This window comes from Pteronotus mesoamericanus, unplaced genomic scaffold (assembly GCF_021234165.1).
Source record: "Pteronotus mesoamericanus isolate MK-2021 breed Mesoamerican mustached bat unplaced genomic scaffold, CSHL_Meso_final contig_20, whole genome shotgun sequence".
In the NCBI taxonomy this organism is placed as follows: Eukaryota; Metazoa; Chordata; class Mammalia; order Chiroptera; family Mormoopidae; genus Pteronotus; species Pteronotus mesoamericanus.
This window is the reverse complement of record NW_026555085.1, coordinates 86,278,282-86,422,460: the sequence shown is the minus strand read 5'-3', so window position 1 is coordinate 86,422,460 and position 144,179 is coordinate 86,278,282. Positions and strand designations below refer to the sequence as shown.

Here is a 144,179-nt window from a genome sequence, read left to right as displayed (position 1 = left end):
ATGTGGGGACCACCAGCAATGGACATTCCAGTCAATCCATATTATCGCCTTCCGGTTGTCATTAATTTTGGTATCTTGTTACCATAGTTTTTTTCCAAATGAGACATGTTTCCTGTAGGAAACATGAGACAAAGGAAGTGGAACACCACAAAGTGACTGTGCCCCTGTAGCTCAGGAGCTTCTGCCCCTGAGGTTATGTTATGATTATTCAAATGTCATCAGGGCTTTCCTGCTGGTCTGCAGCAGTAAGCAGACCCTCACTCAAAGGAACATCCTAGAACTCCGCTGGGTAAACCACTGATGATACAGTCTTTGCCAGGACCGAGGGGAGGAACATCTCCATGCTTCAGCCCTGTGGCCTTCAAGCCCGCCGGCTGGAATTCAGAGGCTGGGACAGTGAAGCCTGTCCCAAGAGAATGTCCTTGCTGCAGCCCTTGGCAGCCATTAAAACGCATCTGTATCCCTGACCTGTGTGGCTCAGTGGGTAGGGCATCATCCTGCAGGGCAAGGGGTCGCTGATTCGATTCCTGGTTGCACATCCCTGGGTTGGAGGTTCAGTCCCCAGCTGGGGCAGATAGATGTTTCTTCCACACATCGATGTTTCTCTCCCTCTCTTTCTCCCTCCCTTCCCCCGTCTCTAAGAATAAAAATAAAATAAAATCTTTTTTAAAAACATCTAAAGAAAGTGTTAAAAAAAAAACAACAACTCAGCTCTATCCTCAGTGGACACATCCTAAATAAACAAGGTAACACAGTCCCCTGGTCCTGGATCTCTGCTACATTCAACAATGAGGCAAGAAGGGGCTTTTCAAAGATGAGGAGTCCAATATAACTACAATATGATGGGTCTTATTCTGACCTTTCTTGAACAAAATATTGACATGAACTAAATCTCCCTTGTGGAATGTATGTGGCCAAATTTTGTTAATTCAGATGAAACAGAGAGTCAGGGTAAAGGAGCTTACCCTAAAATTTATCTACATTATTTATAAGAAATTCATGATTCTATTATTATCATACAAGAAGTATTTATGTGTAATTAAATAAGGCCACTTAAGGCTTGGAGCTCTTTTTAAGCACACGTGTAGCACTAAATATTTATGAAAATTTCAAATGATTTTATGCTGGAAGGCTAGTTCACATTGCCCTTTACTGAAGACAATCTTTGTTTGCCTAATTCTTGCTTAAAAGGAAGAAAATCAAATTCTTTTCATAGGATGTGAATCATACTTTTCACTTCTGGAGACCAACTGTACACAGCTGGTACAAATTAAAGAGATGCCAGTTAGGAATCAAACAGTATAACTTGCTGCCTGGTTTTGTATTTAGACTAATTGAAAATAATCTCTGCTTAGCCACAGGCCCACATTTTCCTCTATTCTAGAAACACAGAGGTGATTGCTGAGTAGGAACAGAGTGTACAAAAATTTCCTCCTCACCCCAAGCCAGATCTAACCCAGATCAAGTGTATGTATACCACAACTAGGAGATAATACAATAGATTCTCAGACATGAACTTGGTTCTAGACAGCAACAATTTCAAAACATTATCTGTGTAGAAAATATTAATTGTCACTTCACAGGCTTCACTTAAACACATCATTATTGGACTTTTAACATAGATTATGTATTTGTTATAGAGATCACATTTCCTGTCTTAGTCTCATAACAACCACAAGAAACAAATAGTCTCCATTCTGCAGTGTAGAAAATTGATTAAAATATAGCCTAAGTAAGAGACAGTTCTGGAATTCATATGGAAGCTGCCTGACTTTCAAGCATATAATCTTAAAGTTCATATGATTTCTGTTTCCCTTAAGCCCATAGTAGAGAAGTACAGAATTCATAAACACTTGCATTTGAGAGAGATCTTAAGTGAGGCATTTAATCTGACTCTTCCCCCCCCCCCCCGCCCATTTGCCATCTTCCCATGCAGAAATTTCTTCTCTAGTATTGCCAAAAGACAGAACAACCAGGCTCTATTGGATACTTTTGAAACTGGAGCTTCTTACTTGGGGGACAACTCCTTTCAATACTGAACTGCTGTAATGGTTAAACAGGTCTTCATGACTCCAAGACAGCATTGCAAAGATCTTTCTAACTTCTTTGTCCCCTAAAATGCACTAGCATCTTGTTTGGAACTCTCTGCATTTCCTGGACTTGCATGTCTATTTCCTTCACCAAATTAGGGAAGTTTTCTTTCATTATTTTTTCAAATAGATTTCCAATTTCTTACTCTTTCTCTTTTCCTTTTGGCACCCATATGATGCGGATGTTGGAATGTGTGAAGTTGTCCCAGAGGCTGCTTATACTCTCCTTATTGTTTTTGGATTCTTTTTTCTTCTTGTTGTTCTGATTGGTAGTCTTTTGTTTCCTTATGTTCCAAATCATTAATTCGATTCTTGGCTTCATCCCCTCTACTATTGTTTCCCTGTAAACTTCTTTATCTCAATTAGTGTATCCTTTGTTTCTGACTGGATCTTTTTTATGCTGTCGAGGTCCACACTAAGTTCCTTGACCACCCTTATAACCAGTGTTTTGAGCTCTGCACCCAATAGGTTGTTTATCTCCATTTTTTTAAGCTCTTTTTCTGGAGTTTTGATCTGTTCTTTCATTTTGGCCATGTTTCTATGTCTCCTCATATTGGTAGCCTCCCTGTGTTTGTCCCTATATTAGGGAGAGCTGTTTTGACTCCCTGTATTGGTAACGTGATCTTACGTAGTAGGTGTCCTGTAGGGTCCAGTGGCACTGCCTCGCCTACCACCCAAGCTGGGTACTCAAGGTGTGCCCTTCATGTGGGCTGAAAACACCCTCCTCTTGTAGTTGAGTCTTGAATGCTGTTGGCAGGTCAATGGGAGGGATTTACCCAGGCCAATCAGCTGCAAGGACTGGCTGTGACCACTGACCACTAACTCCGCACCCATGTGGAGGATCACCTGTGTGAGGGCAGGGTTGTGATGCTCTGACATGGTCTGTAACTGCTCACTGGGTGCACAAGCCCTGGAATTCCCAGGGTAGTGCAGGCCAAGGTCGGCCCCCACCTGTGTTTTGCCCAGGGCCACCATGCCTGAACTATGAAACAATCTGAGATGGCTACTTCTTATGCTGGGCTTGGAGCTTCCCAGGTGAAGCCAAGTGCCGAGCCTGGGGCCACTTAGCAGAAGTAAAGAGGTTGTGGGCTCACTGAGTCTGACTGTTATTTGTTTGAGAGGATTTAGGAAGTTGTGAAGCATGAACCAAGACCAGCCATTCATATGTAAAAGTGGCTGGAATGGGCCCAGAAGTTGGGTGGGAGTAAGCTGAGTGCTATGGAGATGGATGCAAAGAGACTCACTCCGAGACACATCATAATTAAAATGCCAAAGGTTAAATATAAAGAGAGAATCTCAAAAGCAGCAAGAGAAAGCAGTTAGTTACCTACGGGGGAGTTCCCAGAAGACTGTCAACTGATTTCTCAAAAGAAATCTTGCAGGCTAGAAGGGACTGGCAAGAAATATTCAAAGTCATGAAAAGCAGGGACCTACAGCCAAGATAACTCTGCTCAGCAAAGATAACATTTAGAATTGAAGAGCAGATAAAGAGCTTCCCAGAAAAGAAAAAACTAAAGGAGTTCATCACGAAGCCATTATTATATGAAATGTTAAAGGGACTTATTTAAGAGAAAGAAAAAGATCAAAACTATGAACAATAAAATGTCAATAAATACATATCTATCAAAAATTGAATCTAAAAAACAAATTAAGCAAACAAGAAGAACAGAGACAGAATCAGGGATATGCAGAGTGGTTTTATGGCTGCCAAATGGGAGGGGGAATTGGTGAAAAGCTGCGGGAATTAAGAAGTGCACATAGGTAGTTACAGAATAGCCATGGGGATGTAAAGTACAGTATAGGAAATGAAGTAGCCAAAGAACTTATACAAATGACCCATGGACATGAACAATGTTGTGGGGATTGCCTAAGGGAATGGGGGGTGCTGGGTGGATAGGGCAAAGGGGGGAAAATTGGGACAACTGTAATAGCATAATCAATAAAACAAAAGTAAAACAATTAAATGCACTAGCAAACAAGAAGAATGAGAAACAGAAATAAAAACTAACATCAGTGAAACCAGAAGAATTGAATTCATAAACCCCAAACCACAATGAGAGAGGACAAGAACACAAGATGTAATGGTAAATGATCCAATAGAAAAAGTATGCTTGACAGACAGGGGGTTGGGTAGCTGCAAGAAAAGGAATCAGGAAATTAAGAACGTAGCTGATTTGCCTGGTAGATTCTCCAAAGACTAAGAAATTTGAGATTAATACTCAGCAAGTGAAGATAATATCAAAAGTAGTTGTAATCATTTGACAGCTAGTTTTTTTGTTTTCTAATTAAGAGAATGAACAGTTAAACCCCAAAATCCTCAATCTCACTCAAAAAGTCAAGTAAATTCTCTCCATCCTTCAGTATATCTGAGGATTGTTCTCTGGAGAAGTTTAACCAGAAAGGCTCTGGACTCAGGGACATGAGGTCCAGTGGAGGGCAAGAGTGAGAAACAATGATAAAGGGAGAAGGGATTTAAAGACATAAATCTCCAGATTAAAAACCCATTAAGCATCCATCAAAATAGATGGGAAAAAAAAGACATCAAATTTTACCATTGTGAAACTTCATAATAACAGGGTTAAAAAGAAAACCCTAAAAGGTTCCAGAGAGGAAAAAAAGAAATAGGTCACACAAATAGATTAAATAGATCATACAAAATAGATCAGGAATACGAACAATATTGCACTTTTGAAGGAACAATGTCTTAACATTTCTGATGGAAATGTAAAAAAAGTTTTATCGAAAAAAATTGTTTTACATTTGTAAAAGTTTACATCCAGCCAAATTATCTATTGAGTAAATATACGGATAGCAGAAAGGCATTTGAGATATACAAAGTCTCCCATAAATGCTTTCTCAGGAAGCCAAAGGACAATATGTTTCACTAAATGAGGAAGTAAACCAAGAAAGAGGAAGACTGGGAATAAGGAAACAGGAGAGAGATGAAGGGAATTTCCAGGATGACAGCAGGGGAGGTGCTAGGACCACAGCTGCGCAGTAGACTGAGACAGTTACCAAACCAGCCTGGGGCAGGGAGTCAAGGCTCTGAGGGCATTTATATGTGGGATGGTAGTGCTGAGAAAATATTATAACATGTATCCTATCATCAAGTAGATGTGATCACAGGGAAGACTGAATAGAGAGGCATTTTACAGAGCTCTTGTGCAGTTAGGGAAGAAAGAGTATTCTTAAAATTAAGCTAATGAAGGGAAAAAAAATCATTAACTCCAAGGGAAAAAAAAACAGAAAATTTCAAAAGAATGGGACTATAGTCACGGTGTTCTACTTCATTTAGCTGTAAATTTTATTTCAATAATGAAAACATAGAATGTGAATTAAAAATAAGATGTAGTTTTATTGAGAAGTAAAGCGAGAAAAGGGGGTGTCAATAATTTGTCTTCATCTATCATTATAGGAAGTCAATAGGCAATGTCAAAAATTGATGAGTTGACAAAGACCAAGATAGGTGTATTTACAAATGAGAAAGTAAGTCACAGAATAAATATCTTCAATAGTTTAATATCATTTACTATTTGTGTGGAGCATGGCAAGGGGAAGAAAGAGATAATTGTTTCTCGTGATAAGATTTTTAGCACCATTTGGTTTTTAAACTATTTTTTGTAATGTTTGCATAAAATTGAAAATGCCATTTTCAAAAAAAAATGTACACAAAGGTTGATTTTATAATAAGCACTGAGCTCTGTTAATTTGTCTTCTTAATTTCTCTAATCCAGATCCTTGGGCCTCTAGCAGGCCACAGATGGATTCTTGGGAGCCATGGTTTGTGTGTTGGTATTAATTTCATTTATAATTAAAAACGTAGGTGGGAATGTAGCTTGGCATAGCCATTTTGGAAAACAGCCTGGCAGTTCCTCAAAAAATTATGAATAGAGTTACCATACGACCCAGCAATCCCCCTCATGGATATCTATCCTAAAATCTTGAAAATATTTATTCACAAAGATATATTCACCCCAATGTTCATTGCAGCATTATTCATGGTGGCCAAGACATGGAAACAACCAACACATCCTTCGACAGAGGGCTGGATAAAAAAGAAACGGTGTAAATATATACAATGGAATAGTACTCAGCCACAAGAAAAGATGAAATACTGCCATTTGTGACAACATGGATGGGCCTTGAGAATATTATGCTAAGTGAAATAAGTCAGTCAGAAAAAGCTAAGAACCATATGATTTCACTCGTATTGTGGGATATAAAACTGAGACTCGTGGACATAGCAATGTGGTGATTGCCAGAGGGATGGGTCGTAGGGAAGTGGAGGAGGCATAATATACAGTGACAGAAGGTGGTTTGACTTTAGGTGGTGGACACAGTGCAATATGCAGATCTAGTATCATGGAAATGCGCATTTGGAATCTACATGATCTTATTAACCACTGTCACCCTAATAAATTTAATAAAAATTAATTAAAAACATACAAACTCATTCTGGATCACCTGGGTAGCTGTCATTTTGGTGCCTTTACCATCATGTGTATATCTAATCAAGTTAGCAAGTGCCAAGTAGCACTATATTAATAATTGCAGGAAAATGAGAAAGAACAGTAAGTGATGTATTTGTATCAAAGAAAGTCAAATTGAAATGATGGTAGATAACATGAATGAAATTTATATAATAATTTGACTGAACTGAATGTTAAAAAAAATTAATCACTTTACAAAACACACTGTAGAAGAGGTTCTTGAACTCAACAGTCAATATCATATTCATATTAAGTTGCAGCTTGGTTCAGCAAAATATTATCTGTCACATAAAGACAATGTCCATTTAAACTGTATTTCTTGATTTTTTAGGGTTTTAAGTAATATGTTTTTGAAGTTTATAATATATAATAACAATAAGCATCAGAAGTTTATACCTATTTTTATATTAGTGTATATATATGAGTATAAATAATAATATAATAATTTAGTTAAACATGGCAATGTCTTTTTTTCCCTTTAAATGAACTTCAACAATAAGTTGTTCTGTTGAAAATGTGTGTGTGTGCATATATACACACACACATACACACACACACACACATATATATATAAAATATGTGCGTGTATAAAACTTAATTTGAGAATCACTCATTTACTCTGTGTTTACTGAAAGATCTGACTGGTTCAATTTGCTGCAGTTCAATGCAGTATCACCCACTTGTGGCCCTCACCAAGTACTCATTACTTAAAAGGAAGTCCTTTTTTTTCACCCTTTTTAATTCACCAGCTTTATTAACAAATGATACAGTAAACAGTTTAATTGTCTTTATCACTGAGATTTCTTTATCCTGACCTCTATTTGTTGGGTACACTAATCTGTATATAATCAGTGCCTCCCCTGACCTCGGAGAAACAGGTGGGGGAAAGTCATGGGGTAGGATATTTTAGTTTCTCCTTGCTATAATAACAATTTGCCACAAATCTAGGGGCTTAAACACAACCACAAATTCATCATTTTACAGTTTCGGAGGTTAGATATCCCAAATGAGTTTCATGGCTAATATCAGGAGTCAACAGGATTGCATTCCTTCTGGGGGATCTAGGGAAAAGTTCATTTTCTAGCCTTTCCAAGCTTCCAGAGACTCCCCACACTCCTTGGTTTGTGACCCCACACAATTCTGGCCTCTGTTTGAGTTGCCAAATCTACTTTTCTGACTCTGACCCTTCTACCTCCCTCCGTCTTTCTTTTATAAGGATGCTTGTGATTACATTGGGCCCAACCAGGTAATTCTGGGTCATCTCCCCACCTCAATATCCCTAACTCAATCACAGCTGCAAATTCCCTTTCACCATATAAAATAAGTAACATATTCACTGGTCCCTGGGATTAGGATCCAGACGTTATTTGGGCAACATTATTCCGCCTCCCACGGGGGGTGCCACCGTGGCCAGCCAGTCCCAAAAGCAGAAACTCTGATGGAGGAATCCACTTTGGAGAAGTGTGGGAACACATTCTCCCGAAACAGACAGAAAAGGGGGATGGATGTAGGGTTAAGAGAAGCATTTTATGGTGAATGAGGTTCGTTTTCAGAGGAATTAAGGAGCAGCTTGAGGGTTTAGAAATGGTGGGGAAGGCCTGGAAACACTGCTTAGGAAGGTGGGGAAGCCTCCAACTAAAGACGGAAAAGCAACTGCTACCCCAAGGGCCCGTCTGAGCTGTGAGCCCAGCTACCCGACTAAGACGCCGGATCTGAAGTCATGTCAATTACCACGCACATGAAGATGACACTAAACCCACTGCCAAGAGAGCCGTCTAAAGTTGTATTTCGTGTTTTTCAAACAAAGCAAACAATGACATCAGAATTAAAGTAGCTGCACCACCTCCTTTTTGTTATGCCGTTGTTTTCTATTTCCATGATTCCTACAAGAAACCTGACACTAATTCAGCTAGCATAAGGAGAGAAAAAAGGAGATGAATCATAGACCACACTGGAAATAAACCAAGAAATAAGGAAACTGATCTCTGGCCCAAAGAACAACAATGGTGAAAAACTGCACTGGCAAAGGGGCTATATACTGAGAGTTTAAATTTTTCAAGGATAAAACATGGAGTCTTATTTTTCCTTTCTTAGATTTTTGCCCAGGGGACAGCTCCTGAAGCTCTTGCTGTGTCATACGGTGTTCCTTTCCCTTCCCCCACCCCACTCCTGCTGCCTGGTGTGTGTGAATGTGTGTGTATTTGGTTTCTCTCTCCCTTGTAAGAGCACAGCTGCCTTGCCTGCCTGTCGCCTGCTGTTGCTGCTGTTCTGACTAGCTTTTTGCTGCCTCTTTGCCTCTCCTTTACTCTTTCTGCTTAGCTTCTTGCCTTCTGGTAAGTGTGACAAATGCCCCCCCCCCAAACAGTGTGAGAAGATGTGGGGTGCGGTTTGTAGTGTTCGAAACTTGCAGCATTGCGATTGCCAGTGAACTGTTGAAGAACTTTCCATTGCTTTATTTATAATTAAAATGTGTTGCTCAGGAAGGGATGTGTGTGTGTGTGATAATCTGCTGGGACTGCTAGTTCAAGGGAAAAATTCTCTCCCAGCGGAGGAAAAAGCAGGCAATAAAGTTTGCAGAGGATAAAATTTAGAAATAATTTTTTGGCTGTAAAATTCATTAATTTAGAAAGAGGGGATTTAAAAGTCACAGTTCTTTGGCTGTTTTTTCTCCCTTTTGTTGATTTATCTTGATTACTTTTAAGAATTGAGTTGTCCTGTGGTTTACAATGACTCAGTTATTGCATTTTAAATTAAATATGGTGCATGAAGTTTAAGGGCTACCTGTGGGATTAATATAAAAACATCAACGATTATGGTCTCTGATGAAGGAAGAATAAAGCTAATACAAACAAAATGCTTGCATTTAGACTAGCCACACTAATACTCCTATGGAGAGTCAGTTTTAAATTCATTGCTTGAAAGTTTGGTTTACTCTAGATTTCATTACATTCCAAGACAACTTCCTCACACTTTAAAACCCACATATGAATTTAAGCCAGTAAATGTTTACTGTTTTCAATTTCCATTAAAAAGTACTCTCTTCCCTTGATTTTCAAGGATAAAGTGCTAAATGCCACGGCTCCTTTTAGAAGAGCTTAAAATAGCCTCTGGCTGGACAGCAGGTGCCATGTGTCTTTCTCCAAGTTCAGGGTAGGCATAGTTATATATAGATGAGTGCACCCAACAAGCTGTGGCTGGGATTAAGAAATTTCAGTGATGAAGATAAGGCAATTGTTTACCGTATCATTAGTTAATAAAGTTGGTGGATAAAATGAATCAGTGTGGGTTGTGGTGCTGGGTGGAAAAGGTGAAGGGAATTAAGCAAAACAAAAAAACCCATAGACACAGACAATGGCATGGTATTTACCTAAAGGAAGGAGCGGCGGGGGCGGGGGGAGGGGGAGGCAGAAGAAGGTATAAGGGGATAAATGGTGATGGAAGGCGTCTTGACTTGGGGTGGTAAACATACAATATACAGATGATGTATCATAGAATTATATACCTGAAACCTATATAATCTTATTAGCCAACATCATCCCAATAAATTCAATAGAAAAAAAAATGTGTGAGAGACAAAAGTACTTCCTTCTAAGTTAATGAGTACTTGGTGAGGGCCACAAGTGGGTGGCGATGTCTATACGTTGAATTTTCTGTTCTTGTTGGCAGTGAAGCATTTGACATCTCCTGCCCTGAGAATAGGAGGGGGAAGCTAGGCATAGAGCAGTATGTTTCTGTTCTTACTTTCATGTTTCCACGACAGCAAAACCTGTGCATTATGAGGACCCTGTCACATTTTTATCCTGATAGTCAGCAGCTGCACCATTAAATATCACTTACAAATAAAATGCAGCATAACTTAAAGGCCTAAGCCAAACCTATTGCAAGCCTAGGCGTGGTGATAGCCTTGGAATCTGTGACTCAGCTCATTCTTTGCTCCCTATTTCCAAAGAGCCTGTGTTATATCTGGATTATTTCTCTAGCTCATTCCCTTCCTGTTCATTAAACACTGATATTTCTTAAAAATTATTAAGTTATCCTAGAGCTTCTTGAGTGGAAAGAGGAAGTTGTAATCTGTTCTTGTTTTCTAAAAGATAGTTTTTTATATTAGAACAAAAATATATTATAGAAATTTAAAGGATTTGTTACTTTATACTTGCTCTCATTGTCTTATTCCAAAAATGATCCTAGTTTGAACCTCAGAAAAAGTGTTTTCATCATTGATAATTATATAAATGTAGCTCATCTGGGAAAAGGCAAATACCAGAAAAAGCAAGAAAATATGTCCTGTGTGCAGTATAAGAATTCATTTATATCAATATACTCCTATTAATCAAATCTTCATTTATAGATTAAAATAGTTAAGAAACATTATTCTTATGAAGGATTTTAGAAAGTTCAGTGGCTCTTGTATTAAATATTTTAAGTTTAAAAAAATAACACCATTTAATGTAAATATTTTAAACATACACATCCATGTACTTCCAATAATTGTCAATCTGTATAGAATTATTTAAGAGAATGGTTACACAAATTGGCTATTCTAAACAAAATGATAAATACAGCCATGAAAAACAACATCTTGAATTACTCTGTTAATATCAATAATAGGAGATACTACTGGAATTTAAAGAGCGAAACCAAAAATATGCTAATTGTACGACCTGATTTAGAAAAATGGCTTCCCACTGGTCCTACCTACCCAAGTGCAATATTGATGGTTTGTGAAAGTACTTTCATTCTGTATTAGAAACTGTAATTAGCAGGTGCTCATTTGGGGATATCCTTATCATTTACACGTGACTGGGTTAACTACAGAAAACCCGACTGTGCTTGCCACTAGGTACTGCTCGCAGTATGGAGACTAATCACTCTGTACAGCTGCCAGGAGAGCCACAGTCAGCACCTCCGGGGGACAGTTCACCATCACCCAGTCAAAATGGCCTGGAGAAGCAAGGTGATCAAGACCCCTCATCCGCACTCCAAGCACCGTTGAAGGAGGCAGAGGTGAAACCTGAATCAGGGGCTCATGACATCTCTGAAGAGTTGAATAGACAACTGGAAGACATCATTAATACATACGGGTCTGCTGCCCGCTCCGCAGGCAAAGAGAGCTCCGCCAAGGCCAAGGAGCAGCCTGAGAACACAGAACCAGTGGACCACGAAGACGGGGACTGTGAGGAAGCCACTGAAGAGGCTGAGAGAGAACCCATGGCTTCTGGAGAACCACCCACAGCCAAAGAGCCTGTCAGCAATAAAGAGCAAAAATTGGAAAAGAAAATCCTAAAAGGATTAGGCAAGTAGTTGTATTCTATATTATGATTTTTCTTTGAATCATCCCCCCAAAAGGGCTCTTCCTCTAACCTTTACTAAAAGACACAGCTCATATTTGGATTACTACAACAGCTTCCTTCAGGGTTTCCCTACATACTCTCTTGCTGCACTTGTCCCCAGCCGCTTTCTCCCAATAGAGCTAAAGCGAACTTTCATCATGTTACCCACTTCCTCTCTGCTCTCAATGGCTTCCCACTGTTCTTCAAACAAAGGCCAGAGTTCTTAACATCGTCTTTCCGGCCCTAATGGTCTAACCCAAACCATTCTTTCTGGCTTTATCTCACACCATTCTACCCTACAGCATCCCCTTCCTGAACACTCTGCCCCTATCACTGTCACTGCCACTGCTGCCTAATAACTAGTCATTCTAATCATCTCTTTGGGTTCTTTAAACCTGTCACAGGGTCTGCTTATATCCTATGTTCTCTACCTAGATATGCCTACCCATTCTCCCAGTTCAGCCATTGGACGCTTACCTCATCATTTAACTCACAACTCAAATGGCATTTTCTTAGCCCAACTATAGATGAAGTCTTACTGATTTCTGTTTCTGTTGGTACTATGTATCTCTCCTTCCTAGCATAGTCAGAATTTAAGAGTGTATGTTTATTTTGTGATTATTTGGTTATTAGGTATCTTCCCCACTAGGTCTTTTTTCAAGGGCAGGAACTGTATATATTGGGACATCATCAGAAGCCTAGTATCTTGGACAATGGATGGCACATGGTAGGTGCTCAATAAATATTTGTTGTCAAGATGAATGGCTGAATAAAAGGAAAACTGTTTAAAGCAAAGTTAGTGGAATTTGGATTTAAACAAAATGTAGATGTTGGGATTGTTTTGTACATATGAAATGATTGTCAGATCACTTAGTATTATGTCCCATTACTATATAAAACATTTTATTATTTAACAAAACTCTTCAGAAATGTGCCAATTTCAGAATGTCTGTAATTGCAGAAGATATTCTTACTCTTGTTATTTCATTAGTTCAGCAAAAACTTATTAATGTCTCATCTTTATGAGGCCCTGTGCTAAGTGCACAAAGATAAGTAAGTGGTCATGGTTTTTCAGTCAAGGAGCTCTGGGTATAGGGAGAAAAACCGCAAGTAAACTAATGATGACATGAGCTAAGTGCTAGAACAGGTACAGGAAAATTGTTAGGAGAGCCATGAGGGACACCGAAAATGGCTGTGAAAGGTGAGAGAATTAATGTTTTAGCTAGGAATCAAAGTGTGTTATTTTGCATATGGATGTCCCTCTGCCTGTGTTCCTTGGTGAATTTCACTCAAACACTCACTATTAATACCACCTTCTATGTGATTCATTCCCTGACATGCCCAGGTAGAGTCTGTGTCACCTTCCTTAGTTTTTTATTAACTTTTCTGCAGCAAACATTTGTATACCTATCTACCTCCCAAGCTGAATGGAGGATCTATCAAGTACGGTAAGTCACATCTTACTCATTTCTGAAGACAACATGGCAGAGTGAAAGATTGTGGGTATTAGAATCAGAACTGGGTTCAGACTCCAGTAACAAGTTACCTGTAAACCCAAAAGTATGTCCATGCTGGCACAGGACATTGTTATGATGCCTAAAACCCATTGCTGGCAATGCTTTCAAAAAGGGCAAAAAGACACTCAAATAGCATATTTGAGCCACCCAGCAAAAAAATTAAACCAGGTAATATCTAGTTCCAGCATGCAAGATTGGAATTACTCTAGTGTTTTAGAACTTTGGGAAGGAGAATAAAGTTGCTCTGTGTTACAGGGCTATTTTTCCGTCTCATTCCAAGGCATCTCAAAAGAGTCCCTTTGCACCTGCCATTGTTAAACTTTCCAAAATACAATACAAAATCACATCAGAGATGAATGATTTCAAGTGTTCCTAACCAGGAAAGTTCTTTTGCTTTATCCCTCTAAAACCACGTCTACATACGAATTTGAATGAGTTGTACTGAGAGAATGGTTATAAAGAAAGTAGGAGTAAAGGTAAAGGTGGCCAATTTTGGTTTCTATTCTGTTTCTGAATTATTTCAAAACCTGCATGAACCTCTTAATTACCAAACAATTTTAAAAATCAGAGAAAAAATTCCACAACTCTAATTCTGCTGCTATCCGCAAGTTATCAAATTTCAATGGAATGTGTTTGGTCAGAACCAATGTTTGAGAATCAGGGTGAACAGGTAGGCCCACTCCAATTACACGCGTCCACGCTGCTGGCCCTTGCATGCCATTCCTCCGAATACCATCCCCATATTTTCCTAGTCACTGTGCTATTGCAGCTACCAGATGAGTTAAAACAACATTTTTAGGCTAATCTAAATATCAAACCACCATTTTAAATATCATTTCAGTTGTCTACAAGTGATTTAAATAGGCTCCTTGGCCATTTTTCAGTTAAATGGCACAGCACTATTATCTAGATCATTGGTTTTCCAACTTAACTGTGCATTAGAATCAAATACAGAATTTGTCAGAAATGCTGCTTCTTAGCACAGAGATTCGGAATTAGTAGATCTGGATTAGGGCCAAAACACCCTGGGTAACTTTGAAACAGATTGTAGAAGCAATGGTTCTAATGCTTCTAAAAGTGTTTCCTTTACCCTTTGGAGAAAATAGGAAGTGCCCACTGTGTTCTTCTTTTAAAATCTATCTGGACCTTCTATAGCATTTTATTAAGTCATTCTATCCATACCCAAAGATATATCCTTGAACTTACCTTGTGTATTTGATCAAAGATGAGTTTTTAGTTATTGCATGTTTAGCAGAAAATTTTTGCTTTATTGGTGTTTTTAAGATGCTGTAATGTTCTGACTCTCTAACCCAAAACTTTGCAACTTTGGGATATTTGAGATTTCAGACCAAGTCAAAATTATCCTACTCACAGAATTCTCTGATCTTTAATATATACAACAATGAAAATCTCCAATAGCGATGGGCATAGTTTACAACATTTCCTCAACTTGTTGGACCAAAATACCCTTCTTTCACAGAACACGTCTGAATATTTAGAAAATATCTCTACAGCCCAAGCACTCAGAACTTATTTTTCCTTTAGAGCCTACATAGCCTCCCACAATCAACACACTATCTCTTTAGCTTGCAGTCACTTTCTCCTTGGCCTCTGAAGTGAAAGGGAATAAAAACAGATCCCCTATTCAGCGGCACATGACATGTCCTGTTAGCATCTAAAGTATCCCCTTGCTTCTCCCACACCACCCGCTGGGCTCACAAGTGTCTTATTAATAATTTCTCTGCTAACATTATGCGCGCTGTACAAAAGCCACATTGTAATAAGCATAAAACTGGTAACATGTAATATACTTCCTGATATTTAGGTTGATAACTGATTGAGTAGGAAATCAGTCTGAAGCATAAGCCCAAAAGAAAAGCAGAGCTGATCCGCAGGTCCATTCTGAGCTCAGGGTCCAACCAATGATGTTATAAACAGGGAAATGAAAACCTAGAGAGGTTTTTTTAATTTTCTTTTATTGATTCTAGACAGGGGAAGGGAGGAAGAAGGGGAGAGAAACACTGATGTGAGAGAGAAACATCAATCAGTTGCCTCTTGCATGCATCCCGACTGGGCATGTGCCTTGACTGGGAATCAAACCCATGACCTTCTGGTTTACAGGAAAAAGTTCCAAATGACTGAGCCACGCCAGTCAGGAAAAGGCCTAGAAAGTTTTGAGTTTTAAAGACTGAAAAAAAAATGTTATTGAGATAGATGATGTGATTTTAAGATCAGTCATAATGAAAGCAAGGGGAAAACCTGAAGTCATTAATATTGCAGAATCCAATGTATATAAAAATAAAAAATTATCAGTATATTAATTGAGGAGTATTTACTTAGCTCACTTAATGTGTTCATTTTTCTAATTCAAGCAAGTTTCCGTTCTGCCTTCTTAAGGGCACCTCAGCTAGGACATTGGGATTCTGAAATGTCTTCAGTCATTTACTTATTTTGCCTTAGAATGGTCACATTCCCAGGTGGTCCATTTCATCCATTTTAGCTGGGTTTCTAGCTTAATTGTGGGAGGGAAATAAACTGCTGCCTTGAAACAAATGCTAAATTTTCTGGAAGAGATGGTTGGAGACCAGATAAATTCCTGGAGAAAAAGAATCAGCAGAGACTAACAGGTTCATGAGTAGATTCATAGGGAAGGTAAAACCTGGGTCAGATTCTGAAAGGAGAAGAGGGTTTAGAGAAGTAGGTGGAAGGAGTGAGAAAAATGTCTCAAACAAAATAATTAGTATTCCCTTCTGAGCTGAATTAGGAAAGGATATATCCAGTTCTTACTGCTCTTTCTAGTGTGTTTCTTTTTTATTATAAGATTGGCTTTATTTTATTTTTCCTGGAATAATCTCCCCAATATGACTCTTAAAGTTTTTTTCTTATAAAGAAATTTTTCTTTATAGTTATAGCCAAGAAATTACTAGTAGTTTAAACACATCATCAACCAACCTAATAAGAAGTCCAGGTCCACTCTCCAAATGAGTGAGAAGCCAAAGTTCCAATTACATGAAATAAGGCCACTAAAATACAAGGGAAATAAAATGTCAGCTTAATGGAAAACAATGTGACTAGAAAATACAGGGGAGGCATATTTTCAAAACTGATACAGTTAATAAAACCAATTAAACAAAAACCATGACTATGAGAAGTGATAGTGAGGGGTAAGAGAATATTTATAAAATTTTAAAAATGGACCAAAATATTTGAGGTAAACAAATACACCAACCAAATACTGTGTTTTGTTGTTGTTGTTATTTACATCAAGAAAAAAATAGGTAAAGCTATTTCAGTCATGGAATCATAAAATCTTAGAGGCTGAAATCAGAATCCAGTTAGCAAACTCACTAATTTTATAGACAGGAAAAATGAGATCCAAAGAGTTTAAGAGTCTGTAAAAGAAGTTCCTCAACTAGTTGATTAACTACACAGAGTCAGTTCTAGGACCCAGGTCTCCCACCTGAGTCCAGTGTGAATTTTTCTCTATTATCCTTCCTGTCTATGTACATACATGCGTATTTCCCTTAAAAGATATCTACAGGATCTCAGGAATTATTTGTATTACACTCATTATCTTTAAATGTTAGAGGGAGAACAAAGTTAATATTTAAATATGAGTCTGGGTCTTACATTTGAAAAGAACATTCAAAGTCTTTTCCTGCTTTAAGCTTCTTCCAACACTTTTAGAAATCAGGAAAGGAGGAGACAGGTGCACATGTGTATCCAAGACCACATTTTAGCCCCAAAGTTCTAAAAGATCATTTTGGAAGAGAAAAAACATAGTTTTGAACACTCATTAAATCTACATAATTTGTCAGCAAATTTTGCATAGTCATCGCTACACCAAAGTTTAAGAAAAATCCCAGTCAACACGTATATAGCTGATTTCATTGTCTTAATTTAAGGTTTTCAGTTTCTTTGATGCAGAAATAATTCTTCTGCATTACGATACTCCCTCGGTTTATAATGGTGCTAATAGCCACAGCCACATGTAACATGGTTGTTCTTGCTGTGTGGGTGGTTCTACTTTCATGCAGACTTTCAACCAAACTGAGCATTTTGCACAGCCGTGGCCATATGCCACCATATAGCTTGCCCAGCTTTAGCGAGGACTTCAAGTCTGCCCCTTGCTTTCTTTATGACTAATCTCACAATCACATTGCTTTCGAATGACACATTGGGGAGAAGGCAGATCATCCCTCCTCAATAAGTGTCCCTGAATAAAGGAATTTTTCCTTTTGTGTCCCACACTGTCACTAAATGACCCCATTTCCATGGAACTATAATTACAGCCTTTCTTAGATGAGCAAATCTTTGTCCATTCCTCTGCTCTATGATAATCTCACACACCATCCCAGTCCATAAAAATCAATGCAAGTTTAAAAACTAAGTTCTTTGGTGTCACAAATTTATGAATTCTGCACGTGCCTGATTCCAGTTTCTTGGATTTTTTTGTTGATGGGAGAAGTCACTTTTGAAAGGTAGATTGATGCTTCTGAATGTTAATCTTCTAGACAAATGAACAGCATATGAGAAGAGATCTCAGTAAGTGTGATGATCAAAAAACAGAAATGACAACCCTCTTCTCATAGTTAAAGAAACAAAAAGTAGGAAAGATACTTAATGTGAGAGGAAAGAGAGCCGTTGGACTCACTCAAGTGTTTCTATCTCCTGCAAATGTTACAGGTAATGGCTTTACATGTCAGTATTCATACTGTGAGGTATCCTAGCATAAACTGAATGTCACAAGTGACAATAAGACCTAGCTTTCCTCTAGCTAATTACGCAGTTGTCTTCAAGACTATCCATTTGATTGACATGATGCTAATGTGTACTGGTTGGCTTTGTTTTGTTCCATTATTACCACCATTTACTGAGCACTTACCATGGACCAAACACTGTGGAGGATCCTGGACCTAATCTGATCAGCAGTACAGTGTCTTACCTTTAACAGGTGACACCAACTCAGGACAGCAGTCTTCACATGGGCACCTTCCACAGGCTGAAGATGGGAGTGAAGGGATGGCCTGACCTGCACCATGCAAACGCATCCCTGTGCTAGAGAAATAGCTTGAGCCCAGGCCCGGTGGGGGTGGAGCAGCACCGGTTATCAGTTTAAAGGCAGCGTGTTATGCCAGGCTCTAACTGGAGAGCTGGTGGGGCACCTCGCACCTACCTTCTCCCGTCTTAGGCCATGTTTCTAATCTGAACTGACATGCTGGGCAAAGATAGACAAAACCAGCTGTTAGAGATGAGGTCATTTTTTTTCAAAAAACAGTTTCCTTTTATTTCTCTCAGTTTCCTTGGCATCAGAATTCCACATGGGAGTGACGTGATTTAGAGCAAGTAGACAAACTTTGGATTCCAGCCTCGGCTCTGCCAGTACTAATCATGTAACTTTGGACTCTCTGGGCCTGAGGGTCTTATCTGTAAAGTTAACCCGTTGTCTATGCATCCTTGAAGTTCTTTCTAGACCTAAAGTTTTTTGATGACAGTTGGAGTGACCAGATTTAGCAAATAAAAACAAAGGATGCTCAGGAAACTTTTAATTTAAGATAAACAGTACATAAATTTTTTAGACTAACTATATCCCATGCCCTGTATTTTATCTAGCAATCCTAATTCCATGATTTATCTGCCTATCCAGGATGAAAGCGAAAATTCCAGCCAACAGGAAATGCCTGTCCTTGAAGGGAAGGTTGTCTAAGTTGTTCATATTCTTAAGAAAATTTATATCAGGAAACATGGGTTCTACTGTGCAGCTTGACCTCCCTAGTCTGATTAGACAGAGTAGTTGTCAGTCTGTTCCACCCTGATTAGACTTTTGAAAAGCTATGCTCAGTGGTGCAGGTAGGCCTCAGGGTCCCTCTCCGCCCTCCCAGCGCTCAGCCCAGCGGCTACTTGAAGACAAGATTCCCACGCACCACAGAAAGGCAAACTGGCAGTTTGAGCTGAAGAAGACAAAAGGAAGAACAATGAGATGGGGGGAGAAAGAATCCGAGACTTACCATCACGTAATCATGAACAGATGAGTTTTTTAAATGTAGCATAAACTCCAACTGGGAACAGAAATGAAACTGCCAACAGAGATTAAGGCCTAAGGGGGAGAAGGGAAGGCACAAGGAGGCTAAACCTGTAACCAGAGAGACACAGAAAAGCCTGGACAAGAACCTGCATGTCATGGGTCCATTTTCTCTATCTATTGATTTTATTCTTTGCTTGGTAGGAAATATGATCAGAGTTATTCCCATCTAAAACTCATGGAAGGGGCTCATGCACAGAAACAAGAGAATTGGTTTCCCTGAAAAAGAGAGGAATGAGGTCCTAAAAGAACACCAAAGCCAAAAAAAATTTCATTAAAATAAGAAAGACAGACAAAACTAAGTTTCTCTGCTTTGTGCTGGAATTACAGCAACTACATGTATCAGATGATGGGTGTTTCATAGTAGTTAGAAATTCTGCTGGATTGTTTTGCTTCTTTAAAAAATTAATTAATGTGGGGAAATGGTTGGTTTATTCTTTCATAAAGCCAGTGTTTTTAATTCTTTGGAATATTTTCTAAATATTTAAAATTCTTTTAAACATTTAGACTATGGGGGGAAAGTAGTAAGAGTAGATTCTTGGGGACTACTGTTATATTGAAAATCTAGCATGAGCCTGACACTGTACCACATACTTTCACAAATTGCTCAACCAATCCCCACTTACTTTGTAAAGTAGCTGTCATCCCTTTTTATAGGAAAAGAAAATTATATCTGAGGCTGAGAGAAGTTAAGTGGCTTGGTCAGGGGTGGGGAGTAACTAGCCAATGGGCAATATGAGATTCCAGCCTGTATCATCTGACTTCAAGTTCAATGCTTTCTTTTAAAAATGTCTTTTGGGTTTCTGTTTTCTTTTAAGGCAAAGAAGCCAACTTGCTAATGCAAAATCTGAACAAGTTGCAAACACCTGAAGAAAAGCTTGATTTTTTATTCAAGAAGTATGCTGAATTGGTAAGATTTTTGATTCCCTCTTTTTGTCAGAAAGGTTCAGGCTCTGGTTAGACCTGAGAGAGGAGGCTCTTAGTTTTGGGGGTACATCATTATAGACCATGACTGGTTAGTTCAGACAAGCCAAGGCTAGAATTCATAAAAGCAGAATATTTTTAAAGGAAAACGGAACAGAAAAACTAAATAATAGCAGAAGGGAGAAAGATGATAGTGTTGGCATCTACTCTACCTTCGCATACGTGTATAATTTGGGGGATGTGAGAGAGAATTATAGATAATTGAAAATTCTGGATATTTTAAAGTTCTTTTTGGCTTTGCAATAGAACAGAAACACACTCAACATAAATTTTCACTCCATGCGGTGCCCAGGTTTTTGGAGGGGGTCCTCTCAGGAAGGCAGAGGGTGGAGTTCATCTCACCTCCTCAGTTTGTGACACATTCTCATTTGGTCTTGATGACTTTTAGTTAGATGGTTAATTATTCATTCATTTATTCTTCTTAATATATACTTCTTCCTCTCCCCTACATGGTGAAGAGTTTGGTGTGGACTATTTCATGCCCAGTTCTGGGTCCTCCCCAGTCAGTCTTCCCTCTCAAAAAGCCAGGGCTACTAAGAGGAAGGGAAGCCACTCCCGGGCATCAGAGAACCCATGACGTGCATTGTTTTCCACCAATGGGCAAGCTGGGAAAAAAAGGAGCATTCAGTGAAGCCAGCATGTCTGGTTTCAATGAACCCTTGCAAACACTTGCTAAAAGAGTGACATCAGAGGTCTGTGTAGTACCCTGGGGTGTATGAAACCCACAGCTGAGAGGTGGCATCCTTTCAAGTGAAGTGAGGTAATGTGTCTCTCTATAATTCCTGTTTCTTTTCTTTAAAAAAATTAACGTACTTCTCTTAGAGAAGCAGTGACAGAATGTAACTTATGCCCACACACAGCTGATCAATTCCTCCAGGCAAGAGGTTGCCTCGTTCCCATGGGCAGATTTACCTGGAGGCCAAAGGTGCTGAAGAAGAGTCAGGGTCTCCCACTTGCATGGGCACCTCTGAAACCCTGGACATCCTTCTCTTTTCTTAATTGGGTTGTTTTTCATTTTTTGGTTTTAAAAAAAAAGTCTCCAAAACTGAATAAGCTTCAGGCCCACAAACCCTCGGGTCCCTGATTCCATCTTATCCCTACTGATGGAGTAAAATTTAATGAGTGACCTGTTTTCTTCCACTCTAACTTCAGTGTTATAATCTGTTTGTTTTCCCTTTTCTTTCATTTATCTTGATGCATCATGTCATACTAAATTGTCAATGCAGTAGACCCACGGAAATTCTGGAACCCCCAGTGACCATCTGATTGCCTAACTCTGCCAACAATACTTTTTAATTATTTTTAATTATATTAACCACATCATGATGATGGAAGAAAAATGCTGAATACACAATGCACGTAAAAATTTCTCTAATCCCATAACCTAACACACAAACTTTAATGTATCCATCTTCCTTTCCTCTATATGCAGAGATACCATTTAGTATAATTACCATCATGAGGTACATACACAGTTGACCCTAGAACAACACAGGGTTTAGGGCACAGTCCCCCTGCACAGTTAGAAATCTGAATATAATTTTTACTCTCCAAAGACTTAATTGCCAATAGCCTACTGTGGACTGGAAGCCTTACCAATAACCAACAGTCAATTAACACATATTTTGATATATAAAATATATATATATAATATACTGTATTCTTACAATAATATAAGCTAGAGAAAAGAAAATGTCATTAAAAATCATAAGGGTATGAAAATACATTTATAGTATGTTACATATTTATTGAAAAAAATCCACATATAAGTAAAACCACACAATTCAAATCTATGTTGTTCAAGCATCAGCTGTAGTTTGGAATCTGGTATTTTGGCTCATATCACAGATATTTTCCCATACAGTTTGTAAGTCTTCATAATATTTTGTAAAAGTATTGTCATTTTCCATTAAGTGGCCATGTCCACTGATTCTCTAATTTGGGAACACTTAAGATTCCTTCTCATGTTGGCTGCAGTGAACATCATCAGGCATTTTATTTGTTTCTGCTCTCTCTTTTTTATGATATTAGGGAAAGTTCCAGAATTGGGATTACTAGACCAAACATTATGAATGCCTTTTTTTTATGGCCATATTGCTTTCCAAAAGAATGATAGAAATTAATAAAGCAAGTATCAGTGTCAAGTACATTGCAACTTATTAAATTTGGCTATTAACCATCTATGAGCAATTTCAATGCCATAAAATAAGTTAGGTGTCAAAAATAATATTTTCAAAATCAGATGGCTCCCATTCTCATCTGTTCATCCTGTTCTTTTGAATGTTTTTCAAATCATTTCCCCTCTGCCCCTTCAATGTACCAATTCATACTAAGGCCACTCATGTTTAATTTCTAGCACCATGCTCCATACTTGGCTGGGAAGCATTCAAGACTCACTCAGGAAGCCATTTATGGTGCTGCAGCCCCACAGCAATCCATTGAAGAAGAATCACATCTCCACTCTGCTCTTCCTGGTCTCGGGGAACTCCCTGCACCTAACTCACTCACCTATCCAAGCAGTCTTCCCTACAAATTTATTTTTCCAGGGATCCTACTGAATTGAAGCCTTACTTACTAAACTTTGGCATGCGTATCATTCCTAATAACAAACTTCAAAGCCAAAATATCACTCTATTTTTTAAAAAATAAGAGAAAATTGCAAAAAAAAAAAAACCAAACCAAACCATTACATGTCCTTTTCAGAAAGAAAATGTTATGAGAAATTTCAGTCTTTTACTTGGAGACTAAAACCTATTTCCTTGCTCACTGATTTGAATATTAATATAGAAACTGTCTGAAATATGTGTTAGCATAGAATAAATCATCAAATTCGAAGCTGTGAAACAAACTGCCACTCCAGCTCACTCATCCTTACAGATCCAGAATTTTGCAATATTATATACTATAGTATTCATTAATAAATAAGGATAAGTTCATTAATAAATAAGAACTTCTCATGACTAAATTAAGAAATGAGCTAGGAGAAATGCTTTTTGCAAATATCCTCAATTTTAATGTCGTTACAACAAAATCACTAATACTTTTCTAATTTAGTTCTTGGCACTAACATTGCTTTTTTTAACTTAACAGTACAAAGAGAGAACAAGAGAATTTGTGGACAAAAATCCTATATGCCTGTTACAATTGTACAGAACTGTGTCTAAGTGCATTATTAAATCACAAAGCCAGCATCTGTCTGCATATTGACTCAAATGCAATATGTTTGTTTTCATTCATTAAGAAACCCCATATGCATTCACATAAGTCTGAAGTAATTATACAAGATTAGCCACGCTCTAAAATAAGAAGTTATCAGAGAGTTGAAGGTTTTTATTTAGAGCAACGCAAGACAGACCTAGCTAAATCTCAGATGTGTATGATCTTGTGTAAACTACAACATTAAATGGTTGATGAGCAAGCACAGATTCCCTGTCTTCCAACTTATGATATGTGTACTGTATCCTCCTCCTGACACTCAGATAAATCACACAGGGCACTGTTCCTTGAAAAGTGGCAGTTTTGCCTACCATGGGACAACAGGCAATATCTGTCTGGAGATATTTGGGATGTCACAAATGAGAGGCAGGGAGGCGCTACCGACGTCTAGTGGGTAGGGGTTAGGGCTGCTGATAAACAGTCCTCAATGCACGGGGCAACCCCCGCAACAAAAAACTATCTGTCCCGAATGTCAAGAGTCCTAAGGCTGAGAAACCCTGAAATACAGTTTGATCTTCAAAAAGTAAAGTCTAAGCCATAAAGGCAATAACTATAATAACAACAAATAAATTTCAAGAAAGGATGATAGGTCATTTCTAGTCTATAAACATAAGCATGAGATGTTTCACCCCTATCCAATAAACATGGTACAAAATGAAAGGACCTCACTTTCCCATGCCCAGGAGATGAGCATGAAAAATATATAATAAAATATCATTGATTTTCCAATTGAACATCAAGAAGGACATCAATTTTAATCACTATTTACAGTAATATGGGCCTAGTTTTTCCCAATGCTAATTCTCACTAATAACTAAATACTGCCCATAAATATGAAGACAGAACATCAGGTATGAATAGCCACAGCTTGACGTGGCAAGGGTTCACCACGGACATTTCATCACAGCAGGGGTAAAATAATTCGTGAACTGAAGAAAGTGTGAGGGTCCTGTTCTTCAGAAAGAACGGATGCCTCTTCGCGGGGCGGGGGGGCGGGGAGGGTTGGGCAGCGGCTGAGACACACATCAGGACTCCTGTCGCCCTGCGGACCCGTTTGCCTCCAGCGCTGCGAAGCATCAGGAATAACAACGGTCCTGACCCATGGAGGGGCTTCCCAGGGCTTTTTTCCTGGCTAGCCCACAAGGTCATTGTTATGACAAGTACCTACCTTGCTTAAGCACCAGTCAGGCAATAGGACTGAGCTCAGCAGGGGAAGTGGCTCTGGACAAAGGGTTCTCACTTCCATGCGGTCCCAGTGACTGTCAGTCTGAGATCCACATTCCTAGTGTGTCTGTCTCTGGTGGCTTCTGAAGGTTGATCCCCAAGCTGCCCCAACCTGTCTAGAATTTCATTAAAATGTTGCCAAATTACACACACACACACACACACACACACAAATTCCCAGTTAACTTTTCATTTCAGGTAAACTTTATTTAGTAAAAGTATGTCTCATGCACTACTTTGGGTACACCTTTACTGAAAAATTATTCCTTATTTCTTTGGAATTCAAATTTAACCAGTTCTGTGTTTTTCTCTGGCTACCCTACCCCAGAACTTTAGCATCCTGAGATGGGAAGTTCAGAGGTACCCTGGTTCCATGTTCCATGCCGTCTCTGATACTTAGTTATTTGCTGCTGGAGGAGGGTGAGAAGTAGCCCCACTAATTGCGCAGCAGAAACAACCATCAGGACTTATTCACCACAAGTAGGAAGGGCATGTGGGTGGGCAAAGAGCAGGGCATGTTACACATACTAGTCATTCATGCTGTTAAGTTGTGCAGTGGCTATTTCTGAAACTTCGGTGACAAACTGTCAATGCTAAGGTAGTTGAGGGGTATCTTCTCTTCTCCCCCTTTCTCACAACCCACAGACTTCATCTTCTATTTACCAGGAGTGTGCTTTTCTCTTTCCTACTTTTAAAAATAGTTGCTATAAGCTTATTTTGAGAAAGAATATTGAAAACTAGAGGTAAACCAAGTAGACACATTGTTGACCACTGGCCCAGTGCAAGACACTAATAATACGACTTCTGGAAGTTTACAGAGTTTGAGTAATGCCTTTCTGATACTGACTGGCATCATTAGAGAGACTCAAGAAAGATAAAGCTAATTTCTAGACCATGAAAAAGAAGATAAAAGAATAAAAATTAAAATAATAATAATAATGAAAAACCTGTAAATGTTATGCTATGAAAACCGTATCTACAAGTACTACAAAGGTAACACTGGTTAGGTTCATTTGATTCCAGAGGGACACTAATAATAGCAAAGAAAATACTTCCAAACAGCCAGAGTGATCTTTAGGCATTTCCCTTTTTGCTTCTTTTTTGTCGACTCAAAAGAGATTTCTGCCTTTTCTTTCACGTTTGCATGTTCCTGTCTAGCTGGATGAACATCGCACTGAGCAAAAGACATTAAAGCTCCTACAAAAGAAACAGAGTCAAATCCAAAAAGAAAAGGACCAGTTACAAAGTGAACACAGCAGAGCCATCCTCGCTCGAAGCAAACTGGAGAGTCTGTGTCGGGAGCTGCAGAGACACAACAAGACACTGAAGGTATGTGTCACCAAGGCCTGCATAACACAACTTGCACGCTCCATAGACGCGGGCCTCTGCCATTCGTGCAAAGAGCATGAGTTTCAGAATCAGGGGGCCTTGGGCTCAAATAGTAGCCCTGCCACTGGCTCATTCGTGACCTTCAATAAATTATTTTACCTCCTCAAGCCCGTTTCCTCATCCCAAAAAATGGTGATCATACCAATTTCACTGTGCGGTTGGAGAAAAATTAAATGCAGCACATACATACAGTGCCTATGTCGTATTTGACACAGAACAGGCCCTAGTAAAATGTGTGCCGTTCCCCTTACCTTTTGCTTATGTTGAGCTTGTTGAGTTTTGTTTATTAAGGTTGGCCTTCCTTCTACTCTTTAAAATACACACCTGTAAAAATGTAACTTTTTTTATATGATAATGAAATCTGCATGACATGAATAAATTGACACAAAGCTAATTGACTCGGTAAAGCAAAATTGAGAGCCAAAATGTCAATAGTCATCTGAAAACAGAAGCTGCTTGAGAAAACACTGAAGTTCTTCAGACTTAATTATTCAATCTAAAAATAATAGACTGACCACTTCACTCAGTCTGCATGGGTTTCATTAATTACAATGTAAGCCTCTAGTAGTGTGCTTAATTTGATTACACACAGACACTAGCGCCATTCAGTGAGGCAAGATCCAGGGCTCTCCAAGATAATACTGCTTGCGTCCACAACCCCCTTTCCAGCTGAAGATCCTAAAGCTTTTGACAAACAAGAATTAATTAGACACCAGTATTCCTAGGAGAGAGTTTTATTGCATGTGTTTAAAAGGAAATACTTAAAGAAACAGAAAGATTAAAATCATTGCTGAGTTTGTACAATTAAGTTAGGAAAAAAATAGAAGAGGATAATGTCTCCTCGTATTAGAAAATTGCTTTCTAATATCTTGGAAATGGGAGGCCAGTGTGATGAAGTTCAACTCTAAATCTCAAATTATGAGTCGTAGGAGATGGGATTCTGGAATCTCTTCAATCACTGCTCTCAGGACAATCAAAACCCAGGTTAGGTGGGAGCCTGGTAAGGGAAGTATCATTCTCAACTCAATATATGAGTTCAAGTAATAGCACTCTGTGTTTACATAAATCTCCTGGCTTTCAGTAGCTGTATAATAAGGAGATAAATTAAATCTGATATAGTGGGAAGATTTATCAACAAAGAGGTTTAAAGAGTGGGATAATGTGCCATGGTCCGTTTGGGTGGTAATCAAAGACAGAATGATGGAAATGGCGAAGAACCCTGTGGGTATATGCCCACACACGCTCAATAATGGCTTCCAGTTATGGACAATGAAATTTAGGACCATTACACCAGGACTTGTGCTAAATGCATTCCATATGGTATTTATTTAATCTTCACAACAACCTTATAACTGTTAACATCTCCATTTTATTGAAGAAACTGAGACTCGGCAATCCAAATTAGTTGTCCGAGGTCACGCATATTTTAAGTGACAAAATCAGGATTAAAATAAAAAATATTTCTTAATTTCTGATTTTTTATTTGATCCATGGATTATTTAGAAGTGTTCGTTTGTATAGCCCACCATTTACTGTCTGTCTTGATGAACGTACCATATGCACCTGGAGTCAGTTCAGCTCTTAGGTGCATGTTGCATAAGTAACAATTAGCTCTAGATGATTTATATACTTACTGAAGTTTTGTCTAGTTGTTCTATCAGTTTTTGAGGGATGGATGTAAAAAATCTCCTAATATAGTTGTGGGATTGTCAGCTTCTTTTAATTATGTCCATTTCTGCTTTATGTATTCTGAAGTACTAATATAATGTATATACATAGTTATGATTATGCCTCCTTGATAACTTGACTGTTTTATCACTATGAAGTGTCCTTCAGTAATAAGCTTTATCCTGATGTTTGCATTATATGATATCAATATAGCCACTCAAGTGTTCTTATTCTTATTGTTTACATGATACATCTCTTTCCATCCACTTATGCTCAACCTGGATCATTAGATTTAAAGTGCATCTTTTATACATAGTTTATAGTTGGACTTTGTTTTTTTAATTCTTATATCTGCCATTTAATTAGCATACTAATCCATTAACATGTAATGTCATTATTGGAATGGTTACATAGATATACATGTATCATTTTATTACTTATTCATTATTTGTCACCTGTTTTCTGCTGGGGGTTTTTTTCCTGCTTTCCTTAGGATTATTTGAATATTTTTCATTCCTTTGTAATTTGTCTCTTGGATTTTTAATTATACCTCTTTGCATTTTTAGTTGTTTCTCTATGATTACAATACACATTCATAACTTTTCACAGTCTACCTAGAGTTAAACTATATTGTTTCATATAATATGTAGAAACAGTACAACTAAATAGACCCATTTACTGCCCCTACCTTTAAGCTATAATTGTTATAAGTATTACATTTACATATATTTATAAAGCCCAGGAGGCAATTTTATATTTTTACTTTGAACATTACATATATTCATGTGCCTATATGTATATACATATACATGTATATGTATATACACGTACATATATTTCTTTAAAAATTAAAGGCAAACTGTCTTTTTTATTGACCCAGATAATTACCTTTCTGGTGCTTTTTACTCCTTCTGAAACAACATTTGTATCTGGTATCATTCCCCTAAGCCTAAAAAATTTTCTTTAGTATTTTTTCCATTATCATTTATCCCTTTAGCATTTCCTATAGTACAGGTCTGCTAGTAATTGGTTCTCTTGTTTTTTTAATCTTTAAAAATGTCTTTATTTTGCTTTTATTATTGAAGGCTATATTCATTAGATACAGAATTCTGGGTTGACAAGGATTTTTTTCTTTTCTGTCTTTATCTCAGCCTTTTATAGATTCTGTATTCTGGCCTCCATAACTTAATAATGGAAGTCAACAATAATTTGAATTTTTGTTTCCCTATGTGTAATCATTTACCTCTGGATACTTTTAAGGTTTTTCTATTAATCTTTTAGGATGCTGAATGGCTGATGCTTAGCTGTGGTTTGCTTCATGTTTAGCCTGCTTCAGGTTTTCTGAGGCTCTTGTACCTTTAAATTATGTCATTCACCAAATTTGGGGGAGTTTCAGCCATTATTTTTTAAAATCATTTTTGTCCCATTGTCTCTCCTTTCCTTCTAAGATTCTCATTCCCTTTGTGTTAGATCTTTTAATATTGTCTCACAGATCCGCAAGTCTCTCTTTATGTTTTTCAAAAATCCTTTTTCTTTTTTATATTCAGGTTAAATCATTTATATTATCTATCTTCATATTCACTCTTTCCTCTCTAATGTCTATTCTGCTCTAAGTCCACCCAGTGATATTTAAATTCCATATTTTGTAACTTTTTACTTTAGACTTTCCATATGCTTCTTTCTTATAATTTTTCTTTCCTGAGATTCCCTATTTTTTCATTCATTGAAATAATATTTTCTTTTATATCAATGAGCATAGTTTAATACTTGTTTTAAAATCCTAGTCTAAATATTCCACATCTGGGTTATTTTGGAATAAGCATCCTCTGATTATTTTTTCTTTTTAGAATGGGTCACATTTACTGGCTCTTCTAAGTTACTGCTAATTATGTCCTGGATGTTGTGGCTGTTACGTTGTAGAGAATATAGTTTCTAGTATGCTCCTTGAAAACTGTTGAATATTTTTTTAAGCAGGCAATTAACTTGGTTAGAGTCAAACTACAAATTCTTACTCTTGGACAGCAACCCAAATCTTAGTTCCTTTCTTTTTTCCTTAATAAACTGCTTTGAATCTACCATGCATATTTGTGATATAGGGTCAGTCAAAAATTTGGGCAGAGTTCATTCAAAGAATTTATGCCTTTCTCACTCTGTCTGTCTCCTCCCTGGAAATCTCCCCCACCTTCCAGTAGCTGTAGTTACCCAAAACTCTGTAGTCTTAATCTTCAGACCGGAAAAACCCACTCCATGCAGCTGCCAATTGCAGTCTTTCCTCAAGCTAAAAGCAATAAAAATAGTAAACTTATAATGTGTAATTCCCTTTTTAGAGGTATGAACTTCCCTCCAGAATCTGCCTGATTTTATTTACTCTCCAGTGTCATTAGGTAATTGTTTCTTATACTTTGTCCAGAGTGTATAGCTGTTATCTGCGGAAGGGTGAGTGTGGTATAAGCTTCCTTGGCCAGACTAGTGAAATAGTCGAAGTACAGCTAAATTGAAAATCCATGGGCTAGGAGCTTGGGAAGATACAGAAGGAGAACACATAATAGGCTCTTTCCACTACCATAAAATTTAGCTTTTACTATTCCTCATTAAAATTGATTCTTCAGTAAATCAAAAAAAATTCCACAAAATCTCACCATTTAAAATAATTTAGAAAAAGATCAGTTAAAGTCTGAGATATGGATTCATTTCAACAAAATACTGCATATATTCAAAGCAATAAATCTGAGCCCCCAATTATACTAGAAAAGAACCGCCCTGTACGGAATAGATGAGTGTCTCAGGCAACATGATTTTAGTAGAGGAATAAGTATGATTTATTATCACAGGATTTCACAGAATCTTAATGTGGAAAGCATTATAGGAATCATCTAGTTCAAGCTATTCATATGCCTATATATAGATTAATAATTCATTGATTCATTAAAAAAACATTTACTGAACACCTATAGATCACATGCCAGGCATAGCACCTGTTCTAAGATGGAAAATGATGCTTACAAAGTTTATTTTCTTAAGTATTCAAACTTTGTTCTTCAATCTTCTTTGCATTAACTCTCACTTTGAATAATATGCTTGATAAAGAAAATTTTATCTCAGACACCATTTAAATGATTACTTTTGTTTTTTACAAATTGAATCAAATTTTATAAGAATGTGCTAGATTTATTTTTCTCTCACTGAGAAACAATTCAGCCACTGTAAAAAGCAGTATAGAGAGACCTCAAAAAATTAAAAGTAGAAGTTTCATTTGACCCAGCAATCTCACTTCTGGGAATATATCCAAAGAAATCCAAAACACTAATTTGAAAGAACATAAGCATCCCTATGTTCATTGCAGCATTATTTACAGTTGCCAAGATATGGAAGCAGCCCAAGTATCCATCAGTAGATGAATGGATAAAACAACTCTGGAGCATTTACACAATGGAATAACAGCCATAAAAAAGAAGACAATTTTACCCTGCGAGATAGTATGGGTGGACCTGGAGAACATTATGCTAAATGAAATGTCAGTCATAGAAAGACAATTATCATTGGATTTCACTTATATGTGGAATCTAATGAACAAGTTGAACTAACATGCACAATAGAGACAGACTCATAGAAAGAGAGCAGGCTGATTGCTCTGGGGCAGTGGGGATGGGGAGTGGTAGTTAGGGAGTGGAGGGAACAAGCAAAAAGGAAAAAAGACTCATGTACATGGACAGCAGTGTGGTGATTGTGGGGGTGGGGATGTAAGGGGAATAAATGGTAATGGAAAAAAATATAATGAAAAAACTTTAAAAAAAAAAGAAAGAAAAAAGTTCAATGTAAAATACAAGGTGCCCTTTTGTGGGCCAGCAATGTGTGCTATGATGATTTGACGTGTGCCCAATGCCTTCATGACATTTATACCTTCTTCCTGTGTCCAGTTGCCAGTGAAAAACTCAAGAGTTACTGAATAAGCACAAGATACTTCTTCCATTGACTTACTCATTCATGGATGGAATTGTTATGAATGCAAATGTCATTCAGACCATGGTCTGTAGTGCTATGACCAGGAACTTGTTGACTTCTAAGCTCATCAGGAGCAATGAGGAAACAATCAGTACCATCTGTATGTTTGATTGTTCTTAACAAATGGCCATAATCATTTTTAATGAAAGAATATATAATAAGTATTAGCATACAAAGTTCAGAGAGATAAGACCTCAGATAGTGAATTCCTTTAGATTAGGAAGGACAACTATCTTCTACAATATCCCTAAGATAGTGTCAAGAAATTTTTATACCATGAATAAATTTTAATTCTGGTATCAGGAGTCATATTACAGTTAGAAACTATGTTAATACTGTAGAAGAAAGAGAACACCTAATGATAAATTAAAATATTTCCAGAGCTTATATTCTCAATATCAGTTTTATTTTGATCACATCATTCTACTATCATAATAAAGATTTACACAATTACTTCTGTTTAAATCATCATTTCTTTTTCTTAAATCTTGCTACCTAATTTGATAGCAGTAGGGAACTAAATGCAGTATAATTTTACTTGCCAACAATGAAGCAAGCTTTCATAATAACAATTAATCAGAACTGAAAGGAACCCTAAAAATGTCTGTATCACTTGTCAGCAGTGTCTCTATCTTTGGTATGATAGAGGAAGATTAAACCCTTTTATTCTAAAAGAATGAGAGGAATAATCACAAAGCAAACAATTCTCAATATAGATATGGGAGAAATGCGGGTGCATTGTTAGTAGTTAGCAATGAAAGGAAAGTTGTGATTTAGGAGAAAAAAAGAACAGAAATCACATAAAAGCTAATTTCCAATTCTTAAATGTTAACAAAGTGGAAGTGGGGAAATTAGATGTTTCATTTTAGAGTTAAAGATTTGAAACTTAATATTGCTTTCAAATTCAAAATTTACATTGAATGTTTCAATTACCCTACATGACACGTGGGATGATTATTCTTCAGAAATAAAATATCCAGCATATTTCCTAAGATTTCCTTTCCATTTTTGATTGCTGTAATTGATCTCTAGCTATCTTAGTTTCCTTTTCAAGCTTTTTGATGAAAGTTTTTTCTTACCAAGGAAAAGTTTATATTATAACCACTTATATTTACAAAACTTGGGTAACACAATGATATGGTTCACGTCCCATCATTTTTATAGGGGAACATAAGGGCTATTCTTCTTTCTGTACCAACCAAAGGAACGCATGATCTGTCTCATCTTTCAGTAAAACCGAGTAGCCTTTTTTCCCAGGCTACAGCCAAAGCATCAAAACCAGGTGACTGCATGTTTGTTAGGAATCGCAGCAGTTTATTCACTCCACAGGAGACCCATCATCGTTAAAGAAGCCTATTCATCACCAGCGATCAAAGTTTAGACTCACTGCACCTGCTCTGAGTGACTGTCTATTCAAAACTGAAACCTTTGCTCATACGTTTATTTGGGGGCTGAGCAACATAGCTCCAGAGAATGGAGAAAAACCATCCTGCTTGCCCATGCACACGAATCCCCTTTCATGGACCTAAGCCTGAGTTCTATAAACCCAGGGTGCACATAAGCCAGTATAACAAAAAAAAAATCGCTTTTTATTCACAGGAGGAAACCCTTCAGCGGGCACGGGAGGAAGAAGAGAAAAGAAAGGAGATCACAAATCATTTCCAGAGTACCCTGACAGATATCCAGGGTCAGATTGAGCAGCAGAGTGAGCGAAATATGAAGCTATGTCAGGAGAACACAGAGCTTGCAGAGAAACTGAAAAGCATCATTGATCAGTATGAGCTCAGAGAGGAGGTAAGAGCCACATCAAACAACTTAAGAAGCACTGGATATGGATCCTGATCTGGGTTGTGAAGGTGGGGAACGTGGTTAATAAGAAAGTTATGGCAAGCCTTCTCAATTGATTAATATTTAGGATTGGGTTTCTTCCACTAGCCAAATAAAAACAGATGGGATTGCAAAATACCTGGCTGAAAGTCATATGGAATGTCTTCAAAACTGAAATCACTGCAAAGCAAAGGCAATAAATAGAAAGCGGTAGGCTGTGAGTACAGTAATCCTCAGCCTTTTTTAATGCTCTCTACAGAGCCAAGAAACATCACACACACCCTCTTAAGAATCAATATATCATTAAGGATCTGTATTCTACATACCCCACAAGCCAATACTAGTATCAATAATGTAATAATTATAGTTATCATGGTATTATTTATTGAGAGTTTAGTCTGGGCCATGTGCTAAAAACTATACATGTCATTTAATTCTCTCAACAATCTTATGCACTAGATAATGACATATTATCCATATTTTATAGATGGAAACCTGGGACTATGAGATTAAATCACCCATGGTTCAAAATCCAAAAGAGTTTTGCTTTCAATAGTTTACGTTAAGGGGACTATCAGGGTTCTTTCATTATTCCAAAGTTATATTTTAATATTTGACATGTTTTTAAGACTCCAGAAGGCCCTTCAGGATTTTGACATTTCATATTTCTTTCCTCATCCCTCCCAAATTTCAAATTTGTTTTAAAATGTAATATAACTTAGTCAAAGTGGCCCTCTTGGCAACATGCTAAGAAAACAACTGAGCCAATGGCACATGGTTGTACCACTTAGGTAAATCAAGAAACTCTTCATCATAAGCCCAAATGCTGTGTGAACACTTCAGCTTATCAGGAAGATCAACCCTGCTCCAGAGCAGAGGTTTAGACGGAAGCAAGAGGAAAGGTGCTAAAAAGAAAATAGCCATACTCTTCAGAAAGATCTCAGGTGGGAATGGCTTGGTAGACTAGTTGTATATTCCTGGGTCTGGTGCTAGGTAAGACCCAAGGGTAGAATTCCACATTTCCTCTTGCCGATGGGACTTCCTAATGACCAAGAAGCTCCCCACACTGGAATAGAGTTGGAAGCTACTCTTTACCAAGCTAGCAGAGAGGTCAAAAGGTGTAGAGTCACACAGGAGCACATGTTCTTATCAACTCATCTGTGACCCTTGGCCTTGACTTGCCCACTAGAGTCGGACTCAGGGGGCTCCTGCCTTTGTCCCTGATCCGGGGCCACGGGCTGGTCCCCCGGGGCTTCCTCACAGCCCTCAAAGCAAGAATGTGGAGGATGTGAAGGAGAATTCACCATGATAAATTGTATTAATGTTGTGCTTAAAGGTGGTTTTATAGCCATAGAGCCAAAATACTGAATGATAGTGCTGTTAATATATACATCCCTCTCTATGCTATCTAGCATGATAAATAGATTATCTAATAGTCACCAAGTTTAGAAAAATAAGGCTGGGGCCTTTGGAGTTACAATTGCTGAACTCTGGCAAAATTCAGGGAACTTCACCAATTTATGGCTTTTCTACAAAGCCATAAGTGGACGCCAATTCCTTTATTCCCCTCTTCTTTAAAATCTTAAAACATGGAGAATGTGTGTTAAATTAATATTACTTTTTTATTTTACATTTTTCAGCACCAATGACAAATCAAGCTTAATATATGCACTTTGTTTTTTCCTTAGCATCTGGACAAAATATTCAAGCACAGAGAACTGCAGCAGAAGCTGGTGGATGCGAAACTCGAGCAGGCGCAAGAAATGATGAAGGAGGCAGAGGAGCGACATAAACGCGAAAAGGAATATGTACTTATCGTCTGAGTCAGTGTGCTTGTCTGGTCTGCCTCGGGGTCAGAGAGCCTATGAGGAAGTTGTTTTTGAGAATGGTCGCAGAGCCCCAGACTGATGGAAAAAGGGCCTGAGCTCCGCTGGAGACTAAATTGGCCAGCCCAGTAGGAGGCACTGTACCTAAGCTACTTTCTACATAAAATAATCGTGCGTCCATTCAACAGATCTTTTCCCAGTGCCAGTCATAGGCTAAGCTCCATCCTGGGTGCTGGGGTATAGTGGTGAACAAGATGGAGAAGGTCATGACCCATCACGGACACTGGAAGCTAACTGGAAGGAGATAAGCAATTAACAAGCAAGCAAACAAGGAAGGGTAATTTCAGATAATAGTAAGTGCTACAAGGGAAAGGCGCAGGAACTGAGAAGGGCAGAAGGAAGGGACCTACTTTAGACCGGGTGACCAGAGATGGCTTGAGCTGAGCCCTACCCGATGAGAAGGATGTCTGCAGCAGCAATGTCTGTAGCAGCGACAAAAGACCTGATGCTGGAACCAGCTTGACATCCTCTAGAAATAAGAAAAGGTTAAGGTCCAAGAACATGTTGACCCAGTGGGAGAAAGTTTCAAAATGAAGTTGGAGAGGGAAACAGGGGCCAAGTTGTACAGCTTTGTAGGCTTGGAAAGTAGTTTGGATTTTATTCTAAAAATAATGGGAAAGGACCAGGTAGATTTTGCAAAGAAAGGGACATGATCTGCTTGGCATCTGTAAAATATGAATTTGGCTCCTGGGTGGAAAATGAACCAAAGAGGAACCACAACGCGAGAAGACAGTTAGGAGACCACTGCAGCAGTCTGGACGAGCTACGGTGGCGGCGTGGATTAGGGAGGTGGCAGTGGTGAAGGAGAGCTAGACATGGATAAAAGTTACGTTTTCAGTGTAAAACCACAGGCAACGCAATGAACTGAAGATGGTCACAATGAGAAAAGAGTGGAGTCAGGATGACTCCTGAGTTTCTGGTTTAAGAAACTGAGTAGTGGCTTTTAGTGGTATCTCATTCACCTCAAATACTCCTAGACAGCTGTAGGGCCATTCCACAGATGAGAGACTCAAAGAGGGTGTGCAACTTGTTTAATTAATGTCACACACTGCTAATTGATTGAGAGGTATAGTACACCAAAGTGTATATGTCCCCAAGTCCAAGCTCTGTGATAGCACATTATACTCAGAGGCAAAAGTTAAAGTTTGTGTCCATGGCTGGTGAGAGAGAGAGATTTGAGACACAGTCAATGCGCCAATCACTGGAATCTGACCATTTAACAATTGATCACAAGCTTCACCCCTACTGGAAATCAGGTCAGAATCACTTCCATTTGTTAGAATAGTAATGTAGATATAACTTTGGTTTTCAATTGTTAAAAGGATGAATTTTGGAGAACATAACCTAGTGGACACTGAATAATTTCAAATCAGAAGTCCATGTGCTGTTAATAAAAAGATGAATTTATTAATCCATCTACAGCCTAGCTCTCAGAGTAAGAACTAAAACATTTAATTATTATTCATACCAGAAAACAGATACTCCACTGTTGTCATAATTACCCTATTAGGTAAAATTGCTTCCTATAGAATCAGTACCTTCGATATATAACATATGAGACATAACAAAGGAACATCTGGGCAAAGGTTCAAGTGAGGGAGACAAAGGGGCAGACGTGGGGTGATCCAGTCTTAGCAAGAAACCACCACGCTGTCTATTCTCCTACCCTGGTTTAGTAAATCATAGCAGGTTGTGGGTCAAAGAATAGTAGCCCCCCCCTCAGTCCTTCAAAGCTGGCCGGCCACCTACCCTGTTTCTAGCTCTGGTGCTTTTCTCTGCGAGTGATGAAATGAAGTCAGAGCTGGGAAGCTCCTTCATTCCAAGTAGAACAGGCAGCCGTCTGCCTCCTCTCCATCAGGGACCACCCAGCACAACAGGACTGCTCAACCCGCTTAGGGAGGCAGGGGCCATGCACATGGCCACCACGCCATTCAGATGGCCAAAGGGGACACTGCAGGTCTTCCACCTCCCAGCTGCCCCAGAGCACTCAAAGTATTTCACTTCTGTAACAATTCACCTTCACCGCATGCCGGGAGGCACAGAGGAACAAATGGAGAAGTTGGGCCATGGGAAAAAAGACAAACTTGGGTAGGAAAAAAATGTCTTCAGGTTCTTAAAAATAATGATTTTGTTGAGCTTTCTGTTGTCATTCTGATTACAAAAGGAATACATGGACCCCGTGGATACTTTTTTGCAATAGAGACAAAGGCAAAGAAAAAACTTAAGTCAACCTATTTTCAAATATATTGATAGAATCTTCAAATATTTCAATAGGATCTTCTTAACTGACAGCCACTTCACTGACTAACCAGACTAATCCGTGACATTCACCATTCTCTCTGTGAACGCACTGCTGACATGAGCATGCTGAACCCTGTGGCAGGCCAGTGAGCTGCTCTGCGCACTCTACACATGGTTTCCCCAGTTAAGTAAGATGGGGCTGACCAAGAATCAGCCCCCTGCTCTCAAACCTTTTCTTTCCAGTTATCCTTGTGTGTGTGTTATGTAAATCAACAGGAGCATACATTTACTAAAAAGAAGTATGGAAAGAAAGTGGTTTCTATGAAAATTATGCTTAAGGCTTTGAAAGATGGGATATAAGCAAAGTGCAAGAAAAGATTGTCGAACTAGATATTAGCAGCTAATAAAAGACTGGGAGAAAGCTGTAAAACTCTACAGAAGTAAACAATCAAGCTGTTTCACAATTATCTTTTGGTCTTCAGGTTCTAACACTTCTGTTTAATAAAGAAAAAAATCTAAATCTTATATGGCATATTATGGATATCGTTTTTATAAAAAAGGCAGAACAAATTCTGCTGTATTACATCATGAAGGTCCACATCCAAAACAAACACCAGAGCCCTCCATCAAAATGGATAAATAAATGAGCATATGCCTTAGGTTAAAATAACATTTGTGTCATTTTTATGCCTAAAACAACCTTTTCAATGTAATCCCTCAGCTCTGAGTTCTGATCCTGTTTCTTAGGAGAGCCTTGATTGTATTTGAAAGGCTACCTTATGGAAGAGGTACCTTATTCTGTAAAATTAGACTGGATTTATTTTGTAAACCTTATACAGGATTTGGGACAATAGGTCAAATGTCTAACACAGTTTTTCTCAAAATGTAATCCATGGACCACTAATAGCCAAACCATCCTGGGTATTTGCTGTAAGTATGGATTGCAATCACACACCCTAAACTTCCCAACTCATGTTCTCTGGGAGGAATCAGCATTTGCACACACTCCGTTACAGATTCTGATGCATGCTATGGTGCAGAACACCGGTTAGGGGACTAATTTTGGGTTTACTCTAAAGGAACATTTGCTCACAACAGTGCCCCAGGTGAGGAGGTTCTTAAGATGATCAAGCAGAGACTGAATGATGGTTGGGCGGGATTGCTAGAGAAGGTTCTAGAATTTGGTGGGAGTTAGAATTTTTGTGTGATTCATGCTTGTCTTGAAAATGATTTCCCCTTTTCCCCCCAAGAAAACCACTAATTTTTAGTTGAGAATCCAGCTATTGAGACTAGTTGTTTTCTTAGGTTTTTTAGTCTTCACAAAGTTCCTCAACAATTACTTGAGTAGGCTAATTAGCAAGTTACTATGTTTTATACACAAATTAAAACCAAATGGTAATTTAAAAGACAATTTGACAGCCTTTCCCTGCATTCTCTCTTCTCATAGTTGCTGAACCAGGCAGCAGAGTGGAAACTTCAGGCCAAAATGCTGAAGGAGCAAGAGACAGTCCTGCAGGCTCAGGTGAAGTGGGGGGACAATGCATGGGGTGTGCTCTCCTTCTGTCCCCAGTAAAGAGGCTGTGGCCTACAGGTGGCCTGCAGAAGGCCTGCATGTGGCAGGGGGAGCTGGGGACAGAAATTGCCAATGAAGTATAACTTCCTACACATTATTAAGTAAAAATAAAATCACGATGTTATATCTAAGAAAAATAAGTGGCTCTGCACCAACAACATCCAGTCGAAAGGTCTGCTGACATGCAAATAAGGGCACCAACATGGTCTATGAGAATAAGCCAGTACCCAGGTTCCCACCCATCTGTTCATATGTTCTCTCTCGCTCTTCTCCCATTACCCTATTAAGGTAAGGTTTGACTGTAAACTGTTCAGCTGTACCATCTCTAATTGTCAACACTGAAAATGTCCTTGCCTATTTGGTATTATTTATAATAAAAGGAAATTATAAAAATAGAGTCAGCGCCCAAGTTCCTGTGTTCTCAGAGGCTCGCTCTCTCAGTGGCGAATAACTAAATGGCAGACAAGTGAGGAAGGATTTTCATTTATGATGTCCTGGGTGTGTTTTGAGTGGATTATGGAACTTCATCTTTCAGACTCAAAAATAAAGCCTCATGCAACGTCTGACCCTGGGGGAAAGCCAGGCCTATCTCTCTTTCCTGGGCCCTCAGGGAGCCACCCCTGCCGGCAAACCATCCCTGTCAGGTTCCAGGAGAGCCATCCTGGCGTGGCCTACAGAGGGGCTCTGGCCCCCCTTCCCCTGGCAGGGGGGCCAGAGCCCCACCTGCACTGAGCAGCCCCCTAGAACAAATCCACTGAAGGTGAGGAGATCAGAGGCCTTCCGAGCTGGACAGCATTAATTTAAGAGCTGAGAAATTCACTTGTAAATGTTTATGTGCTGACTGCTGAATACTTGTTTATAGCAAAAGAAAAGAAAATGAGAAAAACCAAGAAAGTTAAAATCACAAATGATACCGCCCCATCGACAAAATCACAGACAACAATTTGGGTGTCTAACCTTCCTAAACCATACTTTTCCCATGTATATACTGAATGCAACAATGAACTGTTTTCCCCTGGTAATATATCAAAATACTTTTAAAATACTAATTACATAGACATTGGAGCCATAAAGTTTTTGACTGTTAATAGAATGGAGGGACCAAGGGTTCAAAGACTAAACTCAAGATCATCCTTCAGGCAGTCACAGAGCCTACCACATCATTGTGTGGGGTAGGTGGCAGCCAGAGGTGGCAGAGACAGGCAGGGGAAGGACATGTGACCTCACCGACTTAGGGCAAGTCTGAAGAATCAAGCCAGGGCTTCTGGCTCTCTGTCTGCCCCATTCACAACTCAGAGCCCAGACGGGTACAATAGACAATACTTGAAGCTACACATTGTTCACATCGTGTTATAAGCAATCTCTACTCCTCTTTGCTAAATGAAGATAATGAACTTGAGAAGAATATTTTAATATCATCAGACTCCAGACTAGAGAGTGCTTCATTCAGTTGGCATGAGAATCTAGGCCTTTAATGACCTATAAAATAAAAACATAAAATTGGGCTCTAATTTTCCACCAATAGCTCCTCAGACTTGGAAAAGCTTCTACCAGGGGTTCTAGACTTGCCAATGTTTCTCACTCATCCCTCAATACTGGACTGAGTCCCGGGACCAGGAGCAGAGTCCTGGCTCTTCTGCTGAAAAGTTGTGTGACCCTGTGCCTTGCGTCTAAGCCTCCCTGAACCTAAATATCCTTGTCTGTAAACAAAGGATGATGTAATGCATTCAATGATCCCAAGCTGGAGCCCTCTGACCTCTGGGAGGCCCATTACTTTTCAGTATCTCCAAAACATAACGGCACATAGGGCAGCTGCTGCTATGTAAAAAATGTAGCCGTTTTTGACATTATATCAGCTCTCAGTCAGCAACTATGAGTGGCAATTATTCATATGTTTAAGTTTTTAAGAGAAAAATGAATTCATGAATATGTAATATATAGCTTTTTTCCAATTATGCATGCAAAACACTTAGCTCAGTGACTAGACCATAATAAACATACTTAATTCAACTTATGTTTATCGAGCACCTACTAAGGGCAAGGCATGTTTCTAGGTGTTGCAGATATAGTAATCAATAAGAGACAAAAACCTCTGCCTAAATAAACGTACAATCTAGTTTTAACAATGTTAATAAAAATGCTAAGAGTTATTATATGAGCTAATATTAGGATTATTTCATAGGTGAGGACCCACATAAGGTTATATGAGTCTAAAGGAGTCTCTATTTGCAAAAATGTTTAAGAACCACAGGAAAAGATGATCTCAAGAATCTGTTTATCTCTAGTCATGAATGTAACAATCTCCCACAGCTAAATAAGTGTGCCAATAAACTGAGTTAACCCTGCCTTCTCCTCTTTTGCCCTATTTTTCAGGGCATGTAGCTCTCTCTACAGGGACCCATCTTTGTCTCTCTCTTATCTTCAAGGCCCTCTCAGAACTCCAGTAATTACTTAATCATCAAGAAGACTATAGAGGCCCCCTCTAAAAAAAGTATCAGCATTATATTTTTAAAACTTTTAAACCTTGAAAAATGAAATCTGTCACAGGTTGTTTTGCATAGCTCTCAAACACTTCCTTTGGGGTGGGTGATAGGAAGCGGGGCCTTAGTCCCCATTTCTACCATATGAGAAGAGACATACCAAAGATAGATTGTGTTTTCCTCCATAGAAGTCACTTTCCAGTCAAACAGCTTGCCAGTTTGGGGCATGATTCTCACTTAGGGAAGAGATGTCTGACTTTCAATTATACAAACCAGGGCAATAGAGTAAATGTCAGAAATGATCAATGGGATACAATCATCACTACAAATAGAGTGTTCACCGGATCGATAAGGATGAAGACGGTAGTAGATGTGGAAAATCAGCAATCCCTGACAATGCAGACACAAAATACTGCCCAAGGGGAAAGATCAGTGAGTAAATTGTTAAAGATGGGTAATCATCATCTTTCAACCCCAAAGTCCTCACCTTATCAATATGGGAGGAGAGTCCTCTGAAAATACTATTATAATTGGACTTGCTCCCAAACCAAATCTCTCAAGTTTGCTGAGGAAATTCTGGAGCACAGTTTTGTTTCCTTTATGCTATGAATGTTTGTAATTAAATTTGGTGCTCGGGTAAAAGAATGCATGTGTCACTCAGCCCATTTAAAAGTGAAATGTTGACATGATTACTGTTATTACTAACCCTAGAAGGGTTTGTTTCTAAGACTTCTGCCTCTGGCAGGAGAGGTGCTGGGGATGAGCTCTGGATGTTGCTTCCACGCTCCTCTGAAATACCACAATGAGAGCAGGAACACATCAAAACAAACATGCATCATGTTTGACAGTGAGAGGAGGAACACTAGCAAACAGATATTCATACAGTAAACAGGAAGTGTACCTTTTTTAGTTAGTGTAAGTAGAATGTTAGAGTTGGTTACCTGAAAAAGGTATAATCCACATGGGTTTTGACACATATGGCAATGGCGTCAAATAGGAAGAAAAGCAGACTATTAAAGAGTCAACAGAAGGGGGAAATGGGAAATTGTTGTTTACTGGGTACAGAGTTTCAGTTTTGTAAGATGAGAACGTTCTGGAGATTGGTTGCACAACAATATGAATATAATTAACAATACTTAACTATACATGTAAAATGGTTAAGAAAGTCAATTTTATGTTATGTATATTTTACCAAAATTAAAAAATTTTTTAAAGAAAAAAAGTTAGAAAAAAGCCAGAAGAGGTGGTAATGAAGCATAACATTACTTCCTGGCACTCTGGATGTGTCTGTCATCTCAATCCTCCCAACTGATAGAATGAAAAGAACATTTTGCTTAAATAAAGGTGAGGGCTGGCTGGGATGGATGTGGTCCATCTGCAACCTGCAACTACAGGGCTACAAGAATGGGCTTGGAAGGATCAGCTCGGGAGACCCAAGTGTCTGAGACTGCCATGCAACTCTGCTGGAGTTACTGAGAAATGGGGTGGGGGGAGAAAGTAAAATATGTGCTCATTGGAGCGCATAGCCAAGAATGTAAATGAACTGATTTTGTAATAGAAAGTGAAGAGGATCAGCTGGGGGTAGTTACTCCCACCCTAGGCCACAGGATCCTGTGCAGTATTAGTAGCCAGTCCCACAGGAACTTACAATAGGGTAGAGTCTCTTAAATTGAGAGGCTTAATCTACTCATTGGGCCCTGAAATCAATTCATTGAATCCCAACCAGGTTTTTGAAAAAATGAAACAATTAAATCTGTTTTGAGAATGCATCACATTTAATAAAAGTATTGTCTTATACACAGTGTGTGCGCGCATGAGTGTGTGTCTGTGTGTAAAAGCTTCCTGGCTATGAATTCCCTGATGCCCCTTTCCTCAGTCTCCTCTAATCTGATTGCCACAGAATCAAATTTTAGACCACTGGGGTTGCCCCAAACTCTATCACATACTCACAGTGCTAACAAATGATTTCAGAATGATAGTCAGCTGTTGTTTGACTTTTCTTTGGAAAATTTGTATTCAATGAAAAGGGTTTATGTTATCATTTTGTTGTTCTTTACTGCAATAAAACCTCTGCTATTCTGAATCATTTTTGAATGAGCCATTCTGGATAAGCAAATTTTCTGAGTTCTAGGGGTTGATTCCCACACACTCCCTCTAACTCCCACCTCCATGACTGAGAACTGTATAGTCTACTGCTGGCGAATAACCCAACCATCCCAGTCTACCAAGGGCAGGCTCAGGCGCTTATTTGTTGCTGGGCATTGCAAGCTTGCTTCTTTATACAAAAGACATTTCTGTACACATTTGAGAACGTGGGGCTGGTCCAGGCACTCAAGGATACCAAAGGCTCACTTGAAAATGTAGGCTTTACTCACTTGAATCATCTTTATTAAATCACTGAATGAAAACATGCTATCCTAAAATTATTTTCAAAAGCAAAATTTTACTATTGTACAATATTACTGTCACTAACAATCAAGTATTTACACACTTTCCTTTCCTGTCCTGCCCCATTTCCACCCCAAAGGCAAGCTTTGGAATTGAGGATGTGGAGGTACAAAGGCTCTTCTCTATACTCCCATGGTGAACCACACACTTGCCAATGCCAACCCATACAATGCGGTTTTGTGCAAATTAGAAAAAGACATTCCTTCCTCAAGACTCATTATTTCCATCTGTAGAAAAGTGGGAAAAGAAACTGATTTTGATGAAAAGAGACATTTAACAGCTATTGGCCAGAACGCTGTATTTATAAACATACAAAACCACATGTCTAAAACCGAAATGGCAATTGTTTGGAGTGGTACAACCTGCACCGTGGCAGCGGCCCTCGTCCACGTCTGGCCCGCGTGCCCTTTATCGCTTCTTTTCATTTGTCTACATTCTCACTTCCCCCACGACCAAGTTCAAGGCTCACCTTCTTCACAAAAACATGGCTCCTTCTCTGCGTTCGCATTTTACATCATCTGAATAAAGGTCAGTTGTCCTTGGGATTGTCTTCCCATGAAGAATGTAGATCCCTCAAAAGCAGGAGCCACATGTCAAATAGTTTTGTACATACAGTCCACACATACACTCATAGCTCAAAATATCTTTATTAGTAAAAGTTATGATATAATAAGGTGGTAATGACATATTTTTTTATTTCATTTTTCTTTAAAGAACTACTTCAGTCATAGTGACTAACCTAGATTGATCTTGTACAACATAAAAGAACTGAACTTATTACTAACACTGTATTGAGAGTTCCCTTAAATCATTTTTCTTAACAAATAATGAACAACGACATGCTGTTTTGTTCTGGAAACTTTCTGAAAGCAGCCCTAAAATAGATCCACTCTTTCCCGTTTACAGCTCACCCTCTACTCTGGAAGGTTTGAAGAATTCCAGAGCACACTGACAAAAAGCAATGAGGTGTTTGCCACTTTCAAACAGGAAATGGATAAAGTGAGTACTGCTTATCCCATACAAAATATTGACATTTTCTGTTTTGACAGGCAGTTTTCCTTTGGGTTCATTTTTCTCTCGCTAAGATATTCCAGTGCATTTCACAAAATAATGAAACATTTATAGGTGCCAATCAGATTTGCAATGTATTTTTTTTTATTGGTAAGTATCTAGTGAATTAATCTTAAGGTGAGTACAAAAACACTAGGACACATTTTCACTCCAAGGAAGATATTTTTTCCTTGTCCATGGATAGCTTTAAAAAAAAACAAAAAAACAAGAGCTAGCAATTTAACATTATGTTGTTTATAATGAAACAACAAAAAAAAACTAATCTTCTAAAGATAAAAAAGCTTTCATATACAACAGCAAAATTTTAGGATATAAAATGCCATTCCATAGGATCCTTCCTAGAAGTGAAGATATGTAGTATGATGTAACTGACAAAGAGTCTTTGAATAAGATGGAAGTTGGACAATCCACCCTCAATTTTATCTATAATTCGAGGCACTATTTCCCTTCCTTACTCATAAAAGTGTGGAGTTCAAATTAAATTAATGTATCTTTAAAAGCTTTTTAACTTTTAAAAGTTTTAAGGTTTATTTTTTGTTTGTTTTTTTTTACAAATATATGTTGCTCATGTTATTGTGGGATATAATGTTTAAATCTTATTCAATTCAGTGTTTTCCCAAAACAAAATGAGCATCAAAATTGTGTTTTGAGAGCACTGGCATTAACCATTTTTAAGCGTAGAGAGCATTCCTTTCAAAACATTTCCATAAAATAAGATAAATTTCACAATTCAGTGAGCAAACTGAAGTAGACCAACACTTGTTAACGGCCACAGCTTTCCCACTCCTGATGGGATCTATCTATTTTTTAAAAATTAATTATAGAGTTTTAAGATTGAAATAAATATTAAAACAGGAAAAAAGGTTTTAATTCAAAATTACAGAGTTTTAAGATTGGAATAAATCTTAAAGAGTGTTCTTAACCTGGAGTTCATTTATTGACTTTTATTAGTCAACCTGAGAATTAGCCAAAAAAATTGATATGCATATTTCCACTTCTCTGAGTGGTCCCATAGAACTCATCAAATTCTTAAAGGTGTCAATGACGTTCAAAAATTCATAAACTACTAACTTGGTTAAGAAATGATCAAAGTGGAAAAACCGCTCACGGCTCACCTAGCTTCTCTGTCGAGCTCAGGGGCCCACAGCTGGTCCCAGCCTCTGGCCTCCAAGGTTACCCAGCCTCAGGCAGATTGGCACGAAGTAGCAAGTGCCAGCTGTGGTAAATCCACTGTGCCTGGGTTCAAGCCTTGTTCTTTACTTCATCTAAGCAGGGAGGAGATCCTACAATCAGGGACATGAGCAGTTTCAGGTTCCAAAAAGACAGGCTGTATTCAATCACTTCCGCGTCCCTGCACACGCGGCCCCAGCCTGGAGGCCAGCAGACACCTGCACACACTGCATGAGATGGGATGAAATAACTCCAGCCACCTCCAGCTAATTCACCTAAATACTACTCCACCTCTCTGAGCATCAGTTCCCCATTTATAAAGGAGAGGCGAAAACAGAGCCTTTCTCGTGGGACTGTTTCAGGGATGAAGTGGAAAATGTGCATAGTCACACCCTGTGAACCTTACTGCACTCTACAAATGCACAGGCCGGGAAAGCTGCCTTTGTGTGGCCACTTCTCTGCTGTGCCTAGATACCATCAGCGTTTTAGTGGTTCAGGAGCCAGGCCAACTTTCTCAATGACAGTCTCTATTCAAGAAAGTAAACCATCTAAATTGCAAGCTTATTTGGGCGACTCAATTAAGCTATTTTTTTTTTTAATTTTAAAAGAGAGAAAAACCAGTGGCAGAACAGTGTGGCCCTAAGCAGTTTCCTTTTTCCTGAATTGGCTCTGGTGCAAATACGCTTGTTCACTACTGACCGAGATGATTCAGGAATAAACCATCGCTTTGCCCGTCCACTCTCCATTCCTTTGCCTAGACCTTATGTTTGTTTCAGAAACCTGTAACAAAAGGACTTTTCTTGACGTCACATGTGGAACTCACAGCTTCTTGGTTGGGTTAACACTTCAGTATTAATATTAAAACACTCTAATTTCTGTAGACGACTAAGAAAATGAAGAAGCTGGAGAAGGACACAGCCACGTGGAAAGCCAGGTTTGAGAGCTGTAACAAGGCTCTGCTGGACATGATTGAAGAGGTGAGGAAGCTTCCCCCGCAGCTTATTTTCCCCTGGCTAGGCCAAATATTCCTACTTAGAAAATTATACCCTAATAGTAAAAATGATCACCTTTGGAAAAGGGCTCAATTTTTCTGGGATGTGATATATGGCATGGTAATAAAGGTAATTAGAGCAAAGTAATTTAGAACCGGGTCTGGACTCCTGAAGAGCTTCGTGTCCCTTCAATCACCTGTCCACTTGTCAATTCCAAAGCTGTCCCCCAAATGGCAGCAGACCTGCTGGGCTGTGAATTCCTTAAAGGCCTGACCAGTGTCTTGCTTGTCTCTGCATTTCCCCAGAACCTGGCATATAACAGGTATAGAATGAATTAATTCATTGATTTGAACATACTGAGTGAAGACACTAGCCCAAGCACCCAGGGTATGTGTTATTTTATAGAGAGATATGGAGCTATGTTGTTTAATTCCTCCAACAGGCATTTAAACACTGATATTATGTCAGGCTCTGAGTAGGTTTTGAGACTATACAGGCAAAGGTACATGGCCTTTGACGTGAGAGGCAGGACTTATTGGTGGCAGTCTCTCCATGTAAACAAGTAAAAAAAGTCTTAAAAGATGCAAAATAGCACAAAGATGGGGAGAAGGAGTAAGATGATTAGGAACAATTTTATGCACAGACACTGGCATTTCTAGAGAAAAGGAAAAATGAGCACTTTGAGCAGCCAGCATTATGAATTAGTGTGTGGTGAGTTTCTCTGGTTATAATTACTGTTCTAACAATTCATCCCAAATTGCAACCAATTCCAAAGACATGAGCTTATTATTCATCAACATAAATCAAACAGTTGCCGGATTAGCACATAGCAGTGTAGCCATAGAATAGATAAAGCAGTCTGACTGCCAAGTACCAGTCCGTCTCATTCATTCACCACAAGCATTAGCTTACGCCCTCTAAGTCTTGCAAGTAGAAAATTCATCTATGATTTTAGAGGCTCTGGACTGAAGCAGAGGGAGGCTTCACCATCTTTCTTTCCTAAATACTACCAGAGTGACTAAAATTCTACCAGAGTCTAGCACACAAAGCAAAAAAAAAAAAAAAAAAAAAAATTCTCTGACCAAGCGCCTGTCCAGCCATTACTCCATTACTCAGTGGTCAAACCCCAGAGCCTGGTAGGCAAATTCCTGGACAAATGGTTTTGCTTGTCTCCAGAGGACATCCTGGCAATTTTGGTTTCTGACATTATATGTGGCTGTTTATTTTCAAATCACAGAAAGCATTGAGAGCCAAAGAATATGAGTGCTTCGTGATGAAAATTGGGAGGCTAGAGAATCTCTGTCGAGCTTTACAAGAAGAGAGGAACGAACTCTACAAAAAAATCAGAGAGGCGAAAATGCCTGAGAAGGATGACCAAAGCCAGCACAGCTCCGACGAAGAGCCAGAGTCAACGGTTTCTGTGGGTGAAGAGGCTGACACAGAGAACCTCAACAGTATTCACAATGCTGTGAAAAACCTGGCCACAGCCTTCACAGTTATCCATCATTCAGCGTTGACCCTTGACCGGTCCAAAGAATCCCAACCAGAATGCAGCAGTCCGCAAGGGGGCAGTGACGCAGCCCTGAGGGAGCCAGAACAACCCTCTCTGAGCTCTTCTTGCCATTCAGAGAGTCCCCCAGTTCCCCTACCTTCTCAGGCTGAGGTTGAAGGAGGCAAGGAGGCAGAGCCTCCCCCCAGGGCCAGTAATCTCCCTGTGGGGTCTGGAGCAGAGCCCCAAGACCAGGGTCTCCCCACTGGAGTGCTGGCTCATCAGCAGCCCCTTCCAGAGGCAGAAGTTTCCGGGCAGGCCCCAGAGTCCTCAGTAGAGGCCTTCCCATGGGGGACAGAGGCAAATGGTCCTGCTCTACCACCCCCAGCAGGTGAGCAATTTCCAGCTGGGGTGCCTGGGTGGGAGCCCAGTAGGCAGCCTCCAGAAGCAGTTGCAGCAGCAGAGGGCCTTCCAGAAGGGGACTCAGCTGGACCCCAGCTGCCCAAAGTGGCCGACACCAACCTGGAGGGAGTGGACTAAGCCTCATGGTGCCTCTGGAGGCCGTTCTTCCTGACTTCATGTCTTCATCATGAAAGACTGTCTTCTGAAAGAGGCATTAAGAGTTAGGGATGTCTAATGGAAGAGACTTAATTAGAATCAAAGCATTTCTAAATGTTATGCAAAGCACATTCAGCCTTTGCTATTTGTTCTCAATTTATAACTGATTCGGAGCTTTTCTATTTAACACTGGTTAATAGTATAATTTTCCCAAATGGCAACAAAGCATGGTAATAGAAAATTTATATTAATCTGCCATTAAGATGGTACTTAATTCAATTTGTTAATCAACAGTAAGATTGGTATTTAAAGACTTCCACTATAATATGTGATGTTTTATTTTTATTTCCATATATAGTTTAGTAAGTCCATAGTGAGTAAAGGATATCCAGGTCCCATTTATACATTACATACATAAAATATACACATGAATATGTGGGTAAATATATATGCATATGTGTGTGAATGTATACATGTATGTGCTTATGCACATACATACACATGTGTACATGTGTGCATACATTTACATACATTTCTTTCATCCTTTTAAAATTTCTCTCATGCAAAACATTTAGATGCTAATCAAAACAAGTATCTTTTACTTGCTCTTGGGACTACTGGAGATTAACACTCTATGATTCAAGAGTATGTTCAGAACACAAGTATCTAGGCCATGCAGTGTTCGGTAAAAATGAGTAGGCCAATGGTAGGTCAATAAATTCAACCAATTAATCGAATGACGGAACAGCAGTTGGGCTAGAAGGCAAGTCCGTGTAAAGCGCCCAGACACAAAGATGAGCACAGCCGGCCCTAAAGAGGAAAGGGGAGCAAACACAGCTGTAGACAGCTCACTTCTTCCAGCAGCAGCTTCTACTCCACTCAGCCCACTGCCTTGCAACCCAGCTTACTCGTGGCTTCCCGCAATGAAAGGGCTGGAAGTGGGAAAAGGGGCTAGGGCACAGAGGGACTGAGGGTCCTCAGGCTAAGAAGCAGCTCTGCTCATTCATCCCCTGCCTCTTGTGCCGCAGAGGTCTTGAGGCAGTTTGCACACCCAGCCCAGCCAACCCCGCAGCTCCCTCGCTGTCACCTACCACTCTCTCCAGAGGGCTCCCACCACCTCTTCCCGTCACTGTCTCATGCTGTATCCTCAAAACATCTGCTCCTGCTTTCCAGCAGGAAATTTCAATTTCCTGCCCACATTTCAATTATTGCTAAGTAAAAGCTATTATTTTTCCAAAACAGGGTCTCAGTAAGAGTGACGAGGCTAACAAACCAACACATTTTCTACTTTGAGGAATTCTCTACTGCCAGAAGTACAGAGCAAAGGACAAATGGATCCCTACTCAAAATGACTGGAAAAATAAGTGAGGATTCAGGAGAAGGCAAAAGCCTGAAACACCGGGGGTTGTCTATACGAGTATTACATTATCATGGCTCGACAAGAACCTCCAATAATAGTGACAGCATAAATTACTCTACCTAGGGTAAAAGGAGGCTGCAGCAAGGAAATGGGAAGGAAGAGAGGGAGGGAGGAGGAAAGGAGAGAAGGAGGGAAGAAGGATGGAAGAAAGAGAAAGAGAGATCTAACCCAGCCCTACCTTAAAAGTTGAACTCAAGTAGAAAAATGGATAAAAGCAAGATTCTCTACTACTCATGCAGGAAATCATTCTTCAGTGTCATATACGGCTGTCTGCCAAGGCACACAAAGTGCTTGTAGGCAGCAAGCATATGCTATAGAATTGTAAACTGCATAAAATTTGTTTGAAGTAGACACTGAGGGTAATAATGAAAAGCTAGTCAGTGCAAAAAAAAAAAAAAAGCTTATTGTTATTAGAGAACCCATGTATTTTTTTTTTAAAGACTTAAAATATTATAACCACAGGGTATGCAGCCAAATTCAACATTACTTGAAGTCTTAGAGATTCAAACACTCATTTAATTCAGAGCCAAATATTCACCATAACAATTCAGGAGGGTCTCCTTTTCCACTATTTACAGGGGCTAAACTTCCAAGAATGGAGTAAGATTAGATAATTATAGTCAAGACTCAGTCTGAACGTTTAGCAAAGAGAAACAAGCAAGAGAGGAGCCAAAATCCAGGAAATCAAATATTCTAATACCCAAGGTTTGGTGTTTTTTTTTCATCCAAAAAGCTTTCATAGCAACACATTACTAACTATATATCTTGGGCAGAGTTTTGGATAAAATAACTTGCCTGAAATTCGCAAAACTTAATAGAGGTTTTGGGAGAATTATTTTAACAGTCAAAAGATGTTTTATTAGAGTCCTTTGTGTTAGAATTTGGCCTTACTAATTATAACAGTAACTCATAAGAACTGAAAGAATAAGGTCTTTATCAAATTCATGTAACTATTTCTACAGATGCCAAGTCTACTTTCCAGAAACACTAGAGTTGTTTGATGTTTTTCAAATGAAATAACTATGATTTGTGCATCTATTAAAATGGTACTTTGCTTCCCAAATTCTCTGGCAGTGACTTTATTTTTTAATTTTAATTTATATTTATGTTTACTTTTGTGACTTCTATGTTTCAACAATACCTGGCAAACATTATGGTTTAGTCTACTGTTCATTGATATTTTGGTCCCTGAGCAGGCTGTAAGAGAGTGAACTTTGAAAATCTTGGGTATGTTTGTGTGTGAAGGAAAAAGGAAGGGAGACAGAGAGAACAGGACTGCCCAGGGCTACCTAGGGGGAAATGCTGATTGGAGGACAGATATCATGTGGCCGAAGTTACTCTCCAGTTCCAGTCTCCCCTGAGACTATGTTTCCACATGTGTCCTCCAGAAATACTCTGAGGAGTAAGGGAGAGAGTATAGGTGTCAGCTCATTTTGCCTCTCTCTAGCTCTTCTAACTGCTCCAAGAATTTCCTCTGGCAAGTCCCAAAAAGGCCCAGCTATTCTATCTTTTGCCTAATCTCTCACCCCAGACCATAACTGATCTGGGAAGGGCTTCTTGAACGCGGCATTTCCTAGCAGAGGTGGAGAGGAGGGTTGCTTAGCTAGAGTGGAAAAAGTATTCACCCGTGCCCTGAAGGCTGTTTTTCCTCCTTTTTGCCTCATATAGATACACATTTTTAAATAGCTCTCTTTTCTTGAGATAATAAAAGTGTTACGTCCTCATTACAAAACTGATGTTGCTTTTCAGTAAGACTAAGAGATCATCACAAGAGAAACCATTTCAGGAAAATTTCCTCAGCCCCTCCAACTCTAATTAGTAGTAAAGTCCAATATTTAGGAAAAATAAATGTAAGTTAAAATGTAAAGAATTCACTAAAAGAACATATGAAATAAAAATGATGACTTTGGTCCTAAAATTTGTCCCCATCATAAACGAGCAAGTAGGATTTAGGAGGCAAGTTAGGTATATGGGTTAAATTTATACACAGTTTAAATCATTTCCTTTTATGTATTTTAAAATCTAAAAGTTAAAGTTAGTAAGTCAACCATAAGGATACTCCATTAAAATAGAAGCATTTATAGATGACGGCAATAAAGATTTTTCCCACCCTGGTAAATTGCATCCTCAATGCCCAAAGTTAAGGCTCATTGGTGGGGTCTCCTGATAGGGGTCAGTTTGACAAGTGCTTAGCTGAAGTTGTGTGTGTATGTGAACAAACACACATGCACACACGTGCCCATCAACATACATGTATGAAATGTGACCTAGATTTAATTCTGCTGCTGTCAGTGAGTCTTCACACCTGTGTTTTCAAAGGATACTGAGTATAATTTTTCTTAAAAAGAAATCATTTTCTTTGTGAATAAGGATATTTGATAGAAACATTTAACTAGCAAAATAAATCTACAAATTCATTGATCCATTGCACAAAATTACTCACAGGAGCTGTTTAACTCTACCAGGAGGTGAGAAATGACGTACATCAATTCAACAGCATAATCAAGCTGGCCAAATCCAGGGGCAAGTCCTCCTTCTTGCTGGATTTTAGAGCCTCAGCTTTCTATTATCACCAATGCCCATCCCATTTTAACTCTGAATTTATTTAAAAGTGATATATTATAATGTACAATTACCACATGTCACAATTAACACATACCTAGGTGTAAAATTCATCATTTCAGAACTAACAGTCAATTGATGACATTTTTATGTCAAAAAACACAAAACCAGCATGGAAGCCAAGCAAGAAGACATTATGTTCAGAGAGATAAAGAAGAGAAAAAAGGACTTTCACTCTGATAGCTTTTCTATAAAGAAAAAAATTAAGAAAAGAACCTTAAGACCAGCAAGGGCAATAAAAGGAAGAGGCCCATAAACTGGCACACGCTACAGTGAAAGCAGGGTGGCAATGGGAGGCAAGAGCCGTCATGACAGTAACACGTTCCACAGCAGGACTTCAGCCTGGGGAACTCCTGTGAGCGCATTTCTCAGCATTAGTGCATTACTGTCTTTCTTCTTGTTGTCTTTTAAAATAATAAATGTATTTTATTCAGCATAAAAATAACAAGCCTATATTATAAAACATTTAGAAAATAGAGGAAAGAGAAAAATCATCCATAGTTCCATACTCTAATTTAACTACTGTCAGCATTCACTATACCCTAGTTTGCTTTAAATTTTTTTTTTTTTAATTTAACATGATGTTAATTTGTCTTTGGAGGCAGGCACAGTGGTTCAAGTGAGAGTGCTAGCTATTAATAGCTGCCAGATCTGAGTGTTTACACTGTGTATTTAAATTTCATACACTTTACCATTTAATATGAAAGCATACTATATCATCTATAGAATGACCATGACTATGCAAATACAAATGCACATCATTCTTAATGCTGTTTGAAAAAGTTATACCATGCATTGCCCTTACATATTCCACCATATATCTGTAAGTTTCCAAGTAAACTGTCTGACATGGCTAGAGTGAGATGTTTCACCTTTACACTGCTCAAAAAATAAAAAATAAAAAACCTACTCCAGAGAAATACAAATGCAGTAACTAACAAAACAGGAGGAAAAGTTGAACTCCAGTTTATAAAGTGACAAGAAACATATGATACTGTATGTTTACCATCATGAATCATAGCATTGTTTTAACAAAATTCAATGTTCTAAAACAAATCTAAACTCTTCAAAATTAGTGAGAGCAGTTTTATTGTTCTAATGGAACAGTGGTCAGCAGCATTAGCTGTATCATATCTATTAAGTAAGGCAAGGCTAAAAACCACTGTCAACGCGAGATCGCTCTAATACCACCAGGCAGATGCAACCAACCACGGGGAGTCGTCAGAGGTCCTGCCTACCACACGGGAAAATTTGAAAGTCAGAGCTCAAATCTATAGAAATAATATAACAGAGATGTCTTTCATCACACTCAAAGTCATGAGGGTAAACATATGTCCCCCCTAAACCAGTATAATCATTCCTCACTTGTTTTCTTACTATTCTTACCAAGGAATTATTCCCTGGAATAGAACCAGTTGAGTGTAATGAAGGAGAAAAGTGTACAGTAGCACTCATCTAGGGGTCAGACGATCGCAGCCCTAGTTCCTGTTCTGCTACTAAGGACCTAGGTAAACTTGGGGAAATTAACATCTGGGTCTCAGCTCATTCGTCTGTGAGAGCCTTGGTCTAAATGTCTGAGGGTTTTGGAATCTCTGATTATTTAAGAGTTTTCAAATCCTTAAGAGCCTTATGAAGTTATACAGGGCTTTCTACTCTCCAGGGAGGGTTTTATTCTAAGACATCTACACAGCACCGTGGGCACTTCTATTAAAAGTCAGGCAAGGAGAAGGAGACAAGAAATTATAGAAAAATTTTTTTTAATTTAATTTTAAAAATCATGCCCTGGCTGGTGTCGCTCAGTGGATTGAGTGCCGGCCTGCGAACCAAAGGGTCACTGGTTCAATTCCCAGTCAGGGCACTTGCCTGGGGTGTGGACCAGGTCCCCAGTACGGGATGCTCAAGAGGCAATCGCACATTGATGTTTCTCTCCCTCTTTCTCCTCTCTTCATCTCTCTCTGAATATAAATAAATAAATAAAATCTTAAAAATCAGACAGAGGACGTATTAAGGGGGAAATCACAAATTCTTGGATTTATTCAACAAATATTGAAGGGCTTCTCTGTGAGAGACTCTGTTCTAGCCCCTGGATGGCAGCGGTTACAAAGATTAAACAAAAGATCTCAGGGCCACCCCTGCCTTGAGCTCCATCTGCTCAGAAACAGAGTGCCTCGTCCTGTGACTGGGGCCTGAGGGTTCCTCCCACTGCATGTACCAGGGACTCATTGCCAAAGAATGGGGCTGCAAGAGATGCTGAGAGGTCCCACTTAACCACAACGTTCAGCAACCAAAAAGCAGAAGGAAACCTCTAAGAGCACTTTTATTACAAATGACACTCAGATCTCTAAGTGACAAAGTTTTGATCCTGGTAGAAAAGGAGGGTTTTATGAAATGTGTGTGTGCTTATTCGTCTGTGACTGTAATGTGTGCAAGAGCATACGTGTGTGTGAAAATATGTAAGAGTAATTATGTGTAATATGTGTCAGTATATGTATGTAGTTTTTCTGAGAGTGTGTTGTATGTATGTAGTTCTATGTCAATATTTATAATTGTACATGACTGCATTTATGCATAACAAACTGACATAAGCCTATGTAAATGTGTGTAGTTGTGGGTGAGCTTATGGCATGTGTGGGGTGGGGCTGGCAACTGAAAAACCGAAACACTGCAGATGTGGTTTTAGTCCTGTGGCTAGCTTGCTTTTTAGAGGATCATGTCTTGTTGCAGACTTTTGTTTGCACAACAAATCCGCTTTCACTTACAGTGTTACAGGGCTCATTATTTTTGGGGTGACGATATGCCTTTGGAACACACAGGCAGGTGGATGAGGCTACCAGTGTCGTGGCAGCTATTCACAAAATAATTGCACCTACCACCAGCGCAAAGTGACAGCCACCACTGACTCACAACTCCCACCCCCAGGCAAGGCTATGGGTATGCCTTGATCAACCCCCAGTGCTACTCTTCATACAGACCAGCCATAGCTTGAGCAGGGAATACAAGTGGTGGCAAAAAGGCTGACTGACTTCTGGTTTTTCTAAATGACAGAAGAGCTTCTCATGTGGCCATCGTTCCTACAAAAGTTGGCAACCCTGGAGATGGAGTTATAGTCTGCTTTACCACTGCTGAAACCAAACCCCTGAATATTAAGAACATTTCCCTGAACTAAAAGCCAAAGAGAAAGTGTCCAATCCATTTACACTTTAGTCAGCGAGTCAGAAGACAGCAAACCAGAGGTGACTGCAGATGCTACCAGCCAACCAGTGAGGCCCGTGACTCATTCCTTGCACACAGAGATTTTTTACTGTGATACAATTCATCTCCCAAAAATATCTACTATTGACTAGCTGTGCTGTCGTAGCTGGGCCATCTGGCTGTTCCCTTGCCTGTTATTAGGAAACTGATCCAGAAGTCCTCTGATTCAGTCTGGGTGTAATTTAAGGCAATACCCAAAGGAAGGAGAGTGAGAGCTTTTTATAACAAATTAATTGCCTGCCATACAAGTAAACTGATGATGTTCAAAAGTTAAAAGGAAGAAAATAACTAAACATAAATAAAATTAAAAAGACAAGAACAGAAAGGAGAAGATAATCACAATAAATACAATAAAGCATGAATGTCCAGAATACAAACAGAAATCATGCAAAGCAGTACAAAAAGACAAATTTTTCCAAAGAAAGTGGGGAGAGGCAGGGGGAGTGGCCCCCCCAGGTGCAGATGAAGAGGGGTGTCGACTTCATCAGTTTAAGATTCTAGAAACTCATCATATTTCCCTTGAGCTCTAAAATTAAATGATTCACTCTGATTTTGTCTCTTTCAAGTTTCTGTTTCTGTTCAGAATCAACTATGAGGGATCTGTTCTGCTGTCTCAGCTAATATTTTGACCTTTATTATTACCTGATATAATAAAAAATGTTAAAGACCAACCATGCTTAAAACCAGACAAACAAGTTTTGTCCCTTGTGCCAAAAGTCTGATGGTCCAGCAGGAGCAAGTGCCACGATAAATTAATGACTCTACCCTAGAAAGAGGGGTGGTGGCGGCACACTCGTCAGGCGCATATGAGATGACCCACAAGTGAACTCATGTTCTGAGGAGTTACTTCCTATCCTCTTAAAATTTTAAAAAGACACAGCTATTGCCTCTCTCTTGAAGGTGGACAAAAATTTGCTAATGTGACAGATATTCATCCCATAAACTACAAGACTAACCAAAACCAAATCGCAAAGGCTCAAAATTTCCCATCACTTTGTGTAAGAGTTTAATGAGTTTGAATTAGCTGGAGAGAGGAGGCACATGGTTGGTTGTCTTAGTCTACCTGGGCTGTTATAACAAATATCATAGACGAGATGGCTTATAAACAACAGAAATTTATTTCTCACATTCTGGAGGCTGGGAAGTCCAAGATCAAGGTGCCTACAGATTTAATGTTTGGTGAGAACCTCTTTTCTGGTTCATATACAGCCACTTTCTCACTTGTAGCCTCACAAGGGTCAAGAAAGCTCCTGGGCGGGGCAACAGGTGAGGGGGACTCTTTTATAAGGGCACTAATCCCATTCATGGGAGCCCTACCCTCACAGCTTTATCCCTTCCCTAAGGCCCCACCCCCTAATCCCATCCGTCACACTGGAGGTTAGGATTTCAGCACAGGAATTTTGGGAAGACACGAATGTTCAAGCCATAACACTGGCTGGGACTCAGCTGTCAGGAGATAGAGGGTAACTGTGGTGACCATATTTCCAAACCCCAAGTAGAGGTTCTATCTGACAAGGGCCGATGCTCTTACATCAGCAACAAGATGGAATGTTAGAAATCAAGACTGACCAGGAGAAGCCGCCATTTAGGTTAAAAAAAATAAATACAATTCTGTCACCAGTTCAAGAAATTTTAGATTTTCACTAACTTGGTTCCAAGATGGGGCTTTAAAGAGTTGGCCTTTTTGATAAGATTGTTCCAAAAGAGAGTTACAGAAGAGAAGGGCCTGCCTGCGGTCAGGTCTCAGCTTCCAAGCGGCTCCCAGCCTTGCCTGCAGGGAACCAGATAACTGCCTCCTAATCTTATTTTAGACCAGTGCCTTCACTTCTTCACGTCTCCACTCTCACAGTCAGATTCCAAAGGCCTTTCCTCCGCGATGGCTTGCAAGTAGGGACAGACAGCAGCAGCTGCCACCACACTGATAGTGGTTTGTGCTGCTGCTTGCCCCAGAAGGCTGTCGGGAGTTGACGGTTTGCTTTCCTGCGCGCCCAAACCCACAGCCTCTGCGCTGCCGCCAGCCTCAGCACAGAGAGAACAGCAGTGCCACCTACTGAAGCACTAGGGACGCAGCCAGCGTCTCGGCCAGCCAGGCCGGCTTGTCACCCAGCAACGGCACTGAAAATCACACGTGTGCAGTGATTAAGTGGGCTTCGTTTTCTGCCAGCGATAGTGATTGTTTACAGCGGTTAGGCTGAAAAAGTCTCAGGGAAGTTAACTGTGCTCTGAACAAACGAAACCAAATTGCAATTGTACCCAGGCTATTTTCCATGTAAGCGACAAGTGCACAAGCAGCAAATGCAGAGTTTAACTCGGAGCACAGTTAAGCACAATACTTATCCTGTACCAGACGCCGGGTAGACTAGAGATAGAAGTATGAATGACGGACACTAGAGAAACAATAGAAAAATGATCAATCTATATCTGCATTCCACAACTGACAAACTACAGTCAAGAAATCCAGTCAAATGTATTGCACAGGAAACATACCTTAGAATTTGGGCATCTGGATTTTCCACTTCTCCCTGGGTTCTATCACCGCTGTCACTAAGCTCAGATTAAGAAGTCATGATGAGTTCATTAATTTTTTTTTTGAGTCACCAATTAAAAAATAATATATTTAGAATTTTGTGCTCAAAATAGCTGCTTTGCAGATGCCCTAAGCATCCTCTTGGCCTGCCTCTCAGAAAATGTTGCCATGACAACTCTCAAAGTGCTAAATCCCTTCCCTATATTCATGAACTCCTCTGCATGTACTAATAGCACATTCCTGACCATGATCAATAAAATACCTGTATAAATAGGTTTAGTATCTAATGACATCAGAACATCTTATAATGCATACATCCATACTTACATGAGTTAGTAAGTAAACGCCCTATCAAGGCAAGAACCCAACACACAGTGATTTGGTCACACATTTGCAGCTGGGTAGCAGGACCTAAACACCCCAAGGGGGCCCCTTCCCTACTTAGGGACCCTGGTGCGTCAGCCACGGTGCACGGCCACTGTCCAAAGTTATTCCAATGAGCTGTGCAGCTGTGCCTTCTCCCTTCAGAGGAGACCAGGTAAATACAAATGAGAGGGAATGAGCACAGAAGTATCATGTTGGGTGCAAGATTTACAGATTTAAGGCAGAAAGCAATATTCGTGAACTAACTAAACTGTATTCACCTACTATTGTGAGAATCGTATTTAAGGCTCTGCTAAAGTTTCTGGTATTTTACTGTCCTTTTACTCTTGAATACAGTCCAGGTAGGCAATAACTTAAGGATTATGTGTTAACTATTTATGTTAGTTCCTATTTTCACACATTTCCCATCCATCCCTACTCCCTTCTTCTTGCAAGAAGTAGTTTTGAAAAGATGTTTCCATTCAATCGTTCAGCTACTAACTGATAGACTTTTCTTTTACACCTTGTTCTGTAATTCCCATAATTCAGCTCGAAGGGGGCACTTTGAACTGCTGGCAGGGGCTACAAATCCACACTCAGCAATTAGGTGAGCTGCTGAGACAACAGGCACACACCACGCTGGACACCGCTCAGAACCTTCCACAAGACACCAGGGCTGCTGCAGCTCTCATTCCTGCCAGAACAGCTGCGCTATTCCGAGGACAGGCCTCACGGCTCATCCAGCCACTGCCGGGTCCCCGGCAGGCCCCAGAGGCTGAGTCTCAGCTTCCCTTCCCCACTCCTTCCCTCCATTCCTCTCCCTCCTGCTCCGTCTTTCACGGTCAACAAGGAGCTGCCACCTGACCAAGTCAAAAATGCTCAAGGCTTGGTAAAAATAAACATGAAATGAAACAAGATAAATTAAAGTAACCGTAGGTAGGAACGAACCTGAAAACTTCAATCCAATCTCTTACTCAGAGTTTCAGCGCCTTCCACCCTCTCTGCCAAAAAGTTGTCAAAACATTAAACACCTCTAGTGATGGGCATTACTAACTCCCAAACAGCTCATTCAATGTCTAGATGATTCTCTCATATATGAGCCAGAATATGACATAATAACAAGAGCTAATATTTGTTAGATATTCTATTTTGTACATACGATATTGTTTATTCTCCTCAATAATGCTGTGAGGAGAATATTGGCCAAAAGTTTTATTCAGTTTTTTTTCCATAAGATGGGTCTAGTAGTGCTTAGTTGTCTTTAACTTCATTTGAAACAATTTTGTTAGAAATTTTTTGTGACAGCTGTCATATCAACATGTATTTTAAAAATCTTATCAAAATAGGTGAATTTTTGTGTAGTTATTTTAATATTGAAGATGGAAGAAAATAAGCAACATTTTTAGTGAATTATGCTTTCTTATTTCAAGAAAAGTAAAAATGAAACTAAAATACAAAATAGGGTTTCTGTAGTATATGGAGAAGGTGCTGTGACTGATTGAACGTGTCAAAAGTGGTTTGCGAAGTTTCATGCTGGAGATTTCTCGCTGAACGATACTCCACAGTTGGGTAGAGCAGTTGAAGTTGATAGTGATCAAATTGAGACGTTAACTGAGAATAATCAACGTTATACCTACCATGCAGGAGATGGCCAACATACTCAAAATAGCCAAATCAAACATTGAAAATCATTTGCACCAGCTTCGTTATGTTAATGGTTTTGAGGTTTGGGTTCCACATAAATTGTGCGAAAAAAACTGTATTTCCGAATGCAATTCTCTACTTAAAGGTAACAAAAACATTGTTTTTAAAAGAAATTGTGATGCGAAATGAAAAATGGATACTTTACAATAATGTGGAACAGAAGAAATCATGGGGCAAGCGAAATGAACCCCTACCAACCACACCTAAGACCAGTCTTTCTTCATCCAAAGAAGGTGCTGTGCATATGGTGGGATCATAAAGGAGTCCTCCATTACAACTGAAAGCAGCACTCCAGGAAAAGCATCCAGAATTAGTCAACACAAAACACATAATCTTCCATCAGGACAACGCAAGACTGGATGTTTCTTTGGTGACAAGGCAAAAACAGTTACAGTTTGGCTGGGAAGTTCTGATTCATCTGCCATATTCACCAGAATAAGAAATTGCACCTTCAGATTTCCATTTATTTCGATCTTTAGAAAAGTCTCTTAAAGGAAAAAAATTCAATTCCCTGGAAGACTGCAAAAGGCACCTGGAACAGTTCTTTCCTCAGAAAGATAAAAAGTTTTGGGAAGATGGAATTATGAAGGTGCCTGAAGTATGGCAGAAGGTAGTAGGATAAAATGGTGGATACACTGTTCAATAAAGTTATTGGTGTAAATGAAAAAAATGGGTCTTTTATTTTTACTTAAAAAGTGAACAAACATTTTGGCCAAACCAATACTAATACTATCCTGTTCTACAAATGAAATAACTAAGGCTTAGAGAGTTTAAGTAACCTGTCCAGGGTGACCCAACAGAAAAGAGGTAGTGTGGAGTTGGAACACACGCTGTCTGACTCCAGAACCTCTCTAAATTATTTGGCTTGCATAGCATTATAATTCCTGTTTCCTCCGATGTCCACAGATCAGTCCTTGGTCTACCCCTTGGGCCATGGGGGCATCTAATTCCTCTTCCACATGACAGCATTGGTACTTAGCATAAACGAGGTGCTGCCCCCTTCCCCTAGCTAATCACCAGGCCCTTCAACAGGCATCATATGACATGTTGTTTTTTTTTTCTCTCACTTTCCAGACCCTCTAATTTGACTTGCTCCATTTGGCCTATGACCCTCTAAAATGTGTCACTCAAATTCTGACACAAACATATGCTTGACCTGTGCTGTGTAGCAGGACATGACTGCTATCCACATTCTAGACTAGCACTGTCCAATACAACTTTCTGCGATAATGGAAATGTTCTACACTTGTGCTGTCTGACTCAGCAGCCGCAAGTCACTTCTTGTTACTGAGTGTTTGAAATGTGACTGTGAAACTGAGGAACTAAATTTTTATTTTATTTACCTAATTTTATTTTACATAGTCACATATGTTAAGTGGCTATACAGTGTAGAGTATCCTTCCTGAATCTACATTTCTAAGTCACGTCCTGATTTTTGTTGAAAAAAAATGGTCTCAATAATAATGTCATTCCCATCCTATAGCATGAAGTTGGCTTTGGAGGTCTCTGAGCATATGTTACATTTATCTTTGACAAATGCTACCTCATGATCATTCCAGTCTATTAAGATCATTCTCAACTTGATTTTGTCATTCAAAATATTTAGGATCTCTTATGCTTCATAGGTCACCTGCAAGTTGCCTAAACATACTCACTACATCTTTACAGAATACAGCTAATGATGTAAAAGTAATCAAAGTAGGCAATATTTATGAGGGCAAAGTGCCAGGGGCTCTGCTGTGCACCCCAGTACTCTACACAACATGTATATATCTCCTCATCTAAACTCAGGATGTGCTGGCTCCAACTAGGCTGCCTTCCACAATGAGGAAACATGCAATGCATGTATACACATGCTTACACATACATGCACACACAAACAACACTCGAAACTTTCTTCCACTTAGACATCAGTAATTAATTTACACTTTGCACACCATCATTCAGTCCACAATTGTCCCTGCATCCAAAATGGTATTATCCTGTTCACAAGAATTTACTGATTCTTGTCAAATCTCTTGTTGAAGCACATATTCACATATTCACAATGTCTGAAAGCATTGCCCTGAACTACGTAACAACCTTTCTGAGACAGCATAGGAACTTAGGCCTGGAAATGGAGACTGCATGTCCAGGAAGCCAAGTTACAGCGAGGTGGCCAGACGGAATGTCACCACCCTTCCACTCCCTACTCAAAAACCCAGAGGGAGCTGATATTCTCTCCCTTCTAACTGACAGTGTTGAAACTACTGGCCTGCGTTCCCAGTTGACCAATGTTTTACTGCTATACAGCCTTTCCAGGGTGGCGGTAATGAGCGGTCTGCCATCTTGCCCCAACAGAGCAGGCGTGAACATAGGTACCAGGCAACACAGCTAGAAAAGGAAGTCACCCAACTCTGAAATGGAAAATGCCACAAGCCTGCCTTTTTCAAAAAGCCTGTCTGCTTTGTCCCCAGCCTATTAAAGCAGCCGAGCAGAGCCAGCCTCCGAGCCAGTTCAGAGGACCTCCCTTTCCTCTGTGCTGCCTCCCTTGTGCTCGAGCATAAGCTTAATAAAACCTGTCTGGACATTTCACTGGGGGTTCCTCTCAATTCCTATCTCGGGGAACCCAACAATCCCAATGTCGGTAACATTTTCAGAAATATAATGAGATCAGTGTACCCTGAGTTATTCTTGAGCTCATCCGGACTCTTGGAAATATCCAATACTTATCCCTTGCTCCATAATTCACTTGGTCAAGGGCACATTCCTATGGCCACCAAGAAAAATGTAAAAGCTAAGACATTATTGAAAATTTTATTTCAGCAAGCTGTCTAGTTTGTCAAACAAGGTAGAGAGATGCATTTAACATTTAGAACAAAGAACAGTTTGGAATAAAAAGCAAGACTTGGAATGAGAACATTTTTAAAAGGTACACATCTAATTGGATTTTTTGCCTGTTGCCCTTACTTCAACTAAAGTCCTGAGATGGAGTATACGTGACAAAGCATCCGTACACTCCAAAGACTGAAGCTGGATTGTCTTTCAGAACTTGTTCAGGAGGTGGCCTCAAACCACCATCCGTAGTCTGCCAACTACCAGTAGCCTATATTTGAGAAAATTAGAATGATACAGGACATGAAGGTGGGTGAGGAAATCTTTGTAGAGAGCTGTCAGACCACTGTACAATTTCTCTCTCCTCTCTACCAAAGAGTGTAAGAGAAGACTTAAAAGATGGGTAGAGAATGACTGCAAAGCATCCAGAGAGGTAGAAAGAAAATCAGGAGATTGCATTGTCATGGAAACCAAAGAAAAGAAGTGTTTCATGAAAAAAGGAGTGGGCAGCCTTCTTAAGTGTGGCTGAGAAGTTAGTAAGATAAGGAATAAAAGCAGTTATTGTATTTGGCAATAATGGGACATTGGCTCTTTTGATGAGAGTGATTTCCTTGGAGTGGTAAGGGTAGAAATGAGATAGCACTAGGTAAATAACTAGCCAGAAAATCCAGACAATTCTTTGAATTAGGCTGTGAAAGGGGGAGAGAGAGAAAGACTGGAAACTGAAGGTAAATGTAAATTCCAGGGAAGAATGTTGAAGATTTTAAATTAACAGATGAAGTGCTCAAGGAAAATCAACCTGCAGCTTTATATGTACTGCATGGAGACCATATCCTGGAGTGTAGAGAATCCATGGGTCTTGAAGAACTATATGCATATACACATAATTTTTAATAATCTTTAAAACAAAGATCAAAGTTCTTTTGTTTAAGTCCTGCTTAATAAAAAGTAAAACAAAATAGAAAAGGAACCAAATGATCATTTAGAATTTGAAATTCCTAAAATATCTCATTTATGCAACTGTGGAAGACTTCAAGTTCTCTAAGAAGTCCAACACTGTTTCAGCTAAATAAGAAGACAAATAATTTGCATCACTTAAATGGCCCTGAATTAGTTCAATAAAATATAATATATAGCCACATACACATGGAGATGATCTTTTGCTGGTTAGATTACTGATAAAATCAGTCTCAATCAGGTTTCTAAACTGTGCTAATATAACTACATACAATTAAGAAACTTTGAAATGAAAACTTTACCTAGTGTCATTTCAATCAAAAGAAAATAATTAGAGTACACATCACTATGGAGAGAAAGCAGTGGTTATGGGATGGGTACTCAGGGAGGTAGTGGGCCATCACACACAAAAAATGGTTAGCTAGTGCTGAGTAGGAAGCATTTGATTTTCTCTGGTGCTCTGGGGTTGTCTTAGGCCTCTCTCTAGTGTGGCTTCCTATCCCAGGAGGTCTGTGGGGTACATTCTTATGACCACTACGGATAGCTTCTCATTACCCTTTGGCTAACATCTCAAATCCTTAATAAAGCTTCAGATATTCTATAAACTTTGACCTTCATCCATCACCTCAGCCTCACAATACCTCTGGATTTTTCTGCTCCAGCTACATTAGACTTCTCTCAACTCCAGGAACATGCCAAGCTCACTTTTCCTCGAGGCCTTTATACATTCGGCATCCCCTCCCGGGACAGCTTTTCTTGATCCCATCTCCACCTCTGACTAGCTATACTGTGTACTCAGCCCTTGTTCATGTCTTTGCTTAAATGCCATCTCTCCAACTACCCTCTTGCTATCCCTCCAACCGGGTTATATCTCCCATTATGCCTTCCTGTGTCAGATAGTTATTCTCCCATAAAGAACAGATCACATGAGTAAGCATTTGCCTAGTATCTGAACTCTCTGCTAGATGAAGTAGCTCCACGACAGTTGGGCCCATCTGTCTTGCTAACCACTGGACCCCAGGGCCAAGCACAGGCCAACGTTCAAGGGACGGTCAAGAAAACATCAAGACTGACTGACTCATGAAAAGAGATCAGGTGAAAGGCAGCTGCTAGTGAGAAAGAAAAGCAGTCATGGGCCTAGAGTGCCAGATAAGATTGAGGTTTAACAAAAAAAGATTAGTGAGAGACCCAGAACAGGAGAATTAAAACAGGAAGTCAAATAAAATCATTTATTTTGCAAAGAGAAATTAAGGCAAAGATCATACTAACAATGTGATCATTTTGCCAAACTGAGTATGAATCTAGAGTCTAAATACAGATATTGATTAAACAGTATGGCCCCTGCAGTCGGTATCAGTCAGGATGAAATTCAGCTGCATAGAGCAGAAAACCTAAATGTGAAGCTCTGTCATCTGGGATCCCAGCATGGAGCAGATGGTGCGGTCAAAAGGGTTTCCCTGAAACCAAGTTTAAGGAGGGCACTGTTACAGAGGTGTGGACAAGGTTAAGGAAACCCGCAAGGGGTGGTGAAGCCCCCTAGGGTTAGCAGCAGTGGGAAGACATTCCCACCCATAGGCTGAGGGGCAGCGAGGCAGGGTGGCACCAAAGCCCATCGAGAGCTGGCCCCGGGGAGGAGTGGCAATGGGCGGCAGCTGTGGCGGCAGAGGAACAGTCTCTGCTACACCAAAACTATTCAGGCAGGGAGGGAACAGAGAAAACCTTGTTCTCTTTTCTCACACAGACCTGCTGCCTTGATTGGCCAAACTCAACCAGAAGCCAAAGGGCAAGGAAGCTTCCTAGGGCACAGATCGCGAAGACAGAGTGGATAAAAGACACTGGCGAGAGAGCTGCAAAAGGAAAATAACCAGCACAGTGGATTGATCATCTCCCATTATAACAAGTTCCCTGGTGTTATGATGCGGGTACCCGAGGACTGGGATGGCTGCTCCATTGTTCTCAGGCTCCTTCTGTCTTTCTGATCTTTAACCTTGGCCCCCTTCCTTCCAGGCACGTCATGGTCCAAGGTGGCTTTGAAGTTCCTAATATCCCATTCTTCTTACAGGAAGGAAGAAGGGCTGTAGTTAATATTGTATGGCATATTTGAAAGTTACTGAGAGAAATCTTAAAAGTTATCTCAGAAGAAAAAAAAATTTGTATAACTATGTATGGTGATACATGTTAACCAGACGTATTGTGGTCATCATTTTCCAATATACACAAATATTGAACCATTATATTGTGCACCTGGAACTAATATGTTATATATCAATTATATCTCAATTTTTAAAAAAGGAGAAAAGGCCAAAAGAGCATATTCCAGTTAAGTAGGAACCCTTTAAAGAGTTCCCCAGCAGCCCCACCCAGGACTTCCATATATATTTCATTAGCTACCCATAGCTGCAAAGGAGACTAGAAAAATGTAGCATTTTGGCTGGGTATGCTGCGTCATAGAATAAAATCATGGATTCAGTAAAGAAAGGACAGGGTGGATATTAAGTAACATCCTCCGGAAACACAGACTGAAAACGCACTACCAGAGATGGACTTGCTGAGAGATGGTCTTACGCAGAGATGGATGGTACGAGTTTTCTGAGAGGAAAATTTTTTTTGCCTCATATACTGACTTTATAACCTAACATCCATTTAGGTTCTACAGGTTCTTGTGATTCAGAACCTTTCTAGACTACAGAGACCATGTGCTTTATATCTTCCTATTCACATAATTTTCAAAGCATGTCTGCCAATTGATGATTGATTTCTTTAGTTGATTGTAATGAATCTTCCTTCTAACTGATGAAAGATGAAAGTTCTTCATTCATTCACTCAACCAATATTTATTTAGTGTTTCTTCTGTGCCAGGTTCTATTCTAGATGATGAGATACAGCCGTGCACAAGACAGACAAAGTCTCTCTCATGGAGCTTATGTTCTAGTGAAAAAAAACCAGACAATAAAATGACACATAAATACGATATATTGTATTTTAGTTGGTCTTAAGTGTCTTGAAGAAAAATAACGCTGGAAAGGGGAAAGGAAGTGTTAGACAGAAGTTGCAATTTTCAACAGAAAATATCTAATTGAGAAGAAAACATATGAGTAAAACCCTATGAGGGATTTACATGCAGATAACTGGGGAGGGGGTGTCAGGAAAGAGAACAGCAACAAGTACAAGAGGTAGTTCCCTAGAGGGGTATGGCAGGCGGGATAATACCCACCCACGGATGTCCACGGTCTAATCTCCCAAACCTGTGAGTATGTTGTTATATCGCAAAGGAGAATTAAGATGGCAGGTAACATCAAGATTGCCAATCAGCTAACCTTAAAATAGGAAGAATATTCTGGATTATTAGGATGTACCCTCAAATGTTGTTCCAAGTGGAAGGAGGAGGCGGGACATGATGTCAGAGTGATGCAATGTGAGAACTCAGTCACCATTGCTGACTTGGGAGACGGAGCAGAGAGCCAGGAGGAAGGAGCGTGGACGGCCCTTACAATCTGAAAGGGCAAATGAACAGGTTCTCCCTGGAGCTCCCAGAAAGGCACGCAGCCCAGCCAACACCTTGAGTTTGGCTCAGTGACCTGGGTCAGACTTCAGACCTATAGAACTATAAGATAATAAAGTTGTGTTGTTTGGAGCCACTAAGTTTGTGATGATTTGTCACCGCAGAAATAGAAAAGTAATATAAGTGGTAACATGTCTGGTATGTGAGGAATAGCAAGGAGACATCACAGAAGCAATGAGCAAGGGAAAGGTTGGTAACACGTGAGCTTAGAGAATTAAGTAAGAGCCAGATCATGTAGTTTCTCATTGGCCATTTAAGGGATTTTGACTTTTGCTACAACAGGATAAGGGGGGACATGACATAGTTTCACACAGAGCTATTATGGTGAAAATACAGAGAGGGGAAGGCAGAAGCAGGAACCTGTGGCTACGAGGCTTTTGCAATGAGCTGAGCAAGAAGCGGTGTATGAAGCACAGTAGCACTGCAATGTGTGAAGTGACTGGATGCTAAACATATGGCTGCGTTCACAGGATTTCCTAAAACATTCGATACGAAATATGAAAAAGAAGAGTCCAGGATGATTACAAGGATTTTGGTCTAAGCAATTAGGCTTACCAGTACTAGAAACAGGGAGGAAGGCAGAAGGAGCAGGTTTGAAGGAAAGGATCAGGAACTCAGTTTGGACATGTGAAGTCTGAACGGTCTGATAGGCACTCTGCTAAATTGTACTGTTGTTCAAAATCATTCTCCCCTCCAAATGAAGGAGTGCACTGTCCTATCCCATTGACCGTGGTCAAGCATGTGACTTGCTCTAGCCAACAGGATGTGAGCAGGTGTGACATGTGTCATGTTTAGAGGCGCTGAAAATTTCTACCTGCTCTCTTGTGCCTGCTCTCTACCACAAGAAAATGGTTCAGACCAGAGAGGGATGGCGCACCTTCAGCCTGGGGTCCAAGACTGAAAGACAGGCAGACAAGATCCACCTATGAAACAGGGAGAAAATCTGAACCCAACCCATAGCCGGGAACTGAGATGAAGCTGAACTGCAAATCCGTAAGTAAGAAATGTTTGTCAGGTTGAGCCACTGAAATTTGCGGGTTATTTGTTCTTGAACCAATACAATCTAAAGTTTAAGGGAGAAATCAGAATTCCTCACTATATGGTTAGCACTGAAAGCGATAAGACAGGATGAGATCCCCAAGACAGTGAGTATAGACGGAAGAGATAAGAGAGTCAAGAACGGAGCACTGGGGTACTCCATTGTTAAGAGATTGGGGAGATGAAGGAGAACCAGTTGAGGGTTAGGGAAGGAGTTCACCAGTAAGGTAGGAGGAGGAACTGGAACATGTGGTGTCCTGGAAGAGGGAGTGACCTTTGTATTCAATGCTATTAATAATTTAAGTGTGATGAAGACTGAGAAATGATGACTGGTTTTAATATATGGAGTTCATGTCACAATAGTTTTAATGGAAAGCTACAATGAAAGCATCTTTGTGATCCATTCATTCATTCATTCACAGTATTCAATAACTATTTTTGAGCATCTACTCTGTGACAAGTACTATTTGAGATGTTTGGTAGTGAAACAAGCACCCTGCCGCTACTCTCACGCCAAAGAAAAATCCATGCCCTTATGGGGCTAAGATTTTAATGGCGAGGAACACAATAAACAGTAAGCATGATAAATGAGTCTGATGGTGATAAGTGCAATAAAAAATAATGCAGGAAAAGGGAAACCAGGAATGCGAGAAGAGCTGCCATTTAAACAGGGTGGTCAGGGTAAGCTTCATAAAGATGGCATTTGATCAATAGATTTAAAGAGCTGACTTTCCGGTCCAAGACTGAATGCACTCCGGGATCTTATTCCCCTTCAATGCCCTTGGTTTACAGCCCTCAACCGACATGAAACAATCAAGTATATATATTTAGACCTGTGACTCCAGAAGCTTCCCTAAATGTTAATCAGTTGAGTAAGTTAACCAGAAGTAAAAATCAAAATTCAGCTTCCACTGATTTCACTGTTACTCTTAGAATAATCCAGTTAGCACTGTGAACTGTCGGAACAAATCAACAAAGAAAAATCATCTTGCATTAAGTTTGAAGAAGGTTTATAAGGCATTAGTAACTCAAAAACAAGCCACTGATATTAGATTATAAGTGGGATTGAAAATTTGTGCGGCCACTATGGAAGACAGTATGGAAGTTCCTCAAAAAAATTAAAAATAGAAGTACCTAATGATCCAGCAATTCCACTTCTGGGTATTTATCCAAAGGAATCCAGAACACTAATTCAAAAAGATATATGCATCCTTATGTTCATTGCACATTATTTAAAAACTAAATTAATGTCAAGTTTAGCCACTCATACAAGAAGCTAAATGGAACTGGGCTTTTACAAATGCCAGCATCAGGGATTTCTTTGGCTTGACACAGACCTGAAATTAATCTCGATGGTTCACATGAGGCCGGCAAGACCCAGTAAGCCCTTTTCTACTCTGTCTCAGAGATGTGGCTCTATGCTCCCTCCCTGAAAGCTGTTGATGTCTGAATGAACCACACACACTCCATGAGCCTCCGGGGTATACCTCTCTTCTAGGATAACCAAAAATGAATAAGAAGTAACAAAATCATTTCACAAGTTGTTTCCCATTTTAAATCATTTATTGAAACACAGGATACAGTGTTAGAGGCCAATCCTCAGGCACCCAATCATTTAAGGCTTTCACAACAGAGGAAAGAGGTTTAGTAAAAAATTCTAGTCCAGCATGGTCGGACAGAACTTTCGCCAATGATCAAGTGTTTTTATAATTGGCACTGTCCAATATGATAGCCTATTGACATGCAGCTACTGAAAACAAAATGTAGCTTTTCACTGAGATTTTTCAAAGTTTAAGTGGAATGGCCACCTGTCGCGAGTGGCTACTGTCCTGGATGGCACAGGCCTAGAGACCTCAGTTCTAAGCAGCCCTTGTATCTGTTTCCCTTTCCCTCCAGTAAGGGGATTGAGAAAGAGGATTTTTCAAGCATCTTCTATTACTGACATTCTCTAATTCTAATACTTCAATCGTAACTACTTAAGTAATCTCAAACACGAGCACCGTCATACTAAACATGTGAGATAAAGTGGTTTTTACCAATGGCCCAGAACAAAAGTCAGTTCTTATATCCAGGTATTTTCTTTACTTTTAATATTTTGATAGTTGACTTCCTGAAAGAATCCCCAAAGGAACAGGCATCGAAGAGCAAAACCAGAAAGCAGAGTATAATGGGCATCATAGTACAAGAGGTAAAAAGAAAAACTGTTTGAATTCTCCCACCACCAGCTCCTTTGTGTCTCTGTACAGAGATGACAGTATTCACTGAAGAGGTTGCTAACAGGTAAGGCTCTATATTAGGTGTTATAAATACAAGACATCAAAAAAATAGTCGCTGCCCCAGAAGAGAGTGTAATCAGTGGTGTCTATGTGGAATCCCATCACATAGTTTCCAGAGCACAAAAGCCTAGCAATTTCTCTGTACCTCATGTCTGGGCAACTTCATGCTCAACAAGATCCTCCTTGCTAAATGTTGACACTGCAATCCTGTAAACATCTGCTTTCACCTGGCCCTGCCGTCCCCCTACCTGTACCTCCCACAGATGCAAAGACAGTATTGTCTTTCAAGAGCCAAAAGCTTACTTCCTTGGACTGTATTAGAAATCTGACCCAGAAGTATATACTTTCAAAATGAGTACACTTCCATGGCAGAGAACTCCATTTACCTGAAGACATGATTTCCTTTGAGTTTAATAATAAATCTTTAAATGTTTAGACTCATCATTAACATCTTATTGATAAAAATTATGTGGAAACCATGAAAACTAAGTGCCAAAGTGCTTGCTCCAACCTTAACATAAAGGCAGTTCCAGTTAAAAATAAATAAATAAAATAAACAAAAAAAAAAGCCTTCAACTTGACTATTTTAAACCATATCCTTCTTAGATAAAATCATCTCTTTTAAATTTTAGAACTAAGCAATTCTGAGTAAGCTTTTCACATAGCTGATTTGCCATAGATATTTTCTTAAAATTTTCAACTAATGCAAATCTAAGTATGCACATAAGCTTGAAGAGAAATCATAAAGTTTTTAGCAACAGAAACAGAATACATCTGTCTCCTCCTTTACAATGTTGTTACCCCAAAAACTGTAATATAACATTAGTACTTCTTACACTAAAGCATCATATAAATGCTTAGTGTCAAAATCCCAATTTCAAAAGAGTAAGAACCACAGCCCACCTACTTAGATACCAAATTAAAAACATCTAGAAAATGACTGAGATTCTAACCCAATTCTCCAAAAAGTTCTTACTTCCCTGCACACAAAATACAACGTTTGCATTAGCAAACCTGATGAAAATATAAATGAGAGCCAGGCCACCAATGAAACTTCTCTTTCTGATTTTTTCCCATCAAATACAATTCTTCTTAATCTAAAAGTGCAAACCTTATAATATCAAGTGCTTTGTTAGAATTTCAATTAGTTCTTTTAAAAAATGATCCACATTTAAAATTGCATCACAGTGTTAGGGTGAAAGATCACAGATGAACACGGTGATTCTCAGCAAGAACTATTTTAGGTGTTTATACCTCAGGGAGTCTTGTCACCTCTCATGGAATGCTGACATATCAAAAGTAGAATTTGGCAATGTTTTTAAAAGATGCTCTCAGCTATTGAAGATGATCAGCCTTCTGAACAATCGTGGCTCCTTTTAGCTCCTACCCCTGCACATAGTATGTGCTCAATAAATGGTAAATTGAATAGAATTTAGCACATCAAACATGACATGTGAAAGACCAATTTTAGTGAGACAGTTACAGCTGTTTCACACCAAAGAGCAAAGGCATCTGGGACAACCGCTTTTACTTTTTTTAAATTGAGAAATAAATGGAATCATCACTGACTTGATCCCTTTAATAACCTCTTGTGTCCGTTTGTCATCTAAAAGTTTATAAATTCATTTAGCCTATTAATTCAGTAACTCTAAGAGTATTGTTAAGTTGTATTTGTGTTTTCGTGGTAGAACAGAAGTATGACTTGGAAGGTTAAGTGATTTGCTTGAGCTTGTAAGAGGCACCATTTAAACCTGGTCCTCCACCTGTGAAGCAGGATCTTGCCAGGTACTTGGCCCTGGTGGGCTCTTGGGTTCAGATGCCTCCCAAGAGTTCAGGACCCTGAAGTATTCCTGCAGGTACAATTTGCAACCTAGACCCACCAGGCTGGATAGGGCCGGTAGAAGCAAACACTAACAACTAAAGGGCAGCATCCTGGACAGCACAGGTGACTGCGATGTTCCCATCACATTTCGAGTGTTATTTTTTATGGCATTCACTACACTGAGTCAAGAATGTGGATGCCATCCTTTATCAGTATTCTTCAGATTTAAAAATCAAACAAACAGAAAACTGCCACTATCAACTAACGGGCAGAGCTGCTTGTTTTCTACACCAAGGGGAAAAAATGGATTATTTTTCAGCCCAGGAAAAAAACAGGTTTTTTAATGCAGGTCTCCGTTTGAAGCAAAACCGAAGTGGGAAGGTGCAAATAGGGCTTTCACAAAATTTCTAAACCCCCTAAGTCAGATTTCACCTACTTATCAGTCTCACAACCTTCTCTGTCCCTTATCGCACTGCCTCGCTGTGGCCTGGTTTCACCTCGCTTCACAGACCCACTGATTTGAATTATATGAAAGAACACACAATTCAAAAGCAGAATTCAGCAAACGTTTTGAAAAGATGTTCACAGCGCTTCCCACGGGACCGGCAAGATGGCGGAAGTGGCGCAGAAGACGCACTGTCCGGTCCCCAAGTTCACCTACCGCGCACGTGCGTCTCACGGGCTGCAGGACTCGCCTCCGAGCGGCCGGACCGGCCGGACCGGCCGAAGCAGCTGAAGCGGCCGGACAGCGCCCCCAGCGGCGGCGGCTGGACCCAGGCCGCGGAGGAACCCGCGGCATCCAAGCGCCTGCGCGAGGTCAAGGACCGGGCACCGCCCTTGGAGAGGCCCTAGGTGGTGCAGACGCACCTGCGGGACAAGATCGCCCTGCCAGGGATCGTGGGCAGCACGGTGGGCGTGTACAACCGCAAGACCTTGAACCAGGGGGTAAATCAAGCCTGAGATCTTTGGCCAGTAGCTTGGCAAGTTCTCCATTTACCTACAGCAAGCCGGTGAAGCTCAGACAGCCGGGCTTCGGGGCCGCCCACTCCTGCTTCATTCCCCTCAAGTAATCAATAAAGGCACAGACTTACCTTTAAAATTAAAAAATAGGTATGTTCACAGCTATTCAATGTTCAGCTTCCTGAGGAGTCTGACGTAAGGTCTACAGTTCCCCTCCTAGTGTTAGAGACTCTCCAGGTTTTCAGGAGCCTTTAGTAAGAAGCCCTCTGGGGCCCTTCCTTAGGGCTACCCACTCGTTTCTAAGGCTCAGGCTCTGCAGCCCTCCATGCTCTGTGTGTGCGTTGCTAAGCCATGGCCCTCATCTGTAAAATGAATGTGTTGAGTCAGGGAATATCTAAGGTCCTTTCTGCCCTAACATGAATGCTTTCTGAAATAAAATACATGATCATACTAAGGCACGTTTTCTGTTTTAGGCTATTACAAAATAAAGCTGCTACTTACTCCCAGCCAGAGATTGTACTAAGCACTTTATTTACATTACTTCACTTAAACCTTAATAATGCCCATATGAGGAAAGTGAGCGTGAGAGAGCTTGAGCAGTAGACATCTCCCTCAACTGATGTTTACTTAGCCAATCCAGCAAGTGCACTGACACTAATTCGGTGCAGTAAAACTGCACTGCGATGAATGCTGGCAGCTGCGTAGTTTTCCCCAGCAAGGTTGGTGTGCTTACCGAAAGTTAATCGTGTTTGTTCCCAAACTTGTTTATGCCCGTTACACTTGTCACTGGAATAATGAAATTTGACAAAAACAGTACCCAAACCAATGAAATAGAATTATAAAAAAGAAAAACTATTTCAATAACTCAGTAGGATGTTTTGCAAAGATGAGGCTAATTATACACATAAAAATATTGTTGACTTAAGGGATAAAACAGTAAACAGAGGACAAGAATCCCAAAATTCTAGAGTTTTTATATGTGTATTGTTTCTCTTGTCTTTAGTTCTTGTTATAAAGAGAACCAAATAAAAAGTATTGTTTGAGGATACATCACAAAGGGGATTTTGCAATAAAGGCACATGGTCCTATACCTGCAGGTATCACATACTAAAACAAGAGCCATATCTGTCATATATGTGTATTCCTGAGTTAACTTTAAATGGTTATGGTATACAAATCATCCCGGGATGGTTTGGGGGGGGGAGTGGGGGGGAGCGGGGGGGGGGCCCCAACAGATTCATTCACATTTTCTAAAGTTTTACCTAAATGGTATCAAACAGAATGTACTTGATCTTTCCCCTGGCTCCTTTCACCTCAGTGTCATTATTTTGAGATTTACCCATGTTGCTGCCAGTATCAATAGTTTGCTCTTTTTTTATTGCTGAGTATTCTACTGTGTAGATATTCCCTATTTTGTTCCGCCATTGTCCTACTGATGGACATCGAGATTGTTTCTGTTTTGGGGTATTATAAAATAAAGCTGCTATAAACATTCATGAACAAGGCTTCCTGAGACATGCTTTTGTTCTCTCCTTGGATAAATACACAGAAGTGGAACCAGCTGAGTCATATAATAGGTATACACTTACTTTTTTATGAAGCTGCCAAACTGTTTCCCATTGTCAGTGTATGAGTTTGTTTCTTCACATCTTTGCCAGCAAATGGTATTGAGTTTTAGTCATCCCAATAGGTATGTAGTGGCATTGCATTGTGGTTTTAATTTACATTTCCTTAATCACGAATGATGTTGAGTATCCTATGTATTCATTTGTCTTTTTTCTTTTGAAGTGTCTGTTCAAATATTTAGTCCATTTTTTAAGTGAATCATTTGCTCTCATTTCAATCCAATGTACCCTATTTTATATTTTATGTCTAGATTTGCGATCTACTTTGAGTTAATTTTGTTGAAGTATGGTATATGGTTCCAGGTTAGATTGGTTGTTTTGGATTTTGCATATGGGTATGAAATTGTTCCAGCTCCGCTTTACTCTATCCTTTCTTTCCTGAATTTTCTTTGTGCCTCTGTCAAAACTCAGTTGACCATATATGTAAATGTGGATCTACTTCTGGTCTGTTTCCATGGATCACCTTATCTATCTCTATGCCAACTGTAGGTTGTTTTTTCAACCCTTTTTTATTTACCGACCAACTCTTGTCTAGATTTCTCAGGAGACTTTTAGTATTTTCCAGTGGTTAAGAAACTTGGTGCACCAGGAACGGCAGGACACGGTAGGAAAGACAAATGGGCAGGTACAGAAAAGGTAAGGCGAAAGTATAACACGGGTAGAAGGATAAGAAAGTTTTTTAAAATGGCATTTTCCCAACTCAGTCATCACCAAAGACCACCACCCCCACCTAGTCTGACCCTAGCCTGTTTTGAAAGGCTATGTCTATAAAATATACCATTTAGCATTATTGGCAATATAGCATTTATTAAGTCATAATTCGTGTTCTCACATATTATTCATCAAAGGCATATGCTACTGCCAGTGTTTCTGAGCAATATGAGATAACCAGGGTTGCTACAACTCTGCCAGAAATGAACTGACGTGTTAGATATCCTGTGCAGTCTTGTGGTGGGTAACGTTATGATCTCCATAAGCTTCCTGAAATACTCCCAACAGCCCTCAGGACTGCCCAGATCATCTCTTTGCAGAGCCATGGGTTTCTGGTGCCTCAGACAAACCCTACCTGCCTGTCTAGGGGCTTCACCTGGCTTTACTTCCTTCATCAACCACTTGCTGTGTCATCAGAGCTTCAGAAAAACATGTGAATTGTTAATGTGATGAAAAGAACAAGAGGGTGAAAAGCACTGATTGCCAATCCATGGTTTTGCAATAACTTGGAATATCACTGATTATTAACTCAGAAGAGAGCCCCTAAAAACCACAAAAAAAGAAAAAAAAAAGACTAATTCTACAAAAGAAACTTGTAACCAGAACCTCTTCCCCTAAGGCTGTGTGGAATTCAAATAAACAATGATCAGGGTTAACAATTCAAGAAAGTTTGGGATACCAGAGCCTCAGACAAGATAGTGAGAAACTGAAAATGAAACACAAGAAAAACTATTTGAAAAGTTAGTCAAAAAGGAAAACCCTGCTCAAATTAGATTCATCAATGCTATCAAATATGACAGCTTGCCATGTTTGAATCCAGAAACACTTCAGTCAGATCACATCCCAAAGTGAAAAAAATGGATTCTTAGTTAGTGTAGACTGTTAAAATGTCACCTTGCGCCCAGACACAGTTCTCAAGCCATGATCTATTTTAACAAAAGGTAACAGATGTCAACAAATCAATGCATGAAAAATGAGGGTCGAGGACACAATTATTGATTTCAAGTATTATTTTTCTTTTAGTTGTTTTGTCGTTTGTTTTCCCTAAAAATAGGCAATGCTTTGAATGGGGCCTCCATTTCTCTTTCAAATGAGTGAGTGCAAAATTCAATGAAATTTTTAAAACATTGTGAATATGATACAGAACGCCCAAGCCTATACCTCTATGGAACAGCTGTGGGGTCCAATCGCTCGCCGCCAAGAAGCACGACTCCAAATGCCAGAGTTTGGTGAAAAGGAATTGTTTATTTAAGTTATACAGCTTTAAAATTAATGGTGGAATTCTGTCGTTAAGTCCCACTCCCTTTAAAACACCCACACATATACACAGCCCTGCTTCCCTTTGTCAAATCAGGCCATTTTCAAAATATACCAGTCAGAGGTACTGTCTTTCAGAAAAACAGAGGTCCGCGGCTCAGCACTCCTGGTCACGGCTCGGCATCGCCGGCACCTCCCGTTAACCCGTGCTTGGCTGAGCAGGTCCCTCAATTCCCAGCACCATCATCCGTGTTGCCATGTTCCCCAGGCAGGTTTCTCAGGATTTCTCCTTTCTTTCTCCAGCTCTTCATCCAAAACCCCGTGGCACCTCCTTACGCACCAGACCTCAAGGCGGGCTGGAGGGGGACTTCTACACCCTTTCAAACCTAATGGCCGAATTCCCTCAAGGCTGCCCGCCCCTAGTCTCAGTCCTGACCTGGAGCCACCTGCATGACCTCACCTCCGACTCCTCCCACAATGAGCTACATCTGCAAGTTCTCCTGTGTTTATATGTATTCAGCAGCCATCCCCAGTCAGGGCTAGAGTGACTCCGTGATGGGGGGACTGCCCCCGCTGGCTATACAGGAGTCAGGATATATCCTGAAAGTCACGCTCATCTTGCCCAGAGGCGGTAGCACAGCCATTATCTTGCCTTGGTTATGAAAAGTATCTTAAGCCATTATCATCTTCTCCTCCCGTCCCCCAACAAAGGGCTATCGGAGCTTTGGCAGCCCCTCAGTCTACACCGTTTCAAATACAATAAAAAACTGTAGCTGTTGCTCTGAAGTCTGGCATCTCTAAATTCTATGACTATTATGGCTATGATTTTTTAGCTTGTAGGTTTATGTGGCATGTAATTAGCTTGTTCTAAATTTGTTTTAAGATATGATCTAAATTTTCAATCAAGTGTATCAGAGCCACTTGGCATGGCATCCATCACCAGGAAATGGTGCCATGGCGGCCGATCCCATTTGAACCCTGATAAATGCAATCAGTGTTATTCTCCTGAACTCAGTAAGACAAAGTGCTTTGTTTATTTTTATTTCTGCTGTCCATAAGGCCTACCAATACCAGATCCAGCTTATATAAAGTAATTATCATAATGCTAAAGCCTACCATTAGAAGAAAATATATGCCTTAAAAATACATTATTTCAAATAGTACCCTATATAGCACTTCAGTATTTTCGAAGATATTTGACATTCATTAAATAAGGTTTATCCCAGGTTGGAATGCTGAAAGAACATGAAACAAACAAAAGCTCAAGTCAAGCTTTTTTTCTTCCAAAATTTAACTCTGCTAGAGATACAGTTCAGTCTACATAATTAACAATCGAATTGCTGTCAAATTTAAGCTAAAACAACATAAGCAAGGTTAAATATACGAAAACTACTAAGGATAAATAAGGTTTTTCTTCAATTAAACTTAACTATTAACAATTACTGTTTAACAGTATTTAAAGATACACTTCTGTATCTCTACTACAGAAAATATAAACAGTAATTGTTGTAGAGAAATTGCAAAGGAATTTTGTTGACATGAATTACACTAGAAATCACAATATCCCAAGTCCTTGAGCTTTTAAATAAAATAAAAGGTATGCCTCAGATGTCTATTGTAAAAATAAGTGGTAAGAAGGCTCCCAATCCCCTGGCAGACTGGACTCTTTCCTCACCCATATTTCCACATCTTAACCTGTGTTCTAATGACTGTATGGATTTCAATCCATTGGCTGAGAATATCTGAAATGAAGAGCAACAAGATGGATGAACCTAGATATGTAAGTGAAATAAATCTGTCAGAGAAAGATAGTAATGTATGATTTCACATATGTGCGGAATCTAAAAAAACAAAACAGAAACATACCCATAGATACAGATAAAAGGCTGATGGGTAGCCAAAGAAGATAAGAGTGGAGGAATGGTTGAAAAGGAAAACAAACAAACAAACAGAAAAACTTTCTGAGCCCTGGAGGGAAAGCTCAGTTGGTTAGAGCATCTTCCCAACACACCAAGGCTGCAGGCTTGATCCCTGGTCAGGACTATAAGAAGCAACCAATGAATGCACAAATAAGTGGAGTAACATACTGATGTTTCTCTCTGTCTAAAATCAATCAATAAAAAATTTTTTAAAGTTTCTTAGCATATTTCTAGGCTTTAAAATATACTTGCTGAATATTACTGAATGTTTCACTAACTGATTAGGCCTCAAAAAAAGAGAAATGAAGGTGAAAAGGAGATCTGAAAGATAAACTACACTTGATTAAGGTTCATAAAGTCAGCAAGAAGTTTAATTACAACTCAGTTTCTGTCTTCTTATAATGAAGAAGAATATGATCAAATCTTTTCATTATAAAAATGTTATAGGCCTAGGAATCAGAGAAAACATTTATAGAATAGGATTATCTATTTGATAGAATTCCCTATAACTAGAACAACAATTTTAGATTATTCCTAGGGAATCAACTGTTATACAGAATGCTTATTTTGTTGCAAAGGGTGTTTAACATGTGACAAACCACTTTCAAACAGCATAAAAAGTTCATAGTTCTTATTAACTGCAGTAGTAACTTCGAAATCATTACCTGAATAGTGAAGAAAACCTCAGAGAGTCTTCTCCAGTATGAAGCCTGTCAACAACTCCAAGTTCAAAAATAAAATGACACACTGAAGAGAAAGTACAATGTTAGTTTTTGAAATTTTATTATTTTTATTACATACATTTCACAAACAGGAACCTTCTAACACCACACAGAATTCCATAACCAAATGCTTCAACTTTATCAACATTCCTTAACTATTTACACTGTCTTCCCTCCACAAAAGTGCAATCCAAGATATCTTGACAAAAAGTCTTTACTGACAAGAGTATATTTTGAGCTGGTTTTAAAGAAGCCCATCCATTACATTTTCTTTCAATTATCTGGAATAATAACAAAGTCAACAGGACGTGGAGATGAGCTGAGTTAGGCAGCATCCAGTTATAGGAACCAAAACACTGAGCAAGAGCCCTTTCTCCTCACTGCCCCCCAAACCTCCAGCTAAAACTACTCAACAGCTGCTACCGTGAGACTAAAGAGAAGCAAAGGAGAGTTACTGACCCGGGCACAGGAGAGCAGACTGTATGTTAAGCACTGGTCTTATAAGACAAAATGAAAGATTCAGCAGGTTAGTTTCGGTGGTCTATCTGTTAGGTTTAGGATTTAAACACCTAATAATATTCTTTTCTGATGAATTAATTTGCCCCAAACAGATAGGAAAATACTTTTTACTCTGAAAATGAACCTCTTTTAAAAAAGAAGAACTTCTCTTCTTTTTTTACTGTAAAATCAATGCTGCAGAAAGCTCTTTCTTAATTGGAATGGGATACCTGACGCCAGTCCCAGTTCCACGGCCCATGTCTATCTTTTAAGGTATAAACCTCGTGAATTAACTGCTTCAGATGCAACTAGAGGAAAGTGGCGAACTGAGTTGGCCTGAAGAGAAAATGATGAGACCGTCAGAAATAATCTTCTCACTAAACCAATGCAGACAATTTTATTTGTCCAAGGTACATAACTCTTAAAAATAAATGATAAGAAAAAAGAGTAGATGAAAAATCACTTTGAAATTATAAGTCACTTATAAGTGGTTCATATTATTGAACACTATTCATCAGAAAAACAGAAAATGGATCTCTTAGGTGACTAATAGCTTTTAACACCCAAACCACAACAAAAATAATCACCCTTTTTTTTTTTTTTGACATATTCCGATTTCCATCAATGTACTTAGAGCAAAGTACGTTGAGGAAGCATGGGGAAAGTATTATGGTCAGCAGATTTCTGAAACAAGTTTTATTATTTTTATTATAGCATAATCAATTATATTTTATTCTCAAATCAACCAAATAACCCATTTTAAAAGACTGTATTGTCTTGAAGGTAAAGATATTCTTAGATATACCTATGCTTTTCCTTTTACAGAACTGCAGCATCCACAAAATCCTCACTTTATCATCAAAATAAAGGCCAAAAGCAAATTTTACCTAATTACAGTGAAACCTCATTATATTTATTTTTTAGGGAGTAGAATACGATAAAAAGAGAAAAATATTGAGTGCATCCAACATTCCACTCACAGCAGTTTTAGACTGAGGAGCCTGCTGAATGCGATCTATACATACTTTATGCTTAAGAACAATATAAGCAGCTTTCTCTACAAAAACGTAGGTGGGTTAAAGAACAGCATTACAAATATTTTACTATTCATTTTAAATGCAGAAGTAAAATGCAAATGGTGCTCCAAAGACAAGAGAAACTTTTGTACTTGGGTACATCAGAGAATCCATAGGGAAACAGTTAACTCACAATTACAGCTTTGCATATTAAAGACAATTGTGCAAGGGTTATGTCCTATAGAGACCTCTTTCATGGCAACAAATGCTGTCAGACCAATAACAATTTTCTGCTTCTTATTGGCATTATTGAGCATTTCCTCTATTGTGAAATATGTTTCAGATCAAACACCAAACTAGATACACTAAACTGAATTATTATCACCCAAACTGAAAGATGAAGAATATTAACATATTGGTTCTTCTTAAGGCTGTGTTGTTTCAAAAACAAAATAGCAAATATTTCATGTAGTACTGAAGCTCACTTGCAATAATGCCTAAACAATCTTGAGAGGAAAAACAACTATTTTTCTGAGGGGAAGAAAAATGGTATAAACCAAGTAAGTAAGTAACATAAATGTTTACATAACCCCTAATGGGGCTACCCATACAATAATTATTATTTTAAGCATTCATTTAGCATGTATGTATATATAGGTCATCTTCATAGTTATCAAATTCATTTTTGAGGCATGATATTCCATTCTATAAGGGCATATAGTGTATGTCTATTTAAATCACCAAGATCTAATAAACAGAAAACTGTGTTTTGGAAAGCCCAATGCTGTGACGAGTTTAGTATATAAATTACCATCTTTTCCCACCAATGGTAAGGTATCACAAGGATCTTCTGAATGATCTGTTTTCAAATCAGAGATTTTCCAAAATGAAATGCACTTAAAACAGAAATATTAAAATTATTATTTTCCTCATACTCCCACAAATAATTTTTTCCCTTTCCTTACTAGGGTCAAATCTTTGATTTTGGAAACTCAGCATTTAACGGGTAAAAGGTAGCTGTAAGTGATTTTGGAGAAGGTAAATGTGGCCATAACTGGTTCTCAAACTCACCAGTGAGGTCTGCGGCCGTGAGATTTACCTTTACAAAGGGTCTGACGTGAAATGGCACTTCGACAGTGCAACCTATATAAATCGGAGCCATCCAAATCATGTTATTCACAGCCTCTCCTTAGGAGCTAATGTGACCAGATTCATATCACAGTTCCTGCCTTCTTGCCCTCTTGAACCAGTGTGCATCATTTCCAAACTCATTTAGTATATACTGTCTCTATTTTAGGTCAGCTTACCTAAAATTATTTGCAATACCAATAGCTTTCACATGTCTCATAATTTGGATATCATTTTCAGTACGAAAACTGACTATTATGTTACAACAGTGATGGAAACAGCACTTCCGTTCACTTTCAAATAATCCGTCAGTGAGTATAAACTGCACGTCCGTGTGCACTGCAGAAACAAAGCCAAGATGGACTAACACACCATCAACTCTCCCGGCACATTCTTACATTCACTTGTCACATTTTCCCCAAGGCCCAGAGAAGATCTAAACGTGGGTCTTTTAAAACAGTTACCTTTTAGAGTGTGCTCCCAACTCCTACCATGCTCTTGGTTTATAACCACATAATCCCTTTCCTAAACTCACCCCATCCTCCTCACCACCTTAAAAGCTGCATGAGAGACTCTTTGTGGTGGTGAATTAATACGCAGGGCTCACAGGTTCCCTCCCTGGGCTCCGGTCACGGCCACAGATTACCACTCCCCAGTCAGGAGAGGGCAAGGGCAGCCCCCACTTTAGTGGGGCGCACACGCAAAGGAACCCTCCTTTACATTAGAAAAGAAGTTAACATCACAGAAGGTTTGCCTAGAAAAGATATGTAACAAAGTAATAATATCAACAAAATAGCTATTACCAAAGCAAAGCTTTCATCAATAAGCTTCGAGAACTTTAAAGGAAGAAAATGGCTTCACAAAATGGTAGTCCAGGTTCCCACAGTGTGGACATTGCTGGACGTTGCTGTACTCGGAGAAGTACTGCATCCCAATCCGCACGTCGATCACGGGCTTCCCGCAGTGCTTACAGTTCAGCCGGGCCTGGGGGAGACACGGCACGGTAAGCCACCAACCCTCCACCTCCGACACCGTCCACGTCCTCTGACCCCAAATGCAAGATCATTACAGCTGGGAAACGGACCCGGAGGTTAGTAAAGTGTCCTTTTATTACCAATATCAGGGTAGGCAAGGCATAAGACATGCGTAAGATGTGGAGTCAAGCACTCATCATTAGTCTGAAGGTTACCTCCTAATTTCTCTCGCCGTAGGAAGCCATTCTACTAGTTTCTCCTACTCACAGGAAGAAAATGTAAACTTGTGCTGCCCTGAGTTTCTCCAGGAAAGTCCCCCAAATAACAGGACAACCTTGCCTCTGGATTTCAAAAAGTGGCTGAAGCTGATTCCCCCACCCAAACCTATATAAACTTCTTTGAAGATTCTGTTTATTTAAAAAATTCATACACATTTTTCATTCTACTCCTCTCTATATTTGTGTGTTCTTTGTGTAAAAATAAATAACATTTCCTTAAAATGCTCAAGCATAATTAGCAATCCAAGGAGCAGCGCCACATGTGTCCTGAGGCCTGGAAGCCCTGGCCCAGTACATGTACCTCAGTTAACACCTGGGCCCCTCTTTAAGGGCACAATAGTAGAGGTTTGCACCAACAGGCCTTAAGGGAATAAGCAGAAGTAATAAATACAACAGACTCTCAATTTAGATGCACTCCAAAAATGTAACAAAAAAGTATAACCTCATTTTTCCCTCAAAACACTCCTGTGAGGTGGGCAGTATTATGTGAAGTTTTAGATGATGAAACTGAGGCACATAGGGAGAAAGTAACATGCCCAAGACCACACTGTTAGTAAGTAGAAAGGCTGAGATTGAGGCAAAGTAGCTTATTCCAGAGCCCACGCTCTAGCCATCACAGAGACTGCCTTTCTGTAACCTGAGATAACCTCCCTTGTCTCTTTGAACATTAAAAGTGAGATTCTGCACAAACATCTCTCTTTAACTTGTTATTCCTCTCTATAACTAATCATTGCTTAATTTTGGCTCAAAGTTTTATTGGAAGATTTGGCTTGATCCCTTCACAATAAATATACTTAAGGGATATTTTTAAAGCCAAACAACAATCAAACCTGTTTTCCATTTCAGTGTGTGTTGGGGGGGATGAGGAATGAAGGTCTGGGCTTACACTGTTTTAAGGAAGAACGATAGTAAGTACCAGCGGGCCAGGCATGACAGGGTGCCGCTCGGCTCTTCTCTCCAAGGCAAGAAGATAACCCCGCTGCCTTTCAGGAGCGAGTGAGAACACATACCAGCCTAGGAGCCACAGGTTTCAGCCATGGCTCTGACACATTTGTTTGCGGCTCTGACACATCTGAGTAAAACACTCTGATTTTCTGGGCCTCTCTTATACGTGGAGAACAATGAGTCTGGACTAGATCTGCCAGGTCGTTCCAAGTGCTAACACTCTGTGAGTTACAGGCCCAAACATCCTCTCATTTCCTTGTTTCTCTAAAAGACAACCTTCTCTGGAGTGTGTGTGAAGAGAGAAAAGCCACTTCCTTTTGTTTGTCTCACCTCAAGAGCTGGCATTAAAACACAATACTATAAAATGCTACAGTGAGTAACTAAAAGACTATGATATCTAATTTCAAAGGCCAAGTTTTTAAGATGGAAATGTGGCCCATGTATTAGTATAACATAAAAGTAGTCAATTCTATCTGGAATCGAATGGCAGGCTATAGATGGCCATTTAGGTCTGTCACGGCTCTATTTCACTTTTAAGATCACTACTATAGACAAAGTACAGCTGAAATACCAACTCTGCCGGTATTTTAATTCAACCAACACTGGGTATCTTTTGAATAAACTGTGAACAGTGAGGATATCTTCTTTACAAAAATTAAACCATAATGCTAAAGATGCAAAACTATGTAGTACACTAATAAAGTGTCCATCGCTTTAAAAGCCAGGCTTGGCCACTGAAGAGCAAAGGAAAATCTCTCTCCTAACCGTAAGGATCAAAGAATTACATTACAAGTGCTTGCTTTTTCCAAGCATTTGAAAATACCAGTAAACCAATGGATTTCCAAGGACTCTGTCGCCCCCCGTGTCTCCACGGACCGACTGCACGTTTTGCATGCCGGTACTCCCGTCTGCCCCGACGACAGCTGCATTTCAGAGCCCTCCCAGCCGTGCTTTAAGGGCTGCAGATCTTTCACATCAGCCTCCAACACGGTACAAGGCAGGCAGTTCCTGGGCAACTGTACTGTCCCAGAGAAAGATCTTGTCTATTAAAGAACTTCCTTCTAAATAACTTTTGTTCATTAGAAATTAGCATATGTTAACCATATAAAACATTAGAAAATATAGGTAAGCAAAGAGAAAACTAGAGAACCACCCAGCATCCCACATCCAGAAACCACCTGATAACTGGTTAGTAGATCCCTTTTCATGTTCACTTTTTACGAATGGAAGTATTTATAATCTAGTTATATGCTATTTGTAATCATATTTTTTACTTTAAATACTGAAAACATTTTCCACATTATTCTACAACAGCCCCTTCTGTGACCGTACGGTGGCCCACGCAGCCACCACCGCCGCTGCACCCCACGGCAGCAGATCGACCAGCACCAGGAGACAGTGGAGCGGTCTCATGAATGCTCACTACTAGAGCACCTTCCAGTGCCCTCCGCCTCCCCTACCCTAACTGCAATGCCCACTCTAACTCCTCTACGTTCACGTGGGGACAGAAGCCTGATATCATCCACTGCTCGTTCTGCGGGGTCAATACCAACCTGACAGCATGGAGAGGCGGCCAGGATGTCGTAGGTGTACATGGTGCCCAGCTGGTGCCAGCTGCCGTCCCACCGCGACTTACACTTGATGCAGATGATCTTGTGAACCCCTTCCAGGCAGTCCACGCACACTGCGTACAGGTGCATGAGTCTCCCTGTGCACAGAAGACACAATTGCTGAGAGTAGCCATCACGGAAATCACCTTTTGTCTCCAAAGGGGATTAAAAATTGGCTCATCCATCAGTTGTAAACACACAGTTTTATCACTTGGATAAGCATAAAAAGCAAAATAGATATCACATACCCCCAAGTTGTCATTTTAGAATAATGATAAATTAGTATTATCAATGAAACATGTACTTTAAGTTCAATCTTATTAAAGTGCTTTAACTCACTTTTCCAAAAAGTGCTGCCAGGTTTAAAAAAACTTGGACGTACAAACTCAAATGGCCAAGCCTTGGGTGCTCAAAACAGCCTGTGACTATGCAGGACTTTCTGTTCAGAAGCCTATGTGTGGCACACAGAGGCTGAACTAGCAACCCTGGTCTATATTCATGGGATCGCTCATCGATTAACAAACCCCATGATACAATCAAAAGTCTGTTCTGGTCTTGGTGGCCCAGACCTGTATCATAGCCAGAATTACTACATTAACTGTCCTTGTCTCTAAAATCACTCAGCCATCACCACATCTAACTTAGGAACTGGTATATCTTACTTGTAAGTGCTATTTTAAAAGGAGTTCAATGTCTTGTTCTTTACTAGGCTCTTAGAAGTTACATGCCCATTCCTCCATTTTTTATTAACACCTAAGGAAAAAAAATGTCACCCAGTTTATACAGAAGGATTAATATTCAAATCATGGAAGTCAGAATGTTCAGGATCTGCCTGGACAATGTGTAACAGCAACAATGCTGCTCTCCACGTGCGGATCAGGAAGTTGCACTGTGCTAAAAACTACTGTCAGGAGAACATACACTCCTAAGTGGCTTCTTATTCCAAATGTGCTGCTCGCTGCCATCGGCCAGACCATGGCTCTTCGCCTTCTGGTGCTAAGGACTAGCGTGCTCCTTACATTGGAGAAGGGTATACAGTACATCAGAGATACCTTTTATAGCTTTTTCTCTCCCTCTTGGAGGACTAGGTCTTACTCACCCTGGTAGGCTGAGAGTCTCGCACAGTGCCTGACTTGGGGAAAGCACTCCGTTACTGAATGCTGGATGAATGGAGGGGCATGTTAATAGCCAAAGTCTAAATTACCTCAGGGGCCACTATGTCAAAAATGCAAAGGGTGGCATTCCTAGGGCACTGGCAATGAAAAGGTCTCACATACCATGCCCACTCAGAGTGGCCCGGGGACATTTCAGGATGTTAATTCAAGAATCCAGAAGACACCAGGAAACACTTCATTTCCAGTCTCCCTCCTGGACCTACTCACGGCAATTCTCTAATAGTCAGACACCCAGGCAGCTGCTAGGAAGAGACACTGAGGTCAGATGTCACTGCCATCCGGATGAAGCTGACAGGGAACTTTTACTAAGGGCTTTCCAGGGTCTGGCACTGTGCTATGAGGCTATATGAATCATTTCATTTAACCCTCACAGCAACACTACAAAGTAGGTATTTTTGTTAGACCCACTTCGGATAGAAGGAAGAAACTGAGAGACTTCAATTCATATCTGCCTCACTCTTCACATCTAGACACACTCATGGGAACTCCTGGTCTGGACTGAGCCTCTACATTTGTTTCAGTTACTATCATACATTGTCCTAAATACAGAGAAGTTTAAATTTCTAAACTCTAGAGTTGTGAGATCAAACAAAAAGCAGATTCCTGGGAGAACAGCCATCTGTGGTTCTAAGTGGGAACGAAGTACAATAAAAACTTCCTAAGTAAATCAATCTTAATAAATCACTAAAATCAAACAAAAATATCTTATCAGAGAAGGAGTCAGAGAGCAGAGGCTGGAGCTGGAGGCCGGGGTGGGTGGTGAGGGGTAAAGGGAACAGCTAGGGAGTGACAATCCACATGGGCCAGCCCTGGAAACAAGGAGTCATTTTAGCAGCATATAATCAACTGCAGCCTGGAATCCGTGGCCTGGAACGTGGCCTCTTCTATTAGAGCTGAACATGCTGTAAGGATTCTGTGATGGAAGAAATGATCTACACTAGCTTGCTCTAAAAAGGATTGCATGGACTTCTTGGAGATGTGACAATAAACACCCTGGCACATGTCAAGGCCCCCTAAAGAACTTGGCCAAGCTCTTTATCATGGCTTGAAAGTGTATCTACAACCTGTTCTCCATCTACCCTACTCATTCTCCACTCTAGAACATTTGCTCAACCAAGTGGTTCTCTACAGTCCTCTCACCATCTTCCTGCCTTTTAAAACCGCTTTTCCTTTGCACACTGCTCCCGTCCCTCTTACTAGCAAACACCTGGTGTGGCTAGACTCTCCACCTAAATTTATACACCTTCAGATTGCCCCTAACTACCCAGGCCAACATGGCCCCTTCCTCCCTGGAAATTATAGGGCCCTTAATGTACATAAGTATCCAGGCGTCACCAGGTCCCCTGGTGGTACTGGAGTTAGTTACATTTTTATAAAAGCATTGTACATCCTAAGATTCTAAGCTAATGAAAGGCAAGAACTGATAGTACCCAGCATATGAAATTCCTAAATTTGATTGGTTGATGAGTGGATTAAATGAAAAAAATTTGTCATTATGAATTGAAAAAGAACATTATTTTCACGTACCCTCTACTCTTATACCCCTCAAACATCTCCATAAAGAATATTTCTGGTCTAAAAATGGTGAACTAAAGGTGCTTTGCCTTACTACCTCTAAAATTATCCCCAAACAGTACAAAGCACAAGAAAAAACACACAAACTCCATCTTCCATGAATATACAAGGTACCTCAAACCTGAAGCAGAGTATGAGATCAGAAATTGGACAGCCTGGCTTGAGTGGCTCAGTGGACTGAGCACCAGCCTGCGGGCCAAAAGGCCGACTCGCCTGCCACTGCCAGATGTGTCAGAGAGGCCATCCTACCCAAACAATCCATGGAATTGTGAGAAATTATAAATCCTCACTGTTTTAAACCACTAAGTTTTGGAGTCGTTTCCTTATAACAAAGACTAGAAAAGACAAGGGATGAGGTGAAACACTAAAAAATGAATGAGACCACTCCCTGCCACTTGAGTTCTTTCCCTGCTGAGAAAGAGAAGAAACTGCATCCATGAAACAAACAGAACATAATTAAAAAGAGCTCTCTGATGCCCTGGCTGATGTGGCTCAGTGGACTGAGCACTGGCCTGTGAACTGAAATCGGTCGCCGATTAGATTCTGTCTGGGCACATGCCTGGGTTGTGGGTCACGCCCCCAGTTGGGGGCATCCAAGAGGCAACCAATTTCTCTCTCACACATCGATGTTTCTCTCCCTCCCTTACCCTCTCTCTCAGAATAAATAAAATCTTAAAAAAAAAAAAAAGCTCTTGGAAATTATAAATATGAGAATAAAATCTTTAAACTAGGTAAAAATACTGGAATATCAATCAAGTCAAGGAAATCTTCCAGAAAGCAGAATTAAAATAAAGAGATAAACAATAGGGCCAAAATATATATTATAAAGATAAACCAAAAGTAAATTTCCCCAAGAAAGACCGTAAGTTTACACAGTCAAAAAGCCAAGAAAGCACTTTGTACAATAAATGAAAAAACAAAAAAATGATAAAGACCTGTATCATGATGAAGTTTCAGAATACTATGGAGAAAGAGAACATCTTAAAACCCTTGGGGGATATGGGGGAATAAAGGGACAGGAATAATATTAGACTTCTCAATAACATTAGAAGACAGTGAAGAAATGCCTTAGAAATTCTAAGGGAAAAATAATTGTAATCTGGAAGACTATACCCATCCAAATAGCAATCAAGTATGAAGATAGACTCAAATTATTCTCAGACTTTCAAAGTCTTAAATTTAACAAATTGAGGGAATAAACCAAGGAAAAAGAAAATGTGGGGCCTAGGAAACAGAAGGAAAAAAAATAGAAAAGAATTGAAGAAATTCCTAGAAGGACAACTATGTAGCATAGCAGGTACTGAGTACACGAGGACAGACGGGAGCGGGAAGATGAAAGGTTCCATGAGGGAAATCTCTAGAAAAAATGTCATTAAATGTCCTAGGTATGTGGAAATGTTTGTGAAAGGTAGTTGGTACTGCTGCTTCCAAGTAAGAACAACAAGCCAAAGATTCAAAAAATGCTAAGCTAACGAAACGTGAAGCAATTTTTTCAATAAAAATAAGCAGCATGCTAGGATATACTGGACTCTATACAGGAAATATATGAACCTACACTTCTTGGTTCAACACTAAATATTTCAACACTAATAGTAAAAAAGAAAGAAAAACTTCCAAGAATTGTGGCCTATTATCCTGAAAGGGAAAGATGCATGAAAGCACAGTCATCCACCTTAAAAGTCAGTCAGTAATATCTAAAATTAGAGAATGAAGATAACAGTTTTAAAAGCATGGTGATAAAAACCTAAAGAATCAGGTAAGATGTAAAAGTGTGTCTCTGAGAACTGAGATAGCAGGGTTTGGGGAAAAGAAGATAGGTGGGGATGTGTCATTTGCACAACAGGCTTTTTTAGCACACTTTGAAAGTTAGAAAGACATGACATGCATACCGTGCATCCCATCTTTACATATATTCAACAGAGTCACATGCATTGACAGAGTGCTCACCCTCTGTCATTCAACTTACGGTTGAAATGTCACTAAGTCCATGTATGTCATCCACAGCATTGATAAGCTCCCACCCCTCACCACCAAGGTAATACATTGAGTTTTCAATAATCCTCCATTTTCCTTTTGTTGTCATCAAGAAAGTCTCATATTTCATACATGTCAAGGTTAATTCAAATAATCTAAAAACATCTTGGCCCTTCCTGACCCCTACTTTCATATGCCTACAAGGATGAAAGGGAATACACAGCTTGCTGTGCACATTAACACAGGTTTCAAAGGCAACTATTTTACAGTAACATTTTCATACAATTGTTCCTGTAAATGTTTTCCCAATTATGAAAAACTACACACTAGGAATCCTCCCTTCTATACACAGTGGAACAAAAGCATAAAATTGCCCACCGGGACCATACTATTGGTACCGTGCTATCAGAGTAAAACAGACTCCCACTATCTTCACCACCTCACTGGGCAAAGCTGAAACATCCCAGTGGTACCTTGCACCTGACTAGAACAGAAAAGCACCATCGGTTAAAATTGAGCCAGGACAGAGGAGTCCCATCGTATTTGCTTTCCAGCTCTTAACAAACAGAAAGCAGGCAAGGTGAACTAACACCTGTACCTTGAAGGTGACAGGGAACATCGTATTCGATCTCATCATGTCTCGATGGGCTCAAGAACAGAGTTCCGTCCACCAGTGGGAACTGTTCGAACACCGGGAGCGCCCGGTGGCACAGGGCACAGTTTACAACATTTCTGTGGCTGGCACTGAGGGCTGCAAGAATGAACTTGCGCAGATCCTCGCCCTGGCCCATTTGGGCATCGTCTTCCATCCGCACGTGGAAAGTGTTCAACTTATGCCGGGGGATGTGAGTGAGGAGCTCAGAGAGGTCCAGCCGCCGCAGGAACTGTACGGGCGTGTCAAAGTGGCTGCCCCGGTGAATTGATAAACCAGCCGAACTGTAATCAAAGTGGGCATTTCGGAACACGTGGCCCCCAGCCATGGCCTTTTTGTGAGGCTCAAGATGGATGGCATTCTTTAAGAATTCCCCAAGGTATCTGGAGGAGCGGGGACCGCTGAAGTGGGCAGGGGAGAGGATGGAGTAGCCGGTGGGAGGGGACTGGCCGGGGGAGCCACAAGGGGAGCGGCCCCCATAGGCCCCAGCACTGACGGCCTTCTCCTGGGAGTTCTGCCGGTCCATGGAATGCCGGCGGGGGAGGTCATGGTTCAGGCCTTTCTGGGGCTTGTTTGGGGGCCTGCACTTCTTTGCCTCCTCCACCGCCTCACCAGGGGGCCTCCCTGTGTTCTTCTCTGACCCTGACTTCTTCTTCTTCTCATCCTGCATCCGCTTCACCTGGTACCAGTCTGTGTCCTTCTTTAAGTGGCCCTGCCCACAACGGCAGGAGCAGAAGCGGAAGGCCAGGTCGTAGCCCTTCTTGGTCCACATGTTCTGGCGGCACTGCTTCTCGTTCCAGCTGCGAGCGCGGCCGATGCAGTTGAACTGGACCAGGATGCTGCTCTCCCACTCGTAGAAGCACTGCAGGTGCATCCAGGTGCTGCAGGGGCAGTGCTCGTTGTTGCACACCACCTTCTGGTAGTCGTCCTTCTCCAGGTCCACCGGCCTCCCGAAGCTGCAGATCAGGGGCGTGGCGCACGGGGCTTCTGGGGAGAAACACAAAAGGAGAGTCAGCCCCCAGGACCTGCGATTCCTGCTGACGCCGAGTCAGAGAGCAAAGCTACCGACCGACATTAGCCCATTCACGCCGAAAGTACAATTCTTCTGGTGTGAAGATTTCCACCACTGGAAGGATACCCAGCACGATTAGAAAACATTTAACATTTTCTCCTGGTCTGATGTTGTGCCAAGGGAATTTATTGTCTGATATTTGCTATCTGCTGAAAAATACACCTATAAGCTTCAGAGAGCCCAAACCCTTCACAGTGGAATTGGCTCTATGTCAGTACTGGCAGCAGAGTGGTATGAGGTTTTCCTAAGATGTGGGTTAATGACAGGCAGTTTTAGGGTTCTTTTAAAAATGAATCACTCCAATGGACTAGGAAATAATATGATGAAGCTACTTAACCAAAAGGATCACATGGTAGCTCCCAAAGGGCCCTAAAAGCCCTTAATCATGGGGCTTAGGTTATCCTGAATACCACAGAGGAACTAGAAAACAGACTGGCCTCAACCCCAATCTCGGCTAGAATGGTCTGACTCCTAACGGCAGGGATATTTGGTCAAACTGATCACTGCTCAAACAGACTTACGCTGCCAGACCATGAAGGAAAAACAGAATTCTCCAAAATGATCCAGAGAGAAAGTGGGAACACCAGGATTTTTCTACCCCATTTAACCACATGCCCTACAGGGTGTCTATAAGGCCAAGCAGGTTTCCAGAAAAGAGGGGAAACTTGGTGACACAAAGAACTCATAATGGAAAAAAAAAATACAAAAAAAAAAGGAAGTCAACAGGATTTACGGAGATTTTAGAATTCCACTTGATTCCTGTTACTTCGACGACCATGTTTTCAAAAGGCACCTCCGGAGGCTAGTGCTGCTCCCAGGTGGGAACCACTGGGCTTGATCACAAAGGTTCCACATGCCACATGCAGTACAGACTTCATCCGTTGTGGCCGAGAAGCTAAATGAGGACTGTAAGCCACAAAGCCTCTCAGTCAAGAGTTGTTTCAGAAATCTCCCCCTGGTGGCAGCGTGGGTGGGGCAACAGGCTGGAAGCACGGAGGCGGGCACAAGGGGGAGGGGGTGGGGGGGTGTTGCTGCAGTAATCAAGGCAAGCAATGACGAGTGCCTGGGCTGTGACAGCAGCAGCAGCAGCAGCAGCCTCTCAGTGCTGCGGCTGGCCAGACGCTGGCGGACTGCCAGGGACAGGTTTGGAGGAAGACTCTGGGCTGGCCCTAGTTTGAACTTGCTCCATTGGAAGTGCCTGAGCACTGCTGAGGTGGAGAAAGAAGCAGCTGGAGCTCAAGAGACCTGAAGCTGTCAACTCAGGGGTAGAGCCATGCCCCCAGGCATGGAGAGTCAACCCTTAGACTGCTGAGCTGGCCTGCAGGAAACGTGAAGAGTGGGAGAGAATCCTGGGAAGCGACATTAAGAGGCTGGAGGAGAGCCGTCCACAGAGAATGGTAAGGGATATACACCGAGCATTCACTGAAAGACAAGCCAGGAGAGAATTCTATCAGGGCAGTAGGAAAAGTTGTTAGAACAGAAGACTTGCAATGTCCCAGGGTGCCAGGTGGGATTAGCGTTTCTCCCCCTCTGCACTGCTGACATTTTGGGCTGGGTAAGTCTTTGTTGCGGGAATGCCCTGTTGTGCACTGCTGATGTTTAGCAGCACCCCTGCTAGATGCCAGTAACACCACCCTTCCATTGTGACAGCCCTAAAGGTCTCCAGTTGTTGCCAGATATCCCCTGGGTACAAAATCACCCCTGGTTGGGAACTTCTGGTTAAGATAAAGACCAGAATTAGCAGTGAGCAAGTCACTGACATCTTAGTAAGGACAGTTCCAGTTCCACTGGGATGACAGGGACAGGTGTGGAGGGGACAGTGAGGTAACAGAGTAGAAGCAGTACAATGACCCTCCAGAAAACTCTTAACCAAAAGTATGTAACTAGGAGGAGGGAAGAAAATGGGCGGAGGACTCAAAGGCTGAGAACTAAGCATGTCTGTCAACTGGGGGAACGCATGCCAAAATCTCAAAGCAGCCTGAAGATGCAGCAGAGGGACACAAGCTACTCAAAAACCTTCAGAACTTCACCACTGCCCAGTGAATTGCAAACACTATTCCACCAATCATCCCTTCAGTGTGGGATTCTAGGACCTCAGCAAAATGGCCCTAACCAACTTGTTTCCCTCCACACCTGTGACCGCTATGGCCTCTCCATCTACCTCCTGGGAATCCACAACCCTTCATGTTCACTTGTCCAAAGCCCACTCGCCTCGCGTACCAATTCCTGGTGCAGGGACCCTGTGACCAGGCTGCCTGGGCTGGAATCCCAGCAGCACTGCTGCTGGGCTGTGTGCTCTTAGACAAGTTACTTCTCTTTGTGTCAGTTTTCTGTGCAAAAAATGCAGATAACTGACTGCGCCTTACATGGTTGTCATAAAGATGAAAGATACTGATTCATAGGTAGTGTTTATGTGACAGAGACGTCCACCAGATGGCTAGGCAGAGGGGAGGAATGCTCGAGAGGGGTCGGGAAAGGGTCGAGAAGTGCCAAAGGTGGAGGACTGAAATGACAACTGAAACCGTGTGACAGGCTTCCACACCCTGGGGAAGGGGTAAACAACCAAGAAGGCTAGTGACACGGCTTGCACAGAGCTGACATGGGGCTGGAAAGGTCACAACACACGTGCATCGCGGAGGCGAGCGTGGCGATGCCCAGCCTGGGCAGAGACATTGCACCCCTGCATGCAGCTAGAAAACCCCCAGCCCGCTTCCGGACCCTGGTGGCCAGAGGTGGGGCAGAAATGCTATGCGGGCCGACGTGTGTGGCGGGCCTGAGTTGGCTGGGAATTTGGACACATCCACTTTGTATGGGATTTTGGGGCAAAAGATTTAAAACAGAGGGCGCTCAGAAACTTGGCCCTTTTGGTGGTCCCCTTGCTCTGCCCGGTGGGCAGGGGACAAGAGTGTTCACAGGACCTGGCAGATGCCAGCCGGCTTGCACAGTTGGGAGCAGGTACTGCGCACTTGGCTGGCAGCGGCCTGTGGGACACTGTGGCCTGGCGCCTCCTGGCGCACAGGCCCTGGACCAGTCCCATCCTCTCGCTCTGAGAGCAGCACACAGGTACAGGGGCTGAAAACGTCGCCAGCCCTGGCAGCACGAGCAGCCCTGAACTGAGGGGCGGGCAGACAGAGCTCCTCGCATGACCTGCTGCAGTGACCAAGCAGAGCACCCCTGCCGAGGAGAGCAAGGAAACTGCGGGCGGGGGAGGGGGGGGCCCCCGCAGGGACACCGGCCCAACAAATTCACACTCCAGAGAAGGGGAGAGAGAGAGAGCCTGGAGCTGGAGAGATAGAGACCCGTCTGCATAGCAGACTTGGACTCCAGAAGGACAGTAAGAAATGGGTAGGGGTCTATGGGCATGAATTTGAATTTCAGTCTTTTGGAGAACAAGGGGATTTCTGTGTATTGCAGAAGAGAATGGCATGAGGGAGGAGAGTCTCCAGCTTCCCAAAACATGACTTGAGTCCCCATTCTAGTCCCACCATGTGATGACCCAGGAGAGGACACCGCTTACTCATCTCTGTGTTCCTGGTACCACCGGGCCCAGGCCTGGCACACATCTGGTGTTCAGTACAGTTGCATGAAAATGACACTGGCACATGAGAACCCCACACGACAAGCATAGCAGAAGGGAGAGAGAGATCTGCAATCCTAGACAAGCAGAAAAGACCTGAATGTACTGAGAAATAGAGGAGGAGAGTGCTTTATAAACTGAGTAAATTAACAGCAGGCACCTGGTCTGTGACCTTTAGTGTCATTTAAAATGTTAATTAGTCAATTAAACAAAGTTCAGTTGCTTTTATCGTCAGTCCTTAGAAGGAACAGGCTTGAAGGGATGTCTCTGAAATATAATGGTGGTAGCCAAAGTGACACTAACCCAGGACTAATGAAACTAAATCAAAAAATGCCTTAACTACACTTTGCATTCACAATATCCGAAAGTTAAAAAAAAAAAATGCTGAGATGGACTTGATATTTCTTTAAAAAGTATTTTCACATTAAAAAAAGGCTGACTAATATGGAAACAAATCCTATTTATATCTTTCTCAAAAAGCTGCAAATGTATCACTAAACCAATGCTGAGCACTTCCTGCGTACCAGGTCTTAGGAGCTGAAGGGATGACGAATCCCTAGAGTTCTAACAGAAAAACATGCCTGAATCACAGGTGAGGAGGTATAGCTCCAAGTCCCTGTCCCTTCAACCTTGTCTATGACCATCGCAGCCATTCTCACCTGCTTTCTACCCTCCAAGACTCAGCAGTGGAGAGCTCCCCCTCCAACCTGCCAGCCCCGCTTGTTTACATCTCAGCCACTTTGATGTGGCCTTGTGGCTAGGCCTCGGAACCAAGCACTGAGCCAACGGCTTGTTGAACACCAAATGGGTACAGCAGACACTTCCCCTGGGGCACACCTCCAGCCTGAGGGCAAGGTTCCTAAGAACGGGTGATGGGGAGGGCCTTGGGAACAGTGGGGGACTGCTGGCAAGGCTTCTAACCCTCACACAGCCTTCTGAGTGGTAGGCTGGCCTCTACCCTCAAAGACGTGATTTCCTTCACTGCTTGGCTCACACTTATCTCCTGACTGCTTCCGCTTCCCCTCCCACTGTCCACACTGGAAAGGCATCGAAGAGCTGCCAGTTTGGCCCTGACTAATGTGGCTCAGTAGATAGGGTGTCATCCCCCAAACCGAAAGGCGTCCTGTTTGATTCCCAGTCCGGGTACATGCCTGAGTTGCTGGCCAGGTCCCCGGCTGGGGCGCGTTTGAGACACAACCAATCAACGTTTCCTTTGTACATCAATGTTCTCTCTCCCTCTCCTTCCCCCCTTCCCGTCTCTCTAACAAGAACATATACGAAGTACCCATGGATACGGCTAACGGTGTGGGGATTGACTATGGAAGTGGGCTGTGGACTGGGTGGAGGGAGGCAAAGGGGGAAAAATTGGGACAACTGCAATAGCTTAAGCAATAAAACATTTAAATAAATAAATAAGTCTTTAAGGAAAAAAAAAAAACACGAAGAAGAAGGCGGTGCCAGCTCTGCTGACTGACTGACATGGAGTCGTACCCTCACCTGTGAAATGAGGATGAAAAAAACGTGCTCTCACACACTTCAAATACAAGGGTGAGCCAAAGTAAGTCTGCAGTTGTAATATAAGTAATACAGTAATTAAAATATAATAATACAAGAATAAACTTTGTGATTTGGATACTCACAACTACAAGAGTACTTCTGCCTACTCCCGTGTAAGTGGAAGCACGCTGCAAACTGCGAAGCCGCATGAGAACTTTGCTGTGCTCTCCTTATCATGGCTTTATACCCGTGTATCTGGCCCCCCAACTAAACGAGAGCTGCTCCAATGTATTTCCTTCTCCTACTCTTTTTATCTAACATTTCAGGCACACAATGGGTGTTTAGAAAGTAGGTAAATAAATGAATAATGTCATGTCTCTTTTTTAAATTTCCTAAGTCTTACAGTCAACCAAAATATAGAGGAAAAGATTTTGTAACTCTAAGAGCACTGCGGGCATTCATAATGCCACCTGTAAGAAGTCAGCAGTATTAAAGAAATATTTGGTGCTTCGTGAAAGTTGTCTCAAACTGTATAAAACCCCTAGCTCTTAAGAACAGCTATACTGCAATGGTATAAATGGAATTCACGCTGATGCAACACAACTAACCCTCGAATGGGGAGGTGGGAGAAGGGAATCCCACATTCCCCAAGAGCCTGCGTCGCGCATCCCTCGGGTTATCAGTCAAGCCGTGATAGCTTAACAAGTAATATGGGGGAATGCTCCCCTATGCAGTCAGCATTGTTTTAAAAAAGTGTGTATGAGCCCTCCAGTGCCTGTGTGTACAGCTTCATCAGCAAACACCTAGTACTCCACTTCTATTTCTCTCTGCCCAAGTGAAAATAATCAGGGCTCACCTCCTTCTGGGCAACAATTTCAAAGAGTCTTAAGTCTAGACAACAGGATAGCTAGGCTGAGGTCACTGGGGAAAAGTCAGTCACTCTCCCCAGCTCACATCCTATATCTCGTCCCCCGACTCAGGTCTCCGCGCTCCGCCTATTAAAAGGGGAGTGCCTAGCAGTGATCATTTACACTGGCTGCCCAACAAACCCAAACCCCTCGACAAACTCATTCACCCTCACAGGCGCCCCATAAACCAGGCATTGCCATCTTCAGCTTTTTTTACCTGTGAAATTAAATGTTCTCACCCCGCTTAAAATAAGCATCACAAGCATGTGGGGAGTTTGGCGGGAGGAGGGGTGAGGTAGGGACTTTGTCCTATGCGTCCCTGCAAAGCCAGTACTGTGAAAATCACATTAGTGATTCTAATAGATGTCAAAGTCAAGTGTGGCCCAATCAGACTCAGCACTCTGGGTGACGGAGTGCTGGAGGAAGAAGGGAGGAAGGCCGAGCCCCCGCAGAGCACAGCCCGACTGCTCAGCTCCAGGTGAGCTCTCAACAGATCTTCTACACTCAACCCTGGACTCTCTTTGGGACAGACCCTCACTTCCTCAAGCTCACTATAGTCTGTTCCATCCTCCTTTGGCATCCAATTACCAAACACAAATATTAGGGGCTCTGAACAATTATTTATTACATGGAATTCCTCTTACATGGGAACACATCCCCTTGTTTGCGGAGCAGCTCCCTTGAGAGTCTGAAGATCATCAAGAGGACGTTCACCTCCAGCTTCCGGAGCGGCCACAGAGCATGGTGACTGAGGATACAGACTCCGGAACCATCAGGCTAGATGTGACTCTCAGCTCTGAAACTTACTAGTTTTCAGTTTTTGGCAAGTCCTTTAACTTCCCTGTGTCTCTATTGCCTTGTCTGTAAAATAGCAGAAAGAACAGAGTACCTACCTCAAAGGGATGCCGTGAAGATTAAAGGAGTGAAGGCCATTAGAGCAGTACCTGGCATATAATAAGCACCATTTAAATATAAGCAGTAATTAAGAAGCTTTATCGCTTTATATTACAATACAGTGGTCCCTCGGTATTCGTCTTTAATTCATTCCAGAACTCGTGAAGTGTGCCGAAACCGACTCATGAAAGTTATAGCAAATACGCCAAGTCCCAAGCAAGCACCAAGTGTGGAAACATTTTTTTCTCATCAAAATGCAACAAGTACAGGGTATGATGAGTTCTGAAGCTGACGAGTACGGAGGTATGACTGTACTTGATATGAAAACCAAATGACTCTGAATGCATTTAGGGCAAAGCTACCACCAGGAAGTGAGTATCCTATCTCCATACATAAACAGGTGCAAGAACTACATTTCTTCCCCACAACAAACAAGCACAAAATAATTTACTGAGAAGTTTTAAAGAAATAGAAGCAAAATTCTCTTCAAACCCTTTAAAGATGTTCCACTCCAAGTCAGACAAACAGGTATGTCCTTATATGTAGTTTTTAACCTAAACAATCTTTTCAAAGCCTAGGTAGCAGGAATTCATAAAACATGGCTGCATCTCATTCATGGGACATGTTCCTGAAGAATTTACATAATTCAGACTGAGTACCCCGCAGGCCGGGGCTAGAGTGTGAGGAAGGCATCGTCAGGACACATAAATCTGCCATCAATGCTGTATTGCTGCTTTACTGATGCTTATATTATCAGCATTATCTCTAATATTTCTCAGCTGCATCTCATAAATTGACAGCATGGCATATCATACTGTTTGATCACATTTCTGTTCCAAAGTTAATGATTTTCAGGATGTTTTTCCGCACCAGTATTAGCACACTTGGATATTTTAGAAGCTAGAATAATGATCTAAATTATAACAGTTACTTTTAAAATAACAACACAAAAATCCTGGAAGTTCTAAAAGAAACAAGAGTTCACATAATATTGCCACAGGTTAGCAGGTTTTTCTCTATAAGAAAAGGTGATGCCACTGGGTAACGAAGCATTTTTATAATTCAGGTGACCTGCTAGATTTGAAAATACAAGATGGCTTAATGCATTATTTGGAAGAATGTGTTCACTGAAACTTTTCACATAATGTAAAGCTTCTATTAATATTATTTATGTCATTAGTTGAAATTTGCATTATTCCATTTGCATGTAATGGGCTCACACTGTCCTAGGAAATAAATTAGCAGGCTGCACTTTCTTCTGCCCAAGCACGACCGTGCTGGCTCATGGAGAGCTACACCACACCCTAGCACTACCTGTACTGCACGCACTCACCCTAAGGGAAGGTAGGTCCAGGAGGTCTCAGAACCAAATTACAATCTCTCAGGATGGATACAAAACTCCAGATATGTCCCATTTTTAAAGACTCCAGAAAAGACTCGTGTCATCCTTCAGGACTATATTCCAATTTTAAAGCATTTTCCTTCATTCTTCTGAAACACTACAGAACTTGATTTATTATCCTTGTCAACGTCCTCCCCTTTGCCAGCACAAATATTCACAATGTGGTCATAATCAAAACCCCTAAATCCTATTTCTATACATGTCCCCATTTATCACTTGAGTCATAGCACGGCATCCCCAAAACGATGGCCCGCTTCTTCTCCCTTGGTGGGCCCAGGGTGGCACCTGGACATCAAAGGCCACAGTGGAGGTGGCCCCCTCCCCTTGCCTCTCATTCCCGATGGCCTCCGCTAGAAGGACGAATGGCTTTCCCTCCTCCCGAGACTGTCCAAGAGGTAAAACATATGGCTGCATGACTAACCGGCAACATGGGTCATCTGCAGACCAGGTACCTGTCAGAGAACACAACCCGTAACTCACCCATGTTCAATACCTCCCAAAAGCTCAACTGAGAGAAACAATTTTTAAGAAAGATTTCACAGAAGATGTCCACACACCCCTTAGACCAGAGCTCCAGTGGGGCGTCTGCAGTATGTCTTATTACACCACTTCAAGATTTTCTGTTACAAAATGGAAACCCAAATGCCTTTTCGGTGCATCATGTACACCCTGGTTATCCAGGCCTCCACCAAAGCCCATTCTTATATTTATGTTCCAGGACCCTAGAGATGTTTAGGTATGTGATGCCTGTGCTGGATAAAGAAACCTGTCCCTCAGTTAAGGCAGGTGGCACAGAGCTGGTCATGGGAATCACACTGTTTCATTCCCTGGGGAGACTGCTTTTAATGGTGTGAAGAGACCTCATAAATCTATTTTATTCATGAAAGGGTATTGTCATGGACATCGCTCCGTATTTTACAATGTCTTAAGTGGCTAAGTGACTGAGTTTTGTTTTGTTTTTTTTAATCTGATGGACCCTGTAGAGCATACCACGTTTCTGTTTGCCCCTTCGCTCTGCATGCTAGAAATCTGAAAGCCAGGTTTGTGACCTACCTCTTGTAATGTCTCAGGGCACCCATTACTTTTCAGAACAGTATTGCCCCTATTACAAATATTCTCATATTTATTATTTATCTTATAGTATTATGTATATGTTTGAAAGCCACTTTATTTTTAGAAGGGTACAAATGGTCAAAACAAAAACCCATCTGCCACCTCTTCCCATGACTTTCAAGTCAATTTTGCATCATATGTATTAAAATCTGTACTTGACAGGTGCTAAGGTTCTCCCCTCCCTCTCCACTTGCCACGGTCTGCCAGTGATGGGTGAGAAGTGAGGGCAGAGACCAGTGCTGGGCCCCCGGTCACAGGAGCCCCACAAACGTAATGCCCTTCTCAAGGGCTACGCTCTCTGCCATGCCCTGTGCTGGCTCCTCAGAGAAGCAGCCTGCAGCACAAGCTCAAGAGCTCTGGGTCCTGAGGCGCTCACCCCATCATCCCACATGTCTTACCCATTTCCCCTCAGCTCAGCTCCCTCCGCTTCAGACTCTGCTCTTTAATCCCAGGCCTCCATCTGCTCCCATTTCACTGATCTCTCTCAGCTCTCCTCTCAGACGTGTACCTTAGAGTGGCAGCTGTGCTCCGGGCTCTGTCAGCCAAGTGACCCCCCCTCAGTTCTTCTTGCCCCGGTTGGTTTTAAAAATCAAAATCACAATGAGATATCACCTCACACAGGTCAGAACAGCTATCATCAAAAAATCAACAGAAAATTGTTGGAGAGGATGTGGAGAAAAGGAAACCTTCATGCTCTGTTGGTGGGAATGCAGATTGGTGCAGCCACTGTGGAAAGCAATATGGAGGGTCCTCAAATAAATTACAAATGGAACTGCCTTATGACCCAGGAAATATATCAGAAGAAACCCAAAACACTGATTCAAAAGAATATCGGCACCCCTATGTTCATTGCAACATTATTTACAATAGCCAAGGTATGGAAGCAACCCAACTGTGCATCAATAGACAAGTGGTTTAAAAAGCTGTGGCACATGAAGACAGTGGAATATTACTTGGCCATAAAAAAAAAAGAAATCTTGCCACAGCATGGGTGACCCTAGAAGATATTATGGGAAGTGAGATAAGTCAGACAGAGAAAGACAAATGCCATATGATTTCACTTACATGTGGAATCTAAAGAGCAAAATAAATAAACAAAACAGAAGCACACCCATAGATACAGAGAACTGACTGATGGTTGCCGGGGGGAGGGTCTGGGGGGCTAGATGAAAAAGGTGAAGGGATTGAGAAGTGAAAATTGGTAGCTAAAAAATAGTCACAGGGTGTAAAGTATAGCACAGGAAATAGAGTCAATAATATTGTAATAACTATGGATGATGCCAGGTGAGTACTGGAAATATTGAGAATGCTTTGTAAACTATATGATTATCTAACCACTATGCTACACACCGGCAACTAATACAAAAGAACATTGAATATAAACTGTAATTGAAAAATAATATAAAAAAGTTTTAAAGAAATGTCAATGTAACAATTTAATAGTGAGAATAACAGAATATTGTATTTATCTGGGCTTTATTAAAGCCATTAGCAATTATAATGGTAATTTGTTTTCATAATAAGAAAAAGTCATATTAATTGGTAAGCTAATCCTATAATGCAAGTATATATACGAATTACAATTATATCACTCTTAAATAGAATAAGAACAATTATATATACATATATAATTATAAGAAAAAAGTTTATACCAGATGCCAATTGAAATAAGACATACACATTTATACATGTGCATTACTTATTATCTATGAATAACTAGATATAACCTTACCCATGCAATTTAATACACATGTACATGTATACATGTTAATATGCACACATGTCCACTCTAGATGCAATATTAGTTCCACAGTGAACAAAGAATACCCTTCCATTTTACTTTCGCTTGCTCTAAGACAGAAAATCCAAAATGTTCTTTCATAGGAAAATTGCTTATTATCTTCTTAAACTTTTTACAAACAGAAAACTTTGAAACAAAAAATAGGAAAAGATAAGGGCCTCCAATTTATCTTATACCCAAACTAGTTCTCAAAAGAGAGTTACCGTTTTGCTAACGAAGTTCTTTAACAGTTAAATTTCAACCTCATGATCCATCACAAACCCCAGTTTCTGGCCTTGTTGACAGTTGCCAGTAAACAACTGCCTCCATGGGTCGCCCGTTCTCCTGTCCCTGCACCTCCGTCCGGAATGCTGACCGCGTTCTCTGAGACACCCATCAGCCCTGCCTCCCTGCGTGGGACCCACGCGGACCCAGTGCATCTTCTGGCAGCGACGCTGGATTTTGAAGCCTGCCTGTCTAGCAGGTTTACTTCATCTTTTTTCAGACACTGGAGTAAAGAGAATGATGAAAAATATAGGAAAGGACACACAAATGAGTATTTGGAAACAGAAATTACGGACAACACTCTATGCGTAGAAGTGATGCCATCAGCATTCCCTGGTTCCTCTTTTCTGCTCCTGGAATGAATCAGGGACTGTCAATATAGGACACTACAACCCTGAATTTCTTCCATCCTCACCACTGATCATGGAAATGGTAAAAGTTTGCCATCTGCAAATACTATAGCTTTGAGCCAGGTTTTTTAAATCAGTATGCGCTCATAAGTAGCCATAACACCAATTTACTAGGTATGAGACAGCAAAATTTTCTGAATCGTTACAATAAAAAAGTCACATGTGAGATAATGTGAATACCTGACTGTAGGTCACTAGAGACCTGGACATCTGCAAAAAAAAAAAAAAAAAATTGTACTAGTTGCATTCTCAAAATACTTTAAAAACTTAAACTATAAAGATAAACTTCACATAGAAAACATTTCAAAGCTACCAGTCACTAAGTCAGTTTTTTTAGCAGGTTTATTGTACATTATTGCCAAAAAAAAAAAAAAAAAAGCCTTCAAATTTTCCAGGATACTAATAAACACTCACTTGGGCAAATGCATGGCTTTTTTAAAAACATCTATCATTTAATAAGACCCCTGTTCTAGGAGATAATAAAAACACCAGGGTTTGTCTTATTGTTAAACACTTGCTATAGAAGAAAATGCATGAGGTCTGAAAATCAGCTAATTACAACCAGCTGCTAATCAATGTACGTCTATTCCAATGACGTTTTTGAACACTCATTACGTGCCCAGTGTGGAGTGCAGAGTTTAGCATAGGGGATGCAAATGATGAATAAGATCCAAAGCAGTACTATGTTCCTATTTCTTATACTTACATTCTTTGTTGAAAACTGGACACTTTACATAGCATAAGGTGGCAACTCTGAAAATCAGTTCCCTCTAATCACTGGATATGCTATTGGTGCTGTTGTTTATTCAGTAATTTTACTGGACTAATTCTGTTAAGTCTGTTCTTTAGCCATGGGCAACCACTGAAGTGTCTACTAGGCTTAGTGGTCAGCTAATAATTGGACAGAGCAAATCTTTAGGGTGCGGGACCACAGAGAACTACAAGCCCTCACTCTGTAGGAAAGGTAGGACCAAGACTCTCAGAGCCAAATCAGTTTCTTAAGATGGAAACAGAACTCCAGACTAAGTCTATATGTATGTGTGTGAGTATGTACACTGTGTGTGCATATATATAACTGCAGAGAAACTGTCCAGACCGTTGTTAAAATGTCCCATTTTTAAAGATTCCAGAAAAGACTCGTGTCATCCTTCAGGACTATATTCCAATTTTAAAACATTTTCCTTCATTCTTCTGAAACACTACAGAACTTGATTTATTATCCTTGTCAACGTCCTCCCCTTTGCCAGCACAAATATTCACAATGTGGTCATAATCAAAACCCCTAAATCCTATTTCTATACATGTCCTCATTTATCACTTGAGTCATAGCACGGCATCCCCAAAACGATGGCCCGCTTCTTCTCCCTTGGTGGGCCCAGGGTGGCACCTGGACATCAAAGGCCACAGTGGAGGTGGCCCCCTCCCCTTGCCTCTCATTCCCGATGGCCTCCGCTAGAAGGACGAATGGCTTTCCCTCCTCCCGAGACTGTCCAACAGGTAAAACATATGGCTGCATGACTAACCGGCAACATGGGTCATCTGCAGACCAGGTACCTGTCAGAGAACACAACCCGTAACTCACCCATGTTCAATACCTTCCAAAAGCTCAACTGAGAGAAACAATTTTTAAGGAAGATTTCACAGAAGATGTCCACACACCCCTTAGACCAGCGCTCCAGTGGGGCGTCTGCAGGGTGTCTTACTACACCAGTTCAAGGTTTCCAAATGCCTTTTCAGTGCCTCATGTACCGAAAGGCACATGATGCCTTTTCTCTGCATCATGTACTCCCTGGTCTTCTGGGCCTCCACCCCAAATTCACCAAGGGGCTGTGTGTATGTGTGGGTTGGGGCACACCTTCAATGTGTTAACAATTTACAAGTCTGTTTCAGCCATTACTTTCCTGCTTCTGCAGAGCCTGAAGGTCAGCCAGAGGAGAGAATGGCAGCCTCCTCAGGTCTTTCCTGGGCTTGCACACTGGTCTTCCAAAGTACCAGGAATATATCAGAGCCTTTCAAAGCCCCCTATGGCCATCTCATTCCCAAGATGATCTTTTGAAGCTTTTGGCCCACTTCTGTTTGCCCCACTGTTAACACTGCTCCAGGGAGTTGCCATATTAAACAATCACTGCTGACTGTTTTCAGACAGACACCCAAGATTAGGGCTTTTACTCCTGGGTGATCTGAGTCAGGTCAAATAAAGACAAGCCAACTGAAGCAGGCTTTACTAGGGAGCTTCCAGACAAGTCAAACAGTCGTCCTCTCAGTGCAAGGCTTTGGGGAAGCTCCACGCCTGTTCTCCCCCTCCGATGACTGCTAAACTTTTGGTTTTAAAGCTAACCAAAGCTAAGGAGATGGAATAGGAACAGAGGAACTCCAACAAAATTCACTGTTCTTTACAGGTCAGTCATTCCCCTTGAATGAACACTCCTAGAACTACTGCATGCATTCTGTTATTTTCTGGAGTTCTGAAAAATCTGATTTGAATCATTTTTGCTGGTGTTTTCATTGCCTTTATGGAGAAACAGACTTCTAGTTGTCCTGATTCTGCCATTCCAGAAGTGCTTCTCAATACAAATCTAAGTTTATATACATTCTTACAGAAAAGTAGGATAGGATAATCAATAAAAGACTCCACTTTAGGATTAAATTCTGGGTAAAAAGTAAATAAAGAAAAAATGTAAAATTTCTCACTATTATTTTTTTTGTATGGCTGATAATGGTTGTCAAGTTAATGGTATTTTATGCCATTTAAGTACATTTAAATGACAATGTCTGCAATAAAATGGAAACTGGGTCCTCTGCATTTATGTAAACCTTTAAAAAAAACTGATGTGACAATGCTAAATGTGCAAGAGGCTCTGTTTGTTCAAATTCTTTTCAGGGAAACACAAAAGTTCTGATCACCACCTTCATGTCAGCCTTCTGAAAATTACACTATGATTATGTCATCCACACCTCAGGGACCTCAGAAGCCCCTCCTGGACTGAAGTCCCAAGTCCTTCGGATATGTGCAAGGGACTCCCATTTAGGCCTCCTTCTCCCCATCCACCTGATGGCCCACCAGGCCCAGAAGCACACCTGCTGCTCAGCGGCGGCCTCTCCCTCAGCTGCAGCGGCAAGTGGACCAGAAGGGGAAGGACGGACACGTCTGCCTAGGAGACTGACTGCAGCCCACTGGTGCCCTGCAGCCCAAATTCACTAGGTGTTTAAAAACCATTTCTTGATTAACTGATGAATAGTTTTTAAATGATAAACTAAAGAGATTCTTAACTAAATTTTCTAAAATATTTTGAGAACTTTTTTTCTCACTAAAAATTCTAAAAAGACACTAAGTCTGATATATAAAGGAAAGTTAAAAGAAAAATATGTTGTCAACTTGTTTCAATTACCATAAGAGCTACAGTAAGCTCACTTAAGTATATCTATCTTAACCTCTGATTTGGTTTATCCTTCCTTATGTTATTTTAGCATGTAAAACTGTTCCAAAATGGGTAGCAAGTTGAGTACATGGTGATTATATTTGGTTAAACATGTTTTTCTATGCTTAGAGTAGGGTTTAAACACAAGGCTTTTACTCAAACCACTCTACCCAAGTAAACATGGAAGCTTCACACGCAAAAAAAAGATAAAAATAAAAGTGAGCCCTTCACGAAACTGTATTTAACAACTTGAGTTTTTAACATTGTCTCAACATATGTAGTTTATTCTCCTACACATATTCTTTCCTTACTTTCAATTAAAACCCGTAAGTTTGCCCATACTCAAATTCAAACTAAACAGAAAGCTATCAGCTTATATTTTACCTATTTTTTATTCCTATACTGGCCTTGACACTCTGATAACGATTTATCAATATATCAATATTGATTATAAAGTAGAAAGTCATATTTTCCTTGTTAACAGAGGCCATGTCAGGGCCCAAAAGGACATGAACCCAAAATAAGCCTGATGTAGGGTGAACTTCAGCATGAAGATAACGGTTTCACAGTTTTTCCTGAATATTTCTTAAAGATACCAAAGTTCCACAAACAGAAATAACACAATCCCTTAGTTCAGGTTCAACGACACTTCCTGAGTCCACTTCCAGATGGCCCTTCAGTGTTCTGCCCAGGGTGATTCAGCTGGTAAGTGGCCTTCCTTTTCCACTCACCCATACACATGCAGATCAGTAAAGAGCACAGAGCCAGTTTATAAGAAGCAGCAATGGCCAACAGCTTTGTGTAACCAGATCGTAAGTAGTTCTATAATCTGTAACAGTGCCTTATTCAATGTTATAGAACTACTTACTATGATCTAGTTATACAAAAGTTTATTCAAAATGTTCAATACCCACATAAATCCTCAGAATTACGTAAAATCTAGGTTTGAGGAAAACCAAGTTAAAGAAGCAAGTGCTTAAACCCAACTACAGTATAAATATTTCCTAACCCCTATCTTTGCACTCCTTAAAAACAAAGACAAACAAAAAGGTAAATCTACTCTACAAGAAAGAAAGAAATGAAGAAAGAAAGAAAGAAAGAAAGAAAGAAAGAAAGAAAGAAAGAAAGAAAGAAAGAAAGAGAAAGAAAGAAAGAAAGAAAGAAAGAAAGAAAGAAAGAAAGAAAGAAAGAAAGAAAGAAAGAAAGAAAGAAAGAAAGAAAGAAAGAAAGAAGAGAAGGAAAGAGAAAGGAGGGGAAAGAAAGAAAGGCAAGCAAAGGGTCTACTTGTCAATCAATGAGAAAAAGCAATTTTCCTTAGAAAGAACATAAAGAAAAACATTCTCTCAGTATAGAGACTATCAAATTGGGCAGCTGACAATGAGAAACAGAAACTCAGCCTCGTTTTTCTGGACCCTGTTTTGGTCAACGGACTGGTCAACACACCACCTTCCAGGCTGATTTTAAGACTACTGTATTTAAGTCAATAAAACCCCCGGCCTAAATTCATCTCCTTATCTTTGTTTTCCGTGTACCTTTTCTGCGCTGCTGAACTCCCTGAAAAAGACACTGTTTCTGTTCCCTTGCCTTCCCTTCAATATAAACCTAGGAAAATTCTTTACAGCAGTTCTGCTGGGATCTAAGCAGAAAACACAAAGCTTCTGCCTGGAGGCCATCCTGCTGGCCTGTGCTTCACATAATCTGTTGCAACAAGGAAAGGCTTGTCGAAGGGGAGGGGTTGTCTAAGTCTTATACATACCTCAGTAAAAATGAAAACTAGACTCAAGAATCAGTCATGTCTGTGTCCTGGCCCAGCAGTGCACCACCTAAGTACACACAACACAGCCTGTTACAAGATGGCTTGTTTTCAAAAGAGTATCTCATAATATTTCCTACTGCAAAGTGAGCTCAAAGTTTAGACCCCAATGATACATTATTAAGCCAGGGATGTCCTTTTAACTAGTTAGGAATTCCAATTACTAACTCTTGTGGGGCACAGATATAATTTTAGTGTGACCATCCTTAAAGACAAAACTATTCACTTCTAAACTAGAGGGAATAAATAATATATCATTTAAAAAACACGAAAAATATCTAGAAATTTTTCCTTAAATTTGTCATATTACATATAATTCTATTAAAATATGTAAATGTACACAAATGTACACATGCTTGTATTTCAGATGACTTCTAAAGAATTTCCAAATATGTCTAGACAAAAACATTTCAAATTCATTCTTTAAAAATTCTTCCAAGGAATCCTTAGATTACATATTTCATAGAATGTTAAAAAATACATTACTTCAAAGTCAAAATTTTCAAATCTCAGTATCTAAAAGATGAAGCTTACAAATTGTTTTTAATCAACCAAATCCCAACAAAAACAATGATTCAATATAAACATACTGGCATATTTATATACATATGCCAATACAAATACATACCAAGTATCACATGCCTATAGAAATTACTTTGAAAAATTCCATAATAGTTTGATATATTCAAAATTCTTTTAATTTATTTTTTGAGGTAACCATTGCTTCATAACATTATACGTTTCAGGTGTGCAACATTATAAATTTCCGTCTGCAGGTACTCAGTCATTCTCACCAAGTCTAGTTTCCATCCATCACCGTACAATTGACCCCCTTCACTCCTTGCCTTCCCTCCCTCCCTCCACCCTCCTCCTCCTCTGGTAACCATCAATCTGTTGTATGCCTCTATAAGTGAGTTTTTTCCCTTGTTGTTTTCTTTCTTCTTCGTTTTTTTGTTTTTCTTTAACCTAATTTAAAATGCAAAACCTAAAAGGGAGGTAAGGAAACAAATTAAAGTCATATGTAAGCATTTCAATGCTTTTACAACAACACTTAAGCTCCCACTCCATAGGACCCTAGAGGCAGGTAAAGAGCTGGAAGGCAGGAAGGCCTGAAGTGAATCAAGATACAAGCTATGTGAGGCGTGATTACAAATACATGCACCTACTCGTAAATCATGCTGTACAACGGGCCAAAAACAAGGCTCTGTTACTCAAATGGTTAAAATCACAGTGGAATCTGCTGTTGTAATGAAACCTGCGGACAGGGTGATTCACAGATCACAACAAAACAGTACCCAAGTGAGCTATGCTTACCCTGGTAAAAAAAAAAAAAAAAAACCCAAAAAAAACACCCTCCCCAAGGCTTCAGCTGCCAGCCCTTCCCCACGCTGGGGTCAGAAAGGTCTTTTGCAGAAACTCCAGAAGAGCCCAACTCGCTCAAGGAGCTGGGTTTGCCCTGAGACCAGCAGGCAAGCACAGCAGAGTCTCTGGGAAAGTCCACACACAGCAAGAGCTCCCAGACTGGAACTTAAAGAGACACTAAAGACCCTCCAAAGGAGGCAGAACAAGGATTTTAAGAGAGCATTCACCACAAACCCCACTGGGGAAAGCAAGGGTCAGCCCGGGTTCTACCAGCTAATCAGAATGTGCATTCCATCTCTGGCTGGGAAGCAGCCACATGACCACATGACACAATATAAACCAAAAACCTAACCCAAAAACACTAAAAACCCCAAATGTTGACACAACTATTTGCTTTTTCAAACAGCTTTATAGTTTGTTTGTGAAGATGTAGTCACACACACAAAAAAATCGTATTATCCTCATTTTCTAAAGATAAGATACATATAAAAGACATAGACACTGACAAGAGTGCGGCGATCGCTGGAGGAGGGTAGGGGTAGGTAGAGGTGGACAGAGGGGTAAGAGGGGATGGAAAAAGCCTCTGCTTTGGGAGACAGGCACCATGCAGTGTTCAGGCAGCGTTTTGTTGAGTCGTACACTTGATACCTGCATGGTTTTGTGAACCAACATCACCCCAATAAATTTAATTTTTAAAAAACTATAAATTTGAGGATGATCTACTCCCAATGTGCACTCACAATTGTTGACTTTATTCTTTGCCAACTAAGAACAAAATGTCAGCTCCTTTCATGTGCTCTTTAATAGCCCTCATGTTATTTATTTTTTACTTTTACTAGTCTTACAGATTTACTCACAACTCTACAACTCTGCTTATTCATAAATAAATAAATACATATATACAAACAAGAGCCTCCCCCCTCCCAAAATTTTGGGCTCAGAAAGGTTCATTGGCCTTGTAAAATGGGAGGTCTCAAGCTACAATCAAATGTCAAATCTCACACTCCTCGGAACAAGCAATCAGTCTGGGAACCTTTTCCAAATCTCAGACATTTGAGAAGACACAAAGGCTGACTGAATCAGCATGATGTATGGAGTGCGCATAAACTCTTGTTTCAATTGAGTGCTACGTCCTCATTTTATTAACATACAAATGCAATTTCAATCCAAGTACCAGAATGTGAAAAACAAGAACTTTCTTATGAGTCAGCACTTAAGTTTGCTATCACAAGGAGGTTATGGGCAATTTAGTCTATTAGAGGCCTCAGTTTGCAGCTTGGTTCCTGGGAAGAGGCGATAAGAAAATAATGGGCCTTTATCTACAAGCTGCAGGGTCCTTGGAACTGGCTAGAACAAAAACTGCAAGGGATTTTAGAAATGTACAAAAAGTAATAGGTGTGGAGCACTGAAGCTCAGCTGTTGAGCGGACAGTTGCAGTCGGGAAGCCAAGGGTCGGGGAGGAGGTCAGGGAGGGTGGCAGGAATTGCAACCACCTCTGTGAAAGAGCTTCCAACGTTAAATAGAAAAAGGAAACAGAACCTCCCAAGTGTAAGAGCATTACTGTGCACTGATACCCAAATGAACTCAGTCACTGACCTGATGCCATCCATGCCCAACGGCTTTTCCTACAAGTAATTTCACAGACAACTTCCCTCCCTCTCCCCTACATTCCTCTTAAGGTTCTATCTCCATGTAGATGTTCTGGGACCACACAAAACTGCAACATTTCTAACCAATAAAAACATCTTAAACAGCAGAAAGACAAACCATAAACCCAGCGGAAAACGTACATCAGAAAGTATCCTGAATATGCAAAGACTTATCAAATTGGTAAGAACCCAAATACCCCATTAGTAAAATAGACGAAAAGCACAAACAGAAAGAAATTCAAGTGAGCAGTATACACATAGTCCAACAAATGCAAATAAAAATAAAAATGGGATGTGGATTTTTTTTTTTATCTGTCTGAAAATAGTTATCAAAATCCATGTTGAGGAGTGTGAAGAAAGGAGCACTCCATGCAGGACCAGTGTTAGCATAAGGCGGTTAAACCCTTTCTGGAGAATGGTTTGGCAACATGCATCAAAGCCCGAAAGACCGCAGGCCTTGTGACTAGTGATCCCTCTTTGAGGACTTTAGCCTAATGAAGATAATCAGTTCTTAGTTAGGAGCCGTGACCCACTCAGAACAGAAAGTGTCAGTTTAAATGTTCACAAGCTCCACAGTTACAAAAGCAGGAAGTCCTATCATGAGAAGGCATCAGATCAACATGAGTGTACAGGTGTGGGCAAAGTGCTTCCCTGCTCAAGTGTTTTCTTGTTTTACAAATTTAACTTCAGTTCAAGTGCCAAAACGATAAACATGAGGCATTTTTAAAGTAATTTAAACAGCTCTATTGTTTCCTTGAGGTTTTTGTACTGAATTGAAGTCCTCTCCTTAAAAACTTGTTCATGCTTTAGGCACATGTGTGTGTCAGTCAAGATGAATCCAATGTCAATTAGGATCTAGCTGTGGCATCAGGTTGGGCCCATCTCCCTGATCCAAGCGTGCAAAGCAGGAGGCCATCTTGGGAGGATAGTGTCCTTGTCCTCAAAGGTAGACTGCAGAGTTCTGGGTGTCACACTTGGCCTTGGTAAGCTCTCAACAAAGGACAGTGGTGGTATCATCATTGTTCCTATCGCTGAGAATGGCCACCTCTTCTTTCTTTTGATTCTGTGGGTTTTGTAGCACAAACACACCTACCACCCAGAAATCTAACCTCTTTTGTTTCTGTGCTGCAAAACTTCATCTGCACCTCAAAAACTGACAGCCTTACAGGGTCAGACCACATCGCCACAGGGTTAATGTTAAGGCAGTGTATTAAGTCCTGCCCAATAAGGAGAGATCTAAGGAGTGGGAAACCATTTGGAAGGATTCTCGGAGCTGCCCCACATTAGATGCGCGCTTTTTGCCTCTACCGCTGGAGGACACTTCCCATTCTCAATGCCAGGCTCTCCCCATGGCTTTGGCAGCACTGTGTTCATTAACAACCGTCACCAACCACCCCAGGCTCAGTCTCTCAGATTACAGACTGCACCTGCTGCCAATCAAAAGTAGCCAGAACTTGCTTCTGTACATTCCCCAGTTTCCATTTCTGCCCAGACACTGAGTTTTGTCAGGCATAACAAGGAGAGTGTCACTTTTAATGAAGAATGGTGTTATAACAGAGTTCTACTAAATATTATACTGAAATAATCGTCACATTCAGGAGTGCTGATTTAGAAACCTAAAATAGTTTGTGATTCAGTTTCAACATTAATGTCAAAAGATTCTCCTGAGTGCTTTAACTTGAAGAGACATGATCTAAAGCATCGACAAACTTAGGCTTACCCTTAGGGGAAAATATACATTTTAAATTCAGCAAATATCTCACTTACTTATATGAGCAATTTGATATCCTGCTAACTTTGGTCTAAATTCATCCTCTTTATTAGCTTTATAAAGTCATATGACTTAAGGCTGTCTATTTCTAATAAATTTCCAATAAAATGAAAAATAGAAACCCTGCGCTATGATACTGTCTTTTGCTATGTGACTATCTATAATTGCTATAATGGGGGTAATGTGATTTGAGCTGCAATATATTTTGAAGGGGTCCAGGATATGCCACTGTGGCCTAAAAATTATTTTGAGCTGAAGGCATTTGAGTTCCTGAAATCTCCTATCTGCCTAAAAGCAGAGCCTCTCAAAAGAACTCAACTGTCAAAAATCCCCTTCCCAGGAGCCCCCAGGGAAGTCTGACTCTCGTGACCAGAGAGGAGTCTCCACACCCCACTGAAATACGCGTTACCACAAAATCACCGTATCTCCCATCTATTCTCTAAGGACTCATACGTCTTTCCAAAAAGTCATTTGTTTTCCTATAGGTGCCCTTTCTCCCCCTCACCTTCTATTAAGAAGCCATTTGTTTTCCCGTAAGTGCCCTTCTCCCTGCCCAATCTCCTATTAAGACAGTATATACACCACAGATTCTAACCCATAGCCCCTTTGAGTCATTTTTTGTGTGTGATTAAATCTGACTTTTTCTCTCTCTAATCTATCTTTTGTTGGTTTAATTTGCAGGCCCCCAAATACTGAACCTAAGAGGATAGAGGAAAGGTTTTTCTTCTCTGACAATTTAAATCTATGAATATATATGAGAACCCTACTTTCTTGTTAATTGCAGTCTAAACAATTATGATTAACATTTAACACTTCCTCTTTAAGTCTTCCTCTTTCCTCACTTTAAACTTCCTCTTATTCTTTCTCATTTCTAACTTTAATTTCTATAATTAAAGTTTTCAAGTATTATCCTCACAAGTATAATTTAGCAGAAATAATGTTTCCCTTTCTACTTTTCATAAATCAGAACATTTATTAGAAATGATACTCACTTTTTGACAGTTTATAAAAACCTCTTAAGTACAATCAAGCTAAAACATTATATTGATTAAACAAAGCAAGTTGCTATTTCACCAACCACTAGAAGATTTTTCTGAAACATACAGAATTAAAACACACACACAGTCGCTTTGTACAAAAGAATGATATTCCTCTCACCAGAGTTTACTGCTTTAACACTGATTTGATGATGACAAAATAAAATGGCAAACCAAGATAATTAGTCAAACCTGGCTCAGAGATAAACTTTGTACCAAAGTATGAAAAAGAAACCACAGGGAGAGCCCCCCAACTCCCCAGAGAAAAGCCCGGCCTTTCTGTTCAGATGGCCCCAACCCCTCCCTTGGCATTTGGTTCTCTGAAGTTAACCTCAATTAGTTAACCTCCTAGGGCTCAGAAGCATAGGGACGCCGGTGCCCACAATTAAGACAGACTTTCCGCTCAGCAGCCTTGGGAGCTGCGACACTACCATCCTGCTGTGCATAAACAGCGGTGTGTGCGGTCTGCATGCTGCTTTACTGAAAAGTCACCAATCAAGGGTCCCTGGCAGGCTGGACTGCAAATCCCTGACTAGCCGTATCAAAAGAAAAACTGCCAAGATACCCATTCTGTTAAAATGCACAGTAACTTTGCAAGCTTGTCAACAACCTATGTTTACTCCCTTCTGCAGGCTCAGCTGACCTTGTCCCAGCAGACAAACCTCAGCGATAGTCCTGCACCAGCTACAAAACATCCAGATGTGACTGCCTGCCTGGCCCCTTCCTTTCCGGCCTCCTGTCCTACCGCTGCATCTCAAGCAAGCCACAAACTCCTGGCAGCAATCTGAACTCAAGGCTCTTCCGCACCTTCCTCAGCTTGGAACATCCTCCCTCTGTTTTCAGACCTAACTGCTTCCCTTGTCCCTCCTCTAAAAAACAAATTATTTTTTCCCACTGGGCACCCATAGCACATTATCATGGCTCCTGGTGATGCATGTATGTCTCTACCAGGGCTTCACCATGAGCCCTTGTGGGTACAGATTCCGATACCTGCAAGTATAATTCAACATTATACTTCCACGGACGATAGTAAGCACATAATAAATGTTTAGTAAATGGATGAGTATATAGATGGACAAAGCAATGAATAAGTAAACAAATGAACTGTAAACTAAGGAATTAATTTCCTAATTGTTGCCTGGAGAGGGGAGGGTATTTGTTGAATTCTCAGCAATATTAAGTCCTAGCTGATCCCTAAAGAGCATACTAGGCTCCTTAACTTCTTTCAGCTACTTTCAACTCCAAGTACTTATTTCACTTCTCCATATCTTTAAATCCAATCCCCATGCCTAAGCCAGTATTTTACCACATCAGAAGATCCTACACTGTATTTCATAGCTGCCCTTGTGTGGTACATGAAATTACCTACTTCCAGTTGTTTCTATAAAGTCTGGCAACTAAACCAAAACCCGTGGATCCAATTCATTTGCTCTTGTAATTCCCAGAGCCTAACATAGTGCCTGACAAATAGCAGACACCCGACATATACAAGACAGGTAAGTAAATGAAGATGTAACAATTTTCACATTTTCCTTTTTACTTTTACTTTTTCTTTTTTTTAAAAAAACTAAGTCATCTGAAAATGAGGAAAGAACAGAAGGTCATTTATACTTCAATCAGTGCTTGAATATAAAAGCTGTATATACCAGTCTTTTTCTATAATAATATACACAGATTCTTCACCACCACCTTATTATCTCTGTGTCTGTTCTCAACAGTGTAATAGTTTAACAAGTTTTGTTATTGAATAAGGTTGAAAAAAATCACGAAACTTATAGAGCTATCGTTGATCATAACCATATCTAGCCATTACTAGGCTTGGTTCCGACAAGCCTACAACACATCACATATCACAACACATATTACATATATAACCAGATCATGACCATATCTGCCAGACCCTGTGCCAAGATCTCTGACATATATTTTTCTTAATCTTCAAAAACGCTCCAAAGAGCTGCTTTTAGAAAATGGAGGCACAGAACAGTTAAATAACTTGCCCAAAGTCACTCTGCTAGTAAGTTGTGGCACAAAGGTTTACACCAAAGTTTGCCCAAGCCACATGCTTTTTGACTAAAACTTTTAAAAATACTAGGTCTTAGTTCTGAAGATTAGAATAATGGTACAAACAAGATTTCAAAAGCCAATGCTTTTATCTTCATTAACTATTATCAGCTGCAAAATATCATTTGTTATTAGATGTTCTGTTGAATCTTTGTAAGCCACCAAATCACTCAAGAACACAGAAGTCCCCAGCAGAAATAAATGCAGCCTTGGGAAGTCCCCCAAAGAATGGCAGCATCTGCTCTAGGCTGTTGGTCCAAATGAGGCCCTACTGCCGGGATGTTCTGGGGCACTAGCAATCCTCCAGCGTGCCTTTAAAACAGTAAGAACCAGGGACTACAGAGGCCATGAAGAAAGGGTTCTCTGATCACAGCAGGGCCAAACGGGCACAACCTTTCTATAGGGCAATCTGTCAGCATGTATTAAAAGTCACAAAAATATGCGTATCTTTGGGCATAGCAAGTCCACAGGTAATGATTTATCCTAAGGAAGTAACTGAATAATACCCAGGGATGTACGAATAAGAACCTAAATATCAAACAACAGCAGAACGATCCAATTATCCATGATGCAGACACAGGATGGCATATTATGCACTCACTAAAAGTGGTCATATACCTGTAAATCTACTGCTTTGCTAAAATGCCCACAAAATGTTGTACTTGTAAAAAGCAGATTATAAAATATATGACTCTTTTTTCAAAAACTGTAAGAAAAAGTTAAAGGCTCTAAGAATATATATTAAAATGTTAACAACGGTGATCAGATAGGATTTTGTGTTTGACTAGAAAGTCAAAAAGAACTTTGCCTATCCTTCTTTATTTTTTTAAATTTTCTCCCACAATGCCCATTTTATGACTGGTAAAATAATGAAATGACTAAATATTTTTAAATTAAATCAATCCTATAAAAATACTAAAGAGATGGTGATCAAAATCAATCAGGAGAGTTTTTTTTCCTGTGAAGTCTTCCTTTTGATACCTTCAAGTTCTTTAAATTGTTCATAGAAGAGTTAAGCTGCAGAGTTTCCAGTTTTATCTCCTGTTTTCAGCTTTTTACAGAAAATACATATCCTTGGACTTGAAGGAAAGCTAACATCAAAGGTTTAGTTTCTAGAATTTGAGCTAGGCCCTGCAACTAGTCAAGAAAGAACAAGGGCTATGGATAAAACATCATTAGCAGAGTACAGAATAGTTCTTAATTTAATACACAAAGTATACAAGATGAATCTTCAATGGATAAGGCAATTATTTTCTACCAACTCCTACTGCAGAGGTAGATTTCAAAAGACAAGATCCAAAAGCAGCAAATATTTTAAAAGACCTGACAAAAGTAATTTCTAGATAAGGCAAAAAAATATCTTCCAAGACCACAGTGGTGCTCTACATGCCTTCGACCCTCAATTAAGTATTACCTGATTAGAAAATAAACAGCAGGTAAACACTCTCATTTAAAGTATACAATAAATCTGGGGTTATATAAAGTGTGTGGCGGCCTAAGTATGCCAAAAAATAAATATCTTGTTTATAGTTGCTCCAAAAACCTATTTGTAAACAGATGTGTGGATTCAGAACACGTATCCCCAGAAAAACAATGTAATGATGGTGGTTAACTCCCAGCCTGGTCCATGAAGCCTATTTTAGTCGTTAATGAGAACTATCCCACACCTGTGACTTAGGTGCATCGCACTCGTGGTCGAAGTGAAGAAACCCATAACACTAGGGGAGTAAGAGCGGCTGTCCTTCACTCGGAACCAAGGCTCTCTCAGCTGAGCCCCTCTCCAGACCGGCTCTCCAGCTAAGAGACCTCTCCAGGTCACGCCCTATTCCCAGGGGCAGCCCAGGTTCAAACACCCCGTCAGGAGGGAAGGGAAGGTTTACAGGCCCTGCCCCCAAGCCGCCAGGTTAACTAACTCTGCAAGGCCATCCCAGCTCCAGAGGTCCGAGACAACTGCATCACAGCTCAACTCCCTCCCCTGCCTAAGACTGCTTCCTGGCGCTGCCGCTGGTGATGACGCCCAGAGCAGCCCCACTAAACCTCCTGCAGTAAGTCTCCGTCTCGGAGACCATTGCCGGGACCTAAGACGAACGGCTAACTCAGTAAGCTCGTTTTATAACCCAGGCACCATTTATATATACACATACTTTTATACATGTGTATATATAATATGAACATATACTACGTATATAATATCAACACATATTACATATATAATAGGTAAATAAGAGACAGGCCTTACTATCTAAGAGGTAGATCTTACTACATTATGTATGGGTAGGTACTATAATCCCAGTTTAAATATGCAGAAACTAAGGCTCAGAGAAGTCAAATGACTTACCCTAGATTATACAGTGATTTGAGGAAACAGGATGTGACTATAGGTCGACCCAGTGCAAAGCCAATCGCTATGTAAAATAACTCCATCTCCTAGAAAGAGCTGTTGAATGAGCCAAGGCTGACTCAGCAACCCAAGGGTTATGGTGGCAGTCAGGAATGAGTGGAGTGGTGAACCATGGTTATCCAGGAAATAGGAACTTATAAAAGGACTTGGGGTCCGGGCCCATTGAAAACTGGATACCTTAACCAAGAGTTCATACATTACTAGGAGCATACCTGAAGCAGAGAGAGAGAGAGAGAGAGAGAGAGAGAGAGAGAGAGAGAGAAAGAGAGAGAGCGCGTGCGTGCGAAAGAGAGAGAGAGAGAGAGGAGATATCTAATGGAACCATAATTCCAGAATAAAACTACATAGTTATAATCAACTGCATGATTACTCGATCCTAAAAATAATGATTGGCAAATCTTGTCCACCTACAACCAAAATGCTGCAATATGTGCAAGACAGATGTTTACTATGGAGAAGGATAGTGCTTGCACATCTTTTACTCCAATCCCTGCAAAAATTTTCATAAATATATATAAACCATATCTGAAAATGCACTAATAAATTTATTATTGGGGTACAAAGTCTTTACCATTAATATTCAACTTACCCAAGATGTGGAACTGCAACCGGTTCAACTTCTTTCACTACAAACAGACCAAGCTTCCCCAAGCTTTCCCTAGCTACTAATCTGCTTTTATAGAATAAGTAGCTTTTTATATCTACTGACAAAGAGTGAACAACTAAGAACGAATATTATTACCCTGCCCTGGCAGCCACACTGCCCAAGAACTGACAAGACAAAAAGCCATTCTATAAACCCCAAGTAACTACTCATACAAATAAGTACTATTAACCTTACGAAAAGTCATTAAGTTTGCATACTTGCGAAGTAGATCACAAATGACTGAACAGTGAGAACAAACCTTGTAAAGTTTAATAGAATATAGTTTTACTACATCCTTGAAAGAATTGTTTGATTTGTAATATTCATAATCACAAAACCTAATATCACAGTTAAGTAAAAAATTGAAATATACTTAGAAACTCTGTAATAGTCCTATTAACGTCATTTTAAAATTCAAAATAATTGGGCCTTATCAGTTAATTTTAAGAGTTGGCACATATCTGTTATTCCTTCCTTTAAAAATTCACCAATGCCATTTCTCCCATCCCTACATTATAATGGACAGCTTTATATGGTAAAACAAAAAGCATTTGCAATTTCCTTATTTATCGATTTTTGCACACAGGAGGCCTCAGCATCCAAGCTCAGTTATCATCAACTGCAGTAAGAGTTCCTCAAATTAAAGTGGATCATTCACTGAGACTTCACACCATGTCAGCACCAAGAATTTAGCATCATAAACTTCAGCTCACGACTCTAATGTAAGTTTGTTGCTTCTATAAATCTAATTATGGCAATATTTGGCCTACTTCTTCCCTTTCCCCCCCCCACTCAATTAATAAAACAAGCTCCAAATCAAAAATAATTTCACACAGATATATACAGAACTGCTAAATATACCTGAGGAGATTAATAATGGGACCATCATAACCAGATCAATGTTTACAAATGAGGAGATACTACCAGCCTAGGAGAAAAATTTCCTAACACCATCTTAAAGTCATCTCATCTTCTGGACAAAGAAGAAAATAGCCAATGTGAAGCTTCCATAGAGACAAAAATAGCAGGGTAAGCCACAATCACCCCCGGAACAGGAATGCAAACTCTATGATGACCCCTCTCTCGATTACCCCTGTATCCTTTAATACTTCACGTGGTACTTGTAACACTGCAAGTGCCTAATATTTTTTCAATGAATGAATGACTGCTAGCTATCACTGTTCATCACTTTTCTTGAGGAACTTCACTAAAGCTCTTACAAATGTAATAAGCCTTTAAAACGACAAAAAATAAAGACTGAGTAGGGAAAGGACACTCTGAGCCTCACAATAAGCCTATGGCGGGGCGGGTGGGGGGGGCAGTATAATCAGTATTTTTTTTTTCCAATTTTACAGGTGAGGAAACCGAGGCTCAGAAAGACTGACCTTCCTAAGATGACAAAGTTCTAAATAAGGTTGAGTCAGGAGTCGGTCTTCCTTCCCCCTGTCACATCAAAACCAAAATAAAGTTAAGAGCTAGGAAAACAAAAGAACATAGAGAAGACAGTATGGCCAAATGTTGTAGTATCAAGCATTCACATATGCGATAAATTTGGAAAACTTTCTATTTCATATTGCAGAGACACAGCCAATGAGGCCTAATCTTCTGTTCCTAACAGGCAACACTTCACTACGGAGTTCTAAGTTCAGGTGCCCCGTTTTAAAAAAAGTGACCGTTTAGAAAGAGAATGGATTCAAAAAACTGAAAGCTACAAGTTAAAAGCCAGAAATAAAGATCTTAATCTCTTTCCGTTATAAGCTACCTATACTCCCCTTCCCTGAAAAACTGGCTGACCAGAGGAATTCAAAGGAACTGTCCAAGTAAGTAAAGTGCTCGCGCCCTCCAACAAAAACCTTAACTCTGTAGTGACATCAGCAATACTGTCATATCTCAACTATTCCGCAAGTGCTCCTCACAAGGCGGATTCAGGCACTACCTAAGATTATCAGACTTCCTTCTAAAAATGTGAAGCAGAATTAAATAGAGGATGATTTTTTTTTTTTTTAACTCCGGGCTGAGAACGGAAGTCAAGTTCAGATTCTCTTCCTTCCTCAAGCGAGCAACAGAATTAAAGAGCACCCTCACCCCACCCACCCACACACACATACAAATACGCGCCCTACAGTAAAAAATGACTGTGGAGCCTCTTCACCTATAGCAATCGATACAGCCATCCTGGATTTGCTGGCATTTAAGGCTCTTCACATCGAAGGGCGAGGGGTCGGGGGCGAGGGGTCGGGGACGAGGGAATCACAGGGAAAAATGAACTGGTGCCTAAGTTTTCAATCGGATCATTCTTCCCAACTTGAGCAGCTCTTTCCTTCCTTCCTCTCACCCTCCCTCCCTCCCTCCCTTGGGTTCGGCGCACACACTCGGCTTTGCCACCGGGGGCACCACGGGCAGGGCCCGAGGGTAGCGCTGCCGCAGACGGGCACCCAAGCGCCCCTCGTAGTCTGCCCAGGCTGCCCAGGGCGCGCGACCGCTGCGCGGCGCGGACACCCGGCAGACGCCGCAGATAAATCGTCGTCAGGCGTGGGGACCGTGAAGGGGCAGCCGCGGTGGGGCAGAGGGGCGGGGTGAGCACTTCCTGACTCTCGCATTGTCCACGCATCGCCCGCGCCACCCAGGGCCCCGCCACCGCGCCGTCCCCGTCGGGGAGGAAGTTGGCACTCGCCCCGTCTTACCGTTCTTGGCGTCGCCCGCGGCTGCAGCCCCCGCGGCGGCCGCGACGCTGGCTGCGCCAGTCCCCGAGCCTCCGGTGCCTGCCGCGCCCCCGGTGCCCGGCGCGCCCGCCGCAGCCGCTCCGCAGCCCGCCGCTGCCGCCAGGGCCCCCCCGGCCGCCGCGCCCGCCGCGCCCGCCGCTGCCAGGGCCCCGGCTCCATTTTCCTGCTCGTCCCCGCTGCTGTTGGCGCGCTTGTTTTTGCGGCCGCCTTTACTGTTTTTGGGGTTGGGCATCTCGGGAACGTTCAGGTGCCCGGCGCCAGCGAAGGCAGCTCCCCACGGCGCGGCCGCTCGGGACCCCGCGCGCTGCCGGCTCCGGGACGGAGAGAATGGAGGGCGCGGGCCGGCGGCTCCTTCGGCGCCCGTCTAGCCGCGCGGCCCGCGCCGCGCCATCCCCGCCGCCGCGCCCTGCCCGGCTTCCTGGAGCCGGCGCGCGGCCACCCAAGGCTCGCAGCCGCGCGGGCGCCGCGGGCTCGGGGCGCGAGCGAGAAGCTCTCGAGCAGGAGGGAAAAGGCGGGTCTCCGGCTTGTTTTGATTCGGCTTCGCTGACACGCTCTGGCCCTGCCCCCGCCCGTGACGACACTGGGGATTCGGCCTGGCCGCGCCCACCAGGTGACCTCACGGCGGACCGTCCCGCCCGCGTGACGTCATGCCCCGCACTGAGCCGGCCACCTTCGAGTGACGTCATCCTGGCGCCCTCACCCTGGGCCTCAGGAGCTCCCGGCGTCTGGGAACCGCCCTTCCTGAAACGGCCCCGAGCAGCAATCCGATGGTGTCTGAAGTTATTTAGTGGCCTCCTGACCTTCGTGTAATTGAGGTTTAGTACACTGTGGTCCAGAAGAATAGGCGCTGAGTAGCACAGGAATGGAAAACAAACGATTTCGAGTTTGGGATTAATAATCCATTAAAAAGAGTTGCCATTCAGGAACGGCCTTAGACCCAGTAATTGCAGAAACAGGATTGAGTTTCTAGACAATGGGAGTGAACTGCAGGATCCCCGACTGGGAAGCATCACAGTATAGTGAGAGTTCGTTCGAACAGGACTCACCATCCAGAGATGTAACGAAATGTTGCCTGTGACCTATAAGCACGCCCTGCCTGGGGGGAAACCCAAATATCCCTGTGCATACAACGGAGTTGTCCTGAAAGATAGGTGGCCACGATGTTCACAGAAGGAGAGAAGAAGCTGACACCTGTGATGAGAGGCAGGGGATTCCTGGGAAGAGTTGCATATGGTCTTTTTCTGCAACTCTTTTCTGCCTTTTTGCATGTCAGCTCCTTCCCGTCTCCCAGCTTCCAGCTCCAACACATCACTTCCTAAAGGATGATAGCACTGAGGCGCCTTCCCAGGAGAGCTATCAGAAGTATCGCTTTGTTTATTTCCCTCACCCGCCTCTAATTGTTTTGTCAATATATATGTTTAATTATTTTCTATCTCCTTCTCAAATGAGAGCTCCATAGGATTTTTTTTTTTTTTTTTTTTTTTACTGTCTTGGGCACCTGGGGGAACAGGTAGCATGCATTTGTCGAATATATAAATTAGCACCTTTTCCCATGAACTGTGGAGGAAAAACTATGTCAGCTGACAGTTCACAGTTTTCCCCTCTATAGGAAATCTTTAATTAACCCAGTTCTTTGGTAAAGACTCTGTGGCTGTGTTGGGAAGCACACAGGGACAAGCAAGGAAGTACAGGGAAGAACATCCATGCTCACCTAAGAGCAGGACTCTAATAAGGAACACTAGGCATTCGTTGCAGAGTCCACAGCAGAGCCTGGAGCTGCAGGGAGGAGCTCTGGACCTTCGGGAGCAATTGCTGGTTAGATATTTCATGCCTATATTTTCATGTCTGTTTTTCCTCCATCGTGACATCCTCTGAGCACTAGGAGAGCCAGGATTGCGTCCATCTTTCTAACTAACTGCAGAGTCTCAAGTAAAGCCTGATCCACAGTATGTGTTCAATAAAACTTTGTTAAATGGAGTCTTCTGACTACATTTTTCTGAACCTTAAAGTCTCAGCAAAATCATCATTTCTCTAGAAGTCTTCTCTGACAACCCAAAGCTAGATTTGTCCCCATGTGCTCCCTGTACCTTCCCCACCAGTTTGCATACACAGTAATGAAATTGCCTATTTACTTGTCTCATCTGGACTCCCACTAGACTATAAGCCTCCTTGATGGCAGAAACTGTCTTTCTTAGTCACTGTTGTATCCTTGGTACCGTGCTTGGTACAGTGCATGGTACATAGTAGGTATTTAATAAACACATGATGAGTACATGAATAAATGAATGGACAATGCTTTGAGGGTAGATGCAGCAGGATTTGGTGGCCACTTGAATATGAGAGATGAACAAGAGAGTGAAGCCAAGAAATTCTGAAAAGTGTAGGAAATGATGATGATTGTTAATTAAGTGGAAACTTCCAGAGGAGGACAGTAGGAGCTGTGGACAAAGATAATGAGTTAGAGTGACCCATTCAGGCTTAGCTGAATTTCATGACTGATATCCCTCACTAGAGGTAGCTGCGAGATCTCAAAATCTTTTGGGTACTTTGGCTTTGGCCTTTCTCCTTTTGTTTTATCTGTGTCTTTTTTTAAGTGGTGAGTATGAAGAAGCTTAGGTTAAGAAAATTGAGATAATTATTTTCTTGAATAAGCACATTGCTGCCATGCCATATTGGATCAGAGTAATTGTGCATGTACCCTGCAGACAGACATTCACACCAGCTGCCTCCCACCTCTACATAACTGAGGCTTAAGAATTGGAAACTTTCCCACAAAAATATCATAATTGGCTCAAAACTCAGAGAGAGACAGCCAGTTGCTGTTCTTGTTCATTGTGTGAGCCACCCCCTTCTCATTCAAACTGAAACAAAATGAAAAGCAGGAGAAGCCAGGCCACTTCCACCCTCAACCTGGAGCAAATCTATTTTTAGCCTTAGTCGAAAGTTCTGATGTATTGTTACCAAAAAATGTACTGAAATCAAGATGTTAAAAACAAAATTTAGGTGGGGTTGAAGGAGCCCATTTCCTACTTCTGTATATTCATGTGGAACTTCATAGGAATCCTGCTGCTTTAAGCCTTTTTCTTCCCCTTTTCCCCACCATTTCTGAAGGGGAGAGAGAGAGAGAGAGAAAACCTACCTAAAGAGAAAAGATGGTAAACAGTGACAGAAAGCCCTCCCCGCAGCTGCTTCCAGAAGGAAAATATGACAAGTTATAGGAACCCAAGGAAGCCACTATACTCTGTATATCCACACTTGGCTTCTCCTTCTGTAATTTCCCTGATCAACTCATGTGCTCTGAATGAACTTCAAAAAAATCGTACCTCTAACCCAAGGTTTTTTCCCCCCAGACTTTATCACCCACTCCATCACCCAGGTCTGTGCACAATTAAATAAAACACAGCAACAAATAAAGGTCATCAAAGGTAAATAACTTACACCCTTGAGAAAAGGGACACGCTAATCTTCAGGAATGGATAGGAATAAGTGGTTATTGTTTCAGTATTATTGCTCTGTTTGGGTTTTTACTTGATATGTATGCCTGTATCCTGAACTCTTGGGGCTCAACTAAGTCATTTGGGCTAGATTTAACTTGATCTGCTAAAGTCACTTCAAGTAAATATACCTTGAACAATGTATGCTACCTCTATACCAGTTTCTTCTTCTGGATATAGGCTTTCTTATACCCACAGGACTACTTTGAAAATAATGAGAATCGTGATTATAACTAACTTTGACAAAAATGGAATATTAATGCAAATAATAATGTGGATTATTAAATGCCACAGGCCTGCCATTCAACTATTCCCAATTATTAATATTAATATTTCTCTCAAATATATACCATCAGAATCTTTTTTCAGGCCTTTAGTTTGCCTTTTACACTATTTTCATAATCTACAAAAAATCATAATTCTATTCCCAGTGACCCCTGAATTTGTTGCTTACACGGATCTCGGTGCCTTCTTTGCTTCTACTGTTGTCCCGCTCAGCATCAACACTGCTCTGGACCCTAGTAATCTAAGCAGGATGCTCCCTTCAAGAAATAGATCAAGTATAGTCTTTCCTAAGGCAGACTTCCCCGCATTTATTCCACTCAGTACCCTCTCTTTTACTTCACACCTTCACATGCTCACCACCTGGTTACACCAACGTTTTCTAAACTGTGAGTTATATTCTCTTGGCAGGTTGTAAAATCAATTCAGAGGATTTCTATCAGCATTTTTTAAAAAAACGAGAGCAGAATAGAAATATCAGAATGTGTTGCATATAAAAATTAAGGACTGTTTTGTGAAACATTATTTTATAAAATTTAGCTTACACACAAACATATGCACATATATACATCATATATATATATATATCGCATATATATGCATACTGAGTCATGATGTGAAGTCCATTTCTTATTGTGGTGCAAGTCAAAAAAAAAAATCTAAAAGCAACTTTATACCATAGCATGCAATATTTGATTATATGGAATGTCTTTAAATAGTCTTCCCACTTCAGGGAGAGCATTTTCTCTCTCCAAATATATTTTAAATTCTTCAAAGACAAACATCGTATCTTCCATCTTTTATATTTCTCCCAATGAAGCTACCATCAAGAGTAATTTGCTTACAAGTTCCACACATGTGCAAAAACAAACCAGACCCAAAAAACTGAAAATCTAATGGCAGAGGGAGCGGCAGCCAAACAACAAACACATATGAAGCAAATAAAAATCAACTGTTAACCTAAAAACATTTAGGAAATAAAAAAGATGGGTACATCGTATTTTGTTTTGTTTTGGAGTTGGAGTGGTCCTCTCAGATCCCCAGAAGATTTGAAGAGTTAGTGGAGACTGGAATTGTCAAAGAAGGATTCATGGGAAGGCCTTGGAGAGCAGTCTTTTTAAAAAGCATGGAAACAAAAATGAGAATGGAGCACACAGAGGGGAGAGAGGAAGGTGTAAAAATTTGGGTGTTTGTTGGATACAGCTGGAAAGCAGTCAGATCTCGATGGGCCTAGAGCGGCAGCAGCACACGGTCCAGACCTTAATAACCGGTAAAGAAGCTGGAACTCCCTCTCTCTCTTCCTTCATTGCTTTCTTTTCCCCAATAGTACGTAATTACTATGCTATATATTTTTTATTTTTATTACTGTATGATATACTCTGTTATTAAATTTATTCACTTTGTTTAGTGTCTGTCTTTCCTCACTAGGATGTAGGTATCAAGAGGGTGAGGATTTCTCTGTTGAATTATCAGGGCCTAAAACAGCACCCAGCACACAGTACTGCCCAATACACATTTGTGGAATAAAAGAACATACAGAACACCTCAAAGGAATAATCTAAACCAGACCTGGGGGTCAGGGGGAAGCCTTCTAAAACCACATCACTATGTTCTTGGTAGACATAACATCCTTCCCAGTAGCTAGCATCATATTTAAACCAAAAGGGGTGGCTCTATTAGAGGCTCCTTCTTTATACCAAGGAGACATATGACAGCACTATTTTCTTCAGTAATTGCAGTGGCCATGCAATTACCAATTTTTATATCGCATCTTTCTGATAGCTCCTCTGGGAGTGGCACTGAAAATTCAAAGATGGTTACCGCCTGGATTTCATCCACGCAATTCTCTGTGTTTCTTCCCAATTAAGTCAGTATTTTTCGATGCTGCCATTCAAAAGCTCAATTCAACCGCCAAGCTTGAGTCTCTCCTTTGGCTGTCTGCAAGGTGTGATTTAGGTAATACAGCCTTAGCCTTTCCTAAATACCTCTTTTAATACTGGGCTAGTTATCCATTGCTGCCTAACAAATTACCCCACAATTTAGTGGCTCAGGACAACAAACATATATTATCTCACAGCTTCTGTGTCAGGAATTGGGCATGGCTTAGCTGGGTCCTCACACTCAGGATCTCTCAGGAGGCTGCAGTGCTGTCCTGTCAAAGTTTGACAGAGGGCGGGGGCGGGGGCGGGGGGCCGAGGGGCGGGGAGGGCTCATTTGCAAACTTACTCCTGTTGTCAGTAGGATTCAGTTCCACAGGGCTGCTGGCCTGAGGCCTCCCTCTTGTAAGCCCCTGCTTAGGAGACTGGCTTCATCTAAGTGAGCAAGTGAGAGAGAAGGAGATGAGGAAGGCAGACGCCCGTCTTTTTTGTAACCGAATCTCAGAAGTAACATCCACCACTGTTGTTGCACTCAGTTCCTTATAAGCAAGTCACCAGGTTCAGCCCACACTCAAGAGGAGAGTTTTATGCAGGGGCATGAATACTAAGGGATAGAGATCATTGAAAACCATCTTAGAAGCTGCCTACCACCAATATGTTAATACAGTTCTTGCAGTCCAAATTCTAATTTCTAACCACTTCAAATTTAGTTTATAAGACAAGAAGGGTGGATCATAGTGATCATTTCACAATGTGTACATATATCAAAACATTTGCCTTCGTACACAATAAACATATACAATTTGTATCTGTCAATAAGACAAGAAGAGCTAGAAAAGGTATAAACCTATTCTGGTTCTTCCTTTCTAAGTTGCTGTTTTAACTAATCAACTTTTGATGATGTTGGCTGATTAAATTTCATTAAAATAACTTGCAAAATGACTTTTTAAAAAATTGTTTCAGTCCTCTGTGTTCAAAATACTATTGACACTTAGAACAAACACAACAGTATGTAGAACATTATTGGACCTAAGGACCTGCTTCAGGAACATTTTTTTAAGTGGTAAGGGTACTGCCATTCCTGTTTCTGGAGTTAATTTTGATTGAGTTTGAATAGAATTCTCTCTCAAGATTCCTCCTCCTCCTTTATTTCCGCTTAGAACAATTTCTACCAAGAGTATCCTGAGGAACCCTTGTTATATAAGACATGCCTCTATTTCTGTGGTTAAACAAATCTAGAAAACACAGCATTTTTTTATGAGTCATAACATATATTAGTATAGTAAAGATCCTAAGAAGTCCAGCAGTAAAGAAACCTGCTTACTCTCAACTTAGAATTTCCCAAGTTCATACAACCTGTGAGTCTCTTTACACATTAATCAATAAACATCTGCAAAACTAGAGTTCTGCTAAATACTTTCGCGGGGGAGGAAATAGTGCCTTCATGCCTTAGTGCCAAAAAAAAAATTAACTTCTAGCATTAACATCCAAGTGAGTTGATGCAATGGTGAAAATTCAAGTGAAAAGGCAGACATCAGATCCCTCTTGTAAGCAACCAGTTCTTTAGAAAATACCTTAGGAAATATCTATAAACCTCTATACTCCAACTATTATAATGCTATAAATACATTAATAGAATTAAGTATTAATTCTAAATTATGTAAAACAGGTGAACATTGGCAACGTTGCTTCTAATTTCAGAAACATCAATTATGCTATCATTGTTCTGTTGAACAAAAATTAGTGTCAACAACCTAGTGAGGAGTACTTTTCTAAAATGTGAGAACATCTTTACCAATATCATAACCAGAAGCAACTTCCAACCCCTGTTCAGAACCTTTGATATAATAAGTACTATAGAATCTAAAAATACATTGCCTTGTACCCTCTTAATATGATGCGTGTTTTTTTTTCTTTACATGATATAAATAATCAGTTTCACTTTTAGTCCAATCATGTTTTGTGTGTTTCTGGAGTTAATTTTTATTGATACTGGGTAGAATTCTCTCTCAAGATTTTCTTCTGCAAAATATCGATCCTGAGTCCTTGCATGCAAATATGGTACTGCATGGATTAAAGATGGCCATGAACTTGCTAGTCTCTCATTAAGTGGTGTAGTTTTCCCCTCCCCTTGAATCTGTCCTGGCTTTGTGGCTTGCTTTGACCAATTAGAAATGCAGCAAAAGTGATGACTGCTCCAGTTCTCATCCTAGCTTTTGCTCTTCCTCCATTAAAGCCAGTCACCATATTAGACTATGGAATGCTGAGAAGCCATGAAAGACTCTCTCCTTGATCAAACTTGAGTGAGGCTCCTCTGAGTCCTCTCTTTGATGAGGCCCTCCTCTTGGGCTCTGTCCTTGGCCTGCTCGGTCCAATTTTAGCAAGAATTCTGCTAAGTCATTTTATCAGAAATACCCACTCTTGGCTTCAGATCATTCTTGATATCCTACCACGCTGGTCTGCCTTCAGCAAGAATCCTGCCAAGTCAGTTTAACCCAAGTCTCTCTACCCCTGATGTTTCCTCTTAATAAGTTTCCCCCCACTGACCCTGCCCCTGTCCCTTCCCCTGGCTATAAATTCCCACTTTTCCTTATTGTGTTGAGTTGAGCCTGGATCTCTCTCCCCTATTACAAACCCCATTGTAGTAATTTCCTAAATAAAGTCTGCGTTAGTATCTTAAACAAATGTCATGAATAAAATTTTTTTGAACAAAGGATTCTAAATATCTGGAAGATGAGAGGTTATCTTTGATGCTCTAGCCTCAGCCAAGTTCATAACTCGCCATTTTTCAGCCTTGGCAGTTCTGCCCCTTGGGGACATTTTTGGTTGCTACTGCTAGCCTCTAATAAGTTGAGGCCAGGGATGTTGCCAAAATCATACAATGCACAGGACAGCCTCCACAACAGTACATTTTCCAGCACCAAATGTAGTGCCAAGGCTGAGAAATCCTTTCCTAGCCAAATGCAGCCATGTGAGTCACTGTAGCTTCACCGTATGGAGCAGACTGCGAAGATGAGCCCAGTCAATTCACAGAATTGTGAGAAATAATGCATAGCTGCTATTGTAAACATCGGTTGGGGCCCGATTCAATGGTTTCAATGGTATGCGATTGTCAAACCTCTGAGAAGGGCCAGGGAGGGAGCGCTGCCTTACAGTGTTTACATTTGCCCATGGCATAAATACTTCAACCAGTTTTAGGCTACCAACTAAGCCACTGAACTCAAGGCTGGAAAGAGATGTGAGCAATTGGCTCTGTGCGCCAATAGGACTTGGATACACTGCCATAGACAGCTGAGGCAGTATCCCATGTACAACAAATTTTTAAGTCTGAATTCTAGGTATGGGCATTCCCTGTGTTCAACTGGCCCCCCAGTCAGGGTTTCCTACTTATATATTGTGATCACATTGTGATTGGAAGCTTATTTAAATGATGAGATATTGATTCTACCATCTTTCTGTCTTGTGCCTTTTTTTTTTTTTTTTTTTTTTTTTTTTTGCCCCATTAAAATTGACAAATTGGGTTTAGTCAAGAGGCTCCCACAAAGGATCACAGCATGGACTCCACTTGGAAGTAATTCCACAACACTCAGATTTTAGTACTGTGGCAAACTGTCTGTTAGCAGGTAAACATGGCCCTCACTAAACTGTGAGTTTTCTTTGTGAAACAGAACGTCTGAACAGTAACCGAAGGAGCTAGGCCAGAGTGAAGGCAGGGCAGGGTGGAGGGGACCGTCTACCTATGCCTAGTATGGGATCACACTAGAGCATGTTTCGGCTCTGAAAAAATGTATTCCTTCCAGATGGAAGGAATTTCTTCTAGCACATAAGCCCAAAACATTCTTTATTTCCCAGAGCAACCATTTCTCAGGTTTCAGGGTGGATACTACATTTAGGTTCTATGAAGAGTTATTTTATTTTCGTGATTAGGTATCTGCATGAAGCCAAACTTCTGGGTTTCAGTCTTGGCTTACTAGCTACACAACCTCGGGCAACATATTTGTGAAATAAGGATAGTAATGGTATCTGTTTCAGAATTAAGTAATGTGTGTGCAGTGCTTAGCACATTGTAAGCTCTCAATAAACAGTAGCTATTACCATTATTAGAAGCATTTAAAGTTTATATTCACTTATTTCACTTTCTTCCATTTAACTGTATACAGGATTTTTTTCAAAAAGCAATGCTAGTTCTAGGCCAAGGATAAACTGTTTTTAACACACCACTCTCCTCTCTTCCGCGAGCAAACCACACCCTACTTCCTGTTCCATGCAAATACGGGTACTTTAAAGGGACAGTCAGAACTAGGCACCCATGCAGGATGCTAAGATTGCAACAGAGCGCACTCTGGTGTACACAGCGAGAAGCCAGGGTGGGAGGAGATTATGAAAAGCAATGCTTTGCCCAAGAATTCTAAGTTGATTTGTATAGATATAAAAAGTTATTATAAGCTACTAAATTTTAAAATGTGATAAAAACAGCATTCTTGGAAAAATAGTCTGACAGTAACGTTCTGGATCCGTTAGCTAGAAAAAGTGGTGTCAAGGAAGCCAGCTGAAAGTCAACTGTATCATTGCTGGGGTGAGAGCATGAGAGTCTCAGACTAAGTGGTTAACAGGATAAGGATGTACATGGCCAACGTTATGAAAGAAGAAATCATCGGCCCTAAAGGCAAAACTCTGATTTTAAAGAAAAACCATCTCACCAACATCTCATTCCATTTAGATTTACCATGAATTTCAACACCCACAAATAAGCCGTTAGCATCTTTTATTCTAAGAAAGTCTATCAGGGTAAAAGAACTGAATATTTACTATGTTGGTTTATTTGCTTTTAAAGAACAAAACTAATTTACTACTAATCAAGACTTAAAATTCTAGGTAAAATTGGACACCTTGTCATTAAAATACATTGCGCAGTAAGCTAGAAGTCTTTTGTACCAACTCTGGATTTAATCAACAATCCTGAGTTCAAAGGTTTACCATGACATTTTTAGGTTCCAGTCTGAGATAAAAGAAGTGCTAGACATTTTCTGCCAAGCATTCTATATAATTCTGTTTCCCAGCCTAGTATCCAGGGAGGTAGATTAACTCAACATATATTTATCTAGTATCAATTCTGTGCAGAGCTCTGTAATAGATGGAGAGCAAGAACTTTCATTTTCCTTGGTGTATAAGCCACAAAACTGTCATGACCACAGCTTCAACAGGTGAAAAAGAAGGAATTTTTTACTTAGACCATCTGTTCAACTTTGACTAGCATAAGGAATATCTTCTGCCTTCTTGTCTGTAGATGACGATTTGAATCAGTTTTTTCCCTTTGTCTTGTTACAGAAAAGAAACTGGCATTGCACAGATTTTTTTATTTTTTATTTTACAATGGAAACTTCATTTGGTTCACTTTCAAAACTAATTACTGAGCACACAATGGAGGTCTGTGTCAGATCCAAGTACAAAGTGATGAAGAAACAATCCTAGTCCACTCTCTAGGAACTCATAGCCAGGTGAGAAGAAGGTGCAGGTATGTCTAAATTCCCATGCCTTTCTTTCAAAGGGCTTACAATAAGAACAATGAAAGGTACAACACAAGAAAATAAAGTTTATTAGAAGTGTGAAAGATTAAAGCAAAGAAAGCAATGATGGCATCAGAGGCAGGCTAATGCACAAAATAAATATAATGAAGGCCTATATGTATTTGCTAAGGATTCACCAGGAATTTGGCTCCCAGCCATTTAGCAATCTCCCTACAAGGAAAAACATGATCAGTTACACAATCCACAGGTTCCACCAGATAAAAGCAGACAAAAGCAGACCAATTGCTCAGGATATAAGTAGTCCAGATACAAAGCCAAACAAACAAAAGCACAAAGATCCTGAAAATGCAGTAATGGGTGATATACTGAAGAACATCCTCAATAATATCCTTAGAGCAAAGGGGCTATTTCTGCTAGCACATCTCCGTATGGGCTGATGGCTTATCATTGAAGTCAAGTTTCAGTGAAAGCAATTTTACAGGGGTTCACTAAAGCAGAAAATTCCATTATACCGTAGTAAGTACAGCGATAGAAATATGCATCAGTTGCTGTGGGAGAACAAGGGGACAGAACTGTGATTTCATTTCTCTGAGTCGGAACAGATGTCGTCATCAAGGAGAAGTCTGGGGACTTCCATTCAATTTTCAAAGGAAATAGGCAGGATTTTGCTGTAAACGCCTCACTCTTAGAACTCAAATTTTTATTATGGATGGGATATTGTTTTAAAAGGGATTTGGTATCACAGAAAAATTCACATTAAAATATTAAAACACCTTAAATTGAAAGATTCTTGTTTTCTTTATAGTTTACATATGTCAGTTCACCCTTAAAATTAAATAAAATGACAAACACATTAAGAATAAAGAGTCTGCCTATCTGAAGAGTGGTTGCCCAAAGAATTGGTGAGGGTGTAGAGTTATACTAAGCTTAAAGTAATCTTCCCCCAGAAATCCAAGAGTACAGAACAAAGGGAGCTCTTTGCGAATTAGTTCTGGTTTCGTGTTAAACTACATTTAAAAAATAATAATACAGTCAAGTTATATTTCTGCCTGATAGTGGAGAAGGAGTAAGGAGAAAAAAAATTCTCAATGTAAAATAATCCACACACCTAAGAAATCTAAGAAAATCTAAGAAATCTAAAAAAAAGTCTTAGATTTCTAGTCCACTTAATAAAAGGTGGGGGCAACAAAATTTGTCTTGAAGGGAAGGAAAAGCACAGAAAATGTAACATGCTTCTGTCGTTGGTTTTATGAAAGTAGCATTTTTCTGCAGTGTTCATCCAGGTGTAAAAGGGAAGTAGCATTTCCTGGCTTCCTGTGCCCTGACTAACTTCTTCATTGACAGCTACAGAGCAGCCTCCCCGAACCATGCAGATCAGTGGCTGAGAGGCCCCCCTCCCCCGCCAGCTCTATGATTACAGCTAACACCAGATAACGAAGGATAATGTTAAATCTCCACAGATAAAAATGCACAAAATGAGAATGACTGGCAGAGAAGAGAAATCGGATATGATCCTGCTTGCCAGCCACATCAGAGAGCTCTCGGAAACATTTGCATTGACTTTATCTCTAAGTACATGTGATGAGTTGCTGAGATTACAAAAGGATATTTAAAATTTTTACCCAGCAGTGCTTTATACACTAAGGTTGACAACATTTTTGTGTGTGACAGAAATAAAAAATAAGTATTGAAGATCCATCTGCCACTGTGTAAAGAGGGCGGATCTTTTAGACTAAGGATCTTTTGTTTGCTGAGCACAAATGAAGTCATCCCCAGAAGTACAGGAACTTGAGGATAGGATTAAGTGATGGGTGAGGAACAGTTGGGGCGAGATACATTTCCATGCATGACAGTGGAAAGGTAGGTGTGGAAAAAACAAAGGACAGGAAGCTGGGGGTTTTAAGAAAGGGAAGGAAGAAGAAAGAGAATAAGACTCATCAACTGGGGGTGAGGAAGAAAAGGGATTTGGGGAGGACCCCCTCATCCAATGAAACATCTTGCCATGTAACTACCTTTCACTCATCCCAGTCTCTACATACTCACACACACAAATATAATACTGCACGTAAAATACCAGCCTCTCAACCCTGGAGTGGATTTTCTTTGGGGGAACCAGCTGTAGTGTTCAATCTGACTTCACAGCTGGAGTGAAGCAAGAACAGAGGCTGTAGTGCCGGCCTAACTCTGTGAGGAACCCATAAAAATGGAAAGGCTGGAGGCACCTTTGACTCCAGCTCACATTTGCCTGCTTCATTCACTGAATTTTCAGACCCTATGCAGTCTGCCTCCAAAGTCTCTCACAAACAGACACCCCCCCCACTCCTTTATTCTTTTTCTACTGCTATTTCCCTTGATGCTCTTCCCTGACTTCTGACAGAATGCAATCTCTCCCACTCCTCAATACACATCACTCTTCCCCACAGGCAGCTCACTCTGTTGGGCCCATTCTAACATACATAGATAGCAGAAGCTATCTGAGGGCTGCTTTCTTGTGGATTCAACAATGCCTTAAACACAAAAAGTGTTTAGGAAATCTTTGTGAAAGCAAAGAAGAAAGAAGGAAAAGAATGAGACGAGAATTGAAAGGAAGAAAAGGGAAGGGAAGAGAGTAGAAGAAATTTTATAGGTTATTTATATGGATATATAATAGGTCTGAACTACAAGTGTAATTTCTTTCCTCTCAAAATAAGCATTTCCATGCTCTTTTTTCATAACACTTTTTTCAGACTCTTATTTTATTTGGAATGGGAGTCTTAGTTGTACCTTCTAAGAACAAATCACACAGCATTTATACATATTCAAATAGTAATGTTTAGACCCAGATTTTTCTCTTATTCAAATACCTCTTTTATTATATATTTTTTCAGTCAATGATTGTTATTTTTAAGAGAAGAGAGGACTAAATAGTTTGGAGACTGTTCAAAATAATTGTATTTTACTGTTTTATCCTTCCTATCTCAGTTATTTAATGGAAGCTAGTATATTATATATAACTAAAATGATTATTTTTCTCATTTCTATGGCTCAGAAAAATCTGACAAGAATCTCTGCAGCTGCACCAGTTAGAGCCTGAGACTGTGATCCCCAGCCAGGTGCAAGGACAGTAGCTGCTTATGAATATCCCTCATGCCAGCTGTTATCCCAACATATGTGCAATGCCAAGTATAAGGGGAGGATTCTATTTTATCTGTGCCACCTTTGGTAAGGAATAAACTTTGAAATAGCTTTTAATGAGTTAAAGGAAATAAATTGTTTTATGCAATATATTTCCCACCCAAAACACCCATGATAAACCATTTTTGGCCATCCGAATGTCTGAAGTATTATAGATACAGAGCCCAAGACTTCAGGCTGCAAAAGTTATTGCTAAACTGATGTGGGTGATTTCACTCAAGTCTGCAATGGAAATCAATCCACCATAAAAGTACCCTGTAATCAGATATAATTGACATAATGAATGGGCAAAACATAAAGCAGAAGAACATATTGGCAGGTAAGGTGTAGAGAGACTAAGGGGATACATGGAAAAGGAATCCAAAACAATAAAACTGGGTGATATTTCAGTTTTTAAAAGTACTAACAATGTTGTCTAAGGAATCCCCAATATAGCATGAAGGGAGTCTAATTTACAAATAGCCTCTACTCTTCATTCTCTCACTTTTAAGTTAGTGTGTTCATAAATACCTGATGAACCGAATTATCACCTAAAATCAGAAAGGTGGCAGAAACCACAGTATTCTGTATCAGATTTATTTTATTCAAAGTTATATAATCTTATATTGGGGAAAGATCTTACAATCCAACCTGAAATTCTTCGCACTGCATCCTGGAGAAGATGATCACTTAGTCTTAGCCTGACTCAAGACTTGCTTGATCATTTAAACTTAGCTTGAACTATAAGAAATACAGGTTTACCTCAACAAACAAGAAAAATCTCAAGCAAACAATCTAACTTACACCTAAAAGAATAGAAAAACAAGAATAAAGAGTGCAAAGTTAGTAGAAGGAAAGAAATAATAAGGATTAGAGCAGAAATAAATAAAATAGACTTTAAAAACCAATAGAAAAGATCAGTGAAACTAAGAGATGATTCTTTGAAAAGATAAAATTGATAAACCTTTAGCCAGACTAATCAAGAAAAAAAGAAAGAGGGCCCAAATAAATAAAATCAAATGAAAGAGAAGTTAAAACTGACACCACATAAATACAAAGAATCATAGAGAATGCAATGAACAATTATTTATCAGCAAATTGGACAACCTAGAAGAAATGGATAAATTTTGAGAAACTTATACTTTTCCAAGAATAAACTAGGAAAAAACTGAAAATCTGAATGGAGTAATTACCAATAACAAAATTAAATCAGTAATCAAAAAACTCCCAACAAACAGAAGTCTAGGACCAGATGACTTCACAGGTGAATGCTACTGAACATTTAAAGAACAATTAATACCTACCCTCAAATTATTCCAGAAATTGAAGAGGAAGTAATGCTTCCAAACATATTCCATGGGACCAACCTTACCCTAATAACAAAACCAGACAAAAATACTAAAAAAAAAAGAAAAAGGAAAATTACAGCACAATATCCTTGATGAATATAAATGCAAGAATTCTCAACAAAATATTAGCAAATTGAACTCAACAATACATTAAAATGATTATACAGCATAATCAAGTGGGATTTACTCCACCAATGCAAGGATGATTCAATGTCTGCAAATCAAAAACATGATACACCACACTAACAAAACAAAGGATAAAATCATATGATCATCACAATTGATGCAGAAAAGCATTTGACGGAATTCAACATCCATTTATGATTTTAAAAATCTCAACAAAATAGGCATAGAGGGAACATACTTCAACATAATAAAGACCATATATGACAATCCACATATAACATACTTAATGGTGAAAAGCTGCAAGCTTTTCCTCTAAAATCAGGAACAAGACAAGGATACCCACACACCAATTTCTTCAACATAGTATTAGAAGGACTAGTCACAGAAATAAGACAAGAAAAAGAAATCAAAGGCATCCAGGTTGGAAACAAAGAATTAGAACTGCCACTATTTGCAGATGACATGATACTATTTATAGAACACCCTAAAGACTACACCAAAAAACCTATTAGAACTAATAAATTCAATAAAATTGCAGGATACCAAATTAATATGCAGAAATCTGTTGTGTTTCTATACACTAATAACAAACTATCAGGAAAAGAAATTAAGAAAATAATCCCTTCAATAGTTGCATCAAAAAGAATAAATACCTAGGAATAAACTTAACCAAGGAGGTGAAAGACTTGTACTGTGAAAACTAAAAGACAATGATGAAAGAAATTGAAGATGACACAAATAAATGGAAAACTATATCAAGCTTATGGACTGGAAAAATTGATATGGTTAAAATGTCCATACTACCCAAAGCAATCTACAGATCCAGTGCAATCTCTATCAAAATATGATTGCCATTTTTCACAGAACTAGAACAAATAAACCAAAGATTTGTATGGAACCACAAAAGACCACAAATAATTAAAGCAATCTTGAGAAAGAAGAATAAAGCTGGAAATATGATGCTCCCTGAATTCAAACTATACTACAAATCTGTAATAATCAAAATAGTATGTTACTGGTGCAAAACAGGCATGCAGATCAATGGAGCAGAATAGAGAGCACAGAACTAAACCACACCATATGTTCAATTAATTTATGACAAAGGCAGGAATATACAGTGGAAAAAAAACTGTCTATTCAATAAATGTTGATGGGAAAACTGGGCAGATACACACAAAAAATAAAGCTAGACCACTTGCTTACATCATATAAAAAAAAAACCTCAAAATGGATTAAAGACTTAAATGTAAGACCTGAAACCATGAAACTCCTAGAAGTAAATATACACGGTAAATTCTTTGACATCAGCCTTGACAGTGTTTTTTAAATATGTTTCCTCAGGCAAGGACAGCAAACGCAAAAATAAACAGATGGGACTCCATAAAACTAAAAAGTTTTTGCATAGCAAAGGAAACCATCAACAAAATGAAAAGGCAATACTGAATGGGCAGATAGTTCCTGATAGGATCATGTGTCGAAATGATATATTCAAGAAAGGGTTAATGTGCAATCTGAATAAAAAGGGACAGGGACCCTGAATAGACATTTTTCCAAGGATGACATACAGATGGCTAGCAGAAACATGAAAAGATGCTCAACATCACTAATCATGAGAGAATGCAACTCAGAACCACAATAGGATATCAACTCACACCCGTCATACTATTAGCAAAAGACAACAAATAACAAGTATTGGTGAGGATGTGGAGAAAAGGGAACTCTCATGCACTGTTGGTAGTATTTAAATTGGTGTAGCCTCTATGGAAAACACTATGGAGTTTCCTCCATAGAACTACCATATGATGCAGCAATTCCACTTGCAAGCATTTATTTGAAGAAAACAAAAACAGTAATTTGAAAAGATATATGCACCCCTATGTTCATTGCAGTATTATTCACAATAGCCAAGATATAAAAGCAACTAGGTGTCCATCAGTAGATGAATGGATAAGGAAGATGTGGGATAGCTATATAAAGGAATAGTACTCAGCCTTAAAAAAAGAACAAAATCTTGCCATTTGCAGCAGCTTGGATGGACCTAAAAGGTATTATACTAAGTGAAAAAAGTCAGAAAGGGAAAGACAAATATTGTATGATTTCACTTACATGTAGAATCTTAAAAAAAAAAACAACTAACAACAAAAACAGACTCGAAGAGCAAACTGATGGTTGCCAGAGGAGAGAGGAGTTGGAAGGATGGGCAAAAATGATGAAGGTGATTAACAGATACAAACTTTCAATTATAAAATAAGACACAGAAATGTAATGTACAGCATAGGGAATATAGTCAATAATATAATAACTTCATATGGGGATAGATGGTTACTAGGCTTATAATACATTGTAAGGTATATAAACATAGAATCACTATGTTGTCCACTTGAAACTAATATTATAATGTATGTCAACAGTACATAAATAAAACATGAAAAAAAATTTAAATAATAAATCCTAGGTCTAAAGGGTAGGCAATTAAGAGAGTTGAAATAAGACACATACTTTTATATCCAACAATACTTTTTGGATCAAAGTAAATAATACATAACTCAGTCTTCCAACTTATATTCAAGGTATTGTGTAATGAAAAAGTTAGTATATACAATTAAAACTTAAAGGTGTGTCACCCCTAAGTACAATGTGATACTTTTTAACTGGACTCAACTGTCACCATTCAATTCCTCATGTTAAAATTTCTGTAATCTCCCCAGCCTAAAATAGAATAGGTTAAAGGCTTTGGGAGTAGGAGACACAGGGAAATAATATTTCTAAGAATTTTTTTCCTTGAAAATATTAAAGGCTGGCATTTCTTTCTGTTTTATGTTTAACCCAATAAACTTGATGTTGACATTGTCATTTATAATCAGAGGCCTTGGGGGCCATCTGCATTGCTCCAGCCTCCCACAGAACTTCAGACTTTGCAAACAACACTCTGAAACTCTACCACTTCCCCTGATTCTGAGGTTAAAGGTAAGTGCTTGCCCTCCTTACTCTACTTAAGATCTTATCTTCTCTTGTTTTTCTTTTTTTGATAGGCTGCCCTGGTACTCCTACTGGGAAGAATAGAAAAGTGCTTTAATGTTTGCTTTCCTTGAGGCCCAAACTGAAAGAAGACTATTAGGAATATGCAGACACACACACACACACACACACACACACACACACACACACACACACACACACACACACACACGTCACTGCATGAGACCTTTAGACCTTTAGTCTTCCCAGGGCCTGGAGGCTCACATTGCTACCGCATTTCTAACTCTCCTTCCTCATCTGTAATGAATACATCACCATGTCTGCCCTATATCTGCTTTTGGTTTTTGTAACCATAAGTTTACAAAATAGATTTGTTCACTTCAAGTAACAAAGTTACTTTTTCTTCCTCTGAATAAATTTTGAAAAAATATATTTTAAATAGGTTAGCTCTCTCATAGGTTCCTA

General features: G+C 40.2%; 2 protein-coding genes across 3 annotated transcripts; one reads left to right on the top strand and one right to left on the bottom strand.

Annotated features, from left to right (window-relative positions):
• The first annotated feature begins 8,783 nt into the window (after positions 1-8,783).
• TXLNB (taxilin beta) lies at positions 8,784-51,352 on the top strand. The gene is made up of 10 exons (XM_054570041.1): positions 8,784-8,913; positions 11,421-11,873; positions 20,328-20,419; positions 26,092-26,262; positions 33,592-33,786; positions 35,508-35,627; positions 39,394-39,468; positions 45,354-45,446; positions 47,570-47,665; positions 48,918-51,352. The coding sequence occupies exons 2-10, from the start codon at positions 11,435-11,437 to the stop codon at positions 49,707-49,709; spliced, it is 2,073 nt and encodes a 690-aa protein (XP_054426016.1). The 5' UTR covers positions 8,784-8,913; positions 11,421-11,434; the 3' UTR covers positions 49,710-51,352.
• A 29,927-nt stretch (positions 51,353-81,279) lies between these two features.
• Positions 81,280-125,475, bottom strand: HECA (hdc homolog, cell cycle regulator). 2 transcript variants are annotated; one of them, XM_054570040.1, is made up of 5 exons: positions 124,888-125,475; positions 93,050-94,090; positions 87,671-87,825; positions 84,724-84,904; positions 81,280-81,303 (listed from the first exon to the last, which is right to left on the bottom strand). In XM_054570040.1, exons 1-4 carry the CDS (start codon positions 125,156-125,158, stop codon positions 84,740-84,742), a joined length of 1,632 nt encoding a protein of 543 aa, XP_054426015.1. In that variant the 5' UTR covers positions 125,159-125,475; the 3' UTR covers positions 81,280-81,303; positions 84,724-84,739. The 2 variants fall into 2 exon arrangements, with proteins under 2 accessions (XP_054426015.1, XP_054426014.1); XM_054570039.1 differs by lacking the exon at positions 81,280-81,303 and having other exon boundaries at positions 81,328-84,904.
• Between the last annotated feature and the right edge of the window lie 18,704 nt (positions 125,476-144,179).

What these genes read in the sequence shown, in the direction of transcription:
- TXLNB (XM_054570041.1), top strand. Translation starts at nt 11,435, where the DNA reads ATGGAGACTAATCACTCTGTACAGCTGCCAGGAGAGCCACAGTCAGCA. An exon ending in GACACAACAAGACACTGAAG is followed by an intron (nt 26,263 to 33,591) that starts GTATGTGTCACC and finishes TTTTATTCACAG; the next exon opens with GAGGAAACCCTTCAGCGGGC. An exon ending in AGTATGAGCTCAGAGAGGAG is followed by an intron (nt 33,787 to 35,507) that starts GTAAGAGCCACA and finishes TTTTTTCCTTAG; the next exon opens with CATCTGGACAAAATATTCAA.
- HECA (XM_054570040.1), bottom strand. Translation starts at nt 125,158, where the DNA reads ATGCCCAACCCCAAAAACAGTAAAGGCGGCCGCAAAAACAAGCGCGCC. An exon ending in CGCGGGCGACGCCAAGAACG is followed by an intron (nt 94,091 to 124,887) that starts GTAAGACGGGGC and finishes GTTTCTCCCCAG; the next exon opens with AAGCCCCGTGCGCCACGCCC. An exon ending in TGTTCCCTGTCACCTTCAAG is followed by an intron (nt 87,826 to 93,049) that starts GTACAGGTGTTA and finishes TTCTGTGCACAG; the next exon opens with GGAGACTCATGCACCTGTAC.